Here is a 144,179-nt window from a genome sequence, read left to right on the forward strand (position 1 = left end):
GCCATTTCTAACCTCTTTCAATGGTATGGTCACTTGAAAGATCTTCCTGGTCCTTGTCTCACCGTTTTTTCATAAAGTTAAGTGTGTTAGTTTCTTGGGGCTCCCGTCAGTAGCTACCAGGGACTTGGCAAATCAATCAACAGAACTTAAATCTCACAGGGACAAGGGGTCTAAAGTAAAGGGTATGTGCTTTAGCTCCTTCTGAAGGCTGTGAGGGAGCCTCATAGATACAGCTGTGTTTGAGGTTTATTGGCTGATAGCTGACTTCATCGTCCCACAATGTAAAGAAAGGATAGAACAGGGAAAGTCCCTAGCCGATGGGGACTTTGGCATGTATGTGACTCACACTCTTCACCATGCAAAGACGGCCTCTGCATATATGACACATGTCCTCTGTGCTAATTTGAGGCATTAATGCAGGCACTTGCACTAGGCACTCAGAAAAGATACACGTGCTGGTTGTTTAGTCATCAACTTGACCCAAGCTAGCATTACCTGGGAAGAGGGAAACTCAACTGAAAACATTCCTAGGCTGTTGGTCCTGAGATGTCTAAGATAGCAGCCTTCCTCTATGGTCTGTGCTTCAGGTCCTTTGAGTATTTTCCCTCACTTTCCCCAATGGTGGGCTGTGATCCAGAGGAATGCTGTGAAGTAAACCCTTTCCTTCCCGTGTTGCTTTTGGGCATCATGGTTATCACAGCAGTAGCAAGCAAACAAATGTAATAGGGTTCTTTCTATGAACAAGACATCGAGGCAGAACTGCCAGGCATGGTCTTATCGGGGTAAGAGTGACTGGAAGTCTCACTTATCCACCCTGCTCTTAACTCCCCAGTCAATTTCTACCTGAAGTGTACTTTGTGTCCTTCCTAGAGGTTTCTGAACTCTCTCAGCATCCTACCCAAATGCCATTTATTTATTTATTTATTTATTTATTTATTTACAAAAATCATATAAGAAGAGTTTATGTCTAACAACTGAGGTCTTGCCTTTACTCAGAAGGTGAAATGGAGTGAAGAGAAAGACAGGTTGTCGGTGAGCTGCACCATCTGCAGACCTCTTCAGAGCTGCGGGTCACGCTGAGGCTCTGAGAAGGCCCCCTCCTCACTGTATCTCCTTAAAGCAGAAGGTACTGTCCGGAGAGCAGGTATTGCTACACAAGTTCCACAGGCCAGCTCCAATGAGTAAGACAGGCTTTGTTTATCATTCCCTCCCCACCCAAACCACATTCAAATAAGCAGCGAAAACCTCCAGACCTTAGTCATCAGGCGAGGTAAATTACAAACTTCTAAGAGTGTGGCTTCTCTGAGATACCACATTTTCCTCGGATAATGAGGCTGCAGTTTGTGGCAAAGAATGACTTAAGAACAAGTGAACTCACTGTCTAAAAGGAGAGTTTTTATCACTATCAATTGCTCTCTGACTGACAGGACTGTTATTTCTTTCAGTAGGAGAAAGGGCTAAAATACAGAGAGAAAACCTAGAAATAAACACAGCCTGCATAATGGCAAGGTTTTGTGTTGCCAACGTCAAAAGAGCAAGTCCCTGGGTAAGAGACTCCTTTACTCCTGTTACGGTGACTTGTAGCTTCTGAGACCCTTAAAGTAGCTGCCACAACCACTTTACTATCATCAGTTTGGGGCTGGGAGGCAGCGGTGGCTGAAGCCCCATCTTTGCAAACGAGGGGCTCAGAGTTGAACAGCGAGAGGCTGGTGAATGGAACAGGAGTTCGCTCAAAGTCTTCAGGTGGAAATGCTATGCCAGCATACAATGAAGGCTCTGGTGAACTCATCCTTTCAGGGAATGTCACTCAAGGTTTCCCAGAAATGACATTTGAGGTAGATATGGCCCAACGTGTAGGAATAACTGCACAGAGAGAAGGAAAGGTAATCTTAACAGCAGCAACAGTAAGTTAACTTTATTTGGCTGGAATGTAGGGTACAGCAGGGAGGCAAAAGTAAGGGTGAGACAGGCTCACATAGTGTGCTGATGCATGGTAGCAAGAGAGGAAATGCCTTGCAAGGTTGTTAGGTAGAGGCTGATGTAGCGAGATTGAGAATCTAGTTAGTCACAGAATGCCGAAGGCTCATGGTGCACGGAAGATGTCACGTCTTCCAGTAGCAGGTTATTTTAGGAGTCTAGGTAAAGTATCTTGCCATGACATTGAGACATGGTCTGAATTTGAGAAAGTTCAGAAACTTTCTTTTTACAGTGTTTGCCCAACTGTTAATTTTGTATTGTTACTCGAAAAATTCTTAGAGGCAGCAGCAGAAGGCACACTGCAGATGGCAGAAATATTTTTCACAGTTTTTACGGTGGATAACAATATACTTGACATTTTTCTCATTAAATGTGAGCTTTGCTGTACGATTAAACACGCTAGGCATCTGTGATCTAAAATTACAAATGTGGAAGTAATGTTTCAGTCAATAAATACACAGGAGACAGTCAACATGCAACAACTCTATCATATGTTCTCCTCGAGGAGCTGCTCAGATGACATTGGCAATGTTGTTGGCGATGGTCTCACCTTCACACCAACAAGAATAAGAAAACCAAAGTCCCAGACTGCTAACTACAGCCTTGGAGTCCAGGAATGAGTGGTTTCCATTAGGAAATCTCAAGGCTGACAGAGCTGGGAGAAAGAGAGGCTTTATTGAGGCAATTAGGGAATTACCAAGAGGGTCCCCAGGGGAATAGACTACACTGAGCAAGCCACCATAATGTAAAAGTGTGCAAGATTAGTGCACAAGTTCAGGAAGCAGCAGACTGTATACACATGGATTAGCTAGAGCACATCTCAGTGTGCATGCAGGCAGGAGTGTGTGTGTGTGTGTGTGTGTGTGTGTGTGTGTGTGTGTGTTTGCTAAACGAGAGGTGCTTCTTATATCCATGTTAGCTACCTAGTCAAGGTTCCCAGATCCTCTGTGATATCTGCCACGTGTAGAGAATCATAAGGACACTGTGGCTGCTATCATCACCAAGACACAGAAAGAAAACCTGCATATGCAAATCATAAGAAACCGAAGGTTATACGTGCAAGGGAGTGTCAGTTGAGTGGACGACCATATCCCAATTAATAAAAGGATTGAACAGGAAGGATGTGTCCCATTGGGCTCATTTACATATCCTGGAAACAAGGCATGGCATGTACAGTGTACAAGGAGTGGACCAGGAGTTCTACAGAGAGCCAGGAGGAAGAAGACAGAGAAATGAGAGAGGGGCAGCTAGAACAATGGAAACTATCAGCAAGAATGTGGCCACCAGAACATAACCAGATCAAAGAATTCACAGTTTATCCACAGAACAACCCACTCCTGAGTTATACTGATAGCAGAGCTTGTCTACTTGAGGCATTAGAAGTTCAGCCTCTCCGGTGCCATTGTTATGATACCATGGTGTTCAGGTTTCCATATCAAAGCATCCTGCCTGAGCAGCTAGCACATGGGCATCGATTTCCCCCATGGACCTAGAGGCTATACATACAAGATCTGGGGGAGTCGGGGTTGGGTTTTCCTAAAACCTCCACCTTGTGTCCTCACCTGTTCTTTACATTGTCTATGTTCTAATCAGTTCTTAAAGACGTCAGACAGATTAGAGGCACCACTGATGACCTCAGTTAAATTTATCAACCTCGTGAATGATTTTTTCCCCTCCACCCGCAGCGATACTCTAAGATACCAGTGGTTACATTTTTAACATATGAATTGATGGGGGCACAATTTAAGTCTTAATCAGTAATTTCAAAGCCCTTGTGTGCAGCTGAACACAATGGTACCTACCTGCAATCTCACCACTAAGGAGACTAAAGCAGAGACACAGATTTAAAGCCAGTCTGGAATACATACATACATACATACATACATACATACATACATACATGTAAGCATGCATGCATACACACACATATACACACACATAGAGAGAGACAGAGACAGAGAAAGAGAGTCATAGAGAGGGAAAAAGAGACACAGATAGACAGACAGACAGACAGGGGGGTTGAGGGGATATTGGAAGATTTTGATTGGAGTTATAGTTAGTGAGAGTGTTTGCTTACTCACACAAGGCCCTGGTTTGGATCCCAGTACCATACTGAAAAAATAGATAAATAAGACCCCAGTGACCCCAACTCCACCTTCGATGGGCTTATTTAAGATGGGCCAGCCATCATTTGTGAGGTTAATCTTTACTCTGGGAAGTCAGAATTTAAGAATAAGAGCTCTGAAAGTCTCTCCAATTCTTGAAGGGCTTATCAGGACTCAAGACTTTGGGAAATCAGCAAGTAGGGGAGAAATATCATCTAGACCTATAGTCAAGGCTATCAGGAGGAGAGAGAGAGTGGGTATGGTCCAAGTCCCTTTTCTTCTTCATATATATATATATATATATATATATATATATATAATGTTGAGGAGTGGATTGTTGTAGATACAGTGGGAGCTCAAAGTGCCAAAGATACAGTCTTTCCACCAGACCTCACCGATACTACCTACCTTCAACAATCCGTCAAGAGCAAAGTCTGGCTGCTCTTCCTACATTTTCTCATGCCTCCTAAGTGGTAAAAGAATAATGGTGAGTGAGACACGCACATGCTTTCAGGCATGTTTTCATTGGGTTAAAGTTTCTTAGGAGTGGCCCCACCTTTATCTTGTGGTTGGCTCACCGAGGTAGGGTTTAATTTAACTCGTGACCAAGTGAGTAATCGTGGGTTTCTTAGCTCCCGAAGGCTTCAGCTGCAGTCTCAGCAGAGAAGCACAGTTATGCCCTCTAGGCTGGCATTCAAGGGAGCCCAGTACTTCCCTAATGGAGGGACTACTTTGTTGCATGTTGCCTCAGCTCTGTGAGAACCCATGATGGGAAGAGGAGTAGATCACCATTTATCCCTGAATCGTCAGCCATTCTGCTGTGACATGTTATTACGACATGACAATTAAATCAGGTAATGTGCCAAATGCTCTGAACTTACCCATTAGCTAAAAGTAGATGCTTAAATGTTGCTTCTTTCCCCATTCATGGACGACTCACTTCAGTGGACCTTTCTCAGAGCTTTCCTTGGGAAGAAGGGACGTCCTGCACCAGCAAGTTCAAGCTCAAAGGAAGAAAAAGGACTTGGTCATGCTCCAGCCATCTGTGACAGAAGACCAGGTAAAGGACCCATGGAATAAGAGGTAGGCTGGTCTCTACAGTCTTATTCGTGTTTGTTCTACTCACATTCAAAGTGCGTTGTTGATGTATTAAGTTTAGCATGATTTTTATCCATTGAAACTCGATGGCCTCTGTTTAAATTGTATGGGTGCCAAAGCATCTTTGCAATGGCGCAGAAATGAGTCTCGTCCCTCTAACATGTCTCCTACTTCTGATTCTCCTTCCTACTTCTGTTCTTGTTGTCCTGAGTGTGCCAGGTAAACTCCTGCAGCTCACTCTCAACACTGGTCTTTCCTCAGTCACAGACATGATGCCTGCTAACTCCCTTATTACCTGTGGCCCCGCATGCAACTACCTCTGCTCAGGAGCCCTTCCCACCTTCCTTTCTTGTTTTACATACATATCATCAACTAATACATTCTGTATCTTTTCATACAATTTGCTTATTTCACTTTTCACTTTGTTATTTCTCTTCCTCTTTCCTCCCCTTTCATGCTATTTGTCTAGTTTAATAACGCATTTGCAAACATACATATCATACATATATATAAGTAAACATATATAATTTAATGTTTCATTTCTACATACAAAGAAGATTTATTTATCTTTTTGGGATCTGGCTAATTTCACTTCACAAAATGATTTCCAGTTCCATTCGTTTTTTTGCATGTTTCGGTAAGTTCTTATGGCTTGAAAATAAACACCACGATGGTAGGGATTTTTGACATTTTTGAATATGTTTTTGTACTCATTCCCTGGTATTTCTGTTATTTAAGTAGCAACCGCAGAGAGAGTGAGTTGAATATTTGAATGTTCTGAGATGGAAAAGACCATCAATCCCGATCTGCCTTTGCTTGTCTAACTGCAGTTACCGAATACCTTAAATCTAACCACAGCAAAATGAATCAAAGTTTAGTCCAAGACAATTATCTAACTCCCATACCTCTGCAAAATGGCCTCAGTTATAGCAAGTGTGGACCGTAGGCAAAAGTAAGAAGAGTTATTCCTGGGACACTGTGTGGAAATCAATGTATTATAAAGGTTTCAGGAGGTAACCATTTGATGTGTCTCATGGACACAGCTTGGGAACAAATGACAGGAACAATAAGTCCAGATGAAGATTCCTGGGTGAGTACTTAAGGCCAAGAAATCTTATAACATTGAAAGTGATAATATCATAGAAACAAGACTGTCTAAAACATACAGCTTGAGCTTTCTGGGACAAGAGAACTTGGGTGATCATCAAGAATAGAGAGAATGGAGCTCGTTGGTAGAGAACTGTCAGAATTACTATCTTGTCCCATGCTAGACCCTCAGAATGGCACGAGCCATGCAGGTGAATGTGCATAAGAGGGAAATTTGGCAATAGCTTAATCAGTGCATAGGAGAGATTAGGGCAATAACCAAATCCTCCTTTTGATAACTATAATCCCATTCCTGGATCAAAGCTTGGTATGTCATAGATATAGATGTCATGTCATAGATGCTTCTAGAATGAGTTTATGCTGAAAAATCAGACTTCAGTGCTACTGTTTCATTCATTTCTAAGCTTTTTCTCACAAGACTCCAATGTGCAGGCTCAAAGCTTGTTACCCGACATTAGTAACAGTCTATAAAACATGTGTGTGAACACAGGTATGAGTCTGCCATGGGTTGCAGTCCATTCCCAAATTATCTTTGTATCTCTCTAGTTTGCTTGGTGGCATTTTGCATGAACGAGGACTGCCTTTTGTCAGTGGGAGGAGAATGGCTCTCCTGTCTTTGGATATAAGCTGAATATGCTCAAATTTCAGCTTAGTCTCCCTTCCACGTGATCTCAGGGAAGTTCTACATTGCCTCAAGTCTTAATTTCCCCATCTGTAAAGGAGTAATATGTTTCTTCTATCATAGGATTGACTTTGGTATTAAGAGAGATAATCTAAGAAAAGACCTTCATGGTGTGTCGCATGTGGGAAGGGCTTAGCAAGTAGCTGCTTATTTCTGTGCCCTGTGATTAAGGTGAGCAAGATATAAAATGAACCCATCACCTCCTCCAGGCAGACGGGAAAGAGAGTAAAGAGAGACCAGGTCTTGTCTTGCTAGGTGGAAGCTGGAGTTGATCAGAATTTGTCTTATCTGGGATCAAAAGAGGTTATGAAATTATTCCCAATGGCTTTGAAGTGCTAAACGAGTGAGCTGAGACAGAATCCTCAAAGTTCCTGTTCCACATACGAAAGATGAGTATGTCGGAAAGGTCCAGGCACTTCTTACAGTAGTGATCCTCAACCTTTTTAATGCTTCGACCCTTTGATACAGTTCTGCGTGTTGTGGTGATCCCCAACCGTAAAATAATTTTGTTGCTACTTCATAACTGTAATTTTGCTGTTGTGTTATGGACTATAACATTAATATATGATATGAAGGGTAGCAAATGCAACAGAACTGTTGTTTTAAGAGCTAGGTGGTAGAGGTCAAAGTTCAGGAGAAAGTAAAGGTAGAGAAAAACCAGAGTAGGACCAAAAAGGTAATAGTAGGAAGGGCTGGTTCTGTGATACTGCCTAGAGTGTTGTCACCTACAGGCTCCTTGCTGGCTTGGCTTGAGTCAGAATTGCTTAAAAGGTCAGAGACAGGGCACACAATGAGAGAAAGCAGGCTGTCCCCAGGAAGTCTCTGGTGAGCTCAGATTTAAATGGCACATGAATAAAACATAGAAAAATGGCATGGCATAATATTCCATGGGGAATATGAGGGAAGTGTGAGTTTGAAACTTAGCTTTAGGAATACTAAAGACTAATATGCCCTGAGGACACAGATTTTCCTAAAAGCTACCAAAGGGGCTCAGACGAAGAGCAAGGGGTGATGGTGGTGTAGGCTGGACTCTGGCATGGTGATGCTGCTGGGAGAAAAGGCAGATGAAACCAAATAGCAGGAGAGAACAGCAATAACAAAAGAACTCTTTGGCCCCAAGTTGAGAGAGCCAGTACCAGCACTAACATGGGCAAAAACCAAAGCAACGTGGGAATGGGGGAAGGATCAGGATCAATCCATCTCATTGATGGATGAGACCTCGATTTTAATGTATAAACCCAGAATTTAGAAATCTACATACTTCTTTAAAAGAAAACCCCTATTTTCTTATAATACTACATGGTTTGGTATTGTTGGACGCTTCATACTGGATGATGAAATCTGAGGTGCTGCTGACTTTGGTTGGGAATCTCTAGTTCCCCAGAGTCTCCCTCCCTTCCCTGTCCACTACTTGGCTCCTATAGACATTTGAGTTTATGACCCCTTACGTAAGTGCTGTAAGTCCATCCAAATCCCTGGCTCAGCTCCCAGGGGCCTGTGAGACCTTGTAAACATTGAACCTCTGTGGGTGATCTTAAAGGAATCCTAGAAAACTGAATTGATGTTATGAAATGAAAATGGGTGGCATCGTTGCAATGTTCAAAAAGCAACGGAGAGTGAAAAAGGTCTCTGGGTAAACAGGGGAGACATACTGAGTAGAAATACAACTTTTATTTTCATAAGTACCAGAGAATAATCTAGAGCAGTGTCTCTAGAACATGCCAGAGACCCCATCTTAACACGTGTCCCATGATTTGGGTGAAAATAAGTGTGACATCTATGAAATCGTGCATCTGACACAAAGCTAGGAGAGACATTCAAGCCACTCAAAGTGAAATCACTTTACCACACTGTAGACCCAACCCCACCAACTTCTCAGACCAGCACTGCAACAGGAACGTAAGGTTGGGTTGTGAGTAGGTCAGTAGGACTTAAGTATTGGCTTCCAAGGATGCTAATCTGATCCCTGACTTCTAGACTAAAATTCAAATACCTAGAATCAGGAAACAAAGTCTGGCCCACTGCAGAGGTCTTCCAAATATGCCATAAGCGCCACTTTAGACATTTTTAAGAGCTAAGGATGTAGCTGGCTCCTAGAGTACTTGCCTAGTCTGTGCAAGGTCCTGGGTTCCATCCTCAGCACCCCAACTGTTAGATTAGGTTGATGGAGGTGATATGGAAATAAAAAACATGTAGCTAGGCATTTCCAGAAGAAGAATATAGTTTTTCTTGTAATCAGAACTGAAGGACCACAGTCTCTCTGCAGGAGTGGAGATCGGGATGTGAAGATTTCTATGTTTTATAGGATGGAAAAAGGGGGTTGTGGGACAGAATAGTTCATCTGCAGGTCTTCTCCCCTGCTGTCTGGAATTAGAAGATAACAGCAGGTTTGGTCTATGGACCTCCTTATCAGAAGTTCCACAAGTCTTATCCTTCAAGTCAATACCCAGAATGTCTGAGCCCACCTGAGGCTTTTAGGTCATTATCCCTTCACCAACAAAGAAACATTTCTCTCTTGTATAGTGCCCCAGTATTTTATTATGAAAAGTAAGTTTCAGCTTATACAGAAGCTGAAACAGTACTGTGAATACTTGCTTATTTACCATTTGCTAATTTTAACAAGTCTCAACATTGATTTATTCATTCATGTACGTGATTATATATATCCACATACATGTCTGTATCTAGCTCTCTGTATATATACACATGCATGTTTGGGTCTCCACATTTTCTGAGATATTTGAAGAAGTTACAGGCATCAACACACTCATCCCTGCATCTTCTAAGAATGAGGATGACCTCCAAATAAGCAGGTCTCCCAAAGCATGGGAGAAATGGACGATGAACCCTAAGCACAAATAACATCAGCCCTTATGTTATGAGTAGGTCAGAAAACACGATCAACACCAGGTAAGAAGGTATTCTACTTTCTTTTATTTTCTATTGCTTTTAGGGAAAAGGGCATTTTCTTTTCTTTTCTTTTTAATTGGATATTTATTATTTACATTTTGAATGTTATTCCCTTTCCTGGTTTCCCATACATAAACCCCCTATCCCATCCCCCCTTCTATGAGGGTGTTTTCCCACCCATCCACCCACTCCTTCCCACCTCCCCACCCTGACATTCTCTTACACTGGGGGATCGAGTCTTGGCAGGACCAAGAGCTTTTACCATTGGTGCCTAATAAGGCCAACCTCTGCTACATATGTAGCTAGAGCCATGGGTCTGTCCATGTGTACTCTTTGGATGGTGGTTTAGTCCCTGGGAGCTCTGATTGGTTGGTATTGTTGTTCTTATGCAAACCCCTTCAGCTCCTTCAATCCTTTCTCTACCTCCTCCATTGGGGACCCCATTTTCAGTTCAATGTTTAGCTGTGAGCACCCACCTCTGTATTTGCCAGGCTCTGGCAGAACCTCTCAGGAGACAGCTATATCAGGCCCTTGTCAACAAGCATGTCTTGGCATCCACAATAGTGTCTGGGTTTGGTGACTATATGTGTGTGGGCTGGATTCCCAGGTGGGGCAGTATCTAGATGACCTTTCCTTCAGTCTCTGCTCTAAACTTTTTCTCCTTATTTCCTCCTATTAATATTTTGTTCCCCCTTCTAAGAAGGACTGAATCATCTGAATTTTGGTTGTCCTTCTTCTTGAGCTTCATGTGGTCTGTGCACATTTTCTAACATTGATAATCTCTCCTCTTTCTGAAATCTCTCCTAAAAATAAGGTCAGTGAGAGTTTTAGTACAGTGATTCTTTGACCATATTTACTTTTTTGCCAAACTCCTCCCAAATCCTCCATATATCTCTGTGCACCAAAATTTGTAAGCTGGGACTTTCATCCTACAAGCTAGCTTTCATAGTGTTGGAAGGTGCTAGGCATGCTCCCAGAGGAGAAAAGGAGTCATCAGTCTTACCCAGCTGTGAATCCTTTGAGCTATAATAATGAGTGGCCTGGAAAAGACACCTCCACTGTTACAATAGTAGTTTGAACATCAGGTTTTGACCATGTTCTGATTGGATTTTAGTCCCAATCCATAAGATGAAGCCCATACCTGGTGACATTGTTGGGAAAAAAAACACCTCTGTATCTAGGCAGGTCATAGGTGCTAGGGTAGAACCTAGTATGTTTACTTTGCTGAATGGACATACCATTAAACCAACTTTGAATGAGTTATTGTTACACCCATAGCGTATCTCACAACTGTCATGAGAGAAGCTTCTATTTGTAGTAGATGATGATCAACATGGGGAGTTACAACTGGTCAGATGTAGAGAATTAGTAGACCATGGAGTGTTAAGCTTTAAATGGAGCATTTATACTTCACTCTTCCTTACAAAGGCACAGGGACCATTGTGGAAGAGCAGGTAGAAAGGGTTATAAGAACCAGAGATGGTGGGTGACTACCAGGGATGGTGGGTGTCTTCCAGACACAGCAGATCATATGAACTCACAGTTGTTGTGATATCATACAGAAGCCCTATGTACCTCAAGATAGATCAAATCCCAGCATGAACAAGTGAGGGAGAAATGAAGTTCTTCCTTTAGCTGAGGAGGTATAAGCAGTTGATACCTGCTGGGAGAGGGAGTTTTCTTTAAAAGTGTTACTATTGGTAGGTGCGTTATGCTCTGGTAGAAGGCTACACATTCATGGACATCTGGGGAGCACAAATCAGTCTTGACAGATGAAGAACAAAGACAGAAGTTTGAGGTCTTGTTTGAAAGGTTGACTCTTGTCTTGAAGTGTTGTGTTTATTTTCCCCCTGGTATTTTCATAGTTTAAGGGTTAAGATTTAAATCTTCGATGCATATTGAATTGACTCTTTCCATGCATGTGTATGTATAGTTCTCCATTTGCTGCCGAAGCTATCTTCTTCCCAGTGCAGGTTTTTGGCTCACTTGTGAAAGACCAATTTCTTCTTCCTGTGTGAATTTGTTTCTGAAGTGTCTTTGTGCTCAGTTTCTACGCCACGGTCATGCTGTTTTGGGAACTATAGCTTTGAAGTATGTTTCCAAGTAAGATATTGTTGACACTCCAGCTTTGTTGTTTTGCTTGGCATTTGCTTTAGCTGTTTTGTCTATTTCTGTGTTCTTGTGTTTTTCTGCGTATAGTCCTCATGAGTTTTAGGGTTGTCCTTTCTGCTTTTGTGAAGAAATCCATTGGTATTTTGATGGGAATTATATCAAATCATAACATTTTGACACTGGAAAAAAACATTTTAATGATATATGTATCTTTCTAATAAGTGATCCTGGGTTGTCTTTCCATTTTTTTAGTGTTCTCTTGTTTCTTTCATCAATGTTTCTTTTTTTTTTCTTGTGAAAATAACTGCCTTCCTTGATTAAACTTATTCCTAGATTTATATATGTGCATGCACTCGCATGCATATGTATGTGTATTTTGAATGGGAGTTTTAAATTTTTCTTTTGTAGTAGTTCTTTATTGGGATTTAAAAACAGTAGTTGTCATTTCATGTTGGTTGTACCCACTGCATCTGTTTATCAGTTCTGTCAGGTTTGTCTCTGTATCAAATTCTGCCATTGGTGAACATCATAATCTGTCTTTTTCCTCGTTTCTATGAGGAATAAAAGGAAGAAAGTAGATATCCTTGTCTTGATCCTAAGTTTTAAGAAAAATTTCAATGATTTCCAAGGATGTTGGCTGTGATTCTGTCACATAGCCTGTAGTGTGCTTTAATTCCATGTTAAATTTTATCCATTTTTTCCTATATTTGTCGATATGATCCCATGTCTTTTGTCCACCTATTGATCTCACATAGTTTGCTTCTATATGTATGTCGAGTCATTGTGCATGCCTAGGATTAACGCTACCTGGTCACAGGGTATCATTTCTTAATGGGCTCTTAGATTTGGTATTTTGTAGAGAATTTTTGCATCTGTGTTCATCAGGGATGCCGTGAGGTTATTTTTCCTTTTGTTGCCATTACCCTCTCTGATTTTGCAGTAGCAGTGGTACTGACCTAGAAGGAGTTTGAAGGCCCTTTCTCTTTTAAACTGAGAATAATTGTAATAGGCTTTCTTTCAAAATGTGGTCCAATTCAGCAGTTAGCCATCTTGTCCCTAAACTTTCTGTTGCTGGGAGATATGGGGTTATGCTTCTTGCTACTTAATGGCCAGTTCAGGTTTGCTATGTCCCCATAGTTAGTTTTCTGTTGATTTTCATCTATCTAGAAATTAGTACATTCATTTCATTTTCTAATTCCTTGGCATATATATTTATGTTAGCTCCTGACAATAATTTGTAGTTCAATGATACCAATCAAAATATCTTTCTCACTTGAAGTTTAATATATTTGAATCTTTTCCTTTTATTGTTAAGCTAGCAAGTGGAGTGTTCATTTTCTTTTTTAAGAAACCTTTGAACTAGATTGTTGGGGGGAGGGCAGCAATGGGGGGAGGAGGGGAGGGGGAGGGATTAGGGGGGTGTTTGCCCGGAAACCGGGAAAGGGAATAACACTCGAAATGTATATAAGAAATACTCAAGTTAATAAAAAAAAAAAGAAACCTTTGTTTCATTGTTATTTTGTACATTTTTAGTATCTTTTTTTCTTTTCTACTCTTTGTTATTTCTATCCTTCTACTAATTTTGAGTTTTGTTTGGTTTTGCTTTTTAAGTTCTTTTTTTTTTTTTTTTTTTGGTTCTTTTTTTCGGAGCTGGGGGCCGAACCCAGGGCCTTGCGCTTCCTAGGCAAGCGCTCTACCACTGAGCTAAATCCCCAACCCGCTTTTTAAGTTCTTTAAATTGTATCCTTAGTTGCTTATTTGGGCACCCTTTCTCCGATTGTTATTATTAACATTCCTCTCAGTTCTACTTTTAGTGTAATCCCATAGGTTTTGGCATATTATGATCCAGTTTTCGTTTGTTTCAAGACTTTTTACATTTATTTTTTGATGTTCTCATAGACCCATTGGTCATTCGAGACCATATTTAACTTCTGTGTATTTGTATTTTTAAAGTTTGTTGATTACAGTTTAATTTGATTATTGTAAAAGAGTTCCTGAATTCTGTTTTTTTTTATTTTTTTAAATCATTGACAAGCATTTTGTGCTCTAAAATGTTTATCTTTGAAAGTGTTGTCATCTGCTGCTAAAAAGAAACGAGGATTCTGCTGCAGCTGGATCAGGTGTTTTATAATTGCCTGGTTAATCTGTTTAATATACAACATTGTTTAACTCTGAATGTTTTTTCATCTGGATGATCTGTACATTGATGAAAGGGTGTGTTGAAGCCTCCTGAATCCATAGATTATTAATATTTATACCAACAAGTATAATGAGACATTGTGTAGTGATTGAGTATGAATAAAATGAATGAGATGAGGGTATAGTGTGATGTGGTACCCTGAGGATTTAATTTAAGGGACTCTTGATGGTGTGTGAATCTTGTCCCTCAGAAGTGCTTTTGTTTTGTTTTGCTTGAGAGAGAATCTCACTATGTTGCTCAAGTTGGCTTTAGACTCTTGGCTTTAAGTGATTATTCCTTTCTAGACTTCTCATGTAGCTTGGGAGTTTCTATGTCTGTGCCAGCTTCTCCAATAGTGTTTTGGTAAAAGCGTAGTTTGGTATATGTGCAAGGCAAGTGAACTTTTTATGTTTTCACTCAGCTGAAAAATAAAGCATGAGAGAAGAAGGAAGAGAAGAAGCCAGTGAAAGACCCAGCACTTAAAATTCTTCCTAATAATCACAGACTTTATTCCTTGGCCATTTGGCTCCGTAGTTGTCTTTGTGGTTAATAAATGTCTCTAAGGCCCAAAACACCACAGAACCAAAGAAAAATGTCTCATAAATCCTTTGTCCTTAAAAGTCATTTTAAAATTATTTTCTTTGTTATATTAAGCAAGTTAAGTCTAATTCTGTAAGAAAACAGGGTTCACTTCTGGGCATCCCATACCAGGCAGGGTTTTATTTTATCGTTTATTTATTTGTTTATTTTTTGTCTGTAATTCTGAAGAAGGAACAGGGAAGGGCAAAATTAGCAAAGCTGTATTTTCTCATACAGACCCAAGAGGAGATTAATTTCTGTGGCCTTCACGGCTTTGAGTGTGGACTTTTGTAAGGTTAATATAAAATCTAACTTATGCCATAGTTGCTAACATTCCCAAGGTTTTGTGTCAAGTGGAAGCTGTAAAAAGTTCCCTTTTCTGTTTTGTTTGACTTGGAAGTTACTCATAAAGCCTGTTTTTGCTCCTTGTGAACTCTCCCCTATGTTCTGGCCAACAAAGGGGACACTTTCCTTGAGAAACTAGGAAATTCCATGAGGTGTTTCCTGCCACCTCCTTCTCATCCCCCAGTGAGCAGGAGCTGTCTGGGAAGCAAACACAGACAGCCCTCATGGAAACCAGTCAGAGGTTTCCCTTTGCAGTGGAGGATGGGAACATTGCAGAAAGGAGATTTTAATCACGGGGTTGACTCTTTCTGGTCTGGGTATGTGGCTCGATCAGCAACCACCCAATCTTGACCCAGGGAGTAGTAGGTGGAGTGGAAAGTCTGATTACAGCCGCCAGACCCAGGTCATCGCTCCCACTGCCTCCTCCGGGGTGTCAGTTTCACCAGCTCCAATAAATTGAATGACATTAAAATTAAGCCCTTAAAAGGTATATAAAACCTCACCTGGAAATTATTCATTCATCTATATTTGTCATATAGCTTTCATCTCCATCACATGCATTGTATGTATAGAGATGAGTATGGTGGCTTCTTTCCAAGGCAAATGGAGGATAGGTGGAAGAGTTCCATATAGAAAGCATTAAGTCACTAGGGTGTAATAGAATGGTGATCTGTCTAAAGTGCATTAGTGAAATAAAAAAGACACATGGGTAGCTGTGGTCCAGGAGAGTATCAGAAAGGAGGTGTTATAGAAACTTGGATAGGGATTTCATAGGTAGCACGTGGGGAAAAATTAATGCAATTTCTGAACTCTGAGGGCAGCAGAACAAAATGAAACCAAAACCAAAATAAGACAAAAACAAAACCCAGGTATCCTAGCAGTGTTAGGATTGTGAACTACAGCATTTCATTCACGAATAAGGAGACAAAAACCTATACAGACATGTGTGTCTTGCACAGACATTTGTCAATGCATGTGCAACTGCATGCGTGCACGTGTGCATGTGTGCATGTGTGTTATGTGTGTGTTTGTGGTATGGTATGCTTAGCTTTCTACCTTAGCTCCAACTGTTGGTAATTCCCAAAAGGAATTTGATTGTCATCAGAGTGACCGACAAGGCTATATTTTTCAAATGCACTTTTGCTGATACTCGCACCTCTCTACACAACTATGTTGGATTGTTCCTTGTACATAGAGTTAAGCTGAGAATTTTCCAGAATCTCTTTCCTTGAGTAACTCTGGACTAGGTTTGGTCAAAAGTAAAAGTTGGAAGAGATCTGAAAGCAGGAGTGAGGTGGCACCATTGCACTTAGGCTGCCGTGCTTGGGTATGGGACAAAGCTGGTAGAGAAACCCTGTCAAACATTTATTCCCAGCTTGCATATTTGGTGAGTACTAAATCTAGTATCAACTATCACATTCCCATAATGCTTATGGCTGCTTCCTGACCCACCCCTTGGGATGGAATTGGAAGACTTACTTCTCTGGGTCAAAGAATCGGGCCTCCTTCCGTCTACTGGCTTTGGTTTTACAGCAATCTCTGGTCTAGATGTTCTAGCATAAGGTAAATCCTTCTAGGTTGGCAAAGCTGCCTTGTCCTCCTAGGTTTCCTTCCTGATGCAGCATGTTTCTGGGATAAGACTCTGAATTTTATAACCAGCTGTGATGGCTAATCTTGGCTGTCAGCTGGCTACATCTGAAATCAACTAGAACGCAAACTGCTGAGTATTCATGAGTGATTTTCTTAACCAGATATTTTTAATCATTAAAATGATTTGCCCTAAATGTGGGCAGTGCCTTCTAGTGTCAGTCCTGATAAAAAGGCAAAGAACAAGGAAACTTTGCTTCCCCTCACTTAGGCTGGAAATTCATCCATCCTTTTGCGGTGCCATTTCTTTACCGATATTAGAACCAACTTCTTTGGTCTTCTGATTATCTAAATCCTTCAGGACTTTTTAGCACCAGATTGGAACCACATGGACTGACTAACCACCAAGGTTGTCTACTTCTCTAAGGTCAAAATGTGCAGGCCATGTCATGTAAGCCAACCTAAAATATCTCAATCTCTCTTTCCCTCTCTTTTTCTTCCCTCTCCCCTATCTCCCTCCCACTTCTCCTCTCTCTCAGTTCTGTTCCTTTAGAGACCCCTAATACACAAGTCTCTTCTCACCACTGGTGATCTACCACAATGTACCCATATACTCTAGGCTTCTCTGAGACCTATACTTCATTTTCACCATGCAGGAAATGGTGCTATGCAACTTCCTCTTCTTCTTGTGTCTGTAGTAAGCTGTGTTTATCTCCTGTCAGTCTCTTGACATGATAAATTTATTTTATTAGCATCATCATTATTGTTTTTGTTTGGGTATTTTGAGTCATGTGCTTAATAAGTAGCTTTGCTGACCTGGAACTTTGTTCTGCTTCCCCTTGTCATTTGAATGGACATTTGACCTCCAACCTTCCAGCATTGTGGTTGACATATTCAGGCTGCTACATAATCCAGAAAAGAAAACACAAAATGCCAATGAAGAAGGAGTATAGAGCAGTTATAGGGCAGGTTCTGCCTAAGTGTGGCCCATGAGAAGGAGGAGGGAGGGAGAGAGCAGCAACCTCAGTGCTGGAATACTTACATGAGGTCATCATCAAATGTAGAAGGACTCACTTGCTTTCTCCATATGCAATCCAGAAAGTAGGACTTCATCTGTGTAGGGAGAAAGAGTTTTTGGCTGTTTCCGTCCCTTACCAATCCCAGGAGTGGAGCCCTCTAGGTATCCAGCTGGGACTGGTGTAGCTTACATTGGGGCAGCCTGCCCTAAGACAACCTTGTCTAGGAGCAAGCAGATGTAGGGGTCACCTTCTGTCATTCATCTTAGATAAGTAGTAAGGCTGATATTATTGTACTACCTATCTGACAAGGGTGTTGGGAGGGTTTGAAGGGGATGACAGAGCCCAAGTACAATGCCTGGCACATGTCAGGTTGTCAGAGGTGTCATATCTCGTCCAGATTTAACATATCTGTCTCTAGCCCCTCCAATTCTGGCCAAGAGCACCCCTTGAGTTGCCTGGCTGCAGTCATTTTAAGCCTATTTCAAGTACACCTTGGATGCTCAGCTAAGCTTGCTATTTCCTGCTCTGGGTATCTGGATGTTCTTCCTGTCTTTCATATGGATTAGCTTGGTAGATAGTGAACCATGTCTCAAAGAAATTTCCATGTAGGAAAAAAATCAGGGTGGGCAGTGTCCAAGGAATCTGCTTGGCTGTGTAAATTATTCAAACGGATCAGACCTCCCTGGAGCTGACTTAGAAAGGATTACTAGTATCTGAATGCAGGAATTCTTTGAAAGTTTTGGGGTTATTTAAAAAAAATATAGTGCTCAGTGATAAAGCATTTGCCTGGTTTGTACAAGGCCCCGAGTTTGATCCCAATCCTTCAAAACCAAAATAAAATCCAAATGATCTACATAAGTAGTCATTGCTGGACTTTCAGACTTGACAATTATGCCCTCTCAGTAGATGTTCCTCCTTGCCACCACTCTCCTGTCGATAGTGAAATAAGGTTGGCACATTCTTGAAGGACGCAGCAGCCCAGTCTACACATGTTTCTGAGTATTTATATATGGATATCTTAGGGAAAGAGGCACAATCACAAGAATCGGAAACCTCATTCAAGCTCCATAGGGCAGCAGACACCTGACAAAACCCAGGTGGCCTCTAGAAACAGACAGCTAGAGGCAACAGTGATGGCTACAGCCCATAGCTGTCAGGAGTTCTTTGTCTTTTCTTTCGTCTCCACTCTCAGCCCCTGAGATAGTTTCCAGCTCTCATCTGCAGAAGCATCCTCTCTCTGCATTAGAGCATCCAGCTCTGCACAACAATGAACTTGCTCCTGTAGGCTCTGGGGACCGACCCAAGCCTCCTCAGTGCTCAGCTCAATCTTTTCTCAGGAAAAGATTCTTATTTGCCTACTCACACCCCACCCTGCATCTCCAGCTGTTTCCTCCAGAGGCCAAGTTGGGTCATGAGAACCCATCAGGATAGCAACCACTGGAAGTGTCCATGCTATTATTGTGGTCTCTGGGGCTCCCGTGTTGAGGAAAGGTGCTGTCTAAGTGAGTTTCTGTACACATTTGCTCCTGGAGCGGGGGGCTAGGGTAGTGAGGCTTTGAAAATCTTGGGCTTCTGTTTATGCCCAAGCATAAAGCTCTGTGGACATGCCAAGTTGTATCGTGACATCATGTATTAACTATATAGCTATGAGAGTGCCTCGTATAGAAAGAACCCCAGCCTGACATGCACTGAGGTCCAAATTTATTCCACAGATGCAGCCATACCCACAGTCAAGTTTCTTGTGACTATGACTATATAAATAAACCTTTTTGATATTCAGCCTTGCACTGTTTTTGGATATGTTTGGATCGTTTACCTATATTTCCAAATGAATTTCTAGTTGTAGAAGTTGAGAAAGAGCCTACACTAAGCTTCAGAGAACTACAGATCTCAGATATGCCTGTGTGAATCAGGACCTAGCTTCCCTGTGTCTTCCTGGCTTCTTTTGCTCTCTCAGCAGATGCTGAATTAGCTTGCCAAACACTGATGGGCTTCTACAAACTCTTGAAGGCTTTAAGGATAGCAAACTTGGATCTTCCAAACAGCAATGGCTCCATGTGAGTGAGAGATAGGACTCTCCTCCTTCATTCCTCAATTTCCCAGAGGTCCTGTCCCCTCTGGAAATCACAGTAGTGATGTTACAAGCCATGACATATGTGCAACATGAGTTCCTAAATCAAGCACTTCATACTCCAAATTCATGTGGCACAAATGAATACCCAGAGATATAAGAAAAGCAAGACAAAACAAACAAACAAATAAAAAACAAGGAGGTCTTTTTAAAGCATTTAAGTTGTCATGAAGCACAGAAAGAGTCTCATTTCCATTCACTCTTGCATTTTAATGAACCAACAGAAACGTGGTGGCATAATATAATCACTTCATTATACTTATGAATTCATGGATTAGGAATTAGACAGGACCCAGGCAGACTCTTTGCTCTTTATGATGAGAAATATCTGCTAGAAAGACAGGGATGACACAACTGGAAAGTTTCTAGATGGCTTCCTCCTGAACTGTCTGCTAACTGGGCCAGGATGGCTGAAGTGAAACTCATCTGGGGCCAGAGCACTCATGTGGGGTTATGGTTTGAATCTGAGATGTCTCCCACAGGCTCGTGTTTTATCTGTTACTATTTTAGGGGACTACGGGGTCTTTAGGAGAGGCAGAATAGCTGGAAGAAATAGGTCACTAGGAACAGACTTCTGAAGGTTGAAAACCTGATTCCTGTTTCCTGGTCTGGCACAATGTGAACAGCCACCATTACCTGTTTTCACTGTTCTCTCTGCATTCCTGACAGTCACAGACTGAGACATCCTGAAACCACCAAAGAAGCCTTCATTTCCTTGTTTCTTTCAGGTATTTTGGTCACAACAGTGCAAAATCAACCCATACTTGTGGCTCCTACACGACTCTGAGTGAATGAGAATATCCAGAGAAGGGTATTCTAGTACAGACATTATAAGAAAGCTGCATTGACTTTTCTGACATAGCAAGAAGCATCTTTAGGGACAAAGGAAAGGGCACAGACCCAACTGAAATGCCCATGCCACCTACATATTAGGAAAGCATTGGTGTGAACAACATTGTTGTGTCATCTTTGGATATTATAACCACCAACTTCATATTCAGGAAGTAACGATTCTTTCTGATCTCTAGATGGTAGGGTTCAAGCCAACCTAAGAGGGTACAAGGAGTAACAGTTGTATGGCACATACATAAAGGGTGGCCTGCCCAGCTGCTTTCTTGTTTTGCATTCTGTGGTAGTTTTAATGAAGCATCGTCCATTAGTCTTGAGTAGTTGAAAATTGGTCTCCAGTTGGTGGCATTGTTTTGGTGTCTTTATAAGATGTGACTGTGCTAGAAGATGTATGTCACTAGGGAGTGGGCTTTGAAGTTTCAAAGCCTTGTACCGTTTGGAGTCCACTCTCTGCTTCGTGCTTTAGGATCACCATGTGAGTTCTCAGTTTGTATTCCTGCCACTATATCTTCAAGCTACCATCATGGACTCTAAACCTCTGGAACTGTAAGTCCCAATAAACTCTTTCTCCTATAAGTTCCTTTTGTCATGATGTTTTATCACAGCAATTAAAAAGTAACCAATACACACTCCGGTCCCTTCCACTAAAGTAAGGTTTATAAGCACACAATATTGCTTTCGTGTATACAGACTGGCAAGGGATAAGAATTTTAAAAACTAGTGTGATAGTTATCTAGAGTCACCTCTAAAAAAAATCTTTGTGTTTATCTAGATTAGATGTTAATATCTGGGCATGCTTTCTAATCAATGTTTAAGTTGATTATAAAAATTGGGGTGGAAAAACCCACCTGAAAAGTAGATGATTCCATTCCCCTTGGTTGGCTTATAGACTGCATAAAAAGAAGACAGCTGTCTGGATATCTAGAATCACAGTCTTCTACTTCCTAACTGGATAAAGCATGACTAGCTCTTGCCACCAAAAGTTCTGCACCATTAAAGACTGCCCTGTTGAACTCTGAGCAAAAAGAAACCCTTGTATTTGGGGGTTTGCTGAATGAGAGTCATTGAGAAATGGAGGCTCACTTAGCCTTTAGGTGATATTGCAGAACCCACAGCAGTCCCTGTCAGAACCAGGATGCAGAGTGGGTGTCTGGGGTGCATTCCAATTCCATCGAGAAGCTCTAGGGCATTATCATCACCAAAGAGATCCTGGAAGTCACTGGGTACTCTAGCTTCTGGAAAGAGGAAACAGGCATTGCACGGAGCCAAAGTCGATGTTTGTCTTTTAAAAAATGTCCTTCTCAAGGATGTGGCAAACATCTAATTCTCTAGGTCCACCCAATTACTCTCTATCCCTGTGTTGAGCTCCAAGAGGCTGAACAGTTGGAGTTACACTAGCAGACTGCCTGCCTTCGTCCTGGATCATGGTTTGCTGACTTCCACAGAGAGAAATCAGGTGTTTATGTCTTAGTAGCCCCCTGTAGTCCTCCTCATTCTCGTGTGCATACACATGTGTTCATTTTGTCATATACACATGTGGATGCCAACACCAAGTGTCTCCTGTTCTCTTCTCCTCTCCATAGTTTTTGAGACAGGGCCCCTCTCTGAACCTGGAGCTCACTATTTCGGTAAACTGTCTAGACAGGGAACTCTAAGCTGTCTCTGCCTGCTCCCCCAAACTGGGGGTGACAGATGTTCACTAATACTTCAAGATTTTATGGGGTAATAGATATCTAAAATGTCCTCATACTTATAGAATAGGCAATTTGCCTACTGAATCATCTACATGGGTCCTTCTTTCTAGGAAACTGGGCACTGTATCTAAGACACTAATACTGTCCACCAGGAAAGAAGAAAGAAATGAAAAACCAATCAGCTACCATTGCTCATTAATCAATGATTGTCTCATGTACTGAAAACTGATATGAAATCTGGGAGATTTGTAAAAAAAACAATGTATTTTTAAAAGTTATTTGAGAATTTCACGCAATGTATTTTTATATATTCACCCACACATACTCCTTCACCTAGCCAAATCTACATCATCTCCTTCCTCCCTGACAAATCCTTGTTCTCTACATCATCTCCTTCCTCCCTGACAAATCCTTGTTCTTGTTTGTTGAAATAGCTTACTGAGTTGACTTCATGCAGCTTGTAATACCCATGTCACTGTTGAGCTCATGGGTACCCTCCAGCCCCACTGCTCATTATTGAAGTTCATGGGGTTCACAGCAAGATGAGATGGTTGATGACCTTCTCTCCCCATAATTCTGCTGAGTACTTTCTGTACCATGGAAGCTAGCTAGCAGGGAGGAAGCTTCCTCATTAAGTACCAACTTGATTTGACCATATCCTGTAACCAGAGTGTGTGCTGTCCTCAGCTATGGGATATTATTACAAAGTTCTGGTGTTCATCTAAGAACAATGAAAACAACTGATATTCTTCTAAGGGGTCTTTAGGAGACCTCTGACCAACAAACTACAGGAGATGTGCCCCACATTGGGCATTGGACATTTTTTTTGAGGAGGAGCAAGTAGCCCCTCTTATTTTTTATTGGATATTTTTTTAAATTTACATTTCAAATGTTATTCCCTTTCCCAGTTTCCCCGAATAAGCCCCCTATCCCATACCCCTCCCCTTCTTCTATAAGGGTGTTCTACCCCCATTCCCCTACACTGGGGGTCTAGCCTTGACAGGACCAAGGGCTTCTGTTTACACTGGTGACCAACAAGCCCATTCTCTACTACATATGCAGCTAGAGCCATGGGTCAGTCCATGTATATATAGTCTTTAGGTAGTGGTTTAGTCCCTGAGAGCTCTGGTTGGTTGGCATTGTTGTTTTTATGGGGTTGCAAGCCCCTTCAGCTCCTTCAATCCTTTCTCTAATTCCTCCAACAGGGGTCCCGTTCTCAGTTCAGTGGTTTGCTGCCAGCATTGACCTCTGTATTTGACATGCTCTAGCTGTGTCTCTCAGGAGACATCTATATCCAGTTCCTGTCAGCATGCACTTCTTAGCTTCATCAAATTTTATCTAGTTTTGGGTATACATATGATATGGGTATACATATGGGCTGTATAACCATGTGGGGCAAGCTCTGAATGGCTGTTCCTTCAGTCTCTGCTCCGAACTTTGCCTCCATATGCCCTCCTATGAATATTTTTGTTCCCCCTTTAAGGAGTGAAGCATCCTCACTTTGGTCATCAATCTTCTTGAACTCATGTGGTCTATGGATTTTATCTGCGGTAATTCGAGCATTTGGGCTAATATCCACTTATCAATGAGTGCATACCATGTGTGTTTTTCTGTGATTGTGTTACCTCACTCAGGATGATATTTTCTAGTTCCATCCATTTGCCTATGAATTTCATAAAGTCGTTGTTTTTGATAGCTGAGTAATATTCCATTGTGTAGATGTACCACATTTTCTGTATGCATTCCTCTGCTGAAGGGCATCTGGGTTCTTTCCAGCTTCTGGCTATTATAAATAAGGCTGCGATGAACATAGTGGAGCGTGTGTATTTCTTATATGTTGGAGCATCTTTTGGGTATATGCCCAAGAGAGGTATAGCTGGGTCCTCAGGCAGTTCAATGTCCAGTTTTCTGAGGAACCTCCAGACTGATTTCCAGAATGGTTGTACCAGTCTGCAGTCCCACCATAAAGGAGTGTTCCTCTTTCTCCACATCCTCGCCAGCATTTGCTGTCACCTGAGTTTTTGATCTTAGCCATTCTCACTGGTGTGAGGTGAAATCTCAGGGTTGTTTTGCATTTCCCTTATGACTAAAGATGTTGAACATTTCTTTAGGTGGTTCTCATCCATTTGACATTCCTCAGCTGTGAATTGTTTGTTTAGCTCTGAACCCCATTTTTAATAGGGTTATTTGCCTTCCTGCAGTCTAACTTCATGAGTTCTTTGTATATTTTGAATATAAGCCTTCTATCAGTTGTAGGATTGGTAAAGATCTTTTCCCAATATGTTTGTTGCCGTTTTCTCCTAACAACAATGTCCTTTGCCTTACAGAAACTTTGTAGCTTTATGAGATCCAATTTGTTAATTCTTGATTTTAGAGCATAAGCCATTGGTGTTTTGTTCAGGAAATTTCTCCAGTGCCTGTGTGTTCGAGATGCTTCCCCACTTTTTTTTTTTTATTAACTTGAGTATTTCTTATATACATTTCGAGTGTTATTCCCTTTCCCGGTTTCCAGGCAAACATCCCCCTAATCCCTCCCCGTCCCCTTCTCTATGTGTGTTCCCCTCCCCATCCGCCCCCCATTGCCGCCCTCCACCCAACAATCACGTTCACTGGGGGTTCAGTCTTAGTAGGACCAAGGGCTTCCCCTTCCACTGGTGATCTTACTAGAATATTCATTGCTACCTATGAGGTCAGAGTCCAGGGTCAGTCCATGTATAGTCTTTAGGTAGTGGCTTAGTCCCTGGAAGCTCTGGTTGCTTGGCATTGTTGTTCATAAGGGGTCTTGAGCTCCTTCAAGCTCTTCCAGTTCTTTCTGATTCCTTCAACGGGGGTCCCGTTCTCAGTTCAGTGGTTTGCTGCTGGCATTCGCCTCTGTATTTGCTGTATTCTGGCTGTGTCTCTCAGGAACGATCTACATCCGGCTCCTGTCGGCCTGCACTTCTTTGCTTCATCCATCTTGTCTAATTGGATGGCTGTATATGTATGGGCCACATGTGGGGCAGGCTCTGAATGTGTGTTCCTTCTGTGTCTGTTTTAATCTTTGCCTCTCTATTCCCTGCCAAGAGTACTCTTGTTCCCCTTTTAAAGGAGTGAAGCATTCACATTTTGATCATCCGTCTTGAGTTTCATTTGTTCTATGCATCTAGGGTAATTCAAGCATTTGGGCTAATAGCCACTTATCAGTGAGTGCATACCATGTGTGTTTATCTGTGATTGGGTTACCTCACTCAGGATGATATTTTCCAGTTCCAACCATTAGCCTACGAATTTCATAAAGTCGTTGTTTTTGATAGCTGAGTAATATTCCATTGTGTAGATGTACCACATCTTCTGTCTCCATTCCTCTGTTGAAGGGCATCTGGGTTCTTTACAGCTTCTGGCTATTATAAATAAGGCTGCAATGAACATAGTGGAGCATGTGTCTTTTTTATATGTTGGGGCATCTTGTGGGTATATGCCCAAGAGAGGTATAGCTGGATCCTCAGGCAGTTCAATGTCCAATTTTCTGAGGAACCTCCAGACTGATTTCCAGAATGGTTTTACCAGTCTTCAATCCCACCAACAATGGAGGAGTGTTCCTCTTTCTCCACATCCTCGCCAGCATTTGCTGTCACCTGAGTTTTTGATCTTAGCCATTCTCACTGGTGTGAGGTGGAATCTCAGGGTTGTTTTGATTTGCATTTCCCTTATGACTAAAGATGTTGAACATTTCTTTAGGTGTTTCTCAGCCATTCAGCATTCCTCAGCTGTGAATTCTTTGTTTAGCTCTGAACCCCATTTTTTTTTAGAAGTGTGAGCGTGTGTATTATTTTTTTTTTATTAACTTGAGTATTTCTTATATACATTTCGAGTGTTATTCCCTTTCCCGGTTTCCGGGCAAACATCCCCCTCCCCCCTCCCCTTCCTTATGGGTGTTCCCCTCCCAACCCTCCCCCCATTGCCGCCCTCCCCCCATAGACTAGTTCACTGGGGGTTCAGTCTTAGCAGGACCCAGGGCTTCCCCTTCCACTGGTGCTCTTACTAGGATATTCATTGCTACCTATGGGGTCAGAGTCCAGGGTCAGTCCATGTATAGTCTTTAGGTAGTGGCTTAGTCCCTGGAAGCTCTGGTTGCTTGGCATTGTTGTACTTTTGGGGTCTCGAGCCCCTTCAAGCTCTTCCAGTTCTTTCTCTGATTCCTTCAATAGGGGACCTATTCTCAGTTCAGTGGTTTGCTGCTGGCATTCGCCTCTATATTTGCTGTATTCTGGCTGTGTCTCTCAGGAGCGATCTACATCCGGCTCCTGTCGGTCTGCACTTCTTTGCTTCATCCATCTTCTCTAATTGGGTGGCTGTATATGTATGGGCCACATGTGGGGCAGGCTCTGAATGGGTGTTCCTTCAGTCTCTGTTTTAATCTTTGCCTCTCCCTTCCCTGCCAAGGGTATTCTTTTTCCTCATTTAAAGAAGGAGTGAAGCATTCACATTTTGATCATCCGTCTTGAGTTTCGTTTGTTCTAGGGATCTAGGGTAATTCAAGCATTTGGGCTAATAGCCACTTATCAATGAGTGCATACCATGTATGTCTTTCTGTGATTGGGTTAGCTCACTCAGGATGATATTTTCCAGTTCCAACCATTTGCCTACGAATTTCATAAACTCGTTGTTTTTGATAGCTGAGTAATATTCCATTGTGTAGATGTACCACATTTTCTGTATCCATTCCTCTGTTGAAGGGCATCTGGGTTCTTTCCATTTTCTGGCTATTATAAATAAGGCTGCGATGAACATAGTGGAGCACGTGTCTCTTTTATATGTTGAGGCATCTTTTGGGTATATGCCCAAGAGAGGTATAGCTGGATCCTCAGGCAGTTCAATGTCCAATTTTCTGAGGAACCTCCAGACTGATTTCCAGAATGGTTTTACCAGTCTTCAATCCCACCAACAATGGAGGAGTGTTCCTCTTTCTCCACATCCTCGCCAGCATCTGCTGTCACCTGAGTTTTTGATCTTAGCCATTCTCACTGGTGTGAGGTGAAATCTCAGGGTTGTTTTGATTTGCATTTCCCTTATGACTAAAGATGTTGAACATTTCTTTAGGTGTTTCTCAGCCATTCAGCATTCCTCAGCTGTGAATTCTTTGTTTAGCTCTGAACCCCATTTTTTAATAGGGTTATTTGTCTCCCTGCGGTCTAACTTATTGAATTCTTTGTATATTTTGGATATAAGGCCTCTATCTGTTGTAGGATTGGTAAAGATCTTTTCCCAATCTGTTGGTTGCCGTTTTGTCCTAACCACAGTGTCCTTTGCCTTACAGAAGCTTTGCAGTTTTATGAGATCCCATTTGTCAATTCTTGATCTTAGAGCATAAGCCATTGGTGTTTTGTTCAGGAAATTTTTTCCAGTGCCCATGTGTTCCAGATGCTTCCCTAGTTTTTGTTCTATTAGTTTGAGTGTATCTGGTTTGATGTGGAGGTCCTTGATCCACTTGGACTTAAGCTTTGTACAGGGTGGTAAGCATGGATCAATCTGCATTCTTCTACATGTTGACCTCCAGTTGAACCAGCATCATTTGCTGAAAATGCTATCTTTTTTCCATTGGATGGTTTTGGCTCCTTTGTCAAAAATCAAGTGCCCATAGGTGTGTGGGTTCATTTCTGGGTCTTCAATTCTGTTCCATTGGCCTATCTGTCTGTCTCTGTACCAATACCATGCAGTTTTTATCACTATTGCTCTGTAATACTGCTTGAGTTCAGGGAGAGTGATTCCCCCTGAAGTCCTTTTATTGTTGAGGATAGTTTTAGCTATCCTGGGTTTTTTGTTATTCCAGATGAATTTGCAAATTGTTCTGTCTAACTCTTTGAAGAATTGGATTGGAATTTTGATGGGGATTGCATTGAATCTGTAGATTGCTTTTGGTAGAATGGCCATTTTTACTATATTAATCCTGCCAATCCATGAGCATGGGAGATCTTTCCGTCTTCTGAGGTCTTCTTCAATTTCTTTCTGCAGAGGCTTGAAGTTCTTATTTTACAGATTTTTACTTGCTTGGTTAAAGTCACACCGAGGTACTTTATATTATTTGGGTCTATTATGAACGGTGTCGTTTCCCTAATTTCTTTCTCGGCTTGTTTCTCTTTTGTGTAGAGGAAGGCTACTGATTTGTTTGAGTTAATTTTATACCCAGCCACTTTGCTGAAGTTGTTTATCAGCTTTAGTAGTTCTCTGGTGGAACTTTTGGGATCACTTAAATATACTATCATATCATCTGCAAATAGTGATATTTTGACTTCTTCTTTTCCGATCCTTATGTTGTCTGATTGCTCTGGCTAGAACTTCAAGAACTATATTGAATAAGTAGGGAGAGAGTGGGCAGCCTTGTCTAGTCCCTGATTTTAGTGGGATTGCTTCAAGTTTCTCTCCATTTAGTTTAATGTTAGCAACTGGTTTGCTGTATATGGCTTTTACTATGTTTAGGTATGGGCCTTGAATTCCTATTCTTTCCAGGACTTTTATCATGAAGGGGTGTTGAATTTTGTCAAATGCTTTCTCAGCATCTAATGAAATGATCATGTGGTTTTGTTCTCTCAGTTTGTTTATATAATGGATCACGTTGATGGTTTTCCGTATATTAAACCATCCCTGCATGCCTGGGATGAAGCCTACTTGATCATGGTGGATGATTGTTTTGATGTGCTCTTGGATTCGGTTTGCCAGAATTTTATTGAGTATTTTTGCGTCGATATTCATAAGGGAAATTGGTCTGAAGTTCTCTTTCTTTGTTGTGTCTTTGTGTGGTTTAGGTATAAGAGTAATTGTGGCTTCATAGAAGGAATTCGGTAGTGATCCATCTGTTTCAATTTTGTGGAATAGTTTGGATAATATTGGTACGAGGTCTTCTATGAAGGTCTGATAGAATTCTGCACTAAACCCGTCTGGACCTGGGCTCTTTTTGGTTGGGAGACCTTTAATGACTGCTTCTATTTCCTTAGGAGTTATGGGGTGGTTTAACTGGTTTATCTGTTCCTGATTTAACTTCGGTACCTGTTATCTGTCTAGGAAATTGTCCATTTCCTGAAGATTTTCAAGTTTTGTTGAATATAGGCTTTTATAGTAAGATATGAAGATTTTTTGAATTTTCTCTGAATCTGTAGTTATGTCTCCCTTTTTATTTCTGATTTTGTTAATTGGACACACTCTCTGTGTCCTCTCGTTAGTCTGGCTAAGGGTTTATCTATCTTGTTGATTTTCTCAAAGAACCAACTTTTGGTTCTGTTGATTCTTTCTATGGTCCTTTTTGTTTCTCCTTGGTTGATTTCAGCTCTGAGTTTGATTATTTCCTGCCTTCTACTCCTCCTGGGTGTATTTGCTTCTTTTTGTTCTAGAGCTTTTAGGTGTGCTGTCAAGCTGGTGACATATGCTCTTTCCTGTTTCTTTCTGCAGGCACTCAGCGCTATGAGTTCTCCTCTTAGCACAGCTTTCATTGTGTCCCATAAGGTTGGGTATGTTGTACCTTCATTTTCATTAAATTCTAAAAAGTCTTTATTTCTTCCTTGACCAGATTATCATTGAGTAGAGCATTGTTCAATTTCCACGTATATGTGGGCATTCTTCCCTTATTGTTATTGAAGACCAGTTTTAGGCCGTGGTGGTCCGATAGCACGCATGGGATTATTTCTATCTTTCTGTACCTGTTGAGGCCCGTTTTTTGACCAATTATATGGTCTATTTTGGAGAAAGTACCATGAGGTGCTGAGAAGAAGGTTTATCCTTTTGCTTTAGGATAGAATGTTCTATAAATATCTGTTAAGTCCATTTGGCTCATGACTTCTCTTAGTCTGTCTACGTCGCTGTTTAATTTCTGTTTCCATGATCTGTCCATTGATGAGAGTGGGGTGTTGAAATCTCCTACTATTATTGTGTGAGGTGCAATGTGTGTTTTGAGCTTTAGTAAGGTTTCTTTTACGTATGTGGGTGCCCTTTTATTTGGGGCATAGATATTTAGGATTGAGAGTTCATCTTGGTGGATTTTTCTTTTGATGAATATGAAGTGTCCTTCCTTATCTTTTTTGATGACTTTTAGTTGAAAATTGATTTTATTTGATATTAGAATGGCTACTCCAGCTTGCTTCTTCCGACCATTTGCTTGGAAAGTTGTTTTCCAGCCTTTCACTCTGAGGTAGTGTCTGTCTTTGTCTCTGAGGTGTGTTTCCTGTAGGCAGCAGAATGCAGGGTCCTCGTTGTGTATCCAGTTTGTTAATCTATGTCTTTTTATTGGGGAGTTGAGACCATTGATGTTGAGAGATATTAAGGAATACTGATTATTGCTTCCTGTTATATTCATATTTGCATGTGAGGTTATGTTTGTGTGCTTTTCTTCTCTTTGTTTTGTTGCCAAGACGATTAGTTTCTTGCTTCTTCTAGGGTATAGCTTGCCTCGTTATGTTGCGCTTTACCATTTATTATCCTTTGTAGTGCTGGATTTGTAGAAAGATATCGTGTAAATTTGTTTTTGTCATGGAATATCTTGGTTTCTCCATCTATGTTAATTGAGAGTTTTGCAGGATACAGTAACCTGGGCTGGCATTTGTGTTCTCTTAGGGTCTGTATGACATCTGTCCAGGATCTTCTCGCTTTCATAGTTTCTGGCGAAAAGTCTGGTGTGATTCTGATAGGTCTGCCTTTATATGTTACTTGACCTTTTTCCCTTACTGCTTTTAATATTCTTTCTTTATTTTGTGCATTTGGTGTTTTGACTATTTTGTGACGGGAGGAGTTTCTTTTCTGGTCCAATCTATTTGGAGTTCTGTAGGCTTCTTGTATGCTTATGGCTTCCCCACTTTTTCTTCTATTAGTTTGAGTGGATCTGGTTTGATGTGGAGGTCCTTGATCCACTTGGACTTAAGCTTTGTACAGGGTGATAAGCCTGGATCGATCTGCATTCTTCTACATGCTGACCTCCAGTTGAATCAGCACCATTTGCTGAAAATGCTATTTTTTTTCCGTTGGATGTTTTTGGCTCCTTTGTCAAAAATCAAGTGCCCATAGGTGTGTGGGTTCATTTCTGGGTCTTCAGTTCTATTCCACTGGTCTATCTGTCTGTCTCTGTAGCAATACCATGCAGTTTTTATCACTATTGCTCTGTAATACTGCTTGAGTTCTGGGATAGTTATTCCCCCTGGAAGTCCTTTCATTGTTGAGAATAGTTTTAGCTATCCTGGGTGTTTTGTTATTCCAGATGAATTTGCAAATTGTTCTGTCTAACTCTATGAAGAATTGGATTGGAATTTTGATGGGCATTGTATTGAATCTGTAGCTCACTTTTGGTAAAATGGTCCTTTTTACTACATTAATTCTGTGAATCCATGAACATGGGAGATCTTTCCATCTTCTGAGATCTTCTTCAATTTCTTTCTTCAGAGGCTTGAAGTTCTTATCATACAGATCTTTCACTTGCTTGGTTAAAGTCACACCGAGGTTTCTTATATTATTTGGGACTACTATGAAGGGTGTCGTTTCCCTAATTTCTTTCTCAGCTTGTTTCTCTTTTGTGTAGAGGAAGGCTACTGATTTATTTGAGTTAATTTTATACCCAGTCACTTTGCTGAAGGTGTTTATCAGGTTTAGTAGTTCTCTGGTGGAACTTTTGGGATCACTTAAATATACTGTCATATCATCTTTAAATAGTGATATTTTGACTTCTTCCTTTCCAATCTGTATCTCTTTGATCTGCTCTTGTTTTCTGATTGCTCTGTCTAGGACATTGAGAACTATATTGGATAAGCAGGGAGAGAGTGAGCAGCCTTGTCTAGTCCCTGATTTTAGTGGGATTGCTTCAAGTTTCTCTCCATTTTTTCAGCTCATAATGTAATTACATAATTCCCTCCTTTTCTTTCTTTCCTCCAATCCCTCTCATATACCCATCTTTGCTTACTTTTACATTTATAGCTCTCTTTCATATAATTACCTGTATCTATAAATATAACAACCTTAGTCTGAATAATTTTTTATTCCAGTATCTTCATTTTTCTTTGTTTTTTTCTTTTTAAAAATTTATTTACTTTAGATCCTGATCAATCCCCCTGTCCTGGTCACCTCCTCCCACAATCCCTTCCCCTATTCTTCCTCTCCTTCTCCTCTGAAAGACCGGAGCTCTTCCCCTGGGTGCATCCCCCATCCTGGCACATCAGGTCTCTGCATGGCTTTGTGCATCCTCTCCCACTGAGGCCAGACAAGGCATCCCAGGTAGAAGAATATATCCCATGGACTGGCCACAGCTTTTGGTGCAGCCCCTTCTCCAGTTATTTGGGACCCACATAAAAACCAAGCTGTACATCTTCTACATATGTGTGGAGAGGCCTAGGTCCAGCCCATGTATGCTCTTTGGTTAGTGGTTCAGTCTCTGAGAGCTCCAAAGTTCCAGGTTAGTTGGATTGATGATCTTCCTGTGGATTTTCTATCCCCTTCAGGGCCCTCAATCCTTCCCCAAGTCCTCCATAAGAGTCCCCACGTTCCACCCACTGTTTGGCTTTACGTCTTTACACCCCTCTGAGTCAGTTGCTGGGTACAGCCTCTCAGAGGACAGCTATGCTAGATTTCTGCCTTCAAACATAACAGAATATCATGAATAGTGTCAGGGATTGGTACTTGCCCATGGGATGGGTCTGTAGGTGGGCTAGTTATTGCTTGTTCATTCCCTCAGTCTGTGCTCCATCCCCTGTCTCTGTATTTCTTATAGACAGGATAAATTTTGGGTCAAATATTTTGTGTGTGGGTTTGTGTTCCTATTGTTCTACTGGGGTTCCTGCCTGGCTACAGGAGGTGGCCTCTTGAGGTTCTATGTCCCCAATGCTGTGAGTAACAGCTAAGGCTGCCCCCATGATTCTTAAGCACCTTTCCTATCCTGGGTCTCTGTCAGGTCCTCAAGATGTCTCTCACCTTCTCGTTTGCAGATTTCCATTCATTCTTTTGGCCATCTGGCCATTTCCTTTTTCTCTCCATATACCTGATCCTAAACACCTCCCATTCCTCTCCCTATACCCTCTCTCACCCAGTTCCCTCCCTCAGTCTGCCTCCTATGATTATTTTATTCTCCCTTCTAAGTGAGATTCAAGCATTCATGTTTGGGCCTTCCTTCTTGTTTAGCTTCTGTGGGTCTGTGAAGTGTACCAGGGGGACCTGTATTTTATGGCTAATATCCACTTCTGGGTGAGTGTATACCATGCATGTCCTTTTGGTTCTGGGTCGTCTCACTTAGGATGACATTCTCAAGTTCCATCCACTTGCCTGAAGACCCCATGCTATCTTTGTTTTTAATAGCTGAATAGTATTCCATTGTGGAGTCGTATCACATTTTCTTTATCCATTCTTCAGTAGAAGGAAATAAGTCGTTTCCAGTTCCTAGCTATTACAAATAAAGCTGCTATGAACATAGTTGAGCAAGTGTCTTTGTGGAATGGTGGAACATTTTTTGGGTATATGCTCAGGAGTGGTATAACTGGGTCTTAAGGTAGTTTCTGAAAAACTGCCAAATTGATTTCCAAAGTGGTTATATAAGTTTGCACTCTCACCAGCAATTGTTCTTCTCCCTTTAAGTCCTCACTAGAACGTGCTATCTCTTGAGTTTTTATTTTAGCCATTCTGATGGGTGTTTCGATTTGCATTTCTCTGATGACTTTGACCATTTAAGTGTTTTTTGGCCATTCGAGATTCCTTTGTTGAGAATTCTGTTTAGCTCTGTACACCATCTTTTTTTTAAAAATTGGATTCTTTTGGTTGTTGGTGTCTAAGTTCTTGAGTTCTTTATAAAATTTTTATATTAGCCCTCTGTTGGATGTTGGGTTGGTGAAGATCCTTTCCCAATGTGTAGGCTACTGTTTTGTCTAATTAACAATGTACTTTGCCTTGCAGAAGCTTTTCAGTCTCATGAGGTCCCATTTATACATTGTTGATCTTAGTGTTTGAGCCATTTGAGTTCTGTTCAAAAAGTTGCCCTCTGTACCAATGAGTGCAAGGCTATTCCCCACTTTCTATTCTAATAGATTTAGTATATCTGATTCTACATTGTGGTTTTTAGATTGATTTGGGCTTGAGTTTTGTCAAGGGATATATATATATATATATATATATATATATATATATATATATGCATTCTTTTACATGCAGGCATCCAGTTAGTTAGACCAGCACCATTTGTTGAAGATGCTATCTTTTTTCCATTGTACGGTTACGGTTTTGGCTTCTTTGTCAAAAATCAGTTCTCCATAGGTGTATGAGTTTATTTCAGGGTCTTTGATTTGATTTGATTCCATTGTTCAACTTGTCTGTTCCTACTAATTATATATATATATATATATATATATATATATATATATATATACACACACACACACACACACACACACACATACACACGTGTATGTGTGTATGTATTACATATGACATATTGTGGCTTTTGTGAAGGGTATTTCCCTAATTTCTTTCTCAGCCCATTTATCATTTGTATAAAGGAGGGCTACTGTTTTTTTTTTTTAGTTAATTTTATATCCAGCCTCTTTGCTGAAGGAGTTTATCAGCTGTATGTTTGATGTTGGCTATTGCTTTGCTGTATGTTGTTTTATTATGTTTATGTGCCTTGAATTCTTGACTCTCCAAGGTTTTTAACATAAAGGGGTTTTGGATTGTGTCAAAGGCTTTTTCAGCATCTAATGAGATGATTATGTGATTTTTTTTCTCTCAGTTTGTTTATATGGTAGATTATATTGACTGGTTTTTATATTTTGAACTCTCCCTGCATCTCTCAGATGAATCCTACTTGACCGTGGAGATGATCTTTTTGATTTGTTCCTGGATTCAGTTTGTGAGTATTTTATTAGGTATGTTTTTGATCTGAAAATTTCTTTCTTTGTTGAATCTTTGTGTGGTTTAGGTATCAGGGTGACTGTGGCATCATAGAATTAATCTTGCTGTGCTCCTTAAGTGCTATTTTGTAGAATAGTTTGAGGAAAATTTGTATTAGGTTTCTTTGGAAGTCTGGTAAAATCTTGCAGAAAGTCCATGTTATGGAGTTGTTTTCTTGGATGTAGTTGTCTTCTTTGGGTTGAAGTTTTCCTTCTAGTATTTTCTGTAGGGCTGGATTTGGGGATAGATAGTTCTAATTTGGATTTGTCTTGAAATATCTTGCTTTCTCCGTATATTTTGATTGACAGTTTTGTTGGGTATAGCAGTCGATTTTGGTATCTGTGCTTCTTCAGAGTTTGCAAGATATCTGTCCAGGCCCTTCTAGTTTTTGGAATCTCTGTTAAGAAGGTGGATATAATTCTGACATGTCTGCATTTGTATGCCACCTGGCCTTTTTTTCCCCTTGAGACTTTTAATATTTTTATTTTTTCTGTAGATTTTGTGTTTTCATTATTATGTCACAAAAGGATTTTCTTTCCTTGTCCATTGGTATAGACTGGTGTTCTATAAGCTTCTTGTATATTTATAGGCAGCTCTTTCTTTGGGATGGGAAACTTTTCTTCTATGATTTTGTTGAAAATACTTTCTGGGCCTTGGAGCTGGGACTCTTTACCATCTTCTATTCCTGTTGTTCTTAGGTTAGGTCTTTTCATGGTATCCCAGAATTCCTGGATGTTTTAAGTCAGGAATATTTTAGATTTAACATTTTCTTTGACTGATGTATCAATTTATTCTATTGTATTTTCTTTGCCTGAGACTTTCTTTTCCACCTCTTGTTTACATCTCTTATTTCTGTTCTCTTTCTTTAAGTTTCCTATCTGAAGGATTCCCTCAGTTTGTGTTTTATTTATTAGTTCCATTTTTCTTTTCAAGTCTTAACAATTTTATTTATTTTCTTAACCTGTTTAATTGTAGTTTCCTGTCATTCTTTAGGGATTTATTTGTTTCATTTTAAAAGACATACTTTTGTTTGATTGTATATCCTGTATTTCTTTAAGGGATTTATTCATTTCCACTTTAAATGCCTCTATCTTCTTTATAAGCTTGGATTTAAGGTCATTTCTTTGTGCTTAGGTTGTGTTAGCATATCTAGGGCTTACTGTAATAGAATAGGTGTGCTTTGAAGGTATCATATTGCCCTGGCTTTTGTTGATTATGTTCTTTATGGGTCTTTAGCCATTTGGATGACTTTGGTCTCTGAGTGTTCCTGTTGTAGTAGGTATTGGGAGGGGGCTTATCTTTAATAGTCCTGGTGTGGCAGACTTCTAATGTGTATCCTTCGGATGTATAGTTCTGGATCATCGGGACTGTATAGTTTGGGATCCATAGGTCTATTGAAGGTAGGTGGAGAAGCGGGGGTATAATGGAGGTCTGCTGGGGATAGTAGATAGCTTGGTGTGCCCTAGAAGACTCAGTATACAGAGCTTTGTCTGAATAATTTTAATTGTATGTATGTATGTCCAGGACTGACTGATAGTTTGCTATATTCTTTCCTGAGGAAGACCACTTCTGCCATTCTTAGAATTCCTTATTTGTCTGTGGCTCTTGTGTAGGGTGAGACTCCCTGAACTTTTATCTGCATTAATGTAACTGCTGCAGTCACCCGTGTTCAGCTCATTATGAGGTTTTTAACTTGAGATGTGTGAAAAAAATTTTGATGTAGATAATGCTATAAACTTTATTCTTAGAAAATTATCTTTATTTGCAGATGATTGATTCTATGCATAAAAGACCCCAAAGCTTCTATCAGCAAATTATTACAGGTGCTAGAACCATTCAGAAAAGTACCAAAAAATAATTAACTCATGAAATCTAGTAGCCTTCTTATATTTCAACAACAAGCATACCAAGAAAGAAAGCACAAAATTATCTCATTCATTATAATCTCAAAAGTGTCAGAATAATATAACCAAGAAAATAAACGATTTATATAATGAAAATTTTAAGACATTAAAGAAGGAAACTGAAGAAGATACCAGAAGATGTAAAGACCTAAACTCATTGTTTGGTAGGATTATGTTGTGAAGATGTCCACCATAGGCAACTCATTCTACTGATTCAATGCAATCCACATCAAAATTCTAACACTATTCTTTACTGAAGTTGAAAAAATATTTTCAAAATTCATATGAAACTACAAAAATACTTTCAGAATAACCAAAACAATTCAAAACTTGAAACTAAAACCTCAGGGAATTAAATAAAAGCTCATAAGAAAGCTTTACTAACAAATTGGATCAAGTGGAAGAGAGAATATTAGGTCTGAAAAGGAAGGTAGATAGCTTAGATTACATAGCCAAAGAAAGTAGTAAATGTTTAAAACAACAATAAGAAAACCCAAGAACAACAGAACTTTCAGGAACCTTGGAATACTATAAAAAGACAAAAATTCAAAAACATAATTATAGAAGAAAAATAAGACATTCAGGTCAAAGGCAGATAAAATATTTTTAATAAAAATCATAAAAGAAAAATTTCCAAAGCAAAGCATGAGATCCCTATTGACATACAAAAGGTTTACAGAACACCAAACTAGACAGAACCAGAAAAGAAACTACTTACATCACATAAAATAAAACCATATATGAACAAAACCTAGAAATAATATCAAAAACTCTAAGAGAGAAAGTCACTTATAAAGGGAAGCCTATAAGAATATCACCCAACTTTTCACAACAGACTTAGAAAGACAGAATGATCTGGACAGATGTTCTACAAGTTCTGACATACCACAGTTGATAACCCAGACTATTATACTGCACAAAAATATCATTCATAATCGAAGGAAAAAGAAAACATTCCATAATAAAAATAGGCTTTATAAAGATATTCATGACCGTTAAGACAGCTTCATGGGAGCTGTTAAAAGGAATACTTCAAGTTGAAAAGAAGATGAAACATACTGAAGTGGGCAAAGGTAATAAGTAATTCCAGAACAGTTGATCAATGTAGGTATAAAAACATTCCACCAGAACAACAAAATAATAGGATTTAATAAATATTGTTCAACAAAAACTCAATACCAACAAACATTCTTAACAAACTAATTGTATTAGAAAACAAAATTCATTATTGTATCTACAAAACACACTTCACCATTAGCAGTAAATACTATATTAGGGTAACATGATGCAAAAGCCAATGGGACCAAATAACAAGGAAGCATAAATATTTTGCCATCTGACAAAAATAGACTCAAAACTAGAACTACTCAGAACACAATAGAGAAGGATATTTCACAAAGGGAAAAAACACCAAGTAAGTATTATAATCTCAAACATTCAGACACCAAACATAGAGAGGTTCCCAGCTTAATAGAAGAAATACTGTTAAATCTAAAACCAGAGATTGACTCCAAAATGGTCATAGTGGGAAATTTTGACATCCCACTCTCACTAATAGACATATCATCCAGTCAAAAAGTAATAGAAAAACTCTGCAGTTAAATATCATAAATTCAATGAACTTAACAAATATCTATGGAGTATTCACCCATACACTTGTGAAAACATATTATTTTTATCAGCAAATGAAACATTTGTCCAAATTCACTACACATTAGGTCAAAAAGCCAGACTCTAGAAATTTAAGAAAATTGAGACAACATCCTACATTCTTTCTGATCATCAAATAGTAAAGACGGATATGAACAGCAATAGGAAAAATAGTGTATAAACTTGTATAAACAAACCAACATAATTGTCCTAGAAGGTTTTATTGTTATTGTGATAAAATCCTGACTAAAACCAACTAGGAGTTGAAAGGGTTTATTTGGATTACACATCCTGATTAAACAGTCTGTCATTGAGGGAAGTCAGGGCAAGAACCAAGAAGTAAATCTTCTTGCTGACTTGCTTTCTACAATTTTCTCAGCTTGCTTTTTATGCAAGCCAGAACCACTTGCCCAGGAGTACCATTATCACAGTAAGGTGGGTCCTCCCACACCAACCATTAATTAAGAAAATGCTCCACAGATATGCCAACATGTCCATCATATGGAAGCAATTTCTTTCTTTTTTTTCCATGATTATTTCTTTTTTTTTAATTTTTTTTAATTTATTTAATACGTAATAATAATTCTTTGGTTTCCCGGTAAATATCCCCCTCCCCCCTCCCCTTCCTTATGGGTGTTCCCCTCCCAACCATCCCCCCCATTGCCGCCCTCCCCCCAACAGTCTAGTTCACTGGGGGTTCAGTCTTAGCAGGACCCAGGGCTTCCCCTTCCACTGGTGCTCTTACTAGGATATTCATTGCTACCTATGAGGTCAGAGTCCAGGATCAGTCCATGCATAGTCTTTAGGTAGTGGCTTAGTCCCTGGAAGCTCTGGTTGCTTGGCATTGTTGTACATATGGGGTCTCGAGCCCCTTCAAGCTCTTCCAGTTCTTTCTCTGATTCCTTCAACGGGGGTCCTATTCTCAGTTTAGTGGTTTGCTGCTGGCATTCGCCTCTGTATTTGCTGTATTCTGGCTGTGTCTCTCAGGAGAGATCTACATCTGGCTCCTGTCGGTCTGCACTTCTTTGCTTCATCCATCTTGTCTAATTGGGTGGCTGTATATGTATGGGCCACATGTGGGGCAGGCTCTGAATGGGTGTTCCTTAAGTCTCTGATTTAATCTTTGCCTCTCCCTTCCCTGCCAAGAGTAATCTTTTTCCTCATTTAAAGAAGGAGTGAAGCATTCACATTTTGATCATCCATCTCGAGTTTCATTTGTTCTAGGCATCTAGGGTAATTCAAGCATTTGGGCTAATAGCCACTTATCAGTGAGTGCATACCATGTATGTCTTTCTGTGTTTGGGTTAGCTCACTCAGGATGATATTTTCCAGTTCCAACCATTTGCCTACGAATTTCATAAAGCCGTTGTTTTTGATAGCTGAGTAATATTCCATTGTGTAGATGTACCACATTTTCTGTATCCATTCCTCTGTTGAAGGGCATCTGGGTTCTTTCCATTTTCTGGCTATTATAAATAAGGCTGCGATGAACATAGTGGAGCACGTGCCTTTTGTATATGTTGGGGAATCTTTTGGGTATATGCCCAAGAGAGGTATAGCTGGATCCTCAGGCAGTTCAATGTCCAATTTTCTGAGGAACCTCCAGACTGATTTCCAGAATGGTTGTACCAGTCTGCAATCCCACCAACAATGGAGGAGTGTTCCTCTTTCTCCGCATCCTCGCCAGCATCTGCTGTCACCTGAGTTTTTGATCTTAGCCATTCTCACTGGTGTGAGGTGAAATCTCAGGGTTGTTTTGATTTGCATTTCCCTTATGACTAAAGATGTTGAACATTTCTTTAGGTGTTTCTCAGCCATTCGGCATTCCTCAGCTGTGAATTCTTTGTTTAGCTCTGAACCCCATTTTTTAATAGGGTTATTTGTCTCCCTGCGGTCTAACTTCTTGAGTTCTTTGTATATTTTGGATATAAGGCCTCTATCTGTTGTAGGATTGGTAAAGATCTTTTCCCAATCTGTTGGTTGCCGATTTGTCCTAACCACGGTGTCCTTTGCCTTACAGAAGCTTTGCAGTTTTATGAGATCCCATTTGTCGATTCTTGATCTTAGAGCATAAGCCATTGGTGTTTTGTTCAGGAAATTTTTTCCAGTGCCCATGTGTTCCAGATGCTTCCCTAGTTTTTCTTCTATAAGTTTGAGTGTATCAGGTTTGATGTGGAGGTCCTTGATCCACTTGGACTTAAGCTTTGTACAGGGTGATAAGCATGGATCGATCTGCATTCTTCTACATGTTGCCCTCCAGTTGAACCAGCACCATTTGCTGAAAATGCTATCTTTTTTCCATTGGATGGTTTTGGCTCCTTTGTCAAAAATCAAGTGACCATAGGTGTGTGGGTTCATTTCTGGGTCTTCAATTCTATTCCATTGGTCTATCTGTCTGTCTCTGTACCAATACCATGCAGTTTTTATCACTATGCTCTGTAATATTGCTTGAGTTCAGGGATAGTGATTCCCCCTGAAGTCCTTTTATTGTTGAGGATAGTTTTAGCTATCTTGGGTTTTTTGTTATTCCAGATGAATTTGCAAATTGTCCTGTCTAACTCTTTGAAGAATTGGATTGGTATTTTGATGGGGATTGCATTGAATCTGTAGATCGCTTTTGGTAAAATGGCCATTTTTACTATATTAATCCTGCCAATCCATGAGCATGGGAGATCTTTCCATCTTCTGAGGTCTTCTTCAATTTCTTTCTTCAGTGTCTTGAAGTTCTTATTGTACAGATCTTTTACTTGCTTGGTTAAAGTCACACCGAGGTACTTTATATTATTTGGGTCTATTATGAAGGGTGTCGTTTCCCTAATTTCCTTCTCGGCTTGTTTCTCTTTTGTGTAGAGGAAGGCTACTGATTTATTTGAGTTAATTTTATACCCAGCCACTTTGCTGAAGTTGTTTATCAGCTTTAGTAGTTCTCTGGTGGAACTTTTGGGATCGCTTAAATAAACTATCATATCATCTGCAAATAGTGATATTTTGACTTCTTCTTTTCCGATCTGTATCCCCTTGACCTCCTTTTGTTGTCTGATTGCTCTGGCTAGAACTTTAAGAACTATATTGAATAAGTAGGGAGAGAGTGGGCAGCCTTGTCTAGTCCCTGATTTTAGTGGGATTGCTTCAAGTTTCTCTCCATTTAGTTTAATGTTAGCAACTGGTTTGCTGTATATGGCTTTTACTATGTTTAGGTATGGGCCTTGAATTCTTATTCTTTCCAGGACTTTTATCATGAAGGGGTGTTGAATTTTGTCAAATGCTTTCTCAGCATCTAATGAAATGATCATGTGGTTCTGTTCTTTCAGTTTGTTTATATAATGGATCACGTTGATGGTTTTCCGTATATTAAACCATCCCTGCATGCCTGGGATGAAGCCTACTTGATCATGGTGGATGATTGTTTTGATGTGCTCTTGGATTCGGTTTGCCAGAATTTTATTGAGTATTTTTGCGTCGATATTCATAAGGGAAATTGGTCTGAAGTTCTCTTTCTTTGTTGTGTCTTTGTGTGGTTTAGGTATAAGAGTAATTGTGGCTTCATAGAAGGAATTCGGGAGTGATCCATCTGTTTCAATTTTGTGGAATAGTTTGGATAATATTGGTATGAGGTCTTCTATGAAGGTTTGATAGAATTCTGCACTAAACCCGTCTGGACCTGGGCTCTTTTTGGTTGGGAGACCTTTAATGACTGCTTCTATTTCCTTAGGAGTTATGGAGTTGTTTAACTGGTTTATCTCTTCCTGATTTAACTTCGGTACCTGATATTTGTCTAGGAAATTGTCCATTTCCTGTAGATTTTCAAGTTTTGTTGAATATAGGCTTTTATAGTAAGATCTGATGATTTTTTGAATTTCCTCTGAATCTGTAGTTATGTCTCCCTTTTCATTTCTGATTTTGTTAATTTGGACACACTCTCTGGGTCCTCTCGGTAGTCTGGCTAAGGGTTTATCTATCTTGTTGATTTTCTCAAAGAACCAACTTTTGGTTCTGTTGATTCTTTCTATGGTCCTTTTTGTTTCTCCTTGGTTGATTTCAGCTCTGAGTTTGATTATTTCCTGCCTTCTACTCCTCCTGGGTGTATTTGCTTCTTTTTGTTCTAGAGCTTTTAGGTGTGCTGTCAAGCTGGTGACATATGCTCTTTCCTGTTTCTTTCTGCAGGCACTCAGCGCTATGAGTTTTCCTCTTAGCACAGCTTTCATTGTGTCCCATAAGTTTGGGTATGTTGTACCTTCATTTTCATTAAATTCTAAAAAGTTTTTAATTTCTTTCTTTATTTCTTCCTTGACTAGGTTATCATTGAGTAGAGCATTGTTCAATTTCCACGTATATGTGGGCATTCTTCCCTTATTGTTATTGAAGACCAGTTTTAGGCCGTGGTGGTCTGATAGCACGCATGGGATTATTTCTATCTTTCTGTACCTGTTGAGGCCCGTTTTTTTGACCAACTTTATGGTCAATTTTGGAGAAAGTACCATGAGGAGCTGAGAAGAAGGTATATCCTTTTGCTTTAGGATAGAATGTTCTATAAATATCTGTTAAGTCCATTTGGCTCATGACTTCTCTTAGTCTGTCTACGTCTCTGTGTAATTTCTGTTTCCATGATCTGTCCATTGATGAGAGTGGGGTGTTGAAATCTCCTACTATTATTGTGTGAGGTGCAATGTGTGTTTTGAGCTTTAGTAAGGTTTCTTTTACGTATGTAGGTGCCCTTGTATTTGGGGCATAGATATTTAGTATTGAGAGTTCATCTTGGTTGATTTTTCCTTTGATGAATATGAAGTGTCCTTCCTTATCTTTTTTGATGACTTTTAGTTGGAAATTGATTTTATTTGATATTAGAATGGCTACTCCAGCTTGCTTCTTCTGACCATTTGCTTGGAAATTTGTTTTCCAGCCTTTCACCCTGAGGTAGTGTCTGTCTTTGTCTCTGAGGTGTGTTTCCTGTAGGCAGCAGAATGCAGGGTCCTTGTTGCGTATCCAGTTTGTTAATCTATGTCTTTTTATTGGGGAGTTGAGGCCATTGATGTTGAGAGATATTAAGGAATAGTGATTATTGCTTCCTGTTATATTCATATTTGGATGTGAGGTTATGTTTGTGTGCTTTTCTTCTCTTTGTTTTGTTGCCAAGATGATTAGTTTCTTGCTTTTTCTAGGGTATAGCTTGCCTCCTTATGTTGGGCTTTACCCTTTATTATCCTTTGTAGTGCTGGATTTGTAGAAAGATATTGTGTAAATTTGGTTTTGTTATGGAATATCTTGGTTTCTCCATCTATGTTAATTGAGAGTTTTGCAGGATACAGTAACCTGGGCTGGCACTTGTGTTCTCTTAGGGTCTGTATGACATCAGTCCAGGATCTTTTGGCCTTCATAGTTTCTGGTGAAAAGTCTGGTGTGATTCTGATAGGTCTGCCTTTATATGTTACTTGACCTTTTTCCCTTACTGCTTTTAATATTCTTTCTTTATTTTGTGCGTTTGGTGTTTTGACTATTATGTGACGGGAGGTCTTTCTTTTCTGGTCCAATCTATTTGGAGTTCTGTAGGCTTCTTGTATGTCTATGGGTATCTCTTTTTTTAGGTTAGGGAAGTTTTCTTCTATGATTTTGTTGAAGATATTTACTGGTCCTTTGAGCTGGGAGTCTTCACTCTCTTCTATACCAATTATCCTTAGGTTTGATCTTCTCATTGAGTCCTGGATTTCCTGTATGTTTTGGACCAGTAGCTTTTTCCGCTTTACATTATCTTTGACAGTTGAGTCAATGATTTCTAGGGAATCTTCTGCTCCCGAGATTCTCTCTTCCATCTCTTGTATTCTGTTGGTGAGGCTTCTATCTACAGCTCCTTGTCTCTTCTTTTGATTTTCTATATCCAGGGTTGTTTCTATGTGTTCTTTCTTGATTGCTTCTATTTCCATTTTTAATTCCTTCAACTGTTTGATTGTGTTTTCCTGGAATTCTTTCAGGCATTTTTGCGATTCTTCTCTGTAGGCTTCTACTTGTTCTCTAAGGGAGTTCTTCACGTCTTTCTTGAAGGCCTCTAGCATCATGATCAAATATGATTTTGAAACTAGATCTTGCTTTTCTGGTGTGTTTGGATATTCCATGTTTATTTTGGTGAGAGAATTGGGCTCCGATGATGCCATGTAGTCTTGGTTTCTGTTGCTTGGGTTCCTGCGCTTGCCTCCTGCCATCAGATTATCTCTAGTGTTACTTTGTTCTGCTATTTCTGACAGTAGCTAGACTGTCCTATAAGCCTGTGTGTCAGGAGTGCTGTAGACCTGTTTTCCTGTTTTCTTTCAGCCAGTTATGGGGACAGAGTGTTCTGCTTTTGGGCTTGTAGTTTTTCCTCTCTACAGGTCTTTAGCTGTTCCTGTGGGCCTGTGTCTTGAGTTCACCAGGCAGGTCACTTGCAGGGGAAAAGTTGGTCCTACCTGAGGTTCCGAGGCTCAAGTGTGCTCATGGGGTACTGCCTAAGTCCTCTCCGCGGCGGCAGCAACCGAGGAGATCTGCGCCGCTCTTTCCGGGAGCCTCCGTGCACCAGGGTTCCAGATGGCGTTTGGTGTTTTCCTCTGGCGTCTGGATGTGCGCAGAGTGCAGTCTCTTCTGGTTTCCCAGGCGTGTCTGCCTCTCTGTAGGTTTAGCTCTCCCTCCCACGGGATTTGGGTGCAGAGAGGAAGCAATTTCTTGATGTAGGTTTCTTCTTTCCCGGTGACTAAGTTTGTTTTAAACTAACAAAAGCAAGTCAACACAACACTACTGAATAAAAATTGTGTCAAATGTCAAATACAGAAGTAAATTAAAAAAATTCACAGAACTGAATAAAAACAAATCACAGCATACCAAAATCTATGGAATACAATGAACGTTTTAAGAAGAAAATTTATTTAAATTCAGCTTTTGTGAGAAATCCTTATATGCAACTGTGGTTGACTTAGAACTTACTATGTAGAGCAGGCTGGCCTCAAACTCACTGAATACCTGTTTCTGCTAGGTTTGTATGTGTGCTCCACCTCAACCAAATTTTCAGCAGAAAGTTTATAAGACTAAGTGCTTACATTAGAAAAAATGAGACACCCAATATTAATAACTTAGTAGCTCACTCAATGGCATTAGAAAAACAATAAGCATCAGCCCAAAAATGTAGAGATGAAGAGATAAATCACAGCTGAGATTAATGAGATAGACATAAAAATAATATAAAGAATCAATGAAATGAGTTGATTATTTGAAAAAGATTATGAATATGGACACATTTTATCAAAGTTAACCAAAAAAAGAGATGACACAGACCGATTAAATCAAGACAAAAATGGAAATATTATATCATATGCCGAAGAAATTCAGAGAATCAAAAGATTATTCTTTCAAAATCTACACTCCACTCACTATGTTATATAGATATAAGGAACAGCCTAGCAATACAGGAACAACCAAAATTAAATCAAGATGAAATAAATAACTTAAATAATGTCATAACATAATAAAAAATGAAATAAATAACATAAATATAAAGTCTTCAATGGAGTCATAACAACCATTGAGATCACACAATTTAAAAAAGTCTCAGGACCAGGTGAATTGAACACAGAATTCTACCAGACCTTCAAAGAAGAACTAATACCAATACTACTCAAATTATTCCATAAAAATCTAAAAGGAATAAACATTTTCAAATTTTTTATGCGACCACTTTTTACCCTAATAACAAATCCAGACAAAGTTACAACAACAAAAAGAAGACTTTCTGATAATCATAGACACAATACTTCTCAAATAAAATCAAGATTATATTAAAAAAGACCACCACCATGATGTCAGCTTTATCTCAGAGATGAGAGTATTGTTTAACTTGTGTAAGGCCAGTGAATAAGACAAGTAGGATACAAATAGAAGTCAAAATAGCTTTCTTTTCAGATGGCTATGTTCTACACATTAAAGACCCCCTCAAAAATATACTACAGCTGATAAACACATTCAAAAAAGCAGTACGGTACAAAATTAACACAGAAGCCCAGCATATAAAACTTCCTCCATTGGGAAACTTCCTACATATCTACAATAAACATACTAAGTAAGAAATTATAGAAATAATCCAATCCACAACAGTCTTAAAAAAACAGAAGTTACCTGCTCTTCACTTTCCAGCCTCACTTCATTTGGGTCTCCAAAGACTAAAGTCTGCCTTCGAAGGACTGCACCCTCTTCTTGGGCCAAAGCCCTCCTTCTGGGACTTGCCTGATCTCAGCCAGCTAACTAGAGACTGGACTCTAGCCAGAACTCATCGAAGAGAGACCCATATAGGCTACTTATATGCCTTTTCCTCAGCTCCTCCCAAGTTTCATTTTTTTTTCTTGCCAGACCAAATCCCTTTGGGATTTACATGGTCCCAACGCCAGGGGACTTGCTAGCCAGTAAAAGTGGCCCAGAGATCCAGATCCCTGCCAAGTGACTGGGACCCAAATCTGTTCTGTCTGTCCCTGAGACCCAGGAACATTCCACAACATCAGGGGAAACTTGTTCAAAGCTCCTTGAACAATGCTGAAGGGGTCACATGGTAGCAAAGAAATATAGGACAGCTTTCGATAGAAGTTGTAATCTCAAATACTAGGCAGAGGTAATTGAATCCTATTCCTGCTATGAATTAGTTCCCTCCAAAACGTTGTAAATAGCTCTCCCAGAAGTATAAAGGTGATTTGAATAAAAACAAACAACAAACAAAAACAGAAGAAAGAAAAACTCAACCAACAAACTCACTCCAGATGTACAAATCCCAATGCAGAAATAAAAATATGAATTTTAAGGAAAACCAAACAAAAATGATGCTGGAAATGAAAAACTCAATGGGCCAATTTAAAAACTCAGTGGCAAGTCTCACCAGTAGAATAGATCATATTGAAAACAGAGAATGATGGATGATAGGAAAAAGTAGAGGAGTTGGGTCACTCAGTAAAGGACAATGAGAAATTTAAAAATATATATGAATGGAACGTAAGAGAGTTTTGGGACACAATGGAAAGGACTAACCTCAAAGGCATAGAAGAAAACCACACCGAAGACATAGGGAATATCTTCAGTAAAGCAATTGAAGAAAAATTTTCAAGCATAGAGACAGAAATATCCTTCCAGATAAAAGAGGATGTTAGAGCACCAAATAAATGAGGCCAGTTAGAAATTCTCTATGACATAGTATAGAAAAATACAAATACACAGAATGAAGAAGGTATATTGAAAACTGCAAGGGAGAAAAGTCAAATCACCCATGAAGGCAGGACAGCTAAACTAACGTCTGATCATTTGACAGAAATATTTAAAGCCTGAAGAGCCTGGAAAGATCTGTTCCAAGTTTCAAAATCCAGAGCTATCAATCCAAAGTATCAGACCCAGCAAACCTTCCAAATTAAAACTAAGGAGAAGCAAGCACTTTCCATGATAAAACTTATGAAAACTTCTGTACACATTATACAAGAAGGAATACTTCAATCTGAAGAGAAGAATAAATACATTGAAGAGGTCACAGGAAACAACTAAGTAGTACCAGGACAGATTATCAAAAGGTAACTAGGGGACACTGGAAAATCAGCAAAACAACATGGATTTATATATGTCTTTCAATAATAATTTAGAATATTACTAGTCTCAATTGCCCAATAAAAGACACAGACTTATCAGATCGGATTAAATAATGGGATCTATCATTTGTTTTTGCCTCCAAGAAACATAACTCACTATCAATTGTAGAAAACAACTTAAGAAAAAAATGTTGAAAAGGGTATTAGTCAGTTGAAATGGAACTGAAAACCATCAGGCATAGATATTTTAGTATCTAAAAATAAAACAGTGAGGAAAATAAGAAGGACCAAAATTTCAATGCAAAGTAATACATTGCCCATAAATTCTTACTTTTATAACCCCGTGTAGTTTGAATATACTTGGCCCAGGGAGTGGTACTATTTGAGGTGTGGCCTTGTTGGAGGAAGTGTGTCACTGTGGGCATGGTCTTTAAGACCCCATCCTCCATGCCTGGAAGCCAGTCTTCTCCTAGCATCCTTCAGGCCAAAATGTAGACCTTTCAGCTCTTCCTGCACTGTGCATGCCTGGGTGCTGCTGTGCCCCTGCCTTGCTGATAATGGACTGAACTTCTGAACCTGTAAGCCAGCCCCAATTGAATGCTGTCCTTATAAGAGTCACCTTGATCATGGTGTCTGTTCACAGCAGCAAAATCCTAACCAAGACAGAGTGGGTTAGTATATTCCTAATCCCACATTATAGAAGCTTGTTTTCTTTTGTTTTTTTAAACAGTAGGTGATGACTAATACAGAAACTGACTACAGGTCAAACTCCAGAGAATAAGAGAGACTGTGAAGCTTAGCTCTAAATGGAACACCTGTATCATACCACTTCCTCCTATGGCGCAGGGATCATTGGGGAAGAAGAAGCAGAAAAATCATGTGGAACATTGTGGGTGGGTGCTGTGAAACATTTTCCAGACACAACAGCACTTACATGAACATGAACTCATAGTGGCATGCACAGGATCTGCAGAAGAACAAGCCACCCAAATGCCCAGCTTGGATTGGCAAGAGGCTGACAAAGGTCCATTGCATCTGAGTAGCTACCGGTATTTGATGGCTGCTGGGGGAGGGAGAATCAGGTTTCCTTATGGGTGGGAGCCCTGAAAAGCTGTGTGCTCTAGTAGAAGGTCCACAGAGAAAGCACTAAATTGACTAAGGTTAAAAAAGGAGCACACGAAGTTGAGAGAGAAAGTTGGGGGAGTGGTGGGGAGGAATTAGAGGAGAATAAAGTGGGATCTATTTTTATTAAAAATGTACTACATTCAAGTACTAAATCCTCAAACCAAAAAATAAGTTTGGAGAATAATTTCATAAGATATTCAGCAGCAAACTCTGGCCTCCATATGCACAAGGCCACACATAAGCCCACCACATTCCCCATTCATGCACAGACCCACTTGAATATGAGAGAGAGAGAGAGAGAGAGAGAGAGAGAGAGAGAGAGAGAGAGAGAGAATTGATTCTACTGCTCTGAAGTCATGCCAACTCCTAACTCTAATGGAAGGTGTCACCATGATTTTAGATAGGTATATCTATGTGTTTGGTGTTAGCAGAAATATATTTGATCTTTGTGTCAGTTTCTTGTCACATAACTCCTAAAAGACTGGGTCTTCCTAAATGATAGGAGTATCTTGTTTTTCCATAATGACCACCTTTGAGGTCTGTAAATTTGCTATTGATATGACTTTGGGAGACCCTTGGATAACTTTCAACTAGAATCAGTACCAGGAAGGCCACATGCTTAGACAAAGATTCTGGTTTTTAGTTCCAGTGTCTAAGAAAGAGGTAGGAGGGCTCTTTGAAATCATTTGTACAAAGAAGTCTAGTGTTCTTTCAGGTTGGTAAGCATATCAATGTATTAGAAGGATGGTGTGCCTCAAATCCATCGAAACAGAACTCCTTTGCTTAGGACTTTACTGAGCTGACTATGTGATTTTCTGCATTTGTCCATTCATCTGTGTCCTGTGTAGCATTTCTTTTTTTTCTTTTATTGGATATTTTTTATTTACATTTTAAATGTTATTCCCTTTCCTGGTTTCCTGGACATAACTCCCCTATCCCATCCCCCTCCCTTTCTTCTGTAAGGGTGTTACCCTCCCCATCCACACTCTTCCCAACCCCCAACATTCCCCTTCACTGGGGGGAGAGTCCAGCCTTAGCAGGACCAAGGGCTTTTCCTTTCATTGGTGCCCAACAAGGCCATCCTCTGCTACATATGCAGCTGGACCCACAGGTCAGTCCATGTATAGTCTTTGGGTAGTGGTTCAGTCCCTAGAAACTCTGGTTGGTTGGCATTGTTGTTCTTACAGGGTTGCAATCCCCTTCAACTCCTTCAATCCTTTCTCTAATTCCTTGAATGGGGATTCCATTCTCAGTTCAATGGTTTGCTGCTAGCATTCGCCTCTGTATTTGTCATGCTCTGGCTGTACCTCTCAGGAGACAGCTATATCTGGGTCCTGTCAACATGCCCTTCTTAGCTTCATCAATCTTATCTAGTTTTAGTGGCTGTATATATGTGGGCTATATAACCATGTGGAGCAGGCTCTGAATGGCCATTCCTTCAGTCTCTGTTCTAAACTTTGCTTTCATATCCCCTCCTATGGATATTTTTGTTCCCCCTCTTAAGAACCATGCATCTGCATTTTGGTCATCCTTCTTGTTGACCTTCCTGTGGTCTGTGGATTGTACCTTGGGTAATTTGAGCTTTTGGGCTAATATCTACTTATTAATGAGTGAATACCAAGTGTGTTTTTGTGTGATTGGGTTACCTCACTCAGGATGATATTTTCTAGTTCCATCCATTTGCCTATGAATTTCATGAAGTCATTGTTTTTGATAGCTGAGTAGTACTCCATTGTGTAGATGTACCACATTTTCTGTGTCCATTCCTCTGTTGAAGGGCATCTGGGTTCTTTCCAGCTTCTGGCTATTATAAATAAGGTTGCTATGAACATAGTGGAGCACGTGTCCTTGTATTTTGGAGCATCTTTTGGGTATATGACCAGGAAAGGTATTGCTAGGTCCTTAGGTAGTACAATGTCTGATTTTTCTGAGGAACTGCCAGACTGATTTCCAGAGTGGATGCTGTGTAGCACCTCTTATATCAAGCCATAGAATTGGTTCCCTGAGTTCTGTAAGATGTCTTGGAAAAGGCACCGAATGTGAGAAGGGCAGTCATAGAAAACTCAAGTGATGCTGGTTGGTTAGAAGTATAGGTTTCCATTTCAGAATGGCAACTGCCATCTTGAGTGGGCGTGACCTAATGGACTGACTCTTGAGTTTATGGAGTCTGATGCTGTCTCAGGGAGAAGGCGCCAGGACTGAATCAATTGCAGATTAGCCATTTTGAGGTCAGCTGGAGTATCGTTTAGTGCATATAGAACCCATATGTCCGCTAAAAAGTGTTCTGTGCTTTGAGAGTATAGGAGAAAACAATATGTCTTCCTTAGAGGCTGATATTGCAGACGCCAAGTAGCTTAGACGGCAAGGATTTTCTCATCAATCTTGATTCTCAGAAAGGTATGACTGAGGAGAGAAGATACCCCCAGAATGGGTGGCATACTTTTATTGATTAGCTTCCCGACTGAATAAAAAGGAGAAATCAGCCAAAGTCCCACCAGTCATACCTGCTTCCTGACCATGGTGGATACAGTGTGTGACAAGCAGCCTCACTCACTTCCTGTCATGCCTTCCCCACCATGACTGACAGACCTCCGAACTGTGAGCCTGAATAAATGCTCTCTTCCTTTAGTTGCTTCTGTTATATGTTCTGTTATAGCAGTGAGAAAAATAATTGATGCAAGCCTTTGTTTCCAAATGCAACAACAACTGAGGCCAGAGATGCCCTTATCAATGGGGGCACAACTCAGTCCACAGAAATGAGCTTCGACAATGTTCCAATCCCCAAATTGTAACATGGCCTGTGTGTGTGTGTGTGTGTGTGTGTGTGTGTGTGTGTGTGTGTTCATTTGTTAGGGATATCAAATTAGATAGTAGTTTTATATCTATGTTTGTAGATGACTTCAACCAGCATGGATTTTATTTTGCCCTTTCTAAGATGATTTCCCATTTAGCTGTATCCCATTTATTCTCTTGAATTAGGGCTCCTTCCTCTGACATTGTTCATAACTTTATTATGCCCAAAGAAGTGAGGATTGTAAATAAATATCATAACTCACATGTGTCAGGGTGGATAGAAGCCCGAGAATTGTTGATTTAGGGGACCATGAGTGCCGATCTGGGGTAGAAGCAGGTGGGAATCCCAGATAGCACTGAGGCTCATGGATAAGTGCCTGTTTTTGCCTAAGTTGAGTACGCCACTTGGAAACCGTTGGTTCTGAGCAGTGCATTTCTCACAGAATGCTAATTGCCATTATTATTTTTGTCAATGTTTTGTTGGTTAAGGAAATAACAAGGAAGCAAATGCTGAAATTGGACACAGGATTGGTAAACGCTCTGTGCGTATTGGCAGGTGCACTACTGAGACCTTCCAAGGGCTCTTTTCCACAGGCTCACTTGCCAATGAAACCTCTGCATAGGATGTATCCTGAGGGAATGTTTCCAGATCCACAGAGAGCAGTTCTGGTAGATCTATTGCATGAGAACCTGATCCCACCCTTTAAGACAGTTGTTTTGAATTAGACCTAAGCTAACACGCCAACAAGATACTAATAACCATGGTTTCTCTGTATTTCTGTTGCTATTTTATTTCCAGAAACCAAATCCAAATCTTTTTACTTGTTTAGTTTTCCACTGCAATTTACTGATCTTGTATGCTGGCCAAATTGCTTTTTGGTTAGGTTTTAGTGACTAACTTCCTAGCTCTCTGGAGCACAGCTTATTGCAAAAACCTATAGAATGAAGGCTTAGGTTCCTTTTGGGAAATATAAGGCAGGGACTTGACGTCTTCATGTGTGTCAGGCACTTTTGTGCTCACTTAGCTCATGTATGCGTTTATTAATTCAAGGAATATCCATTGCCTGGATTTAGAACCAACCCTCTGTCATCTCTTGCCTTTGACGCCACTCGTTTCTGTAAGGGGCATAAGCCACAGTGATTTTAAAATTCTTTATAGTGGAAGATCTGTTTTATTTTTAATTTTGACCCATTTCTGAATAATATTCTCATAAAGTACAATAGGAATGAATTGCCAAAGAAATGGAATAAGGCACACAAATGATATATCCCAACTTTTCATTATTAGATTCAACAGACATAAAATTACATTTGAATAAGTATAATACGAACAAATATAGCATGATTGCTCTGAAAGTTTCTGAATAGCCTTAGTATTCATCTCAATTGTAGCTTAGAAGCAGACGGTTCCTGAACCATGGTCTGCACAGCCCTGGGGCTGAGATCTTTCTATGGATTTCCCGTTGTAAGAAATGGTATCTATGGTCTGATCAAAATCCTTGCTGCTAGTTTTAGCAAATTTGCATCTTTTTTTCCTGCATGGTCTTTGATTGGAACAAGGGGAAAATTAGGGAGCTGTTTGGTTACTAATCAGGTCCTGGCTATTAGGGGCTGGTTGCTACACTGGCTATTCATGTCTTCCCTGACTGATTGCTAGCAAAAGGAGGTTGGCTTCCAGTGTTATTTGCTGCAAAGCATGCGTCAGAGTATTATGGTATAAATGCTCCATCATCTATGCATTTGATACCTTATGAGGGGTGAAAGTGGGGACCAAGAAAAGGAATAGGTGTGGGACCTCGAACCACCAAAAAGAAGAGTAAAATCTCATATTGAGGTAGAACAAGTGAACACATGACAGCAGGTGTAGAAACATGGATTCCAGGAGCAAGCAGCTTTACCAGTTGCTGTAACACCACTGGCAATATGGGGCTAGAGAGACCAGTGAGTCTGAGAAGCATCTGTTTCTAAAAATGCTATCTAGACTGAGACTCCTAATCTGTGAGCACCTGTAGATGTCAGTGGAGTAGGGCAGTGGTCATCAGGTCCTGGCCATTGTTATGTTTGGGAACCGAGGCAGAGGCTGCAGGTAAGGCAGCCAGGCTGAAGTGATGAGCCACATGGAAGCCTGTTCTTGCTTGGGTAAGAATTCTGTCTCTTTGACGATGCTACTCCTTCTATAAGATAAAGGCTATGATGATGTGGGTCTAAGTTCTGTCTTTCCCTATGAGGGAAAATCCTCATTGTCTATTGGGCTACATCTTTTGACACTAGTAACAAATGTGTTATAGGATCACCTTAGTTATTCTGTACTTTCCTTCAGCTCCAGGTAGACACAAAAATTTGGACAAAATCTTATGTATGTGCTATTGCCTGGAGACTTGACAAGATAACAGAAGTGAGATAGAATGAGATAGCTAGCCTGGACAGAAGTGTCAGCAAGGACTCAAGTTACGACTTCAGGGAGCTACAAATGTTCTATGTAATGGGAGATGGATATAGAAAGAGAAATGGAAATGTCAAAGTGGTGGTCAATAATGAGACTAGTACTGCATTTTAAAGGCAGAATATTGAAACTACAGATTGTTTCAGGATGGAACTATGACTTTATAAGACCCCACTGATTGTTCTGGGGGAATGGTGAAAACATTACCAGGTCCTTGCATGGGAGAGAAATATATCGGATCTGGTTTATAGTGGTCTTAGTCAAGGAGGACACAAAATGCCAAGGAGGGTGATGGAAAAGTACTACTTCCCTAAAGAAGTAGAAGAATGATGAAAGATTTCCCAGCACTTTAAATGAACTCTTTTCAGCAAAAAGAAAGGAGAGATGATTGATATACCTAAATGGCTAATGGAGACCTAGGACAGACTATAAAACCTGTTAAGGAACAAAACTCCTTGTAAATAGTACAAACACAATACAATTCTGACAATTTTGACCTCTCTAAAAAGGCTTTGAAAAAATAAAGTAACAATATAGAACAATAATGTTACACATAGAGAAATACAATTTTTATTTCCATAGTATGTTCTGTAATCAGCCATAGCTTTAACTTGATATTGCTTCATCAGAATCATCACTGAAGAATTGAGGATGTACTCTTTCATTTACCTACATGTCAAAGTAGCTAGCCTCGGGAAGCCTCCAGTGTCCCCTCTTGACGATGAGAACAGCAATAGGACTCAGTGCTTAGGGTTCTTGAGAGGACCACACGAGATAATGTGAATTATATACTTAACATGCTTTTATTAGTATTGATAATAAGCCAAAAAGCAGAGTTTATACCATGTAGGACATTTGATGACTTCTGAGGACCTAGTCTTGAAATCCTTGCTAATATCTCTTTGACTACTTCTAAAAGAGGTGTGTCTAAATTTCATATCATCATTATAAAAACATGGCTCACAACGGATCATGTGGGCGGTAGCCAGACACTACATCTTGGTTTGGTCATTTAGTGATGTAACTCTTGAAAAATCCTCTCTAAGATAATTCTATTGGGAGCTGTGTCCAAGTCATTAAAAGATTATTTTCTTGCAAGTTCCCCTTGCATGGGCAACAGGAGTGAAGACAAAATGCGATGTTGCTTTGACTCTGCCTAAAATTAATTGAAACCTCTCTAGTGTGTGAAATTGATAATAAATTTTCTGAAATCAGAGCTATGGTTGGATGATGTTAATGTCAAGGGTACAGGTAGAGGAATAGTTTATTAGCACACTCTTCATGGATTTAGAATTGCAAATAACTTCGACAGTGGTCTGGAAGAGATTACTGATTCAGTGTTGGAAGAGGAGTTTCCTAAGAAACTGATACCTATTGAGAGAAATATTCCAAAAGAATACATTTACCTCGGAACATGGAACATTTGTAGGATATCCATTTATGTGGATATAATTGCTAATTATTTACAAATAATCCTTATCTGTTTTGCAAAGCAAATTCTCTAGGGAGAAATCCTGAGTGGATTGTAAGAGGTATTCTATGCATAAGATAGAATTTTGCAGCCAAAGAATAAATTAATCCAATTTTCTGATTTTTCAGGCACTAGGAGTCAAGGAAATGGGGGCATTTCTCTGGTGCCAACAGACAGAAGCCTGCAGTAGGAAGAGAATAGAGGCTTTTTTTTTGACCCTGATAAATGGATTACAAGAGGTTTCATAAATGACTATGAGAAAATGATTACGGCATGATGCGGGAGCCTGAGGGTTCTGGTTCCTGCAGCACCAATTACCTCTAGCCCCATGTTAAATTTCTAGTTTTAAATTCTAGAAGATCATGCTAATGAGCTTTCTCTATCTGTATCCTACCATGAGAGGTCATTTGTGGACCACTGTCTAGATGATTGTGGTGATCAGTTTGTCTCACAGTTTACTTTGGTTCCTAGCTTCAAGGGATATAGTCATCACGGAGAAGCGCCTGTCAAAAAGTTCAGCTCCATATTTATTATATGATGTCTTTATTATCTGATGTGTTGCAGGTAAAAATTCACAGAGTATAATTTTATCTTCTTAGAGTTTCAGTTTTATTTGGCGGTAGGAAATTTATAAGATCTACTTTCTCTTAATATAAATGAAACCTTTGGTTTGATCACTAGCACTACAAAAACCGGACATGGTGACACATGCCTGTCATCTCGGTATGTAGGAGCTAGAGGTGAAAGGATCAGAAGATCAAGGCCATCCTCAGCTACTGGAGTAAGTTTGAGGTCTGTTTGGGATACAAACAGCTAAACACCAAGCCAGGAATATTCACAAAGATGCATGTACAGAATGTTTGTAAAATGATGTTACTAGTGTATAGAATGCCAGGTGGTGATGAATATTTATTATTCTGTGAATTATATTCTTTTGTGCACTGGCTGAAAAGTGTATCAGGAGGTCTGCAATGGCCCAGATATGAAGGCAGAAGAACAAGAAAGACAGTCGAGCACTATTTACTTAGAGTGCTCTTCTTCCTCCGGGGATTCGGGTGTATAAATTCAAGCCTTCAAAGGGAATAGTCTGTTGATCCCAACATTGAACATTGACACTACCAATAGCAGGGAAGGGTGGGAGAGAGGTTCAAGAAGTCTGGGTTTGTCCCCTGCTGATTGTAAAAGCCTTTGCATTAAAAGCAAGAATTTATCTAAATCAAGAATGCTTGTAGTATATGATATTAGTAGGGAAGAGACTGAAAGTCCTTGGAAACCTACCCGTCTAGATCTTGGAACCCTCAATGGGAAGGTTGTCAAGGGAAAGCTTGCTTAATTTTATTGAAAAGATAGCTTTTCCTAAATAGAAATGTGAATGGCCGTACCCAGCTCAGAGCTGCCTTGTTAGCGCCAATGATAGAACTGAGTGTAGCGGTTCATTAGTTACTTGTCTTATTGCTGCATCAAAAACTCCCTCCAGAAGATTCTTAAGAAAGAATGGCTGGTTTAGGCTCCCAGCTCCACAGTACAGCAGACAAATCTTGACAGCAGGAGTTGACCAGTCATATCCTATAATCAATTTAGAAGCAGAGAGAGGAGAATGATACTGTTCAGTTACCTTTTTCTTTTGTATGAAGCCCAGGAAACCAGCCCAGGGAATGTTGCTGCCCATATTTAGGGTGGGTCTGCCAATCTCCTTTAACCTAATCTTGATAATTTCTCATAGGCATTCTCAGAGGCTTGTCTCGTGGGTGGTGCCAGATCTTGTCTAACTGATAACCAATATTAAACGTTACATGGCTTTTTACAAAGAACACAGTACCAAAGGAGTTGGTGAAATTAGATTAAGGTTGAAAATTGTGTTCTTCCATCTTCTTGGGAGTGAGGGAGATCCTTAAACATTTAGTTCAGACAACTTATAGGTCTTTAAGAAATTGAATTTATTCCTTATATGGCTTCAATGGGAATCCACGTGGCATTAGTGATCTCAAAGGGAGTCTTGTTGCTTTAGTGTATCACGGGAAGACTGCGTTATCAGAATTTTTATGGTTTATTTGTTTGTTTATTTTTTAGTCAACTTGACAAGATCTAATATCACATTAGAGGCATTTTTTTAGATTGAGTTAATTATAATGGGAAATCTCATGCTAATTTCTGGGCTCAATAAAAATGAGAGGGCAGGCAGAGCATTCATTACTCTTTCTTCCTCACTATGTCCCTAAAGGCCCTACTGTTGTGACTTTTTCTAAAGGAGAGATTGCATCCTAGAACTATGGGCCAACATCAACCTTTCCTTCTTTACTTGCATTTTGTCACAGCCATTAGAGAAATCACAAATGGAGAGAATTGATTATTAGAAGTATGACCATTGCTGACTGTGGGGTGCCTAGCCTTCATAATTGTCTTGCAGAAAGACTCTGTGCTTGTGTCCAACACCATACTCCTGCTTGAACCCATAAGTTCTCTGATTGCAGTGGGACCCTTGAATTTTGACCTTTCCCCTAACACATCTCCATATTCCTGCTGAACTCACAAGGACTCTGATTTACCCTTTGGGAATCAGAGTTCAGTGATTTAGACCTCTATTCACTGCCAGTTCTTGGCTCATGCCAGAACCTACAGATACTCTAGATACATAGATAGTCTCATATGAGGGCAAAGACATACAACCTGAGACCTTGGCCCTGAGGTTTTCAGCTTATCAATACCATGATCCCTGTCTCTAAAAATCAGTAGCTTTGCAATTTGGTTTCAACACCCACATATCCTATGGACCTCTTTTGAGAGATCAGAAAAAATGGGGATAATCTCAGGTTCCTATCTATGAATAAGTATAGACTGTGTTCTAAGCATTATCCAGCCTTATCAAGACCAAGTAAACCAAGATTGACACACAAGGAGCCAAACAAATTAATATGCTAGAGAGGTTCACCTAATGAACTAACCCTAGATGAACAAGCCCCAGTACTAAAACACAACTAACAAAAGAATAAAGTCAATGTCTCATTCAAAAATCTATTGACCCCGTAGTGATGGTCCTTGAGGAAAGATACTTTGATGAAATTTTATAAGCAGAATTCAGAAAATTAATTATAAATATGTTCATGGGATTCAAAGAGGACATGAATAAATACCAAAAATGAATTTAAATAGGTCAAGAATATACCCATGAATAAATTCCAAGAGAATATAATCAAAGAACTAGGTGAAATAAGAAAATCAGTTCAGGACACAAAAATAGGATTTAATAAAAAAATAGAAATGCTAAAATAAACCAAATTAAAATGGATCTGTAAATGAAACATTTAATAATTCAGCTAAAATCCTTAGTATAAAGCTTATCAGCAGAAGAGATCATGTGGAGAATAGAGTACCAGGGCTTGAGGACAAAGTCAAGGAACTGGAGCATTCAGTTAGAAAAAAATAACACCTGTAGAACATATGAATGGAACCTACAAGAGCTTTGGGATACCATGAAAAGACTAATCCTATGAATTATGGACATTGAAGAAGGGCCAATAGAAGGACCAAGAGTTACAGACCAAAGGCACACACAAAATTTTCAATCAAATCATAGGAGTAAAATTTGCAAACTTAGAGAAAGAGATGATCATCCAAGTAGAAAATATATACAGAAAATCAAAATGATATATGCTGAAAATAAGTTCCCCGTATCAGATTATTGTCAAAGCACTGAATAAACAGAGCAAACAATGTATATTATAAGCTGCAAGGAACAAGGGCAGGACTATATACAAAAGTAGTCCCATGAGAATAACAACTGATTTTTCAATGAAAACTATAAAATCCAGACAGACTTCAACAGATTTATTTCAAGTTCTGAAAGATAACTGCCAACCCACACCCATATACCCAGAAAGACTAGCTATAAAGTCATCTATCAATCACAATTCAATGTAGTTTGTGAGTATAATACCTTACTCTCACTAATAGACACATAAGCCAAACAGAAATAATCAAAGTTACACTGGGATTAATGACCCATAGATCAAGTGGATCTAACATATTTTCAGAATATTTCATCCAAATAGTGCAGAATGTACATTCTTTTTAACAGTCCTTGAGAATTATTACAAAATAGATAAAATGTTAGAAAACAATATAAATCTCAAAATTAGGAGAAAATTGACACACTTTCTTGGATTCTATGCATCCATACACTCAGGAATTCCATAAAAACACTAAACTGAAAGCTATAATATACACACAGGGACCTGGTGCAACTGTGAATCTTTGAGTCTGTTCCCATACTCTGCAGGAGGGACCTTCTCTGATAGTAGCTGAATAGGGCACTGATTCTTGGTCACCTGAGTAGTGTCAGGTATGGGTTCCATCTCCTGGAGTGGACCTTAAGTCAAATCAGACATTAGTTGGTTACTCCCATAAGCTTTGCCACCATTTCTCCAGTATACTTTGCAAGTAGCATTGTAGATCAAAGGGTTTGTGGCTGGGTTGATGTTTACATTTCTCTTTTCGTAGCCTGCAAAGAATCGTACTGCACCAAAGACACTAGAGCGTAGAGGTGAAAGTTCTATCTAGGCACCAGCTCAACATCTTCAATGAGTTGTGTTGGGTTGTTTTCAGCCATGGGAACTTGATGTCCCTTTGTGTAGAGCAATTTATTGTCTCCACAACAGCCTCAGTTATTTAGGGACTTCCTTGGGTGAACAACTTAATTGGATACAATCTAGTCCTGGTACTGGAGACAAGAGATGTCCTGTAGGGACTGCATCAACCTCCTTATTCAGATAGTTCATTAGGGTCCCTTCATATATTTTTAGGAAGTCTCCACTGTGACCTCTTTGAGGTCAGCATTACGCTAGTACCAAAGCATCAAACTAGACAAGTCACTCACAGATAAAAATGCAAATATTCTCAATAAAATACTCAAAAACTGAATCCAGGAACACATAAAAAATCATCGGTCGTATTAAACTTGATTTCATTCCAGAGATGTGGGAATAGTTTAATGTATGTAAATCAGTAGGTGTATTTTTCATATAATTGGATCAAAGGTAGAAATCATATGACCACCTCAATAAATACAGAAAAGCAGTTGACAAAATCAAACATCTCTTCATGATTAAAAACTCTATAGTGATCAGGATGAGCTACATCTCAATATAATGAAGGGCTTTTTTGTTACCAACTCAGCATCTTGTTAAATAAGAAAAATGTCAAGAATTTCCTATAAAATCAGGAAAAAGAGAAGAGTGCCTGTTATCCACCAATGTCTAACATAGGAAGAAGGGCTTCAAAATGTTATTTTCTAATCATGACACTGCTATGACAATCATGAACTAATAGCAGTTGTGGTTCCTGGCAGTAGGCCTATACAGTTTGGGATCTTCCAAGTCAGCTATAGCTGGGAAGGGGATCACAGGATCCTGCCATTTATTGATGAACTACTGGCAATGGAGTTTTGAAGAGGGGGTATCAATTGTATCCATTTGTGTATCTACTAGTTAGCCCACCAGGCTCTAATGGATAGTTCCAAACCAATGGTCAATAAATTATGTTAATAATATGATCCTTTCCCCTTCCTTTCCACTTAAGCTTTTGTGGGCATTGCACACACACACACAAACACACACACACAGACACACACACACACAGACACACACACACACACACACACACACAGAGTTAGAGACAGAGACAGTGGGAGAACAGACAAACAGGGATAGTGAGAGAGATAGAGATGGGCTGTAGGAACAGTGCCAGTACGGAAGAAGGGAGCAATCCTCATTGGGAGGGGACAGGAGATGGCAATGCACGGTATATATGATTGTGATACATTCCACACAAGTATGGAATTGTCAAGTATGAACTAATTAAAACAGAGAATTAAGATACACGCCAGCAAGGGAATAGAGAGGCAAAGATTAAAACAGAGACTGAAGGAACACCCATTCAGAGCCTGCCCCACATGTGGCCCATACATATACAGCCACCGAATTAGAAAAGATGGATGAAGCAAAGAAGTGCAGACCGACAGGAGCCGGATGTAGATCGCTCCTGAGAGACACAGCCAGAATACAGCAAATACAGAGGTGAATGCCAGCAGCAAACCACTGAACTGAGAACGGGACCCCCGTTGAAGGAATCAGAGAAAGAACTGGAAGAGCTTGAAGGGGCTCGAGACCCCATATGTACAACAATGCCAAGCAACCAGAGCTTCCAGGGACTAAGCCACTACCCAAAGATTATACATGGACTGACCCTGGACTCTGACCTCATAGGTAGCAATGAATATCCTAGTAAGAGCACCAGTGGAAGGGGAAGCCCTGGGTCCTGCTAAGACTGAATCCCCAGTGAACTAGATTGTTGGGGGGAGGGCGGCAATGGGGGGAGGGTGGGGAGGGGAACACCCATAAGGAAGGGGAGGGGGGAGGGGGATGTTTGCCCGGAAACCGGGAAAGGGAATAACACTCGAAATGTATATAAGAAATACTCAAGTTAATAAAAAAAAAAAAGATACACGCCAGCAAAAGATAAGGTGTGACACCCTCAAGTTGAATCCTTGGCCAAGAGTGGATTTTGTTTTTATTATTGTGAGCATAATATTGATAACTGGTGAAATCTGAATATCTACAGACCACAGAATAATTTTTTTCTTATATTTGACATTTTAATAGTAGGCTTAAAAAGAAAGATAAGCAAATGAGCAAGAAATATTAAAATATCCTACAAAATGTTGCAAATTCACCCTTTTCAGGAAGGCACAATGTGGACCAGCATGGGATATCATCAAGGCCATAACATCCTCCTTCTCTCTTGCCTGCACGTCATATCCACTAACTCACGTTTTCCTCCTTTATTTCTTCCCCTTCCTCATCTGTATCTCCTTCCCCTCTTCCTCATCCGTCTCTCCTCCTCTCCTGTCCCTCCTCCTCCCTCTCCCATCCTGCTTCTCCTGTTCTCCCTTTTTCTTTCTCCCTTTCTCCCATCTCCTCCATTTTCAGTATCTTCTTCAGTAAAGTTTAATGGAGCTCCTAACATTATATGTTCAACTAAATTGTGAGAGTTTCAGTGTCTGCCACTCTAAGGGTAGCTATGATGTTCTCAGGAATTTCAGGATGGGAAAAATGTTATGGGAGACCTTTCTAGTCTCAGTATAAACTGTCCCATATTCCTTGTGATTTTGCATTTTCTTAATGGTTTTTAAGAGTGACATTTATTTTTCTTTTTTACAATCTACCTGTTACCTTGTACAGCCTATACTTTCTGGTCCATCAGAGGAAAAGGAATAAGAATAATATGATCCTCACATCATCCTGTATGTCTTTGTTAACACTTCATTTGTAAAATATTCAATGGGATCAAAGTGAAATTGTAAACTATGCACACGCTGGGCAACATCTGAGAAATGTAATGTCTTCCAGGTGCTTCAGACTAGGTTTATTCTATTCTGGGACCTTGTCACTGGGCAAACTTCAATTCTTAAAAACAACCAAAATATTTATAAATTCCCTTAGGGTCTTTTTTCATCTGGTTTCTCATCTTCAGTCTCGGTATTTATTCCTGCTCCCCCTGAGAATTTCCTTTTTCCCTTCTGTTTTTATTAGTTATTTAAGAATTTCATACAATTTGTTTTGATCATATTCATTCCCTTCCCCAAATCCCCCCAGATCCACGTCTCCTTCCAAACCTACTGAACTGTGCTCTCATTTAATTTTAAACCCATCAAATTCAATTTGTGCTGCCTATATACTCTTGGATGTGTGACCGTTGACTGTTACTGGAGCATGATCAACCCACCAGGGGCTACACCCTTAAAGAAAACAGAACATCCCACTGCCAAAAGCTATTAATTCTAATAGCTCCTTAGCTAGGGTGGACTTCTTTCCCACTTCTATTCTCCATGTTGGCATTTTGTCTGTGGGAAGTTGTGGAGGTCTTGCGTATGCCATCACAACCACTGTAAATTCATACATGCAAGTGACCTGTTATGTACAAAATACATTCCTTCCGTACAGTCATCTTCTGCGTGTGGGTCTTACAATCTTTCTGCTCCCTCTTCTGTGATGATCTTTGAGCCTTGGGAGGAGAGAGATAAAGTAGTGAGGTAGTTGTATTGTTTATGGGTGAGCATTCTGACATCTCTTACTCTATGCACCTTGACCAACTGCTAGTTTCTATGTTAATTGTCATGTACAACCAAAAGGAACCTCTCTGATAAGGGTTCAGAGATGTATTAATCTATGGGTATAATGACAAATCACGAGGACTCATCGTAATAATATATTTATTTAGCAGAGTAATAATAGGGTTCTCCTTTAGGGCCCATGATCCATCTTGATACAGGTTCTTGGACCTATAGCAGTGCTGAGTATAGGTGGCAACCCATGGAGTAGACCTTAAATCTAACCAGAAAGTGGTTGTTACTCTCATATAATTTATGCCATGATTTTACTGCAGGGCAAGTCTTACTAGACCAGCCATTGCTGTGGATCGTATAAATTATAGCTGAGTAAGATTGGTGATTCCTATTCTATGATAGCATGCACAGAACTTTTGTGAACTATGAAAACTAGAGAGTAGGAATAAAAGTTAGCCAGGAAGACCAACGTGATTTTGCCATATTATTTGACTCAAGTGTGTAGGCACAATTTTTCTCAACCTACTTTAATAAGGGTTCAACCTCCCCTCTAGCCCACCACTCACCAGAGGTGAGTAGAAAAGAAAGGTTATTAGGATACAGGGGAAGTAGTCCTATTTGGAAATAGTTCTTTGGGGCTGATTCCAATCTTTGTTGTTCTCAATCCAGCCCACCGGCAAACACGAATCAGCAACTGCAGTCCAGTCACTCAGCAGACACCACACATGAACCGGCCAGGGCAGTTCACTCCAGAAGAAACCACAAGGCTTTCCAACTTTGAATTGACAAGAAGCTGTAGGAACATCACAAGAAGTTCTTTGGTGAGTCTCTCTCTGATGTCACCACAAGCCAAGTTCAACAACTCAATGGAAGGCGAACAAGTACATCTGTGCTGGACCAATACATGCATGCTGTCAGCAAAGAATAGTTTGGTTGAGCAAAGCAAACCAATGCTTGAGTTCCCACTGTCTGTGGGGTTCATATGTATATTTTTTCCATACCCTCCATAGCCTCAGTAATAGTATCAGGCCTTGATGCCTCCCCTTGAGCCGGATCCCCCTTTGGGCCTGTCTCTGGACCTTCTTTTCTTCAGGGTCTTCTCCATCCCTGCAGATCTTTCAGATAGGAACAACTATGGGTCAGGGTTTTGACTGTAGGATAGCAACCCGATCCCTCACTTGATGTCCTGTCTTCCTGCTGGAGGTGAGCTCTACAAGTTCCCTTTCTCCACTGTAGAGCATTTCATCTAGGGTCCCTCTCTTAGAGTCCTGACAGTCTCTTACCTCCAGGTCTCTGGTATATTTTGGAGTATTCTCCCAACCACCTACCACCAATGGAGGTTGCCATTTTCCATTCTTTCTGTTGTCCCTCAGGGCTTCAATCCTTTTCCCCCACCCAATACCAGATCATGTTCTTCTCTCCCCACCCTATCCTTTCCCTCCTGGGTCCCTTCCCCTCCTCTCCCTGTGATTGCTTTCTTTTCTCTCCCAAGTGGGACTGAGATGTCCTCACTTGGGCCCTTCAGCTTGTTGAACTTTTTGAGTTCTGTGGGCTGTATCTTGGGTATTCTGTCCTTTTATCTATAATGTCCTTTTTTTTATAATGTACTTATTAGTAAATACATACTGTTCATGTCCCTTTGGGTCTGAGTTACCTCACTCAGGATGATATTGTCTAGTTTCATCCAATTGCCTGCAAAACTCAGGAAGTCCTCATTCTTAATAGCTGAGTAGTATTCCATTGTATAAATGTACCACATTTTCTGTATCCATTCTTTTGTTGTGGGAAATCTGGGTTGTTTCCAGCTTCTGGCTATCACAAATAAGGCTGCTATGAACATAGTGGAGTGCTACCTGTGGCATGGTAGGGCATCTTTTGGGTATATGTCCAAGAGTAGTATTTCTGGGTCTTCAGGTAGATCTATTTCCAATTTTCTGAGGAACTTCCAAATTGATTTCCAGAGTGGTTGTACCAGTTGGTACCAGCTGGTCCACCAGCAATGGAGGAGTGTTCCTCTTTCTCCACATCCTTGCCAACATGTGTTGTTACCTGACGTTTTGATCTCAGCCATTCTGATTGGTGTAAGGTGGAATCTCAGGGTCATTTTGATTTGCATTTCTCTAATCACTAAAGACTTTGAACATTTCTTTAGGTGCTTCTTAGCCATTCCTCTGTTGTGAATTCTCAGTTTACTTCTATACCCCATTTTTTGATTGTGTGGCTTTGGTGGTTTGCTTCTTGATTTCTTTATATATTTTGTATATTAGCTCTCTATCAGATGTGGGGTTAGTGGAGTTTTTTCCTAGTCTGTAGGTTGCCAATTTCTCATATTGACTATGTCCTTTGCCTTACAGAAACTTTTCAGTTTCATGAGGCCCCATTTATCAATTCTTGATCTTAGAACATGAACCATTGGAGTTCTGTTTAGAAAATTTCCTCCTGTGCCAATAAGTTCAAGACTGTTTCTCATGTTCTCTTCTATTAGATTTAGTGTATCTTGTTTTATGTGGAGGTCCTTGATACACTTGATTTGAGCTTGGTGCAAGGTGACAAATATGGGTCCATTTTCATTTTTCTACATACAGACATCCAGTTAGACCAGCACGATTTATTAAAGATGCTTTCTTTTTTCCATTGTATATTTTTAGTTTCTTTGTCAAAGATCAAGTGTGTGTAAGTGCATGATTTTATTTTTGGATCTTCAATTCTATTCCATTGATCAACCTGTCTGTCTCTGTACCAATACCATGCAGTTTTTTTTAATCACTATTACTCTGTAGTAGAGCTTGAGGTCAGGGATGGTGATTCCCAAGCCATTCTTTTATTGTTAAGAATCGTTTTCACTATTCTGGGTTTTGCCTTTTCAGATGAATTTGAGAATTGCTTTTTCCATGTCTTTGAAGAATTGTGTTGGGATTTTGATGGGGATGGCATTGAATCCATATATTGCCTTTGGTAGGATGGCCATTAATTCTGCCAACTCATGAGCATGGGAGACCTCTCCATTTTCTGAGATCTTCAATTTTTTTTTCTTGAGAAACTTGAAATTATTGTCATAGAGATCTTTTAATTTTTTGGTTAGAGTTACACCAAGGTATTTTATATGATTTGGGGCTATTGTTAAGGGAGTTGTTTCCCTAATTTCCTTCATACCCTGTTTATCATTTCTATAAAGGAAGGATACTGATTTATTTGAGTTAATTTTATATCCAGCCACATTGCTGAAGTTGTTTATCAGCTGAAGAAGTTGTCTGGTAGAATTGTTGGGGTCACTTATATAAACCATCATACCATCTGCAAATAGTGATACTTTTATTTCTTCTTTGCCAACATGTATCACCTGTATCTCTTTTTGTTGTCTTATTGTTCTAGCTAGCATCTTGAGTACTATATTGAATAGATATGGGGAGAGTGGGCATCCTTGTCTTGTTCCTGATTTTAGTAAGATTGTTTCAAGTATCTCTCCATTTAATTTGATATTGGCTGTTGGTTTGCAGTAAATTGCTTTTATGTTTAGGTATGGGCCTTGAATTCCTGATCTTCTCAAGACTTTTAATATGAAGGGGTGTTGATTTTTCTCAAATGCTTTCTTAGCATCTAATGAGATGATCATGTGGTTTTTTTCTTTGAGTTTATTTATATACTAGATTATATTAATGGATTTTCATATATTGAACCAATCTGGAATCCCTGGGATGAAGCCTACTTGGTCATGGCGAATGATGGTTTTGATGTGTTCTTGAATTTTGTTTGTAAGAATTTTATTGAGTGTTTTTGCATTGATATTCATAAGTGAGGTTGGTCTGATGTTCCCATTTTTTGTTAGTTCTTTCTGTGCTTTTAGGTATCAGAGTAATTGTGGCTTCATAGAATGAATTAGGTAGTGTTTTTTATGTTTTTTTTTCTTATGGGGTAGTTTGAGGAATATTGATATCAGGTCTCCTTTGTGGGTTGGTAAAATTCTGCACTAAATCCATCTGGCCCTGAGCTTTTTTTGGTTGGGAGGTTCTAATGATTTTTATTTCCTTATGGGACATGATCCTGTCCCGTTTACCTGCTCTAGATTTAACTTTGGTATGTGGTACCTGTCTTAGAAAACCAACCATTTTATCTAGGTTCTCTAGTTTTGTTGAGTATAGGCTTTTGTACTAGGATCTGATGATATTTTGAATATCCTCATTTCTGGTGTTTTTTCCTCCCTTGTCATTTCTGATTTTGTTAATTTGCATACTGGTTCTGGGCCCTTAAGTTAGTTTGGCTAGGGGTTTATCTTTGTTGATTCTCTCAAAGAATCAGGTTTTGGTTTTGTTGATTCTTTGTATTTTTCTCTGTGTTTCTATTTGGTTGATTTCAGTCCTGAGTTTGTCTTTTTCCTGCCTTATACTCCTCTTGGGTGAGTTTGATTCTTTTTGTTCTAGAGCTCTCAGGTATGCTAGTTAAGTTGCTAGTCTAAGTTCTCTACACTTTTTTTTTTTTTTTTACTGATGCACTTAGTTCTATGATTTTTCCTTTAAGCACTGTTTTCATTGTGTCCCATAAGTTTTGGAATGATGTGTCAAAGTTTTCATCAAATTCCAGGAAGTCTTTTATTTCTTTCTTTATTTTATCCCTGACAAAGTTACCATTGAGTAGATACTTGTTCAGTTTTCAACTACATGTAAGTTTTCTGTTGTTTTTGCTGTTATTGAAGACCAGCCTTAGGCCATGGTAGTCTGAAAGGATGCATGGGATTATTTTAATCTTCTTCTATCAGTTGAGACCTGTTTTGTGTCCAATTATGTGGTCAATTTTGGAAAAGCTACCATGAGGTGCTGAGAAGAAGGTATTTTCTTTTGTTTTAGGATGAAATGTTCCATACATATTTGTTAAATCCATTTGGTTCATAACTTTGTTAGTTTGTATATGTCTCTATTTAGTTTCTGTTTCCATGATCCATCCATTGATGAGAGTGGGGTGTTGAAATTTCCCACTATTATTGTGTGAGGTGCAATGTATCTTTTGAGCTTTAGTAATGTTTCTTTTATGAATAAAGGTGCTATTGCATTTGCAGCATAGATATTCAAAATTGAGAATTCATCTTGGTAGATTTTTCCTTTGATAAATATGAAGTGCCCATCCTTATTTTTTTGAGAACTTTTGGTTGAAAGTTGATTTTATTTGATACTATAATGGCTACTCCAGCTTGTTTCTTGGGACCATTTGCTTGGAATACTGTTTTTCCAAACTTTTACTCTGAGGTAGTGTCTGTCTTTGTTACTTAGGTGTGTTTCCTGTATGCCGCAAAATGCTGGGTCCTCTTTATGTATCCAGTCTGTTAGTCTCTGTCTTTTTATTGAGGAATTGAGTCCATTGATGTTAAGAGATATTAAGGAATAGTGATTGTTGTTTCCTGTTATTTTTGTTATTAGAGGTGGAATTATGTTTGTGTTTCTCTTCTTTTGGTTTTGTTGCAAGGAGATTATTTTCTTGTTTTTTTCTAGGGTGTAGTTTCCCTCCTTGTTTGGAGTTCTCCATCTATTATCATTTTAAAGACTGAATTTGTGGAAAGATATTGTATAAATTTGGTTTTGTTATAGAATATCTTGGTTTCTCCATCTATGTTAATTGAGAGTTTTGCTGGATATAGTAGCCTGGGCTGGCAGTTGTGTTCTCTTAGGGTCTGTATGACATCTGCCCAGGATCTTCTAGCTTTCATAGTCTCTGGTGAGAAGTCTGGTGTAATTCTGATAGGTCTGCCTTTATATGTCATTTGACCTTTCCCCGTTACTACTTTTAATATTCTTTCTTTGTTTTGTGTATTTGTTTTTTGACTATTATAGGATGGAAGGAATTTCTTTTCTGGTCCAACCTATTTGGAGTTCTGTAGGCTTCTTGTATGTTTATGGGCATCTCTTTTTTTTAGGTTAGGGAAGTTTTCTTCTGTAATTTTGTTGAAGATATTAACTGGCCTTTAATTTGGGAGTCTTTGCTCTCTTCTATACTTACTATCCTTAGGATTGATCTTCTCATTGTGTCCTGGATATCCTGGATGTTTCAGGTTAGGAGCTTTTTGCAATTTGCATTTACTTTGATGATTGTGTCAATGTTTTCTATGGTGTCTTCAGTCCCTGAGATTCTCTTTTCTATCTCTTATATTCTGTTGATGATGTTTGCATCTATGACTCCTGATCTCTTTCCTAGGTTTTCTATCCCCAGTGTGGTCACCCTTTTGATTCTTTATTCTATTTCGTTTTTATATCCTGGATGGTTTTGTTCAATTCCTTCACCTGTTTGGTTATGTTTTCCTGTAACTCCTTAAGGGATTTTTGTGTTTCCTCTTTAAAGGCTTCTACTTGTTTACCTGTGTTGTCCTGTATTTCTTTCTTTTTTTTTCTGCTTCCTATTTCTTTTCTTTTCTTTTTTATTAACTTGAGTATTTCTTATATACATTGCAAGTGTTATTCCCTTTCCCGGTTTCCGGGCAAACATCCCCCTCCCCCCTCCCCTTCCTTATGGGTGTCCCCCTCCCAACCCTCCCCCCATTGCCGCCCTCCCCCCATAGTCTAGTTCACTGGGGGTTCAGTCTTAGCAGGACCCAGGGCTTCCCCTTCCACTGGTGCTCTTACTAGGATATTCATTGCTACCTATGGGGTCAGAGTCCAGGGTCAGTCCATGTATAGTATTTAGGTAGTGGCTTAGTCCCTGGAAGCTCTGGTTGCTTGGCATTGTTGTACTTTTGGGGTCTCGAGCCCCTTCAAGCTCTTCCAGTTCTTTCTCTGATTCCTTCAACGGGGGACCTATTCTCAGTTCAGTGGTTTGCTGCTGGCATTCGCCTCTGTATTTGCAGTATTCTGGCAGTGTCTCTCAGGAGCGATCTACATCCGGCTCCTGTCGGTCTGCACTTCTTTGCTTCATCCATCTTGTCCAATTGGGTGGCTGTATATGTATGGGCCATCTGTGGGGCAGGCTCTGAATGGGTGTTCCTTCAGTCTCTGTTTTAATCTTTGCCTCTCCCTTCCCTGCCAAGGGTATTCTTTTTCCTCATTTAAAGAAGGAGTGAAGCATTCACATTTTGATCATCCGTCTTGAGTTTCGTTTGTTCTAGGGATCTAGGGTAATTCAAGCATTTGGGCTAATAGCCACTTATCAATGAGTGCATACCATGTATGTCTTTCTGTGATTGGGTTAGCTCACTCAGGATGATATTTTCCAGTTCCAACCATTTGCCTACGAATTTCATAAAGTCGTTGTTTTTGATAGCTGAGTAATATTCCATTGTGTAGATGTACCACATTTTCTGTATCCATTCCTCTGTTGAAGGGCATCTGGGTTCTTTCCATTTTCTGGCTATTATAAATAAGGCTGCGATGAACATAGTGGAGCACGTGTCTCTTTTATATGTTGAGGCATCTTTTGGGTATATGCCCAAGAGAGGTATAGCTGGATCCTCAGGCAGTTCAATGTCCAATTTTCTGAGGAACCTCTAGACTGATTTCCAGAATGGTTTTACCAGTCTGCAATCCCACCAACAATGGAGGAGTGTTCCTCTCTCTCCACATCCTCGCCAGCATCTGCTGTCACCTGAGTTTTTGATCTTAGCCATTCTCACTGGTGTGAGGTGAAATCTCAGGGTTGTTTTGATTTGCATTTCCCTTATGACTAAAGATGTTGAACATTTCTTTAGGTGTTTCTCAGCCATTCGGCATTCCTCAGCTGTGAATTCTTTGTTTAGCTCTGAACCCCATTTTTTAATAGGGTTATTTGTTTCCCTGCGGTCTAACTTCTTGAGTTCTTTGTATATTTTGGATATAAGGCCTCTATCTGTTGTAGGATTGGTAAAGATCTTTTCCCAATCTGTTGGTTGCCGTTTTGTCCTAACCACAGTGTCCTTTGCCTTACAGAAGCTTTGCAGTTTTATGAGATCCCATTTGTCGATTCTTGATCTTAGAGCACAAGCCATTGGTGTTTTCTTCAGGAATTTTTTTCCAGTGCCCATGTGTTCCAGATGCTTCCCTAGTTTTTCTTCTATTAGTTTGAGTGTGTCTGGTTTGATGTGGAGGTCCTTGATCCACTTGGACTTAAGCTTTGTACAGGGTGATAAGCATGGATCGATCTGCATTCTTCTATATGTTGCCGTCCAGTTGAACCAGCACCATTTGTTGAAAATGCTATCTTTTTTCCATTGGATGGTTTTGGCTCCTTTGTCAAAAATCAAGTGACCATAGGTGTGTGGGTTCATTTCTGGGTCTTCAATTCTATTCCATTGGTCTATCTGTCTGTCTCTGTACCAATACCATTCAGTTTTTATCACTATTGCTCTGTAATACTGCTTGAGTTCAGGGATAGTGATTCCCCCTGAAGTCCTTTTATTGTTGAGGATAGCTTTAGCTATCCTGGGTTTTTTGTTATTCCAGATGAATTTGCAAATTGTTCTGTCTAACTCTTTGAAGAATTGGATTGGTATTTTGATGGGGATTGCATTGAATCTGTAGATTGCTTTTGGTAAAATGGCCATTTTTACTATATTAATCCTGCCAATCCATGAGCATGGGAGATCTTTCCATCTTCTGAGGTCTTCTTCAATTTCTTTCCTCAGTGTCTTGAAGTTCTTATTGTACAGATCTTTTACTTGCTTGGTTAAAGTCACACCGAGGTACTTTATATTATTTGGGTCTATTATGAAGGGTGTCGTTTCCCTAATTTCTTTCTCGGCTTGTTTCTCTTTTGTATAGAGGAAGGCAACTGATTTATTTGAGTTAATTTTATACCCAGCCACTTTGCTGAAGTTGTTTATCAGCTTTAGTAGTTCTCTGGTGGAACTTTTGGGATCACTTAAATATACTATCATGTCATCTGCAAATAGTGATATGTTGACCTCTTCTTTTCCGATCTGTATCCCCTTGATCTTCTTTTGTTGTCTGATTGCTCTGGCTAGAACTTCAAGAACTATATTGAATAAGTAGGGAGAGAGTGGGCAGCCTTGTCTTGTCCCTGATTTTAGTGGGATTGCTTCAAGTTTCTCTCCATTTAGTTTAATGTTAGCAACTGGTTTGCTGTATATGGCTTTTACTATGTTTAGGCATGGGCCTTGAATTCCTATTCTTTCCAGGACTTTTATCATGAAGGGGTGTTGAATTTTGTCAAATGCTTTCTCAGCATCTAATGAAATGATCATGTGGTTCTGTTCTTTCAGTTTGTTTATATAATGGATCACGTTGATGGTTTTCCGTATATTAAACCATACCTGCATGCCTGGGATGAAGCCTACTTGATCATGGTGGATGATTGTTTTGATGTGCTCTTGGATTCGGTTTGCCAGAATTTTATTGAGTATTTTTGCATCGATATTCATAAGGGAAATTGGTCTAAAGTTCTCTTTCTTTGTTGTGTCTTTGTGTGGTTTAGGTATAAGAGTAATTGTGGCTTCGTAGAAGGAATTCGGTAGGGCTCCATCTGTTTCAATTTTGTGGAATAGTTTGGATAATATTGGTATGAGGTCTTCTATGAAGGTTTGATAGAATTCTGCACTAAACCCGTCTGGACCTGGGCTCTTTTTGGTTGGGAGACCTTTAATGACCGCTTCTATTTCCTTAGGAGTCATGGGGTTGTTTAACTGGTTTATCTGTTCCTGATTTAACCTCGATACCTGGTATCTTTCTAGGAAATTGTCCATTTCCTGAAGATTTTCAAGTTTTGTTGAATATAGGTTTTTATAGTAAGATCTGATGATTTTTTGAATTTCCTCTGAATCTGTAGTTATGTCTCCCTTTTCATTTCTGATTTTGTTAATTTGGACGCACTCTCTGTGTCCTCTCGTTAGTCTGGCTAAGGGTTTATCTATCTTGTTGATTTTCTCAAAGAACCAACTTTTGGTTCTGTTGATTCTTTCTATGGTCCTTTTTGTTTCTACTTGGTTGATTTCAGCTCTGAGTTTGATTATTTCCTGCCTCTACTCCTCCTGGGTGTATTTGCTTCTTTTTGTTCTAGAGCTTTTAGGTGTGCTGTCAAGCTGCTGACATATGCTCTTTCCTGTTTCTTTCTGCAGGCACTCAGCGCTATGAGGTTTCCTCTTAGCAGAGCTTTCATTGTGTCCCATAAGTTTGGGTATGTTGTATCTTTATTTTCATTAAATTCTAAAAAGTTTTTAATTTCTTTCTTTATTTCTTCCTTGACCAGGTTATCATTGAGTAGAGCATTGTTCAATTTCCACGTATATGTGGGCATTCTTCCCTTATTGTTATTGAAGACCAGTTTTAGGCTGTGGTGGTCCGATAGCACGCATGGGATTATTTCTATCTTTCTGTACCTGTTGAGGCCCGTTTTTTGACCAATTATATGGTCAATTTTGGAGAAAGTACCATGAGGAGCTGAGAAGAAGGTATATCCTTTTGCTTTAGGATAGAATGTTCTATAAATATCCGTTAAGTCCATTTGGCTCATGACTTCTCTTAGTCTGTCGACATCACTGTTTAATTTCTGTTTCCATGATCTGTCCATTGATGAGAGTGGTGTGTTGAAATCTCCCACTATTATTGTGTGAGGTGCAATGTGTGTTTTGAGCTTTAGTAAGGTTTCTTTTACGTATGTAGGTGCCCTTGTATTTGGGGCATAGATATTTAGGATTGAGAGTTCATCTTGGTGGATTTTTCCTTTGATGAATATGAAGTGTCCTTCCTTATCTTTTTTGATGACTTTTAGTTGGAAATTGATTTTATTTGATATTAGAATGGCTACTCCAGCTTGCTTCTTCTGACCATTTGCTTGGAAAGTTGTTTTCCAGCCTTTCACTCTGAGGTAGTGTCTGTCTTTGTCTCTGAGGTGTGTTTCCTGTAGGCAGCAGAATGCAGGGTCCTCGTTGCCTATCCAGTTTGTTAATCTATGTCTTTTTATTGGGGAATTGAGGCCATTGATATTGAGAGATATTAAGGAATAGTGATTATTGCTTCCCGTTATATTCATATTTGGATGTGAGGTTATGTTTGTGTGCTTTCATTCTCTTTGTTTTGTTGCCAAGACGATTAGTTTCTTGCTTCTTCTAGGGTATAGCTTGCCTCCTTATGTTGGGCTTTACCATTTATTATCCTTTGTAGTGCTGGATTTGTGGAAAGATATTGTGTAAATTTGGTTTTGTCATGGAATATCTTGGTTTCTCCATCAATGTTAATTGAGAGTTTTGCTGGATACAGTAACCTGGGCTGGCATTTGTGTTCTCTTAGGGTCTGTATAACATCAGTTCAGGATCTTCTGGCCTTCATAGTTTCTGGCGAGAAGTCTGGTGTGATTCTGATAGGTCTCCCTTTATATGTTACTTGACCTTTTTCCCTTACTGCTTTTAATATTCTTTCTTTATTTTGTGCGTTTGGTGTTTTGACAATTATGTGACGGGAGGTGTTTCTTTTCTGGTCCAATCTATTTGGAGTTCTGTAGGCTTCTTGTATGTCTATGGGTATCTCTTTTTTTAGGTTAGGGAAGTTTTCTTCTATGATTTTGTTGAAGATATTTACTGGTCCTTTGAGCTGGGAGTCTTCACTCTCTTCTATACCAATTATCCTTAGGTTTGATCTTCTCATTGAGTCCTGGATTTCCTGTATGTTTTGGACCAGTAGCTTTTTCCGCTTTACATTATCTTTGACAGTTGAGTCAATGATTTCTATGGAATCTTCTGCTCCTGAGATTCTCTCTTCCATTTCTTGTATTCTGTTGGTGAAGCTTGTATCTACAGCTCCTTGTCTCTTCTTTTGGTTTTCTATATCCAGGGTTGTTTCCATGTGTTCTTTCTTGATTGCTTCTATTTCCATTTTTAATTCCTTCAACTGTTTGATTGTGTTTTCCTGGAATTCTTTCAGGGATTTTTGTGTCTCCTCTCTATGGGCTTCTACTTGTTTATTTATGTTTTCCTGGAATTCTTTCAGGGATTTTTGTGATACTTTCAGGCATTTTTGCGATTCCTCTCTGTAGGCTTCTACTTGTTCTCTAAGGGAGTTCTTCATGTCTTTCTTGAAGTCCTCCAGCATCGTGATCAAATATGATTTTGAAACTAGATCTTGCTTTTCTGGTGTGTTTGGATATTCCGTGTTTGCTTTGGTGGGAGAATTGGGCTCCGATGATGCCATGTAGTCTTGGTTTCTGTTGCTTGTGTTCCTGCGCTTTCCTCTCGCCATCAGATTATCTCTAGTGTTACTTTGTTCTGCTATTTCTGACAGTGGCTAGACTGTCCTATAAGCCTGTGTGTCAGGAGTGCTGTAGACCTGTTTTCCTCACTTTCAGTCAGTTATGGGGACAGAGTGTTCTGCTTTCTGGCGTGTAGTTTTTCCTCTCTACAGGTCTTCAGCTGTTCCTGTGGGCCTGTGTCTTGAGTTCACCAGGCAGCTTTCTTGGAGCAGAAAATTTGGTCTTACCTGTGGTCCTGAGGCTCAGGTTCGCTTGTGGGGTGCTGCCTAGGGGCTCTCTGCAGCGGCAGCAACCAGGAAGACCTGTGCCGCCGTTTCCGGGAGGTTCAGTGCACCAGGGTTCCAGATGGTCTTTGGCTTTTTCCTCTGGCGTCCAAGATGTGTGTGCAGAGAGCAGTCTCTTCTGATTTCCCAGGCTTGTCTGCCTCTCTGAAGGTTCAGCTCTCCCTCCCACGGGATTTGGGTGCAGAGAACTGTTTATCCAGTCTGTTTCCTTCTGGTTCTGGTGGTGTCTCAGGCACAGGGGTCCTGCCGCTCCTGGGCCCTCCCCCACGGGAGCCCAGAGGCCTTATACAGTTTCCTCTTGGGCCAGGGATGTGGGCAGGGGTGAGCAGTGTTGGTGGTCTCTTCTGCTCTGCAGCCTCAGGAGTGCCCACCTGACCAGGCGGTTGGGTCTCTCTCTCACAGGGTCTGGGGGCAGAGAGCTCTGTCCTGTATTTCTTTTTTTTTTTTTTTTTTTGAATTTTTTTTTTATTAACTTGAGTATTTCTTATATACATTTCGAGTGTTATTCCCTTTCCCGGTTTCCGGGCAAACATCCCCCTCCCCCCTCCCCTTCCTTATGGGTGTTCCCCTCCCAACCCTCCCCCCATTGCCGCCCTCCCCCCATAGACTAGTTCACTGGGGGTTCAGTCTTAGCAGGACCCAGGGCTTCCCCTTCCACTGGTGCTCTTACTAGGATATTCATTGCTACCTATGGGGTCAGAGTCCAGGGTCAGTCCATGTATAGTCTTTAGGTAGTGGCTTAGTCCCTGGAAGCTCTGGTTGCTTGGCATTGTTGTACTTTTGGGGTCTCGAGCCCCTTCAAGCTCTTCCAGTTCTTTCTCTGATTCCTTCAATAGGGCACCTATTCTCAGTTCAGTGGATTGCTGCTGGCATTCACCTCTGTATTTGCTGTATTCTGGCTGTGTCTCTCAGGAGAGATCTACATCCGGCTCCTGTCGGTCTGCACTTCTTTGCTTCATCCATCTTCTCTAATTGGGTGGCTGTATATGTATGGGCCACATGTGGGGCAGGCTCTAAATGGGTGTTCCTTAAGTCTCTGTTTTAATCTTTGCCTCTCCCTTCCCTGCCAAGGGTATTCTTTTTCCTCATTTAAAGAAGGAGTGAAGCATTCACATTTTGATCATCAGTCTTGAGTTTCGTTTGTTCTAGGGATCTAGGGTAATTCAAGCATTTGGGCTAATAGCCACTTATCAATGAGTGCATACCATGTATGTCTTTCTGTGATTGGGTTAGCTCACTCAGGATGATATTTTCCAGTTCCAACCATTTGCCTATGAATTTCATAAAGTCGTTGTTTTTGATAGCTGAGTAATATTCCATTGTGTAGATGTACCACATTTTCTGTATCCATTCCTCTGTTGAAGGGCATCTGGGTTCTTTCCATTTTCTGGCTATTATAAATAAGGCTGCGATGAACATAGTGGAGCACGTGTCTCTTTTATATGTTGAGGCATCTTTTGGGTATATGCCCAAGAGAGGTATAGCTGGATCCTCAGGCAGTTCAATGTCCAATTTTCTGAGGAACCTCCAGACTGATTTCCAGAATGGTTTTACCAGTCTGCAATCCCACCAACAATGGAGGAGTGTTCCTCTCTCTCCACATCCTCGCCAGCATCTGCTGTCACCTGAGTTTTTGATCTTAGCCAATCGCACTGGTGTGAGGTGAAATCTCAGGGTTGTTTTGATTTGCATTTCCCTTATGACTAAAGATGTTGAACATTTCTTTAGGTGTTTCTCAGCCATTCGGCATTCCTCAGCTGTGAATTCTTTGTTTAGCTCTGAACCCCATTTTTTAATAGGGTTATTTGTTTCCCTGCGGTCTAACTTCTTGAGTTCTTTGTATATTTTGGATATAAGACCTCTATCTGTTGTAGGATTGGTAAAGATCTTTTCCCAATCTGTTGGTTGCCGTTTTGTCCTAACCACAGTGTCCTTTGCCTTACAGAAGCTTTGCAGTTTTATGAGATCCCATTTGTCGATTCTTGATCTTAGAGCACAAGCCATTGGTGTTTTCTTCAGGAATTTTTTTCCAGTGCCCATGTGTTCCAGATGCTTCCCTAGTTTTTCTTCTATTAGTTTGAGTGTGTCTGGTTTGATGTGGAGGTCCTTGATCCACTTGGACTTAAGCTTTGTACAGGGTGATAAGCATGGATCGATCTGCATTCTTCTACATGTTGCCCTCCAGTTGAACCAGCACCATTTGCTGAAAATGCTATCTTTTTTCCATTGGATGGTTTTGGCTCCTTTGTCAAAAATCAAGTGACCATAGGTGTGTGGGTTCATTTCTGGGTCTTCAATTCTATTCCATTGGTCTATCTGTCTGTCTCTGTACCAATACCATGCAGTTTTTATCACTATTGCTCTGTAATACTGCTTGAGTTCAGGGATAGTGATTCCCCCTGAAGTCCTTTTATTGTTGAGGATAGCTTTAGCTATCCTGGGTTTTTTGTTATTCCAGATGAATTTGCAAATTGTTCTGTCTAACTCTTTGAAGAATTGGATTGGTATTTTGATGGGGATTGCATTGAATCTGTAGATTGCTTTTGGTAAAATGGCCATTTTTACTATATTAATCCTGCCAATCCATGAGCATGGGAGATCTTTCCATCTTCTGAGGTCTTCTTCAATTTCTTTCCTCAGTGTCTTGAAGTTCTTATTGTACAGATCTTTTACTTGCTTGGTTAAAGTCACACCGAGGTACTTTATATTATTTGGGTCTATTATGAAGGGTGTCGTTTCCCTAATTTCTTTCTCGGCTTGTTTCTCTTTTGTATAGAGGAAGGCAACTGATTTATTTGAGTTAATTTTATACCCAGCCACTTTGCTGAAGTTGTTTATCAGCTTTAGTAGTTCTCTGGTGGAACTTTTGGGATCACTTAAATATACTATCATGTCATCTGCAAATAGTGATATGTTGACCTCTTCTTTTCCGATCTGTATCCCTTTGATCTCCTTTTGTTGTCTGATTGCTCTGGCTAGAACTTCAAGAACTATATTGAATCAGTAGGGAGAGAGTGGGCAGCCTTGTCTAGTCCCTGATTTTAGTGGGATTGCTTCAAGTTTCTTTCCATTTAGTTTAATGTTAGCAACTGGTTTGCTGTATATGGCTTTTACTATGTTTAGGTATGGGCCTTGAATTCCTATTCTTTCCAGGACTTTTATCATGAAGGGGTGTTGAATTTTGTCAAATGCTTTCTCAGCATCTAATGAAATGATCATGTGGTTCTGTTCTTTCAGTTTGTTTATATAATGGATCACGTTGATGGTTTTCTGTATATTAAACCATCCCCGCATGCCTGGGATGAAGCCTACTTGATCATGGTGGATGATTGTTTTGATGTGCTCTTGAATTCGGTTTGCCAGAATTTTATTGAGTATTTTTGCGTCGATATTCATAAGGGAAATTGGTCTGAAGTTCTCTTTCTTTGTTGTGTCTTTGTGTGGTTTAGGTATAAGAGTAATTGTGGCTTCGTAGAAGGAATTCGGTAGGGCTCCATCTGTTTCAATTTTGTGGAATAGTTTGGATAATATTGGTATGAGGTCTTCTATGAAGGTTTGATAGAATTCTGCACTAAACCCGTCTGGACCTGGGCTCTTTTTGGTTGGGAGACCTTTAATGACCGCTTCTATTTCCTTAGGAGTTATGGGGTTGTTTAACTGGTTTATCTGTTCCTGATTTAACTTCGATACCTGGTATCTGTCTAGGAAATTGTCCATTTCCTGAAGATTTTCAAATTTTGTTGAATATAGGTTTTTATAGTAAGATCTGATGATTTTTTGAATTTCCTCCGAATCTGTAGTTATGTCTCCCTTTTCATTTCTGATTTTGTTAATTTGGACGCACTCTCTGTGTCCTCTCGTTAGTCTGGCTAAGGGTTTATCTATCTTGTTGATTTTCTCAAAGAACCAACTTTTGGTTCTGTTGATTCTTTCTATGGTCCTTTTTGTTTCTACTTGGTTGATTTCAGCTCTGAGTTTGATTATTTCCTGCCTTCTACTCCTCCTGGGTGTATTTGCTTCTTTTTGTTCTAGAGCTTTTAGGTGTGCTGTCAAGCTGCTGACATATGCTCTTTCCTGTTTCTTTCTGCAGGCACTCAGCGCTATGAGGTTTCCTCTTAGCACAGCTTTCATTGTCCCATAAGTTTGGGTATGTTGTATCTTCATTTTCATTAAATTCTAAAAAGTTTTTAATTTCTTTCTTTATTTCTTCCTTGACCAGGTTATCATTGAGTAGAGCATTGTTCAATTTCCACGTATATGTGGGCATTCTTCCCTTATTGTTATTGAAGACCAGTTTTAGGCCGTGGTGGTCCGATAGCATGCATGGGATTATTTCTATCTTTCTGTACCTGTTGAGGCCCGTTTTTTGACCAATTATATGGTCAATTTTGGAGAAAGTACCATGAGGAGCTGAGAAGAAGGTATATCCTTTTGCTTTAGGATAGAATGTTCTATAAATATCCGTTAAGTCCATTTGGCTCATGACTTCTCTTAGTCTGTCGACATCACTGTTTAATTTCTGTTTCCATGATCTGTCCATTGATGAGAGTGGGGTGTTGAAATCTCCCACTATTATTGTGTGAGGTGCAATGTGTGTTTTGAGCTTTAGTAAGGTTTCTTTTACGTATGTAGGTGCCCTTGTATTTGGGGCATAGATATTTAGGATTGAGAGTTCATCTTGGTGGATTTTTCCTTTGATGCATATGAAGTATCCTTCCTTATCTTTTTTGATGACTTTTAGTTGGAAATTGATTTTATTTGATATTAGAATGGCTACTCCAGCTTGCTTCTTCTGACCATTTGCTTGGAAAGTTGTTTTCCAGCCTTTCACTCTGAGGTAGTGTCTGTCTTTGTCTCTGAGGTGTGTTTCCTGTAGGCAGCAGAATGCAGGGTCCTCGTTGCCTATCCAGTTTGTTAATCTATGTCTTTTTATTGGAGAGTTGAGGCCATTGATATTGAGAGATATTAAGGAATAGTGATTATTGTTTCCCTTTATATTCATATTTGGATGTGAGGTTATGTTTGTGTGCTTTCATTCTCTTTGTTTTGTTGCCAAGACGATTAGTTTCTTGCTTCTTCTAGGGTATAGCTTGCCTCCTTATGTTGGGCTTTACCATTTATTATCCTTTGTAGTGCTGGATTTGTAGAAAGATATTGTGTAAATTTGGTTTTGTCATGGAATATCTTGGTTTCTCCATCAATGTTAATTGAGAGTTTTGCTGGATACAGTAACCTGGGCTGGCATTTGTGTTCTCTTAGGGTCTGTATAACATCAGTCCAGGATCTTCTGGCCTTCATAGTTTCTGGCGAGAAGTCTGGTGTGATTCTGATAGGTCTCCCTTTATATGTTACTTGACCTTTTTCCCTTACTGCTTTTAATATTCTTTCTTTATTTTGTGCGTTTGGTGTTTTGACAATTATGTGACGGGAGGTGTTTCTTTTCTGGTCCAATCTATTTGGAGTTCTGTAGGCTTCTTGTATGTCTATGGGTATCTCTTTTTTTAGGTTAGGGAAGTTTTCTTCTATGATTTTGTTGAAGATATTTACTGGTCCTTTGAGCTGGGAGTCTTCACTCTCTTCTATACCAATTATCCTTAGGTTTGATCTTCTCATTGAGTCCTGGATTTCCTGTATGTTTTGGACCAGTAGCTTTTTCCGCTTTACATTATCTTTGACAGTTGAGTCAATGATTTCTATGGAATCTTCTGCTCCTGAGATTCTCTCTTCCATTTCTTGTATTCTGTTGGTGAAGCTTGTATCTACAGCTCCTTGTCTCTTCTTTTGGTTTTCTATATCCAGGGTTGTTTCCATGTGTTCTTTCTTGATTGCTTCTATTTCCATTTTTAATTCCTTCAACTGTTTGATTGTGTTTTCCTGGAATTCTTTCAGGGATTTTTGCGATTCCTCTCTGTAGGCTTCTACTTGTTTATTAATGTTTTCCTGTGTTTCCCTAAGTGTGTTCATGTCTTTCTTGAAGTCCTCCAGCATCATGATCAAATATGATCTTGAAACTAGATCTTGCTTTTCTGGTGTGGTTGAATATTCCATGTTTGTTTTGGTGGGAGAATTGGGCTCCGATGATGGCATGTAGTCTTGATTTCTGTTGCTTGGGTTCCTGCGCTTGCCTCTCGCCATCAGATTATCTCTAGTGTTACTTTGTTCTGCTATTTCTGACAGTGGCTAGACTGTCCTATAAGCCTGTGTGTCAGGAGTGCTGTAGACCTGTTTTCCTCTCTTTCAGTCAGTTATGGGGACAGAGTGTTCTGTTTTCGGGCGTGTAGTTTTTCCTCTCTATAGGTCTTCAGCTGTTCCTGTGGGCCTGTGTCTTGAGTTCACCAGGCAGCTTTCTTGCAGCAGAAAATTTGGTCTTACCTGTGGTCCCGAGGCTCAGGTTCGCTCGTGGGGTGCTGCCCAGGGGCTCTCTGCAGCGGCAGCAACCAGGAAGACCTGTGCCGCCCCTTCCGGGAGGTTCAGTGCACCAGGGTTCCAGATGGTCTTTGGCTTTTTCCTCTGGCGTCCGAGATGTGTGTGCAGGGAGCAGTCTCTTCTGGTTTCCCAGGCTTGTCTGCCTCTCTGAAGGTTTAGCTCTCCCTCCCACGGGATTTGGGTGCAGAGAACTGTTTATCCGGTCTGTTTCTTTCCGGTTCCGGTGGTGTCTCAGGCAGGTGTCCTGCTGCTCCTGGGCCCTCCCCCACGGGAGCCCAGAGGCCTTATACAGTTTCCTCTTGGGCCAGGGATGTGGGCAGGGGTGAGCAGTGTTGTTGGTCTCTTCCGCTCTGCAGCCTCAGGAGTGCCCACCTGACCAGGCGGTTGGGTCTCTCTCTCACAGGGTCTGGGAGCAGAGAGCTGCTGCGGGCCGGGATCCGCGGGTGTGGGACTTCCGGTAAACACAGAACGTGCCCAGTCCTAGAGAAATTCTGCTTCCGTGTGTCCCAAGCTCACCAGGCAGCTTTCTTGCAGCAGAAAATTTGGTCTTACCTGTGGTCCCGAGGCTCAGGTTCGCTCGTGGGGTGCTGCCCAGTGGCTCTCTGCAGCAGCAGCAACCAGGAAGACCTGTGCCGCCCCTTCCGGGAGCTTCAGTGCACCAGGGTTCCAGATGGTCTTTGGCTTTTTACTCTGGCGTCCGAGATGTGTGTGCAGGGAGCAGTCTCTTCTGGTTTCCCAGGCTTGTCTGCCTCTCTGAAGGTTTAGCTCTCCCCCCCCCCCCCACGGGATTTGGGTGCAGAGAACTGTTTATCCGGTCTGTTTCTTTCTTGTCCTGTATTTCTTTAAGGGAGTTATTTATGTCCTTCTTAAAGTCCGTTATCATCATCATGATTTTAAATCCAAATCTTGCTTTTCTGGTGTGTTTGGATATCTAGTATTTGCCTTGGTGGGAGAACTGGTCTCTGATGATGCCAAATAGTCTTGGTTTCTGTTGCTTAGGTTCCTGTGCTTGATTCTTGTCATCTGGTTGTCTCTGGTGTTTGCTTATCTTGCTGTTTCTGACAGCGGCTTGGTCCTCCTGTAAGCGTGTGTTTCAGAACTCCTTGTTTTCTTTCAGCCAGATTTGGGTACCAAAAGCTGTGGGACCAGGTCAGCTCCTGGCACAGGCATACACCTGAAAGGCCCTCCTCTCTCAGACTGCTCCTGGGTATGTGTCCTGAAGTCTCCAGGCAGGTCTCTTAGAGCAGAAGATTTGGTCTTACCTCTGCTCACAGATGTGTCAACACTCCTGGTGCCTGGTTTTCAGCTTCAGGTGCAGGCAGAAACTGGAAGTGTCCTGCTCCTAAAGTTTCTCTTATGAATGTGGGTGCCCTTGCATTTGAGGCATAGTTGTTCAGAATTGAGACTTTCTCTTGGTGGATTTTCCCTTGAATATGAAGTGTCCTTCCTCAGCATGCTTGATAACTTTTGGTTGAAAGTCTGTTTTATTTAATATTAGGATGGCAACTCCACTCGTTTCTTGGGACCATTTGCTTGTAAGACCTTTTTCCATCCTTTTACTCTGAGATAGTGTATGTCTTTGTTATTGAGATGTGTTTCTTGAACTCAGCAAATGCTGGATCTTGTTTGTGTATCCAGTCTGTTAGCTTATGTCTTTTATAGTTTAATTGAATCCATTAATATTGAGAGATATTAAGGACAGATGACTGTTAGTTCCTGTTATATTTGTTTCTGTAGGTGGGTTTATGTCCTCGTGGTTCTCCCCTTTTTGCTTTGTTGTGAGATGTTTAATATCTTGTCTTTTTGGTGTAAGTACCTCTCTTATGTTGGAGTTTTCCTACTAGGACCCTCTGTACAGCTGGATTGGTTGATAAATACTGTTTGAATTTGGTTTTGTTGTGGAATATTTTGGTTTCTCCATCTATGTTGATTGAGAGATTTACTGGGTATAGTAGACTGGGCTGGCATTTTTGTTCTCTTAGTGTCTGCATAACCTCTGACCAGGCTCTTCTTGTTTTCATAGTCTCTGTTGAGAAGTCTGGTGTATTCTGATAGGTCTACCTTTGTATGTTACTTAATTCTTTTCCCTTGCAGCTTTTAATACTCATTCTATGTTTGTGCATTTTGTGTTTTGATTATTATATGATGAGAGGATTTTCTTTTATGGTTTCATTTGTATGGTATTATATAGACTTCTTATACCTTAATGACCATTTCTTTTTTATGTTGGGGAAGTTTTCTTCTGTGATTTTGTTGAGATGTTTTCAGGTCCTTTGAGCTGGGAATCATTGTTTTCTTTTATTCCAATTATTCTTAGATTTGGTCTTTTCGTTGTGTCCTGAATTTCCTGGATGTTTTGGGTTAGGAGTTTTTTATGTTTTGAATTTTCTTTGACAGTTGTGTCAATGTCTTCTACAGTATCTTCTACACCTGAGATTCTCTCTCCTAACCCTTGTATTCTTTTTTTTTAATTTTCTTTTCTTTTTTTTAATCTTTATTAACTTGAGTATTTCTTATTCACATTTTGATTGTTATTCTCCTTCCCGGTTTCTGGGCCAACATCCCCCTAATCCCTCCCCCTCCCCTTCAATATGTGCTTCCCCTCCCCATCCTCCCCCCATTACCACTCTCCCCCCAAAAATCATGTTCACTGGGTGTTCAGTCTTGGCAGGACCAAGGGCTTCCCCTTCCACTGGTGCTCTTACTAGGCTATTCATTGCTATGAAGGTTGGAGCCCAGGGTCAGTCCATGTATGGTCTTTGTAACCCTTGTATTCTTTTGTGTCTGTAATTCCTGACCTTTTTCCTAGGTTTTCCATTTCTAGTTTTGTCTTGCTTTCTGTTTTCTTAATTGTTTCTACTTCTACTTTCAGATCTTGGGCCACTTCATGCAATTCTTTCACTTGTTTGATTGTGTTTGTCTATATTTCTTAAGGATTTATTTGTTTCCTCTTTGAGGTCTTCTACCTGTTTACTTGTGCTTTCCTGTATTTTTTCAGTGAGTTATTTATATCCTCCTTAAAGGACTCTATTATCTTCATGAGATAGGATTTTGGGTCATCTTCCTGCTTTTCAGGTATGTTCATGTATTCAGGGTTTGCTGTGTTGGGAGAACTGGGTTTTGATGATGCCCACATATATCAGTCTTCTGTTGCTTATGGTCTTGCACTTGCCTTTTGCCATCTGGTTATTTCTGATTTGGTGGTCTGAGTGACTCTGTGTGGAATCTGCTTCTTTTATCCCTGGATTGCTTCATGTTTCCTGGTAGGCCTATAGCCCTGGCTGTAGCAGACCTCCTGTGGGGCCTTCCAACTGAGCCTCTTCTGTTGCCCTGGTTGCAGTAGATCTCTTGTGTGGGGGAGAGGGGTCAGACCATTCGGTCTTCAGAGGAGCAGTCAAGCTGTTGTCCTGTGTGAAGCTGTTTTCCAGTTCTATGGACTGTGGTTTCTGTTTTCCTGTGTGTAGTAGAACTCCAGGGAGGCATTCAGTCTTTTGAGTCAGTTGCCCTGCATGCCACAGAGTCCTCTGGAGGTTTTTAGACTAGTGTCAGTTGCCCAGTTGCCCTGTGTATAGATGCCTTCAAGCTGTGGTGTTCTGAGTGCAGTAGATCTCCATGGATGTCTCTGGCTGTGGTGTCAGATTTCCTAAATGCATCAGAGCTCCTGGGATGCCTCAGGGTGTGGTATCAAAGCTCTGAGTACAGCAGATCTTCTGGTATGCTTCAGGATATGGGGTCTTCGAGTGAGCAGACTACCTAGCATTCTGTCCCAGCAGAAAGGACCAGGAGGAAGGGGTAAACAAATTCTTAAGTGAAGAATCTCCAGTGGCCGAGAAGCAACTTGAGAAATGTTCAACATCCTTAGTCATCAGGGAAATACAAATCAAAACGACCCTGAGATTCCACCTCACACCACTCAGAATGGCTAAGATAAACAAAACAAAACAAAACAAAACAAAAACAAAACCAACCAAACAAACAAACCAAAGAAACGCAGGCAACAGCTGATGCTGACAAGGATGTGAAGAAAGAGGAGCACTGTTCTATTGTTGGTAGGACTGCAAATTGGTAAAACCACTATGGAAATCAACCTGGTAGTCCCTGAGAAAATTGGAAATAGTTCTACTTGAAGGAACAGATATACCACTAGTAGGCATATACCCAAAAAATGCTCAACGATATTACAAGGACACATGCTACACTATGTTCATTGCAGCCTTATATATAATAACCAGAAACTGGAAACAACCCAAATGTTTCTCAACAAATGAATAGATACTAAAAATGTGGTAAATTTACATAATGGAATACTACTCAGCTATTAAAAATGAGAACATCACCTATTTTGAAGGTATATGGATGGAACTAGAAAATACCATACTGAGTGAGGTAACCCAGATGATGCAGGACATACATAGTATGTACTCATTGATAAGTGAATAGTAGCCCCAAAGTTCATAAGACCCATGATATAACTCACAGACAATATGAAGCTTAAGAAGAAGGAAAGTCTAAGTGAGGATGCTTCAATTCCAGTTAGAAGAGGGGACAAAATAGTGACAGGAGGCAGAGGGATGGAAGGTTCTGGTTTGGAGAGGAGAAAGGGAGGGGAGAAGGAGGGTAGGATAAGGTGTGGGGGACAGACAGGACAGAAGCCCAAAGGGCCAGGAACATGAATAGAAATATGTAGCAGTGTGGGGTGGGAGACAAGGGGAAAAACTAGAAAGTCCCAGACACTGAGGATGTGAAAAACTCCCAGGACCTACTGGGGATGACAATAGCCTAAATGCCCAATAATTGGAAAATGGAACCTGAAGAAACCACCTCCAGTAGATAGACATGGCTCCAAGATGAGGGAGAGGGCCACCTACCCACCTCAAAAATTTTGACCCAGAATTGTTCCTGTCTAATGTAGGGAGCAGAGACTGAAGGAAAGGCAATCCAGAGACCCCAACTTGGGATCCATCCCATGCACAGACATGAAACCCTGACACTATTGCTGATGCCAAGATGTGCTTGCAGATGACAGTAGCCTGGCATGGCTGTCCTCTGAGAAGTTCTGAGTGGCTGACTGAGACAGATGCAGATACTTATAGCCAACCATTGTGCTGGGTGCAGTGACCCCATGGAAGAGTTAGGGGAAGGACTGAAGGAACTGAAGGGAGTTGTAACCCCATAGGAAGAACAACAGTAACAACTAACTGAACCCCTCAGAGCTTCCTGGGACTAAGCCATCACCAAAGAACACGTATGGACTGGTCCACGGCCCCTGCTATGTGTCACTGAAGACTGCCTTGTCTGGCTTCAGTGGGAGGGAATGAGTGTGGTCTTGTGATACCCAAGAGAAGGGCGATGCTAGAGGGGTGATGTTGGTGTGGGTGGGTGTGAGAGAACCCTCTTAGAGGCAAAGGGAAGGGGAAATGGGTTGGAAGGGATGTGGAAGGGGGACTGGGGGAAGGGACAACGTTTGAAGTGTAAATAAATATAATAATTAATATTTTTAAAAAGGAAAAATAATGATGTCTGTTGGGCATATGCAGTTGAGTTCCACATTGTGTATTGCACAGACTCGATTTGGTAATATCCTTCAGTACAAATTTTTCAGCAGAATTTGTTATTGATTCATTGCTTAGGTTTTGCCTCCCCTAAAAGGGAAGATATTTCCAATCTCATTTGTCATAACAACTTTCTTTTTAATATTTTAGACCACAGAGTAGTCATTTTTCACAGCCAGTGGTGAATTAAATGTAATGATCTATCTCTGTGCTCATCAGTGCCTTCAGATCTCATTTTCTCCATTCTGGATTTTCATTTTCTCCTAAAAGAGAAGAGTTTTCTAATTTGCTCTTTTAACAAACTGTAAGTGGTAAATTCTTAGTCTTTGAATTTCAAGAATGGCTTGTCATTCACATTTGAAAAATGATTGTGTCCAAATTTCAAGATTGGCAATCATTTGACACTTTGGAGATGATTGTTAACACTGATTGGATAATCAGCGCACTGTACTGTTCTTTTCTGGTCATCTATATTCTTAATGTGTTCCCTGAACACACATTCTTTATGTACTGATATTTCATAAACATGTGTATGGTTGGTTTTGTTTTCATTAGTCATATTAAAACTCAAGAGTCAATTTTTTTTTGTGGTAGCTTATTTCTCCAACTTCTCAGCCATTATTTCATGAAATAGTTATTTCCTGTTACTCATTTAACTATTTTAATGCTATTCCTAAATATATGACATCATTTAAACCTATCCTTTATGGCTCTTTTTAAAAATGTTTTTATTTATTGATTATGTGATGTGTATATGCATGCATGCGTGGCATGAGTTTATGTATACCAAGAGATGCGAGTGCCCACAAAGGTCAGAAATCATTGAAGCCTCTGGATTTGGACTGATCGATGCTTGTGAGCCACCTGATATGGGTGCTGGAAGCCAGAGTCCTCTGCAAGAGCAGCAAATGTTCTTAACCACTGTGTTATCTCTCAGGCCCTGGTTTCTTCCTTGTCCCACTCAAAAAATTCCTCTCCCTTTAGTCTGAGTCTTGCATAAATCATTTTGCCCCAGCTTCCCCGCTCTCTAGTCTTTTTTGGCAGATGGTTTAGAACTTATTCAACTTCTTAGTTCTTTGAATTTTAAGTATATATAATTTTTACTTCTAAGAGTTTTTTTTCCTTTTTTTTATGTGTACCATTAGTGTTTTTTTCAGTTTTTCTTCAGTTTACTGAAGTATAGTTTATATAAGTCATTTAAGTTTATGGTTTGATTCTTTTGCTTTTGGCAATTGGGAAGCTTTCTGACCACCACCACAACCAAAATACCCCTTTGCAGTGATTCTGTTTCCCAGACCCAGCCTGCGAAATAACAGCTGTAATTTCCATGACTGAAGTTTTTCCCATTTAAGGACTGGAGACAGAAGGAACCATACACTATAGATCATCTTCTGCTTTCAATTTCTTTCCCCTTGACGAACACTTGCATCATTTATTGTTGTTTTTGCACACGTCAACATTTTCTGTAACTTAAATGTTTCTGAAATTCTCATACACAATTACTGTATTTACACTTCTCTTTCTCAACGTCCAACTCCTCCATGCTCTCCCCCACTCCCTCTAAAATTCATGTTCTTAATTATCAATGTTACAGATATACATATATTTACATGTATATGTGTACAACTTACTGAGTCTGTTTAATGAATGTATAAAGGCACACCTACACGCATCTATACATGCATACATATATATGCATCTATTTTATTACATTACATGTATTCGTTGTTCATAAACTACCAAGTCCATTTTGTGTTGTTACACTTACATGTGTTACAGTTGTCTACTTGGAACTGGACAGTCTTTCAGGCAGTTCGTCTCTGGAGAAGACTGATCTTCCTTCAGAAGTCACTGATTGCATGTAGCTATTCATCTAATGGTGGCACTTCATGAAGTTTCCCCCATCCATGTTCGCATGCCAACTGCTGATGCCAATATTCAGGCCTGTTTTAGGCAACCAACTTGTTCAGATTTCATGAGTGCAATTTGCCTGCCATGTCTAGAAACTATGATTGTATCTTTATCAGGGATATTGACCTGTTGCTTTCTTTCTGTTTTTTTGTTTTTGTTTTTGTTTTTTCTTTTTCTGTTATTCATGTGTCTTTAAATGGTTTTGGTTTAAAGTGATACTGGCTTTGGAGAAGGAGTGTGGGAGTGCCCCTCCTGTTTCCTTTTCTTTGAGTAATTTAAGAAATACTAGTTGTAGATACTCTTTGAAAGCTTGGTAGAATTCTGCTGTGAATCACATGGGCCTGGGTTTTGCTTTTTTTTTGTTTTGTTTTGTTTTTATTTTTTTGTTTTGTTTTGTTTTGTTTTTTAATTTTTTTATTAACTTGAGTATTTCTTATATACATTTCGAGTGTTATTCCCTTTCCCGGTTTCCGGGCAAACATCCCCCTCCCCCCCTCCCCTTCCTTATGGGTGTTCCCCTCCCAACCCTCCCCCCATTGCCGCCCTCCCCCCAACAATCTAGTTCACTGGGGGTTCAGTCTTAGCAGGACCTAGGGCTTCCCCTTCCACTGGTGCTCTTACTAGGATATTTATTGCTACCTATGAGGTCAGAGTCCAGGGTCAGTCCATGTATAGTCTTTAGGTAGTGGCTTAGTCCCTGGAAGCTCTGGTTGCTTGGCATTGTTGTACATATGGGGTCTCGAGCCCTTCAAGCTCTTCCAGTTCTTTCTCTGATCCCTTCAATGGGGGTCCTATTCTCAGTTCAGTGGTTTGCTGCTGGCATTCGCCTCTGTGTTTGCTGTATTCTGGCTGTGTCTCTCGGGAGAGATCTACATCCGGCTCCTATCAGCCTGCACTTCTTTGCTTCATCCATCTTGTCTAATTGGGTGGCTGTATATGTACGGGCCACATGTGGGGCAGGCTCTGAATGGGTGTTCCTTCAGTCTCTGTTTTAATCTTTGCCTCTCTATTCCCTGCCAAGGGTATTCTTGTTCCCCTTTTAAAGAAGGAATGAAGCATTCACATTTTAGTCATCAGTCTTGAGTTTCATTTGTTCTAGGCATCTAGGGTAATTCAAGCATTTGGGCTAATAGCCACTTATCAATGAGTGCATACCATGTATGTCTTTCTGTGATTGGGTTAGCTCACTCAGGATATTTTCCAGTTCCAACCATTTGCCCACGAATTTCATAAAGTCATTGTTTTTGATAGTTGAGTAATATTCCATTGTGTAGATATACCACATTTTCTGTATCCATTCCTCTGTTGAAGGGCATCTGGGTTCTTTCCAGCTTCTGGCTATTATAAATAAGGCTGCTATGAACATAGTGGAACACGTGTCTTTTTTATATGTTGGGGCATCTTTTGGGTATATGCCCAAGAGAGGTATAGCTGGATCCTCAGGCAGTTCAATGTCCTTGTTTTGTTTTTTTACTTGGAAGGCTTTGCATTTCTGTTTAGGTTTTGTTCGTGACGTGACGAGTCTGTTTAAATTTGTTTAAAGTGTTGTTCTTTTCTTGGTTTAACGTTGGTGGTTTGGCTCGCGTCCATTTCTTTTAAATTCCCTAATTTAATGGAGCATAGGCCTTTAAATTAGTCAATTACAATGTTCTGAGTTGTTTCTTGTATTCATTGTACTGTTTCCCTTTCATTTTTTGGTTCTGTTAATCTGGCTCATTCTTTTGGTTAATTGGGCCAATGCTCTGTTTTAATTTTTTTCCTCCATTTTTTGAGATAGTAATATAATTACATCATTCCCCCTGCCCCTTTCTCCCTCCAAGTCCTCTCATAGTCTCCTCCTTGCTCTTTTTCAAATTCATATCTTCCTTTTAAAAATAAGCAGCTCTTTGATTCATTGATCTTTTGTATTATTTCCTTTGTTTCTGTTTCATTAATTTCTGCTTGATTTTTATTATTTCATACTGTCTCCTAAATTTGGACTTTGTTTGATCATGTTTTAAGTTCTTGAGCATTATGATTAAGTCTTTTATTTGTCCTCTTTCTAATTTTTTAATGTAGGTGCTTAGAGCTATATATTTTTCTCTTCGGGTGGCTTTTAGCGTGTCCTGGGGGTTTTGTTGTACAGTGTTTTCATTTCCATTTAGTAGGGGGAATTTTAATTTTTTTATTTCCTTTCTAGCTTCTTCATCATTTACTATTGTGATGTATAATCACCATAACTTTGGTAATGGTTAGAGATTTGTTTGTTGTTGACTTAAAGCTTTGTTGTATGGTGGTCAGATAGGACACACAGATTAACTTCATTTTTCCAGACTTGGTTTCCAGATTTGTTTGTGTCCCAGGATGTGGTCTGTTTTAGGGAAGCTCTGGCGGGCGGCTGAGTAGAATGTATGTTCTTTGTTGCTCTTGTAGCATACTCAATCAATCTGTTAGCTTCTCTTGATGAATAGCATCATTTAATTCCAACATTTCTTTGTTTAGTCTTTGTCCAGATGGCTTGCTTGTCTGTTGGAGAGAATGGGAGACTGAAATCACCTATTATTGCTGAGTTGGAGTTTATTTGTGCTGTTAAGACCCATAGTATGCTTTTGTATGGAATTGTATGTGCCAGAATCTGGTGGTTATATGGTTAGGGTTAAATGTCTTCCTTGTCACTTGTTTCCTTGATTGGATGAAATATCCACATCGCTTCTGATTTGTTCTAATTTGACGTCTACTTTGTAAAATAATAGAAGAGTGACATGGCTTATTTCCAGGTCCTAGGCACTTGGAATATCTTTTTTTCTTTTCATCTGTCAACTTTCCTTTAGGGTAGCTTTGAAAGTATGATGAGCTTTTCCCCTCCTGTTAAACAACAGAAAGATGAATTTTGAGTTTAATCTATTCAGACAACTATGATTACTAAAAGCACATAGAGAAGAATTTCGAAGGGAGGGAAGATAGGGACAGGAAGGCTTAAATTGGGTTGGGGTAGGGAAAACAGTAAATAGGGGAAACATAGAGGGATATGAAAGGATGCACCTAACTCTCTAGAAACTGGAGGCCTCAGGAAGTTTAGAGTGTACACATGGAATGAAGTGATACAACATGAAGCTACATGAAGACCTAAGATTTCTCATGCCATGGAGAGAGGAGAAACCAAGCAGCACAAAAATCTGCCCTCAAAGGCTGTTCAACACACAGGAGGAACCAGAACTAAGAAAACAAATATGGATAGAACTAGAACATATTACCCTGAGTGAAGAAACCCGGACCTAAATGGATATGCATGGAATGTATTCACTTATAAGTGGGAATTAGCTGCAAAGTACAGCATAACCATGCTACAATCCACAGACCCAGAGAAGCAAAGTAACAAGGAGGGTACAGGGGAAGATGTTTGAATCCTTCTCAGGAGAGGAGATAAAATAATCAAAGATGGATGGAGGGAGAGGACTAGATGGGAGAGGGGAGGGAAGGGAGGCAGGGGACGGGTGTCAAGGGTGGTCAAATATAGGGAGCACAGGGGAGGAAACAAAACAGAAATCATCTCTGGAAAGTAGACTTTTCAAAAAGTTCATGTGAAAACCTATTATTGTAGAAGCTTCCTAGAACACATTTATTCACATCTGAATAAAAGAATTGGAGAGGAATTATCCTTTAACAGGGAAGCATTGTCCCTAATAAACACCAGTAGGTATTAAATAGAAAATCCAGGGCCAGGAATGGAGTTTTAGCCAGGGGTAAACAGGTGGTGTGGTCTTGCAGGAGAAAAATGTCACTGTGGGGTGTCCTCTTAGATTATATAGCCTCACCCTACTTCCTGTTCAGTCTTTCTGCTTAGTGCTCCTGGTTAAAGATATGTTGCTTTAGCTTCCACTGGCTATCACACCTCCCCACAACGAAAGACTCTTATCGTTCTGGAACTATGCACCTCTTCCTTCTCAAGTCTCCTCTGCCATGGTATTTTATCATATAGCAACAGAAAAATAATGGATACAGCCAGGAAACATTTGTAAAAGCATCCAGCATCAGTAGCCATCAGGGAAAGGCAAATTAAAACTACTTTGTGATTCTGTCCTGCCCTCGTCAGAATGGTCATCGTCAGTAAATGGCTTCTGGAGGAAGGGAATGGTTAGTTTTCTGCTAACATTTGTACAGCATACCCATACCCAAGTGGTGAGTCTGATACTCAAACACAGGCAACACTTCTCTGTTCAACTTCTCAAATGTTCAACATTTCACAGGCAAAAGAAAAGGAAAACAAACGCAAAAATTTCTAGAAAGGATATAAGGGAAAAGGAACAAATGCTTATCCACTATCAGGGATTTTTAAATTGGTGCGCCCATTTTTAAATTAAGCTATACCATTCCTGAGCAATTCCCAAAGGACTTCACACCCTCCTGAAGAGATACTTGTTCCTCTATGCTCATTGCTACTTTAGTCACAGGAGCCAGGAAATGGAATCAGCCTGGGAGACCACCAGTAGGTGAATGGATAAGGATAATGTGGTATATACACAGAGAACAGAGTTTTAGTTATCTATAAAGAAGTGAGATTTGCGGGAAAACAGATAAAATGGGGAGATATGATACAACGTGAGGTATAAAATTTGCATGTTTTATGTCATATATGTCCAAGCTGTTAGTTTCGATTTGTGTGTTTAATCTGGACTATCGGAATATGTCAGGAAGCTAGGGAAAGGAGAGGAAGAGGTCTTAGGGATGTGAGGATAGAAAGAACATGACGTGGGAGTAGATGGTGCAATACTGAGGGCTAAAGGTTTAAGCATGGATAGGGCAGGGGAGGGGGAAAGGAGGCAGTAGTGGGTTAGTCAACCAAAACTAATGATGTATGTTATTCTCTTGTGGAAACCCACTACTTTCTAAGCTAGTTAAAATATAATTATAAAGAGGAGGAATTCAAACACAAGTACACTACATGTAGACAACAGTTCTCCCCAAAAGCATGAGGTGCTGGTTAAGGAGGTACCAGTGGACCCCAAAACAACATACGCTCTCCCCATCCATTGTTCTTGGTTGTTCAACAGAGGGGCACAGTAAAATCTTGAAGAAACTCTATGCTCTGAGTAGAGGACACAGAGCTATCCGCCTCAAATCAACTGGGAAAGCTTCCTCCCTGATGGCTAGCTTTCATGGTTGCATACATAAACTCACAGTGGCTGTGATTGCATGCACAGGACCTGAGTAAGATTAAGCCAGCAAAAATCTCAGTATGGAAAGTGATAGACCCTAATAAAGTTCTCCTTCCATTGGAGGATCTGTGGGCGGTTGATAGCTGCTGAGAGAGAGAGAGAGAGAGAGAGAGAGAGAGAGAGAGAGAGAGAGAGAGAGAGAGAGAGAGAGAGAGAGAGTTTCCTTAGTCATGTTTCAGTAATTGGGAAGAAGAAGGAGAAAGGGTAGGCTTGATCAAGATGTATTATATATGCATGCATTTTTCTCAGAAAGCCAGATAGGAAATAAAAACAGAAGGCATGGGAGTAGGAGGAGTTTAGTTAGGAAGAGGAAAGGGATTATCTGGCATGGATTCACAGGAGAGGTTAATGGGGGTTGAATATGATAGAAATACTTTACGTACATGTTGCAGTGAAACCTGTCATTATGTATAGTTGATGCTAATAAAACTTTAAAAACAAGAAAAAGAATCTTTTAACCCAGCACTGAAAATAATAGATGTTTAATGTTTCTTAGAAGACAGGGACGTATTCTTATTTGACTGTTCAAATATGTCCAAACCTCAGTATGTCTCCCTCATCACCACCACACCTTATAGCTGGCCTGTACTCCATGCACTGCCAGGAACCGAGATGTAGAAAGTCCTGAGCCTTTCTCTCTACTCTTCTATCAGTTAGTTTTCATAATAAAAGCTAATATAATTCATTGCATTTAATAATAAATATTATTTAAAACTGTCAACAAGGCTTCTACAGTACCACAAAAGAATCCCTTTCTAACACATGGAAAATTACTAGTGAGGGAAGATTGTTCACCGAAAAGTGGATGGATTGCTGATTCTATTTGCAGTTGAACTGTTTAATTATAGAAAATTTGTGCAATATTTTCAAAAACTGTCATTTGAAAAACCACTATATTCAAAAGCATGCTTCATATTTTTGTACATATTAAGGATTTTTTTAAATGTAAAAGCTCAAGTAGATTATATTTTAAAAGTCTGTTATATGACAGCATATATAACAATCAGAAAACTCAAAATCATTTAGTGATGGTCAATTTATTGAGCAGTATATGGAGAATATGGTAGATATAATATGCCCTGGGGGAGAGTGGGATAGTTCATTTTGTTTTGAGACAGGATTTTACCATGCATCGCAGGCTGGCCTTAAATTCCTGATTTTTCTGCACCATTTTCCCAAGTGTTGGGATTGAAGGTGTGTGCTACCTTGCCTGACTTGATAAGAGCTAGCTGTAGAGTAGTTTGGGGTTCACTGCAAAAGCGCACGTATAACATACAGGACTCCTGTGTACTCCCTGCCTTCCACATGCGTAGCTTCCTCTACTCTCAGCATACTTCATCAGGGTGGTTCACTTACAATGAAAGATAAGCTGCCTTGGTACTTCATGGTCAACTAAGAGTCCACATACAACCCTTGGTATTATGTATTTGCTTAGATCAGATACTTTTTTTTTTTTAAACGGGAAGCACACATCATGATGGTATAAACTAGTTAACACCTCTGAAAGACATTGCATTCTGCTAACTCTTTTTGACTGGCTCCATGACTTTACCAGAATGACATCTGGCTGGAGTCATTCACATAGCATGTTGTCTTTTTAGACTGGTTTCTTTCATTCACTAATAAACATGTCATGTCCCTCTTCTTACCATGGATGGGCAGCTCAGTTCTTTTTAGTGGTGAGTGACGTTCCATTTTCCAACTTTGCTATTTTGTTTATCTATTATTTAAAGGGATCTTTGTGGCTTTTAAGTTTTGACAGTTACAAATAAAGCTGCTCTAATGATGCCTGTTCAAGTTGTGGGTGGACATAAAATTTCATTACCTCTGGTTAATTACCAAAGAGCACATATGTTCAGTCAAGTGGTCAGGGGGTGAGCTCTTCTATGAGAAATGAACAGACTATCTTCCAAAGAGGACATGCTTGCCTCCCCATGCCCAAGCAAGTGACTTGCTGTTACTTTCCCTCATCAGTATTCTATGTTAGTCTCAGCTTGTGAAATTCTGGCAGAGGTATAATAGTGTGGACTTCTGTTTAATTGCCACCCCCTAGTAATAGCCAGCATCTCCTCATGTGCTGCTAGTTTTTAAAATGTGAGAGACTTGCTTTCCCTAGTTGCTAGTATACAAACACACCCGTATATGTCTATGTGCAGGTGCACCTACACATCTTTACACATGTGTGTGGAGGCAAAAGGTCAAACTAGAGTGTGAACTATCAGGCCCCATCCACTTAAATCTTTCTTTGTCTAGACTCTAGGTGTTATTCCAATCATCTACAATTTTGTTTTTATACAACTATCACATTATCTTTTAAAACATACCTTTTATTCATTCTTTGATAATTATACACATGTGAACAATACATCTTGATTATATCTATCTCCAGTTCCTTTGTTCCACTCCCCTAATGAAACCCCCAAACGCACCTTTCCTGCATTCATGTACTTTTCTTTTATTCTATAACCTTTTGAGTACAATTAGTAATTCCTCTTGGAACATTTACTGATCTGATTGCTTGGTCGTATGAAGGTTCTATGCAGATAACCATAGCTACCGTGAATATATGGGTTTCTTGGACAGTGCTATGTCCAGAAGGCAGCATTTCATTACACTCTCCCTCAAACTGTCTTATTAAACTCTTTTTGCCCCTGTTTCACTATGTTCCTTGAGTCTCGGGGAGGAGGAGTGTTGATGTAGATGTCCCATTGAGGGCCAAGCATTTAGTAGACAATTCTCAGAATTTGGATGAGCTCTGAGTCTCTGTATCAACTGCTGACCATGTCAGAGAGGAGCTTTTCTGGTCAAGGTTGAAGATATTATAAGATTGGTGTACAGCATGTCTATTTAGCAAGATAACAGTAGGCTCTGCATTAGGGATATGGCCTCCTGAACCAAGTGAGTTGATCAAATTTATGTTACCAGGGTTAAATTTCCTCTTTTGGAGCAAGCCTCAAATTCAACCCAAAGTGAGTGGTTGGTTACCTACATAACCTTTATGACAATTTGGCAACAGCAGGTGCATTTTCTTTGCCAGGTCAGTCTTGTAGCACGCACTGCTCACTGTTTGGCCATGCCTGTGATGTCTTCCCACACCTAGAAGTCCGAGCAGCAACTCCAGCACCATAGAGTTAGCCCATAAGGAGGAAGGAAATGTCCCAGTTGGTTTGAGATTGATTTCTTTATGTCTTACAACAAAAAAGGTGCCGTTTTCCAGCAGTATGTATTACTGTGTTACTATACTGTGCATGCAAGAGTAATGGCAGTAGCAACTTTGATATCAGTTGTCAGCATACTCAAACTCATAGCATCAACCCATCTGCCATTTTCACTTTCTTTATTTCATTTTACGTTTGATGGTTTTCTTATTCATCCATTCATTTATTTAATGTGTGAAAGTGTATGTATGTAGGGACACATGACATGAAATATCTGTGAAGCTCAGAGGATGACCTGCAGGAATTGGTGACCTCTTTTTATCATGTGGGTTCAAGGGATTAATCTCAGGTCATCAGGCTTAGCAGCAAATGCCTTTACCTGCTGAGCTACCCCATGAGCCCCAGTGCCTTACTTTAAGAACAACTAATTCCCCATATTAACTATTCTAAATATATTTTGACAATCAGTTTTGGCTCTGGTGGTTTCGATATATTTTTCTCATGTCTTTTTCCTTTAGAAGGGAAAGAAAGCACACTGGTATGGCAATGTGGGTTCCATTCCTGATTTTATTTTTACTTCTTATTTTGCGGGTGAATTTGTAAAGGTATTCAGTTTTTTGAAACCCCAGTTTCCTTTTCTTCAATGGAGGTATCGCAATAATAGTTGACTGCCTGCTGATGGTAGGTCAAGGGTCAAAGCTAGGGATCCCAAGTGTTTCATAACCTTTGAAAATGGCGAACTTCTAGAAAAATGTCACATTTTAACATAGCAAAATACTGTTGTTTAAGTTTTACTATATAGAAATTGATATTCCCAGAGGCCTATCACATAGGAGGCAAGTCAAGTCTGGACCCAATTAGAAGACAATGTTCTGCTCCTTCACTTCTCTCTCCTTGTGATCAGAAAGGCAGGTTCTCCCTGGGCATTCTTGGCTCAGGAGCTCTGTCGCTGCCGCACGTCACTTGGTGTAATCTCAAAGACACGGGATCACATGAACTTAGCTGAACCACTGGAAAATGGGGTGATAGAAAAATAGGCAATTTTCCTATCCCATTTTCCAGTTTCATTTGCCCCACTTTTGCCCCTTAGATTGAGTCAGAAATTAGTAAACGTGAAGTTCACTTTTGGACCATGTGATTTTATTTTAAAATAGCATTGTCTCAAATACCAGCCCAGGTCTCTTATGCATAACATTTAAAAGCATTACCTTTATTCTCTTCTGAGGCGAAGGCCAAGGAAAGTGTTGCAGCATCTGTTGGTGTGACATTTCCAGACAAGAGCCAGCCATATCTCCAAGCTTCTCTACAATGAAACTGAAAAGCAACAAAGTTACTCTTGATCTTAGCCAGAAAGGTGGAGAAGCGATAGCAACAAAGTTAACGTTTCTATTATGTTTTTCTTTTCCTCTCCGCACATTCATTTCAAGCTGTTTAAGACAGTGTCTTCAGCTTGTTGCACTTTATTTCTCGGGTGACAGGCACTCTTAGCAAAACACATGGCCCAGCTCATCTTTGGGTTTAATCTATGCAGTAATTCTTACCAGTGCCTTTCCACCCTGACATTTCTGGAGACATGGCCTCTGTTTATCATATTTTCCATATATATATATGTATGTATATATATATGTATATATATGTATATATATATATACATATATATATGAATGATACTCCATCTCTAAAGCAAGAGCGAGCGGAAACCCAATGAGGAAAGAATTTGCAACGAACTGTACCGAAACCTCAGAGAAAATAGTGGGAGAATGCTCATAAATATTCATTATGCTCACTGAGAAGGCAGAATGCTGAATACGATGACAAATGAGTCTTCCCATCTTAAATGGATAATAAGCAGTTCTACAAAATGACTTTCAACCATTCCTTACTTGGAAGAAATGCTGAACACTGTCCCAGGAATTTTAATGAGATGTGCGTCCATATTTGTGCCTCTAACACAGGTGATTCACTGCATTAAGAGACATTCTTACCTACGGGTTTGGTTTCCATCAAAACGTTCAGAGCTTTTCAGATGCTAAGAATCAGAATTTTTGATTCTTGTTGTTTGGGTTTTAGCTGGGACTTGGACATTAAGTATTTTTCTATTGCCTTCAACAGTGGTAATTGTGTCAGCCAATTTTCTGTGGCTAGCACAACAAAGAGGAAGAGGTGTTCATGTTGATCCATGACTCTGGAGATCTAAAGTCTTGGGTCTCCTTTAGCAATGGTGTTCTTTCTGGTGAAGTCCTAAGGATGAGAGAGAAGGAGCATAACGTATGTAGGTTATGTTCCTTTCTTATACTGCAGAGAAGGTTCAGCCACAGAGACTGTAGCCTACTAAATTTTTCTACTTCTGATTGCTTTCTAAAAGTCCAACTCTAAACATAACCAGATCAAGTTTACACCCTCTCAATGCCTCAATGAGGATCAAGCATCAGCGTGAGTTTTCAGAGGGGATACACCATAATCACCCATCATGCTCACCAAGCAGTGGGTCTCTGCTCGCAGATCCCACCTATTGCAGGGGACAGCATACTGTTCAGGTGCAGCCCGTCTGGGTTCTACTGCTGTCGGCTCCTGGGTATCTGTATTCGAGCCACAGACTTCCTGGGAACGATCTGTATCCATTCTTGTTCTTGTTACTAAGGACTGCATGAGATGCTGACTGTGAGGTGCTCCCTCGGCCCAGCACAGAGATGGAGTCGTCCTTCCCTGTTATTCTCAGGGGCCAGCATCAAGTCTCAGTCCTGTTCATAGTTTCTTGACAAGAGCGTATTCTTTGAGTAGTTTGTGCTACCCTCTCAGTTTTACAACATATGAGAGCTGAGTCCTTGCCCCTGTTTTCACGTATCTTTCCCATCCTCGTTTCTAAAGCTTCTTGCACCACTGTCAGCTTCTAGCCCATTTCCCTTTCTGTTGCCCAGAGTGAATACTCTCATGCTTGGGAAGAGTTACATAGACACATGACCCCATATGCTGGCACTTCTTAGACAGAACATTGCTCGTATTTATTCTTGACCTTTCCCAAATTAGGTAGATCTTTCTGACATTTCTGAGACAGAATCTCTCACTGAACCTGGATTCCCTTATTCAGTAAGGCTGGCCAGTCAGTGACATAAGAGATCTGTCTGCTTCTGCCTCTTCAGCACTGGATTAGAGACAGGCACGTTGCTACACTTGGGTTTTCTCATGGGCAACAAGGACCCACATTGAAGCCATCAAGCCTGTAAGACAAGCATTCTCCCAACCAAGGCGCCTCCCCTGGCCCTGCAAGAACTTCCCATGGAGAACATTTTAGATGGAAGGCATGGTCTTCTGGAGAAGTTAAAAATGAATCAATTGGAATGAACCAGAAACAGTTGCATGAGGGACTCTCCTTGTTACTCTTGATTTAGTTTGGTAATCTTCCTTACCTGAAGTTTCATTTTCTATGATTTCAACTACCCACAGTCAACCATAGCATGAAAATACTAAGAGGGAATATTGAAAACTGAAACAAATCCTCCGTTTTAATTTTCACACATTTCTAAGTCACGTGATGGAATCTCACCCAGTTGCTGCTTCTTTGGGATATGATTATCATTTGCCCAGCCTATCCACACGGCATTTTCTACCAGTTCATGTATGACTTGGTAGCTCACATGACTGTATAACATACTGATGTGAGATCACAGTGCTTTGTTCAAACAACCCTTATTTTACCTAATAATGGCCCCCAAATTTAAGAATGAAAACTTCTTGTGGTTTAGATATGCCCAGGAGAAACCACTAACGTGCTTCCTTTGAGTAAAAAGATGAAAGGGGAAAAAAGACAGCATATATAGGCTTGGATACTAGAGAAAGTTTTATACAAGTATGAGGTATAAGAATGTCTTTTCCATATCTAGGGGATTTATGCTATTGTTTAAGAGAAGCTGTTAGGGTATAATAGGGGATCAGGGTGCCTGGGGGTGTTGTGTGGTGTTTCGATCTATTCACCTAGGAGCTTATGACACCATAAACAACCAGAACTGTAGAACCACTAGTCACCAGAGGAAGTCTTTCTACTGGCTGCACTCCTAAATGTGATCCATATGCTACAATGTATCGATCCTCTCCAGAATGTGCAAGTAACACTACATTTACAAGGGCGGCATTATCCTAGCCTGTGCTCTACCTTACTGTGTCCCAGGGTCTCTTTCTAAATCTCCCAAACTCCATGAGTCAGAGGCGACTCAACTATAGCTCCAGGTACTCAATCCAGCGCACCTGCCTTTGCCTGATGTGGCCTTTGGGTATTTTACACAATCGTGCTTTTACTTCTGCAGCCATATAGAGTAATGCTGCCTCTGCCTTGTGATTGAGAAAACTGAGGCTGCAGGCGGTCAGTAGATGACTTCAGGCACCGCGGTGGTCAGTAACTCTCAGCTCTGCTTTAGCAGCTTTTGATCTCCTGTACCTTGCCTGGGGAGCAGTTTACAGAGCTCTACCTTGATACCTGCGGTCTCCATTCCAGCGTGTGTAGGTGAGGCAGAGATGTGCAACTGATATTTGATCTGGACTGACAGGTGCTGGCTCGCCACACCCTCCCTGCTCACTGTGATTACCCTTGGCACTGTTGCATATTGCTTGTCTTCTCAGCCCTAACTGCATCCAACACTGAGCCCCAGGAGAGGGTCAGCCCCCCCTCCCCCTGCTGTATTTCATCAGAGCTGGTCTTAGCTCAGCCAAGGAAAGGCAGGTAGCATGAACTGAGGTACCTGCTGGAAAGAAAGCCATTCCACGTGTCCAAGACACCTTTATGCCAGCTGCAAGTGCTTTGATGTTTCCTTCAGATTTTTCTTCCTTTCAGTATTTTACAAGAGAATTGACCTTTCTCTAACCCATCCGTGGTTTGCTCTTCATTATATATTCAAGCTTTATCTTTTTAGAAGTTAGCTTACTATTTCATGAAATAACACAAGCCTCGTTTTCATTAAATATTAATATCAGTGTAATAAAACTGAGCCATCAGAGTTCTTAATCATCCCACTTTCGATCATTAAATCTCATTTGAGTTATTGATGATATCAATACAGTGACATATAAAACGTACATTGTCAGAGTTTAAGCAGCAAAAAAAAATTACATTGTGCTGTGATTACATCTTGTGAGTTCTTTGTGTCTACTTGTGACATAGAAAAATAGATCAGAATATAGATTTTTATGCAAAATGCTATCATGACAATGTGCATAAATCTATTATGTGTGGACCATTGCCAGTTCTAAGGCATTACCAGTTCTGTATGTGTCTAGTGGAAATGGGTGCTGACATATTTCTCTGCATTCAGGGTAACAATGCTAGTTTTCCATTCTATAACAACATAACATAAATAAACATACTGTAAGGAAGGAAGCTGTGTTTGGGCTTGTGGTCTCAGAGGTTTGAGTCACTTTGATCTGTCACATTGTTTTCTGGATTTGTTTTGTTTTGATGAGGTACAACATGAAAGGTAGAACAAAACTGTTCACCTCGTGATGGCTGGAGAGTGAAAGAGAAGAAGGACCTTTCATCCCAGAATCTACTCCAAAATGCCCCCATCTAGCCATACATTCCAAAGGTCCTGGCACCTCCTTGATTCCATTGACTAGAAACAAGCCTTTGATAACTGGGATAAGTCCAAGACAGATGAGTAGCCATAATTTCCCGTTATGACTAGTACCTGCATTGGGAAATCCCACGTCCTTCATGCTAGAAAGCACACAAGAAAGAATCAAAGGAAAGAAGCGAGGAAAGAAAGTCAAAACACAGACCACACAGCTCACGTTGGGGAAGCTTGCCGACGTCTCAATGGCAGTTTTGCTCTCAGCTTATTCTTAATTGTTGTGCTCCCCCGTCATAGATTGAGCTTGATTCATGCTGTACAAAGACCTGTGTGTTTCTAGGGTTCAAACCAAAATGGTTGGAGTTTTATAGAAGGTCCAGACAGTAAATCACAGCCCAGAGATCTGACCAACCACTGGTATTAAAATTCTAGCTGCCATATGGGCAACACTAATCATATACAGTGGGCATCTTTCTTTCTTTCTTCCTTTCTTTCTTCCTTCCTTCCTTTCTTTCTTTCTTTCTTTCTCTCTTAAAGAAGAAAAAAAGAAAAGAGAAAGGAGAGGAGGACAACTCAGAACCAGGTGAGGGCCATTTTGGGGGGATCCTCGAGAGAGTTGGAGGGAGAAAATGGGGAATGAATATAATCATAGCACATTGTGCGCACGTACGAAGTTCTCAAAGAATAAATAAAAAGTATTTTTTTAAGATCACAAAAAGCCCCAAACAAACGCACACCTCCAGCTGCCTGGCCACCCAGCTGCCTGACCACCCAGCTTCCTGGCGTGAGGTGAGATGGAGAGCTACAGTTTATACACTGCAGACTGCGAGGATTTGAAGGGATAAAAATGTTTAAATACCTTAACTGACGGGATGCAAATACCAGGTGCCCTGGCTGTTTGCAGATATTTTCTATGGATAATTCAAGGCTTCAAATGCCTTCAAAGCCAAAGTGTTTCTCTGGGGATTAAAAAAAAAAAAGAGTGAAGTAAAGCCAGAATGGCAATCCTATGATAAATTGATGCCAGCATTTAAGCTTGATAAAGATCCACCTGCCAAGGGATAAGAAAAATGAATTGGTTATTTACTCTGTAAATAAATGTTAATTTTAAACTTTCTCCCAGCTGGAAATGTTCATCGAGTGCCAACCATATTCCAGGCACTAAGTAACAGCAAAAGTTAAAATATTGAGTTAGATGAAGATGGTGTCTGCCTCTTGTCACTCATACTGGACAGGTAGCCATAGGTCGAAACTAAGAATTTGGGGCACCTAAGTTCTAGTTTTGATAATTGTTTGGCTCTAACTTAGTTCCTTGACCACGATGAGCTAAAACTAAAGGTCCCTGGTCTCTCATAAAGGGTTATTGTTTGGTCAAATGCAAAGAAAATGATTGACAGCATAAGCTAGCATAGTTGTTTGCTGGTGGAACAGGACTGACCAGGATTTTCTCCCCTCCTGTGGGCTAAGCACCATGGTTTGTGGAGGTACAGAAGGGGATGTCAGAAAGCTGATGATCACAGAGGCCAGTTCAGCATACAATTCAAGGACAGAGGTTCTGCAGTGACACGCTTTCACACAGGAACCCGAATGCTCAGTACATGTATTACAGGGATCTCTGTGTCTGGCTGAAATTTTTAGAAGTTATAAGCGGCCATGTCTGCCTCATGGGAGACTGCCTCATTAGACTTTTGGCTAATCTCCTCTGGGGCAAAACTTTTAATTACAAACATAAAAGAGTTCATCCATTCTTGAGAGAGAACCAACCAGAATCAAGTCGCATGAACAGCGGCCTCATGATGGCCACCTGTGAGATTTGAAAAGAAATCATGGGTATTTAAAGAGTTTCTAGTAATTACTATTTTAATTGTACACATTCATGGGGTTTGTGGTGATAATACTAAGTGCCTGTAGTTTGCAGTGATCTATTAGAGCAGCCAATGTTGCCAGCTCATTAGACACTTAAAGAAGCCTTTGATTACCATCTACTAGAACATTTATGAAGCCAAGTGTGGTATTTTAATAAACACACTGTTAGGTGCTGATCTAAAGCACGGGAGTCAGCATTTCCATATTCTTACCATTCCCTTAGTGCTCTTCTTCTCTCATTATTCATAAAAATATAATAGAATATTATGAATTATAGCTACCCCCATTGTGTAGAATACTAGAACTTGGTAATTCAATCTATACTTCTTTTTAGTTTTGTGGCCTTTTAGATTATTCCATTGGGGTTATTTATACTAAAATACTGCTTTGCAAAGTGAAATGCTGGTTTCACTGAGCCTACAGCAAGTAAAGAAGGGAAAGGTTGCTGCCTCTTAACGGCTACAGTCAGCCCTTTCACGTCTGGGATATGGGATTCTTGAGTCTAACAAACCACAGATTTAAAGTCTATGGGAAATCATGTCTGTATCTGACACACACAGTTCCTTTTCCTTGTCTCTATTATCTGACAAGACAATTCCCATAGAACATATGTTCTACTAAATAAATGACCAAGACATTGTTTACTGCTTAAACCATATGAGAGATTGTGTGTGTACTTTGGTATGCACACGTATTAGGTCACTTTACCTATGAGGTTTGTGTAGCCACAGATTTTAGTATCCAAAGATCCTGCTTCCTGGGTCTTATAGAGACTGAGAGATGACAGAGCAGTAGGAACAGAACACATTGTCCATCAAGTCCAAGAATGCACTGACATGACCAAGGAGGAGCGAGCTGGGCGGGAAGTGGGTACCTTGAGAATGGACAGCTTGAGTGTGGAAAGTTCGTCCTCCTTAATCCAGGTGCTGGAAGCTTAGTCTTCAGCACTCCCATGAAGAGGAGGTGAGAAGTTAGTGTGTGTATTGGGGGCAAACTGGTGGAAGGATATCAGGTCACTAGAAGTATGTCTTTAAAGGGAATGTTGGAGCTACGACTCAACAGTTGTAAAATGCCATGCGCCACGGCCATGGTGAATCGTGCTGCCACAGCCTCCTGTAGAACAGGGCCACATCACAATGCACCACAGAACCCTCTGTGACCGTGAGCACAAATGTGTCTTCTCTTAAAGTTGCTCTTTCCCCAGTGTTTTGTCAGAGCCAGGGGAAGTTGACACACACAGATAGTTCAGGACGCACAGTGTGGTAGTTCATGGGCACAATACTTTGCTTCTTGACTCCTACAAGCTACCTCATACTGGCTTGTTTCATACATTGATTGATTGATTGATTGATTGATTGATTGGATCATGAAAGTGACATGCCAACATAAACTCGTCTAGAGGCATTTGGTTGATTGGGATATAGATCTGTCTTGTTCTTCAGTCGCTCTTGTGCCATCTCTCAGCAGCTGGGACTAAGTTGGGGCTCAGGGCTTTCAAGGCTTAATGCTTCCTCAGTCTCAATCAGAGCAAGGGTGAGGGGTGTGTGTGTGTGGTTCGTGTGTGTGTGTGTGTGTGTGTGTGTGTGTGTGTGTGTGCGTGTGTGTATGCATGCGCCTGCACGTAAGCGTGCACACATACACACAAAACACTCATTTTCCCTCGAGTTCTCTTGCAATTGGATCCTTAGGACACAGTTGGAGTTTATTTAGAGTGGTGGTGACAAGCCTGGCTCCTCTATTCCACTGTCCGCTTATTCTTGCATCCTAGAACACACAGAAGTAATTCAGAACCTGCTCACCCACATTACACTTCAGACCTGGAGTTCAACACTCATTTACACTCCTGCCTTGAGCATGAGGTTATATGGTTACAAGGGCTTGGTCTCAGGACGCCCTTCCCCACGCTACCCATATCTGCAGAAGCTCAGGGCACTTTTGTGAATGGCGTGGTATTTGCGTGTCACCTGTGCATAAGTGTGTATCTTGTATATTCCTCGGGTCACCCCTGAGGAAATGCCTTTTAAATTCTTTACTCGTTCTTTTCCTAGTGGACCCACATTTCTACATAATAGTCATGTGTTTTGAGTTTGGGATATTGTGTAATAATATTCTGCTACATGAGATGCTGCACCCCTAAGCCACCGCCGTGAATGTCACACAAGCAGTTGTTCTGCATTGTTCAGGGAATATGACAAAAAGTGTTTGTGCGTGTGTGCAATCTAGACATTTGTTTAAAGTACAAATAATTTGAAAGTAAAATATGAATAATTCCACTGGTTCCCCTTTCCCTCCCCCACCATTCTCATTCACACTCCCTCGCCCTCTCTTAAATTCATGACCTCTGCTATAATTTATGATGTGTGTCTGGGGAGATGTGTTTATATAAATATTTATATATAAATACATAAATGTATTTCCAAAATATGTAAATATAACCTTCCAAGTCTGTATAATGTTACTTGTGTGTGTATTTTATATATATATACAAATATATACAATATATACAAAATATATATAAATATATTATATATATTATATATATTACATATATATTTATATACATATAAAATTTTAGGGAAGACCATGTTCCTCCTCTCTCATCTCAGCATTCCTTAGTTTCCTATAATCCTTCTATTTAGGGATGAGACTCCACGAGCTTGCCCCCTTCTATCCAGCATGTCTATTGGTCTCATCATTGTTCAGGTCTTCTTTAGGTAGCCATTTGATGGGGCTGGAAGGGATATAAGAGGAAAGGGGAACCCTCATTCTAATGGTAGGGTTGCAAACTGAAGCCACTATGGAAATCAGTGTGGAGAATTCTCTGAAAGCTAAAAATATATCAACCATATGACCCAGCTATATGACTCCTTGGCATATGCCCAATGGACTTGGCATCCTCCTCCACGGATACTCCCTCAGCCATGTTCACTGCTGCTCTATTTTCTAATAGCTAGAGAATGGAAACAGCCTGCTGTCCTACAGCTGACAAATGGATAATGAAAAATATGCCACATACACACTGTTTAGCTATAAGGGAAAATGAAATCATGAACCTTGCAGGTAATTAGAATTAGAATAGATCATCTTGAGTAGGGTAACTCAGACTCAGAAATACAGATATTACATGGTCTCTTATCAGAAGCCCCCAGCTCTAAATCTTCAGATGTGAGTACAAGGCCTGGAATACAGAAACCAGGAAAGGAAAATGTGCTCATTGATGGGGTCTTATGGGTGTCAGGAAATAGTAAAAAGGAGAATAGCTGTGTACAAACAATCTGACCAGGAAAATGGAAAATGGGATTATTTAGGAAAGAGTGATATAAATATAGAAGAAGCAGGGAAGAGGCAAAATAACGATATTAATATCTTAAAAACTCATCAGCAATCACATTATTACCTATTTATTTTGTAAACAAAATTATGTAATTCTACATATAAATATATATAGTTTCAATGAACTTTTTTTCATCTAGGCTGATAATACTCCCCCCAAGAGACAAAGAGATAGTTTTTGGCCTTCTTTTTAAAAACTCTGTTTAGTTCCCAGGCCACTTTTTGAAATGGGTCAAAAGATTTACTTTTACTTATGTGTTATTTGTGTATATTGTGTATGGTGTGTGTCTCCTATGTGGGTGTCCAGAGTCCAGAAATGGGCATTAGGGCAACTGGAGCTGAAGTTACAAGTGATTGTGAGCTACCTGATGTAGGTGCTAGGAACTAAATGCAACCCTTCTAGAAGAACAGTGAGCTGTCTGAACTGCTGAGCTCTCTCTACCTCTCCAAGACTTGTCTTTTAATTGGGGGAATTGAAATTATTAGTATTCAATATGAGTGAAAAAATAGTAATTTTTATTCTTTGATGATTACATAGTGTTTGGTGTTTTTGTATTTCTTGTTTACTTGTCTAATGGCCTAGCATGGTTTGTTCTTCTGTAGCCCTGTGGATACATTTTTTTCCAGGGTTAAGAATTTAAATATCTATATGTATACATACTCATATGTAACAATAATTAAAGAAATAGAAGCTATGAATTTCAGAGAGAGTGAGAAGAAGAAACTACAAGGGACATGGTAAAAAGACAAAGGTATTTTTCCCAATCTGAAGGTGCCATTTTGTCCTATCGACAGTGTCCTTTCCCTTGCAGAAACTTTTTGGTTTCATGAGGTCCCATTTACCAATTGTTTATCTTAGAGTCTGAGCCATTGGTGTTCTGGTCAGGAAATTTCCTCCTATGTCAAAGTGTTGAGGCTATTTCCCATTTTCTCTTTTATTAGATTCAGTGTATCTGGTTTTATGTCGAGGTTCTTGATCCACTTGGACTTGAGCTTTGTGCAGGGTGACAAATATGGATCAATTTGCATTCTTCTACATGCACACCAGCACCTTTTGTTGACCATGCTTTCTTTTTCCACTGTATGGTTTTGGCTTCTTTGTCAAAGATCAAGTAAGTGTTCATAGGTGTATGGATTTATTGCTGGGTCTTCAATTCCATTCTGTTGATTGACCTATCTATCTCTGTACCAATACCATGTGGTTTTTATCACTATAGGTCTTTAGTATACAGATTGCAGGGGTAGGTGGACCTCTAGAAAGTCCCAGAGACCTGGGATGGGGAGGCTCTCAGGACTCAATGTGGATGACCTTAACCAAAATACTCAATAGTGGGGATATGGAACCTGAAGAGACCACCTCCAGTAGTTAGATGTGACCCCCAGTGGAGGGATGTGGGCGTCAACCTACCTTCAAATTTTTCCACCCAAAATTGTTCTTGTCTAAACAAAATTCAGGGACAAAAATGGAGCAGAGACTGAACGATTGGCCAACCAGTGATCTATCCCAAGAGCAAGCACCAAATCCTGACACTATTACTGATGCCAGGTTGTCCTTGCAGGCAGGAGCCTAGCATGGCTGTATTCTGAGAGGCTCTACCAATGGCTGACTGAGACAGAAGCAGATACAGCCAAGCATTGGGCTGAGGTCAGGGATCCCAATGGAAGAGTTAGGGGAAGAAGTTAAGGAACTGAGTAGGATGGCAACCCCATAGAAAGACCAACAGTATCAACTAACCCAGATCCCTGGGAGCTCCACCAACCAAAGAGCATGAACAGGCCCCTGGCACATATGTAGCATAGGACTGCCTTGTCTGACCTCAGTGGGAGAGGATGCACTTAATCTTGTAGAGACTTGATGGCACAGGGAGGGGGGATGCCTCAGGGGCACCCTTTCAGAGGCAAAGGCAAAGGGGATAGGGATGGGGGAAGAATTCTCAAGGGCGGAGTGAGAAGGGTGCAACATTTGGAAATTTAAATAAAGAAAAATTAATATTAAAAGGGAAGAGAAGACATCCTTCCTACCAAACTTAGTCAGACTCTGGAAAGTAGGTTGAATACCAACTATTCCTTAATGTGGACATAATAATCTCACTGTGTATTTAATAAAACATCAGTCTTCATTCACTAATCCCACAGTCTATGTTATGCTGTATTATCACAAGTTAATGAGCACTGGTGCATGTTAAATTATAGACCAGTGTCCAATTCGTTTGTAGCAGTGCAAGGCTCCCTTTATGATGTACTTTAAAAAAAATCAAATTAGTATTAAAATTAAAAAACGAAAGAGGAAGAGAGGAGGTAGACATAATAATTCTTATGTTCTTAAAATTTAAAAACTTTATTATGGAGAATTTGCAGTAAAAGTCATCGCACAGCAAATAATATTTCTATGGCGCTGGATTATCGGTCGTGCATTAATTTAGACTGTGTTTACCACGAGACGCTTTTCCTTATGCATTAATCATCACGAATGAGTTTGCAGGACATCGTAATCTGGGTTAGCAGTTGATGTCTTTCAGATTTGGAGTAGAGAATTCTGTGCTCCTCAGAGCTTTAGGTTTTCTGTTGAAAAAGCCAATACAACTCAAATGGATTTGTCTTCACACGTAACCTAGTGCTTCCTTGTTGAAGCTTGGTTTTGGTTTTCGTGTTCTCTGTGCTTCTTCCTATGTTGACTGTAATGTGGTGTTTGGAAGTTCTGCTTTTATTTTTTTTGTCTGATGTTCTAAATACTTCTGGAAGCTGAACGGCCATCTTTTTTCTTAGATCTGGGAGATGCTTTTACACCTTTAGCTTCCGGTTGTTCTTCTGTTGCCCTGATTTACAAGTTTGGCCTTTTAATATTGTCTCATAGTTCTTGAAGGTTACAGACTCAGCTTCTTGATTCTTTTATTTATGTAGATGGCTGAATCTTCTGAACGTTCTAATTCACCTGTCTCCAATCTCTTTCCGATGCTTTTTTTGACTGTGTGCTTTACTTGGATGGATGAAATTTTTCCTTCCAAAATTTCAATTTTATATTTTTCAGTATTTTTAACCTTCTTGAATTTCACTTTCATATCCTGTGCTGATCCCCTTACTACACTTAGCTTTTTATGTGTACTTTCTTTGAATTTATTTGAAAGTTTATTTATATCCTCCTTGATTTAATTGAACGATTTTATAATTACTGTTTTGAACTCTTTGGAATTTCATCTAATTCATTCACATTGGAGTCTATTCCTGTGGAGTTAATTTTTTGAGGGGTCACAAGTAATCGGGTTTTTTTCCTTGTTTGTTATATATCTGCATTGCTTCTTGAGCACTGGCACTCGTCTAAGTTACAGTTGCATTACACTTGTCATATCCGAGTGGGACTGGGACATTGTAGTAGGATCAAAACCACAGTCTGGTAGCTGAGTTCATGCTCCACGTGGTTGGAGTTCAGCGCCTGACCCCATATACAACTTTAAGAAAATAATATTAGTTATGGAAGCAATGACAGCAACTGGGTAGGCCCAGTATGCAATGTGATAGCTGGTTAAAAGCAATCACCTCTTTAACCTTATAACTATTGAGATAAAGGGGAAAGGATAATATATATGCTTTGGACTTGGATATTGCTTATTAAAGTCAGGAAAGGAAAGGAAGTAGGGTGAGTGAAGTCTGGGGTATTAAATCAACTGAGAAAAATATTGAGGAAGAAAAAGTAGACGAAAACAGCAAGTTGGGATTCTGTTTGGACACACATATTTCAAATATAATTGAAGCCCTGGAAGGTTATATTCAGGAAATAAAAACAGGAGGGGCAAATGAGATAGGAATGAAGGGAAAAGATGTAAGTTGTATGTACAAAAAATAGTAGAGTGTAAACAATAGAGTAGGTACAGAAATATGAACAGTATCAGTGAACAATATAAAAGGTAGAACTAGATCCTTCATTAGAAGCCTTTTAGGAAAGAGGAAGTAAAGTAAAAAAAAAGTAATGGAAAATATGAAATGAAAAAGAGCAATGTATAAAATGAGATGCCCCTGCTCTGATTCCCTTGATTTGTATATAAGAGTTATTTTATGTCTGGGCATAGAGGGCTAATATCTAATATATACAAAGAACTCAAGGAGTTAGACTTCAGAGAACCAAATAACCCTATTAAAAATGGGATAAAGAGCTAAACAAAGAATTCTCAACTGAGGAATATCAAATGTCTCAGAAGCACCTAAAGAAATGTTCAACATCCTTAGTTATCAGGGAAATTCAATTTAAAGCAACCCTGAGATTCCACCTCACACCAATCAAAATGGCTAAGATCAAAAACTCAAGTGACAGCAGATTCTGGTGAGGATGTGGAGAAAAAGGACCACTCCTCTATTGTTGGTGGGATTGCAGACTGGTATAACCACTCTGGAAATCAGTCCGGAGGTTCCTCAGAAAATTGGATGTGAGGACTCAGCATACATCGAAAAGATCCTCCAACATAACAAGGACACATACTCCACTATGTTCATAGCAGCCTTATTTATAAAAGCCAGAAGCTGGAAAGAATCCAGATGTCCCTAAACAGAGGAATGGATACAGAAAATGTGTTACATCTACACAATGGAGTACTACTCAACTATTAAAAACAATGGCTTTATGAAATTCATAGGCAAATGGATGGAACTGGAAAATATCATTCTGAATGAGGTAACCCAATCCCTTAAAAACACACATGGTATGAACTAACTAATAAGTGGATATTAGCCCAAAAGCTCAGAATACCCAGGATTCACCGACTACATGAAACTCAAAAAGTAGGATGACCAAAGTGCAGATGCTTCAGTCCCTCTTAGAAGGGGAACAAAAAACTCACAGGAGGAAATACAGGGACAAAGAGTGGAGCTGGGACTGAAGGAAAGGTCATCTAGAGACTGCCCATCCCATATCGAGGCACCAAACCTAATCATTATTGCTGATGCCAAAAAGTGTTTGCTGACAGGAGACTGATATGGATGTCTCCTGTGAGTCTTTGCCAGAGTCTTACCAATAATGATGAGGATGCTTGCAGCTAACCATTGGACTGAGCATGGGGAGCCCAATGGATGAGTTAGAGAAAGGACTGAAGGAGCTGAAGTCCTTTGCAACCACATAGGAAGAACAACAATATCAACCAACCAGACCCCTCCCCCGAGCTCCCTGGGACAAAACCACCAACCAAAGAGTATGCCTGGAAGGACCCAGGGCTCCAACTGCATATGTAGCAGAGGATGGCATTGTCTGGCATCAATAGGAGGAGAAGCACTTGTCCTGTGAATGCTTGTTTCCCCAGTGTACGGGAAGGCCAGGGTGTTGAGATGAGAGTGGGTGTGTGAGAGTGGGAGCATCTTCATAGAAGCAGGGGAAGGGGGAGGGAGGATAGGAGAGGGGGGAAAAGGGATAACATTTGAAATGTAAATACATAAAATATCCAAAAACCCTAATAATTAAAAACAAAGAGAGAATTCTTATCAATGCTAAGAACTTTTGGCTGGGTTATTTATGGTCTTCCAGTTCTAAATCATGTCTTTTACAAATAGAGAAATCTTATGAATTCATTTGTTTATTTTTATAAAAGAACTTATTTTCTATTTTATTTTCTGTGCCCCTTGCCCAAGAGCATGTTTGTGTACTATATGCATGTAGGCCTGTAGAAAACAAAATCATTGTTAGATCCCTGGAACTAGAGTTACTAGAAGTTGAAACCCTTTTGAAATGGGTTCTGGATCCAATTTGGGTCATCTACAAGAGCAGCACTTAACCATTTAACCCTCTCAGTAGCTCTGACTTCTTTCTGTCTTATTTGTAACCCTCCATTTCTTTTTCTTGCTTTATTGCTTTATCCAAGACTATGTTGAATAGGACTGGAGATTGTAGACACTCTGGTGTTGTTTGTGATTGTAGAGGCAGCATGGTCAGTTTTCATTTTCTTCGTTTACTATGGTTTTCTACAGATTTTCTTATGTTGAGGTATGATCTCTCTTTTCATAATTTCTTCAAGGCTTTGATCACTACGGGATATTGTTGAAGGTCATTTCTGTGTTTATTGAGTTGAACACATTATTTCTGACCTTACGTCTGTTATTTGACTGCAGTGCATTTGTTGATTCAGATACCATGAACTATCCTTTCATTTTTGGAATAAAGTCACCTTCAAATGGTTTAAGGCACAGTCTTTATTTCCATACACCATTGAAATATTTATTAATGTTCTTCGCTCTCATTTTTAATTTATCAATAATGCCATATGATTATCAGTACCTAAGAGTTTTCTTCGTGCTTTACTTTCCCAGTACCCTCGTGTAGCCCTGTTGGACTCTTGAACTTTCCTGGAATTCACTTTGCCCCTTAACTTGTGGAAGACGTTAGACCAGTGGTTTTGACGTGGCTTCTTGGCTTCTTTTTCTTTTCTTTGTGTCCTGGGACTACCACTACACCTTTAAAAAACATGTGTGGTACAGCGTAGGGAAAATACAAGTGAGTCCTGTAGAGTTCCCTCACTTCACCTGTCCTCAGTTAGCGTCCAAACGTGTTGCCTGGTAGAGATCCCCAGACTCTATCCCCAGGCAGGTACATTTGAGACTGTGGTCTCTTGTGTCCTCTAATAACTAGTGAATAGAATTTCCTTTACGAAACTTATTGTTTCTGTGGTCGGTATACTACTTGGTGAGAAAAAGTAACTGACTTAATAACAGGGATATTCTGTATGTTGTAAAACACCACTCTAAACTTTTCCTGATTTTTCTCGTTTACTTCTTTTTAAACAGGGAAATAGAGAGGGTACTGCTAAACCACAGGGTGTTTGGAGATTTTTTCCAGTTATTGTTCTATTTTCAAATTTTTCCATCCTATTTCTGACATGGTCAAAGAAATCGTTTCAGAGCCATCTTAGACCTTCTAGTTGTACCATTACTCTGTCATTATTGCTTTACGTACTTTGGGTGCTATTAGATTATATTTTCGTAAGTGTTTTTTTATTCTTTGTTAAGATTTGTTTTTATTTTTAATTATGCATATGTATGTGTCTCCGTGGCTGTGTTCCTGCAAGTGCTGTTGCCTGAGGAGACCTCAGATCTCCCAGAGGTGGAGTTAGAGACTACTGTGAGTCACTTGAGGTGAGTGGTAGGAGTTGAACCCCCATCCTCTGTAAGAGCACTGTACTAACCACTGAACCATCTCTTCAGAGCCTTCTCTTTGATGGCTGAGCAAAGATGGATATAGCACCTCCAGCGTGTAGCACTTAGGTAGTCACACTTCTTTCTTTGCCTTCTGTTTACTCAAGGTGCCCTCATCATCTTATTCTGAACTTTTGTTATCTTCACAACAGAAATGTCTTCTAATACCGTAGGTGTTCAACAGTCAATTTGATAACTTATTATTAAACTGACAACACTCGTTATGCTTGTATTTGCTATAGTTAATAACACATTATGATGAGCTGCTAGTAATTATCTGCAGCTTAGTACTGGATACCTAGGCCTCCAAACGTAAGTAGCATCTGTACATCTGTTCAGCTTGGTCTTTACATGGGACCCCCAACAATTGGGTTGCCTGCCTTTGGATCTCTTTTTCCCTGGTCCTGTCTTACTCCTACATCCACATTCATTCTCTTCTGTCTTTGGAGTAGTCATATCATTGCTTCTCTCTTGGTGATTTTGAATGTCTCAGTGAATTCTGTGACTCTTCTTAGGTACTTTTCCTGGCTCTAAAGTGCAGGTACCTTTTGTTTTGGTTTCTTTATTTGTTTGTGTTCATGCTTTTTAACATCAAAATGTATATGTCAGATTTTATTTTAAGAACTCATCTCTTACTCAGATACAAACATCTCAACCAGATGTAGTGATGCACACTTGTGGTCTCAGCACTTGGGAAGTGGTGGTGGAGAGTCGAGTCTAGAGCTAAACACACAATGACTATGAAACCACCCGAGGACATAGGAGACACCGTGTAAAAGCAAGCCAAAGCAAAATAAGAAAGTATGGCAAACTGACTTAGGCCTACCCATTCATTTCCCTACATCTTATTAATGGTATCTCAGTGATAAATGTTCCGTGTATTACTGAATAAGTCTATATTCATTTCTATGTGTTAGGCTGTTACCCACTCACACAGTGTTTTCTTCCTGTATCTCCGTGCTGCCATGGAAATCAATTTCTGCCTGTGCTTCTGTGTTTCCTGGAGGGCACATTGTTTCACGTTGGATCATTGGTAGGAAGTTTTTTTCCAGTGTTTTTTTTAAACCTTCCTTATCTCTTGTTTTCCATAGTTTTACTAAAAATTCATCTCTCAGACCCTTAGCTGCTTCCTAAAGGCAGTGTGTTTATTTCCTCTGGATGGTGGGATGGTTTGTTCTGATGCCTTAGCAATGGTTTCTGTCTTTGCAAGATTTTCTCTTTGACTATGAGGCATGAGTTTCTGTGTGCGTGTGACTTTCTGTGTTTATGGTGTTTAGAATTTCGCGTGTTTCTTTTTTCATTAATTAATTATTTATCCGTTTTACATACTGTTCGGTCTCCCTGCCTCCTCTCCTCCCAGTCCCACCATCACACCCCTCTTCCCATCCCTCCCTCCCCTTCTCCTCAGAAAAGTGGAGGTCCAACGTGGGTACCAGGACCCTTACTCCCAAACAAGTGGCACCAGGACTAAGGTAGCCCAGCTCGGGATCCAAAGGCAGGCAACCCAATTGTTGGGGGTCCCATGTAAAGACCAAGCTGTACATCTTCTACTTATCTTTGGAGGCCTAGGTCCACCCCATCCATGCTCGTTGGTTGGTGGTTCGATCTCTGGGAGCCTCCATGGGTCCAGGTTAATTTACTATGTAGACCTTCATGTGGTGTCCTTGACCCCTCTGGCTTCCTCAGTCTTTACCTTTCCACAAGGCTGCTGAAGCTTTGCTTGATTTTATCTGTCAGTTTCAGAAAATTATTGCTGGTAGCTCTTTTAGTCTTCTGACCGAGTAGTTCTTTTGTTTCTCTCCAGATTTTCAGGAATACATAGACCAAAATCTATTCTTATGTGCCTCATGTCTTGCAAGTATTCTCTTTTTTAGTTAATTAATTTACATACCATATGCTGCCCTTGCCTTCCCGGTCCTCCTTCACTGACTTCCTCCTCCTAACCCTCCTCCCCTTCACCTTTGAGAGGGTAACCCCCTGGGTATCTGTCCACATTGGCACATCAAGTCTCTGCAGGATTAGAGTCATCCTCTCCCACTGAGGCCTTATCAGGCAGCCCTCTGATAAATATGTGCCAGGTACCTCAGACCAGCCCATGTATATTCTTTGGTTGGTGGCTCAATCCCTGGGAGCTCCCAGGGGTCTAGGCTAGTAGACATTGTTGGTCTTCCAATGGGTTTGCCAATTGCAAGACCCTCCAGGGCCTTCAATTTTTTCCCCTAACTCTTCTATAGGGGTCCCCGACTTCCATCCAATGTTTGGCTTTGAGTATCTTTATCTGTCTCCGTTAGCTACCGGGCAGAGCCTCACAGAGGACAGCTATGCTAGTTCCTGTCTACAAGCAGAACATAGCATCACTAATAGTATCAGCGATTAGAGCCTGCCCACAGATGGATGGGTCTCACAGAATCAAAGACCCAGAAATAAACCCTCATACCTATGGACACTTGATTTTGGACAAACCATACAGTGGAAAAAAGAAAGCATCTTCAACAAATGGTTCTGTTCTAACTGGCAGTCGGCATGTAGAAGAACACAAATTGATCCATATTTATTGCCCTGCACAAGGCTCAGGTCCAGGTTGGATCAAGGACCTCAACATAAAACCAGATACTTTGAATCTAATAGAAGAAAAAGTTGGAGAGTACCTAAAAAACATTGGCACAGGAGAAAATTTCCTGAAGAGATCGCCAGTGTCGCAGGCTCTAAGATCAACAGTTGACAAATGGGACCTCATGAAACTGAAAAGCTGTAAGGCAAAGGTCACTGTCAGTAGGACAAAACCACAGCATGGAGATTGGGAAAAGATCTTCATCTGACAGAAGGCTAATATCCAAAATATATAAAGAACTCAAGAAGTCACACACCAACAAACCAAATAACCAAATTAAAAAATGAGGTACAGATCTTCATTAACCTTACATCTGATAACGGGTTAATATCCAAAATATACAAAGAACTCTTGCAAGTATTTTCAACTCATTGCATTTTTCCCCTTGTTTATCCTGAAGCCATCTCTTGGTCTGCCTTGAGTTTCAAGTGTTTCCGTCTTGTATGAATGTGACATTTAACTCTACTAAAATGTAAAGAATTTCTATTTTACTGATCTTCATCATTGTCCTATTAAGAACGTTTTGTCTGTACTTTTAATTACAGTCCTTATTTTTAATTCCATGCGCTCAGCTCTTTAGTGTTGCTCACGGTTTTGATCAAATATTAGACTCCATTTACGGAAGGTTGTCGAGCAGGCAGATGTGGTGGTGCACACCTGAAACTCCCAGATTTGAGAGGCTGAGGAAGGAGGATTGTATATGCAATCTAGTCTGGGCTACAGAATGAGACCCTATCTAATAATAACCATTCAAATAGGAACAACAGTAATAAAGACAGTTTCTGAGGCTCTGAAAGCAGTCACCCTCAGTAAGGGAACGTATACTGCTTTCTAGTTCATAGATAATATGAGAGATCACTTTGAAATTGCCTTTTTCTATATTGACCCAACCCTAGTAACTCTCCCTGAGTTTTGTGGAAATCCTAGAAATAAAAGAGCAGTCCTCTTTCTTCTTGGCCAGGAATATCTGATAACCCCCCACCCCCGGCACCACAGGACCTTGCACAGCATTAGAAGCTATTGTTTGGTATTATCTCCCTTTCAAAATGCATAGCTTAGATGCTGGTGAAAATTACAGTTAGAATGTCAGGATCATTTTTAAAAAACAAAAGAACATAGCAACAAAATGACTCCTGGCGACTGTCTGCTACACTCATGGATCAGTGCCTTGCTCCTCTATCATCAAGAGAAGTTTCTTCCTGCAGTAGATAGCAGCAAATAGACAACCCACAACTAGACTGAGGGCAGAGAGTGAGAGATCTTGGAATACTCAGTCCTAAATGGAATGTCTCCATGATTTTCTCACCTTCGGACTCGGGAACCTCTACAGAAGAGGAGGCAAAATGAGTGGAAGATACAGACAGAATGGAGCCTATCAAGGAAACGAGGCCCTTTAGACAGCAGGACTGATGCACATATGAACCTAGAAAGACTGTGGCAGCATTCCCAGATCCTGCATAGCTCTAGGACCCCCCCCACCCATATACATATAATGTCAAATGTATGATATATGATATGATATGCCTGTTTGTTTTCTGATTAGAGAAAGAAAGGGTATGGATTTGAGTAAAGGAGGGCTGAGGAGGAATCTGGGAGAGGAGAAACCCTAATCAATATATATTGTATAATTTAAAAAAAATCCCTAATCTAGCAACTTGCTCCCTAAAGTCAAATGGGCATGGAGCAACCTCTAGGACACACTTGTTTGCTTGTTGCTTTTGTTTGCTTGAGATTCACCGTCCTCTTTCCCCAGTTTCCTGGGTGAGTGCTAGGCTGTCAGAGGTATACCATCTTGGTTGTTTTAGAATGCCATTGTTTTTGATAATTTTTGAAAATTAATTTACCCATTTCACACAAACCATACATACATGCAACACATTCTCCTTACCCTCCCCCTCTACCTACATTTATCCCCTTCCCATTCTCACCAAATCTCCATTCCAATCTCATGCTTTTTGTTTTTACTTTGTGACCCATGGGGTTTAAACAGGGCCACCCCATAGGCAGGAGTCAAAGCTATCCACTGGAGCATGAGAAACATGCCAGTGGCCACATCTCTGGAGGATAATGACTTCCTGTCCACCAGCGGCCCTCCACTGCCATTAGCTCCTCAGGGCAAGAAGGGACACCATGAATCCATGCCCAGCTAGGCAGGTAGCCTGACTGTTGTGAATTCGTTAGTGCCATAACCACGAAGAATTCTGGTTTTTGTTAAGACTTTACCCTGAACTGAGAGGGAGCTGCTGTGTCAAAGGATGCTCACACCAATATTTTTTTTTCTTGTTACAAAGATACGGATCCTTCAAATCTCTTTTGTTTTTCTCCAGAACTATGGCTGTTCTCTAACAGTGCTGTACATGGTGGGTAGTAGGCTTTAATCCAGATAGACAAAGAGAGGTGTGCTTCAAATGAATTTTGCATAGCAAGTCTCTGGTGTTACTGTTGGAAGTCAGTGTCATTTTTAATTATTTTTTAATGAACACATTTTAACTGAGTGTTTCTAATATTTTCATATAATATAATATAATATAATATATAGTTCTAACAACTTTTGGGAGGAAAATGACCAAGTCTCTAACTATGTGATATGTCTGTTTGTTCCCTTCAGTGGCATCAAGAATTAAAATGCATAATATATATATATATATATATATATACATAGATATACATACATATATGGAGGGGCAAGATGAAAGGGGCTCAATTCAATTCAAAGAAATAGACATCATATGTATGTATGTATGTATATGTATACACATACATATATACACACATACATATACATACACACATACATATGATGTCTATTCCTTTGAATTGAGCCCTTTCGTTCCTGCTCCTCCTTGTCTCCTTCTAGTACCTTGTTTTAAATCCACAGTACAGACATAGTCACTGCTTGGTTTCCATGACTAAGACCTGTGTGGCATAGATTCCCATCTTTTTTACTTTTAATATACCTGGATCTCCATCCTCAGGATATGTCTTATATAGTTAATATTTATCTACAGCTTTTCTCCCTGGGTTGATAGATGTGTAATTGATAAAACCGTCATGTGAGGGTTTGATATGTGAGTGCCTAGTAAGGTGATAAGGTGAAGTGATAGTGTTATCGGAACTTTAAGCTTGTGGACAACTTCTGACTGTGAAAACTAATTTTTGGGTCATCACCTGGACGTGTTGAACTGGAATATTATAGTGATTCTAGTTAATGCAACAGTTTAAAAACAGTGTTGAGAAAGTCGACAACAGATTTGAGGAGGTCAACAATAGATGTGCTTAGGACATCGCAATCTCCTTTTAAGCATGTAACGTCATTTGTGATATGAGATGTTCAGTACTGGAATTTGTTGTTTTTCTCCTGCTCTCTATGCTCCTGATTTTACTTCCAGATGTTATAAAGCCTGGAAGATATTGCTGTGCTTTGCTTGAAATGGTTTATTAACTATTAAATTGTGTGTGGGGGGGGGAGGGGGGAGGGGGAGATGGTAATGAAATCTAGAAATTTACACACAGCTGTACATTTTATTGTTCAATACTAAATGTGGACGGCAGGCAGTGAAAGGTACCCTGATTTCTGGTTGAGACAGGTCGAATCCCCGGGAGACCCTAAAAGGGATGGCAGGTGCATTCTCAGCCTCCCAGATCAGAGCCTCATGTAGCTGTGCCCCCTCTCCCCCACAAACCCCTGTAGAGAGGTTTGAGACAAACCAGTCATGTAGAGTAATGCCCCAAGGCTGTCCTCCACAGGTGAGGATGTGACCACAGGTTACATAAGCCCAACACAGATCAGTCACAGAGGACAACGCCCCAAACTCCTCTTCCACGGGTGACCTGTGGTCACGTAGGCTCAAGACAGATCCGTCATAGAAACAGGACCACACCCTCGAATATATAGACGAGGTCTCCCCAAGCTCTCAGGCCAAACCAATAGGAAGTACCTGCTGTCAGACACTGACCCATCCAAAAAGCTGTCTATAAGTGCCGTGTTCAGAGTTAAAGGTGTGGAGGAATTATTTTATCATCTGAGAGCTTGTGTCATAAGAGCTGTAACACTGCTGCTTGTGGAAGGAATCTGCTCTCCCGAAATAATCGCTTCCAGTACGATCCTCCCCTGCACCTCTCACTGGCTAGTCAGTCTCCTGCTGGCTCAGCCCAGCCCGAGCAACCCAAGCAGCAGTCGCACAAAGGAGAAGCCACAACTGGGGGCAGCAAAGCTGTTCCCCTTCCCTGCCCGAGTTCTCTTCCCCCTCACCTGAACCCATGCACCTAGCCAGGCCAGAGATCGAGGTGGAAAGAGCCCCAGGACATCAGAGCCCTACTACTAAAGACTTTTATTTTGTTTGTTTTGTTTTGTTTGTATGTTTTCAGAAAAGGTCTAGCCAGTAGCCCAGCCCTGGCTTCATACCCACAATGCTCTTGGCTCAGGCCCTTAAGTGCTAGGATTCAAAAGAAAAAAAAATCGGTATAATGAAACTGTAAAGTGTCCAGAATCAATATTTAAGATGATCAGACTTTCCACCTCCTACATTTTCATTGTGTCTGAAGATTTTTCCCTTCAGCACAATGTGAAGCTCCAAGGGAGAAGATCCGGTTTTGTTTACCACCTTTATTTTCCCTTCAAGCCTTAAACACATTTTCATTAAATTGTGTCTTCTAGGCTGATAGCTTTCTTTCTCTTTAAATATTTAAAGATGATAATAATTCATCTTCTGACCTACTTAGCTACCGTCTTACCTGTTGCTGTGGTAAAATACTATAACAAATGCAGCTGTAAGAGAGAAATGGTTTATTGGGGCCATGGTTTTAGGGTGTAGCCCATCCCTGTGGGATTCAAGGAAGGAACCAGAAGTAGCTTGTCACCTTGGCCATCAAGAGCAGAGAGAGACTGAAGGTTCACTTACTGCTCAGCTCAACTAGTATAGTCAAGGGCCCAACCTGTGGAATACCACGGCCACTGGGTCACCCCAGATCACTTAGGGTCATCCAGACAGTCCCTACACACATGCCTACTGGATGACATTATCTAGACAGCCTCACTGAGAGGCTTCCTATGTCATTCTACATTGTGCTAAGTTAACAATTTAAGCCATCACAACTGACAAGAAATCTGTACTAATTATGTACTATTTGTCACTGTCTATACGCTTCTATTTTCTGGTTAGTTATAAGGGTTGTTTCTGTTGTTGTTTTTGTTTGCTGGGTTAATTTACTGTCACGAAAAGCTGTCCATGATGTGTAGGGCTTGAGGCCCCCAAAGCTGGAGCTCTCAGACAATAGGTGATCTTGTTCTCAGGGAGCTTCTTCTCTAGGGAGACTCTGTTGTGCTCTGAGGGCCTCTGGTAGACTCAGACCCACTCAGCCCACCCAAGGTAGTTTCTTTACTAAGCATTATCAGAAGTCCTGAGGTTTTTATATTAATGGTTTCAAGAGGTATGTGTGTTCATCTGGGTTTTAGTATCATTTACTTGGACCCATGGCATCTACTATTAAACCGAGAGAATTTGGACAATACTTTCTTCAAGGTTCTTTTTGTATTCCTTTTTATTTTTCATCTTTCTTAAAATTCTAAAGATACATCCACGAATAGATCATTTGATACTCTTTCACTGGTCCCTGAAGCCCTTTTTCTCCTCTTTGCTTTCTCAGATTTTTTAAGAAACTCTTTGCTTTCACTCAGGTCATTTTCGTTATTATGCCTTAAGGTTCACACATCTTTATTTTTTTAAGTGTTTGACCTTAAACTCATTTAGTGATTTTCTACTATATGTTTTACACTTTTCTCTAAATGTTAAATTTTCTTCTTTATCTCATATATATTAGTATTATATTCATGTATTTTAATCCTTTGAGTATATTTATTAAAATTTATGATAGCTGTTTAAGGATTTATATTTGCTAACTCCTGTGTGTGTACTTAAGGATATATATATGTATATATATATGCATGTTTGCATGTAAGTGAATTTTTATTTGTGTGTATGTATGTTATGTACGATGTGTGTTGTATATGTATGTAGGTAAGTATATGGGTATATGTGCGTGCTGTATGTGTATGGATGTGTATATGTTTTTGTGTTTATATGAATATATATGTGTGTGTATGTATGTGTATATGCATGTATTCATGTGTGTATGTGTGCATGTGTGTGTAAAAGTGTGCAGGTGTGTATTTTTGTGTGTATATGTAAGCATATATGTGTATATATGTGTGAATTTGTGTAAAAGTATGCATATTTATATATGTATGTGTGTATGTGCATACATGTATACATGTGTGAATATGTGTATGTGTGCATATATGTTGGCATATGTATATGAGTGCATTTGTGGGTATGCATGCTTATATATGTGTATGTGTGTGCTCGTGTGCATATTGTACATGTGTACATGTGTGTTTATATGTGTAGGTATACCTGTGTGCATAAATATACATGCCATCAGTGTATGTTTGTGTACATGAGTGCGTATGAACATGTGTAAGTATATGTGTACATGTATGCATGTGTGTGTGGTTTCTAGTCTACTGAGTAGGTGTTAATACATTTTTTCTTTACTGTCTCTTCTGTCTAGTAATTTCATTTTTGTTTTAGATAAAGGAATTTCAGCATGACATTGACATATGAACCTTTAATAGCCATTTTTTAAAGCCTGTAATTACAGACAGGCCATCCTTCTTCTGATGGCAGAACTGGAGTGATGTGTGGGTTGTGAGAACTGTTTGAATGGCTGCATCCCAGTCCTTCCCATGGCTATTCTGTGCTTGCCTCCTGGTGTTTCACTTTGGTGTATCTGAATGTTACCTGAATAGGGGTGCACACACACGTAGGTCTGTGCTGCTTCTCTGCCTAGCTTCCCTCTTTCTCACACTCTGCCCTGCAAATTCTAGCAGAGTTGACTGAACTTAGTACTTTCTTCTGCCCAGAAAGACATCTGGGTGCTTTTAATAATAGTATTGTAGTCCAAAAATTCCCTTCACATAGGAAAGCAGGATTCTCATAAATTTACCTTCTTTCTGCACCTTCTTCCAGGTATTATAGTTCTACACTGCCTAAGTATGATTCCCTCAAAAGATGTTTCATATGATTTTCATTTGTGTATGCAGAGTGGGAGGGAATCGGACACTCCTACTTGTGATGACATGGAAACCATACTATCCTTTTCTTGACACTAATAGGCCAAGTTGTGTTAGAGTCTGTTTTTAAAAAAAAAAAGTCTACCATTGCTGTATTTTCAGGCGATTTATGAGAGAGATCTGAACCAGGTTTGTATGCATCTAGATTTACATTACCTCCTTTGCCCCAATCTTCCCAGAGTGTCACTCTGATTGTGGGCTCAAGGTACACCTTTCTATGTTTTATTAATATTAGCTACTGTCACATCATTGTTGCCAAAAGACCTGACAGAAAAAAAAACTTATGAGACAAGAGATTTCCTTTGGATCCATTTTAGAGAGTCTCAGTCCACTGTGTCTGCTTAGGACAGTGGGATCACATGGCAGACGCTGTCCATGTGGTAGTTGGGCAAGAAGCAGAGAAAGTGCTGGAATTGGAGTCAGATCATAACCTTCGAAGGTAGGTACCTAGTGACCTGCTTCTACCAGCCAGTCCCCACTTCTTAAAGGTTCCCGCTTCCTCAAACAGGTCAACTGGCTAGGGATCAAGTGTTCAAAGCATGAGCTCATATGGGACACTTCTAATTTGGTCTATAACACTCCTGAAGCAGCTCATGTCCACGGGATTGCCTTGCTCTGATAGTCTCATGGCTGACCAAGCTTCTCTCCCCACATCCATTTTAGAGGGTATGGAGTGAGAGCAGAGTAAGAGAGGAACTCAAGAGAAAAACAAACGTAATGTTGTTTGGAGAGGAATACAGACGGGGAGCAAAACCACAGGGATCCCTTGCCTGTGGTAGGGTGAACCCAGACAGCACAGGCTTCCTCATTTGCAAAATATTTTGAACAATATGATGCTTTCTGGCCTCCCTGTCTCTTCAGTTTCCATGCTTGAAGTCTTTCTTAGACCTTTCTTGTGGCTATCCCTGTGTTCTTTAGATTAAGACATGATCCATACAATCTTTTATGTGCTTTATAAAAAATTATCCTCATCATCCTGGCTCTTTTTTCCCCTTGTGTCCCTAGCACTGTTCTTAAAGTCCTATTGGCTGGGGGAGTTCAGAGGTTCCCATGTAGAACCTCGCATGTACTTCTCTATCTCAACCACTTCTTCATTTCTATCTGCCCAGCAGATAGATGTCTGACTAAATGTCATCCTCTTAGGAAGGTTGCTTGACAGCCCAGATGTGAATGAGACATACTCCCCTGAGGAATTTTAAAGCTCCACGAGGAACAGAATTCTTCATTCACACAATCACAAATGTAACTGAGACCTGCCAGTGTCCATTCTGCATACAACCTGGCTGCTTGGAGAATAGCTAACCTCTGAACTGATTGCTAAACCAGACAAATTCCAGTACAGTTCAAGAGCTAAGGACACAGGTTGCCAGCTCAGTCAGCTTAGCTATTTCAAGGTTGAACTATGCAAGCCTTTGTGCCTCAGTTTCTCCTTTGAAAAGGAGCAGGAAAAGAACACCTATCTATAGAGGTGTTGCTATGCGTGTCACGAAACACTGAGGGGCTGAATATAGCTCCTGGTTCTCATGCCCGGTGGTCTGCTGGGTTTGGCCGTCATGGTTAGCTGTACACCTTGGACAGTGGAAGCCGGAAGGAGCCTGTAGCCTCTCGTGTCACATGTACTGCCTCTCTCATATTTCATGAACACGCTGTGCTTTGGTGAAGACACATGACAGACACGGCCCTAACAGTGGGTTGGTCTTATATGTCAGGCAATCAAAAGGCTGCTATTTATTCTACCTCCTGCTTACTTCCATGCTTCATGCATGTGTGACTCTGTGCTTTAACAACAGATGTGGGCATGTCCTTTTCTTCAGGTTCAGTCAGCAGAATGGAAAGGACCTCGAATCCACTTCTCCAGGTTGGGAGAATGAGTGTCTTCAGGGCTCCTGAGCCCATAGCAGTTATGGAAAACAAGACCTCACTGTTATTTTTCAAATATTAAAATTACTAGAAGTCAGAGCCATTTTTCACAATTATGTGTGTCAAGAGTATAATTAGATATTATTCACCTGTGTGTACTTTTAACTTTCTGATAGTTGAGCCTCTTATCAATCCTTCCCTCCCCTTCCCTTCTCTCTCTCTCTCTCTCTCTCTCTCTCTCTCTCTCTCTCTCTCTCTCTCTCTGTCTCTCCCCTCCGTTCTCTCTCCAATGTTTATCTGAAAAACTCTACTTTTCTCATCTCCTTTTCCTAACCTTTAGAGAACAATCTCATCATTGGATAAGAATATCCGACCTCAGATGTGTGCCTTGTTTTGAAACTAGAAACTTCTAAAAGCTCCCAATTGTGATTTGATTGTGTCCTTTAAGGGCAGTTTTGATAACTGTCATCTTGCATTGGCTGCCAGATTTATAGCGTAGCTTGACCCCCGTGGTTTGGGAGAGATGGTTAGTAGACAATCACTTTGTAGATGCATGAGTGTCTAAATTAGACTGCTAGGGTGCAATCTGATTTTCAGCACATTCTTATACTAGTATAAATAATGAAGGATGCTAAGATGCTCCCATGTATTTGGTTGGATATAATTAAAATCCCAAAGGTTGTGGTTTTTAAAAGCTGCACTTGCCAGCTGTCTGCTAGGAGTTAGAGGTCCTGTAAAGTGAGCGTCTTAGTCTTTGCTCTGCCTTCTCTGTTTCTCCTTTGTTGTTCTCGCCTTCCAGCCCTCCAATTAAAGGCATAATCCATAAAGTTGAGTGCCAAGAAGGCTGATGAGGATGACTCCTGTGCCTACGGAGCTGTGTTAGGATGCAGACAGATGAGAGATCTGACTGAATAACATGGGGGAAGTGACAGAAATGAAGAAGACTGGACACCACAGCATCCTACACTGCCTTCAGGGTAGGAGTTAGAGACGCATCCTGGCCGAGGACTCAGCTCAGCTCGGGGGGGTCAAGTCAGCCCTTTGGGAATTTTCTTCAAAGATATTCTCCTCTTCTTCTCTTCTCTTCTCTTCTCTTCTCTTCTCCCTTCCCTTCCCCTACTCTCCCTTCCCCTCCCCTCTTCCCTCCTCTCCTCTCTCCCCTCTCCCTCCTCCTCTCTCTCCTCCCTCTTCCCTCCAATGCTTATCGTGCAAATCCAACAATGTCACTCACTGTTCCTTTTCCTCCTAAATTTCACTTTGTTTCTGTCTTTCTTTAATCACAAATATCCATTTACTCTTCCTCTAGAACTGTAGTCAACAACTGGGAATCAGAAACAGCTCATGGTCACATGTAAATGTCTGTTAAGACTTGATTATTCTTTGGTATATTTTTATAGGAGAGTAGGATCCTTAAGCCATACAAAAATATCTTTTATTACGTGAAGGCTGTATCAAAAGCTAGGAAATATCCCTGTAGAAGAAGAGGAAGGGATACCTGGAGAGGGGTGCCAACCATCATCACAAACTGAACTTAGGTTCCTCAATTACAATTCAAAGTTGAGGCCTCTTTGAATCATGCATAGCGTCAACTATGAAAAGGGCTGATTTTATTAGAACTGCCTAATGTTGGTCATATCTGAGAGATGCATCAATTATAATATATGAAGTTTTAGACCTCATTTACTCCCAATATTCTTTACCTTAGCTTACATCTTTTTACTTGTTTCTAGCAAGCTAATGCAAGTACATATCTGACTCAAGCAAGCATTAATAACCCAACTAGCATTTTGGCTGTTGTTTTTTCATCTGTTGGGCAAATAATATGATTTGTAAACAAAACCCAATAACAACAATCACCTAGGAATGAGGACTCAGAAGCTAAATTTCATTCTAAATGTTGGGGATTCATTGTTTTTCTCCTTACAGTTCTTTCTCTGATCTTGAGGAATTTTTTTCTTCTCATTTTAAAAGAAATGGTCACATAACCCATTTCTGAAGGTAAGCCAACAGTCCTTTGTTTCATAAACCTTGGCAAGTCTGAGTATGGAAGGAAATAGAGCCATCATCTTATTGATACCTCTGAGCATCAGGAAAGATGGAGTTTCCTACAGGAACACTGTGTGAAGCATGCAGTAAAACAGCATTGTTGCTTTGTATGATAACCTCTAAATTAAAGAACAGTTGTGAAGAGAAAAATTCCTCACTTCTCCCTTCCCATGGGGACAGACCCAATCAGAGAAACTTGCTACTCAGTGTCAGCTCATAGCTATCATACCAACGATGTTCTTGCCTGTGTCAAGCACAGTCCTCAGAGTGAGGAGGCTGAATCTCTTCCCTTGGAATGCTCTTGTTCCTGCTATAAAAATTAGGTGTTTTATGGCACCAGTATTTATGTGCAAATGAAAATAACCTCCCCAGCTGCTAGTATGCTATGTCCTACAGACCAGCTGTTTTCCCCACCACAGAACCGAAATATGATACTGAGTGGAGACATATCATCTGGCTGCGAGCAATTTGACTCTGTTTTTTCAAGATATGGATTCTCTGTGTAGCCCCAACTGCCCTGGAATTTGTTCTGTAGACTAGGCTAGCTTCAAACTCAGAGATCTGCCTAGCTTTTGCCTCCTGAGTGATGGAATTAAAGACATTTCACCATTCCTGGCTCGTGTCTTGATTCTTGGTGTGGTCAAGGCCAAGGGCAGGCCTTGCGTAGAAGCCTGGAAGGAAGATGACTGGCCTAGGAACATGCATTGGAAAGTCTGCTGTCGATCTATGATGGAGATCCTAGGTGAACAGAGAGAGTGGAGACACACAGAACACAAAAAGATTTCATCTGTCACAATGAAATCAAAGTAGTTAGCATTTCCACCACTTTACATTTCATTGTTTCTACATCTTGGGAACCTTCAGACTTCTCTGGTTATGTGCAATAGCCATAGACTACCATAGACTGTAGTCACCTATGCTGCAGAACTTTAGACCCCAGTCCTCTTGCCTGTGTGCAGTGTGGTCTGAATTTGCCTGTTGTTGACTTAGATTTGTTTTTATGATGGTGCCCAGGAAACTGATGCAATATGAACCTAGTGGAAGTTGAGGTTCCAGGCTCTCCTGCCCTCCCGGTGTGTGTTATATCTATTTCCACATGCTCTATTTGCCAAGACAGCAATGACTTTTATAGGCGCTGACCCTTCTCCCACTGCTATCCCACAGTTTGCTCATGATTGGGGTGCACAAAGGAGACATGCAAGCACAGGGATGGTGAAGAGTATCAGTAAGTTTGCTCCCCTGTGGCTAGCCATTGTGAAGTATTAGAAGACACATCCAAGTCCACTGGCTTCAGCTGGGTTCTCTGCAGAGGAATCCAGGAGTGCTGCCCACTTTCTTCGAAAATTCTTTGGCTTCTTTTCTGTTGTTTTAGGGACAGCATGTCTCTAGACTAGTGACAATTTCAGGGAGTCCAGCTCCCTCTCCTGACAAGGAGAAGCCTTCTAGGCAGTAGCACACTACAATGAAGCAAGGGAGGAAACAGAAAGCCTCCCAGTTTTTATTTTATCTTTGTCTGTAGGTCTGTGACCACATGTTCAATAGCTATGGACATGCAAGATGAGACAAGAGCTTTACATTATCAAAATTTCATTTTTCTGTCTTTAAGTAAGAGGTGTTGGTAAGGCAGTTAAACAACAGGGCCTTTTGTCTTCCTTTGGGCAACAGAAGGCTCTGAAAAACTACCCAAGCTCTTTGCTCCAGATATGGCCAATCACTTCTGTATCCCTGTTTCTGGATTTACAGGCTATTTCTGGCCATAAAAGATGAGCTGAGTATGAATCCTGCAACACTCACTCATGGTTCTTTCCCTCTCTATGTACAGATATGACAGGGGATTCCCAGCCTTGTTACTGTTGTATTCATGGAAGAAGACAGCCAGATGGTTAAGTTTTCTGTACACCGTGAGAAGCACACTGCTGTGAAGAGGTGTTTGAGCCATGGGGATCATGGGAGCAGCCTGAGTCTGCTCTACCTCCTGTTGGTGGCTCATTCTGCTGCCATGGTAGATAGCACATGTGTGCAGACACTTAACTTGGCCTTGTCAACTGGCAGGTGAAAGTGCCAATTGCTATTGGCTCATATCCATTTATGTACTCACCAGATGTTACTAACTGCTTATTCTGGGTCAGGTACCAGGAATATAGCAATAGGCAAGACCGTCTTTTTGCTCTATAGGAGAAAATGGAACCTGAACAGACCAGAGAAATATTTTACATAGTGAGAGCTATAATAACCATAGCATAAGATATGGATGCCAATCTTGGGAGAAAGAACCATAGGAGATTTCAGAGGTGTCATGGGAAGGGACCTTTAAGAAGAAGTTCCCTTTGGTTCACAGGGGGAGGATTGATGAATTTATAGACAGTTCTCCTGACCAAGTAGACAGGGGCCACAAAGCCCCAGCAACTCTGAGCTCCTGTTGACATCAATACCCTCCATTCCTTCCAGAATCAATGGTTCTTCGCTACTTTTCCCCTCTGTCCACCTTATGCTTAGCCCTCAATTGTTACAGTGCATGTCAGTTCACTATGGGGATTCTATAGTGAGCTAAGATTTAATTAACCAATCATGGTGAAATAAGAGAATTTCAAACACTTGCCTCTTCTGACTCTGTAGGAGACTAGAGTGGGGAGGGAAGATATTACAGCCCAGACTGGCTTTGAATTTGCAATCTTCTTGCTTTGGCTTCCTAAGTGCTGTTATTACAGATGTGTGCCACAAGGCCTGACCTGTGAGGGAAAACTTTGAGTCTATAATGCAGGAAAAACTTGTTAAAATTTACGGTGTCATCCAGAGTGTGACTATGTGGCCAGGGACCAGACATTGGTTTCTATTAATGAGAAGTTGAATGTTAAAAACGAGATGCAAACATCAAGGACCAAATAGAAAATTATGTTGGAAGTAATAAGCATGTTGACTTATGTCCTTAAGGCTTCCCAAATATAATTTCACTGAATTCATAGCTTTGGCCCAAGATAGCCAGACTGGGAGCTTGCTACCCCACCTTTCTTTCTTTCCTTCATTTTTCCTCATGATTGGTATTGATATATAAAGAGTTATTAAGAAATTATTCTTGGGAAGGAAAAGTCATAGCATAAAACAATATGGTTCCTAAAACCTCAGGTAATTTGATGACATTGGGGCTAATCCAGTAGGGAGGAGGAGAAACAAGATTCTGAAATAGTCATCTTCGATTATTTATCAGTGTTGAACAAAAAAAGGTCTTGGGATTGTTAAAAACATGACAAGTAAGCCTAGACCAACAGTCAAGATTCTTAGATTTAGTTGGAAATGATCTAATGGCATCTTCTATAAAACAAATACCCAAATTAAATAACACAGCTAAAAATGGAAATGGACAAAGATTTTTAAATCAAATTTATCTATATGGCTAGAATATCCTGACCAAAAATATCACAGGGATGTTCAGAGGGCTCAGGGTTACGAGCCTGGTTGCTTTCTCAGAAGACTTGGGTTAGTTTCCAACACCCACAACTGCAGGTAACTCTAGTGCCAGGGGATCCAATACCCTCTCCTGACCTCTCTGGGCCCTGCATGAACATGGTACATGGATACCTGCAGGTAAAGCACTCATAGACAAACAATAAAAACAAAGGTTAAAGAAATAAAAAGGAGCATTGCGTTGATCAAAGTATCTCCTATTGATGAAAAATGACACTGCCAAATACACAGCAATTCAACCACAGAACAGTAGCATTGACATCTACATTACTCAAAGCAGACAAGACATAATTTTTTAAAAATATGACATACTATGCTTACACCATCTATATTTGTATAACAATATAAAATAAAAAGAATATACCTACAGAGTATTTATCAAGATACAGAATACCATAGAATTAAAAAAAACTCAATATAATCCCCAAGTGGCAAAATTCATGAGTCACATTCTCTGACCACAAGGCAGTGAAAGTAGAAACCAAGAAACAGCATGAATAGAGAAAAATCTATCCACGCGGGATATTCCAGAGCAGTGTTCTCAGAATTCTTAGGGTAAAAAAGGCATTAAAGGCCATTCAGTAGCAGACGGCAGCGAGGCACAGATGTGTGACAATCTGAAAGGCCAAGGACAGAGAGGGAAATGTACAGCAGTATGTGTGCAAAAGTCTTAATGAATGGAAATAATGTGACAAATTTCTAAATAATTCGAAGCAACGAAGCAAAGTCACAAGTATGTGCTATACTAGTCAGATTCATGTTCCTCTAAGAAAAATACCTTAGGGTAATTAACTCCTAAAGGAAACAGCATGGCTATTCTTAAAAAAGCTTCCAGAGGTTCCAGCCCAAGGTCTCATGGCCTCCTGTGAGGGCAGCATCTCATGGCAAGGACACATGATAAGACAAATCACTTACCTAATGACCTGAAAGAGATCATAGTACTACAGCCCTCTTCAAAGCCATCCTTCCCTTGACTTAAGAATCCCTCACCCCATCTTTTAAAGGCTCTGCACTTTGGTACTATGTGACCTGGGGCAGGGGGGTCTTTGGGAACACTTACTATCCAAACTATACCAAATATATGATGACAGAACAGAAATACAACACCGCTGACAAGAAAAGCCCTCTGCAGGGCTGCACCAAAAACCTGCATGAAGAAAAAAAAAAACTGAAAGAGGGAGAGAAGAGGAGAAAGAAAGAAAACCAAAACCAAATGACTATGAGGTGTAGGAAAGGAATTTTAGGTCAGAAGGCTGCAAACTTGTTCTGAAAAGAACCAGACAGTAAGCAAGTCATGCTCTGTGAGCCACAGACAGTCTCTGTGACAAGCATTCATCATTCACCATGGCTCCGAAGTTGCCAGAGGCAAGAGTAAATGAATACATATGCCATAGTCATCGAGAGATTTATTTACTGAGAACAAGGTCTGCTCATTTCAGTGTGGACCATGTTTATTGATTATTTAGGGGGTAGTGGGTACATACTTTTGACAGGAAGCATCCTGGCCCAAATGTATAGTAGTGGCAGGCAGGATGCAAAGAGCAGAAAACTAAGTCGCTTGAATTTAAACGAAGAAGCAGATTTTTATGAACTATATAAATGAAGCAACAACAAAATCGCTAGACAGACACTCGAAGCAGTGTATGGTGACTGGAGCTGAAAGGGGGTGGAGTTGCCATCTGCATTACAGAGCAATTGCACATAGCTAGGCTGGAGGTCTCAGGTAAGTAGTCTCCGTGTTATAGGATCATGGGATCACCACTCCATGGTGGACCGTCACTTTCTTAGAGAGCTTCGTGCCTCCTGGTTGGTCTTTTTTGGGAAATTGAGTCTGCGTACGGTTGCCATTTTGACTGAGGAGCCTCATGGTTTTTACATGGTTTTCCCAATAGCTGCCGACTGGCATAGGTCAGAACTGCATAATGCAAAAGTGAAGTGTTTTGGGCAGACCATGATCACTATTCCTGTAAATTAATGTACTTTAGGATATCATTATATGTAAAAAGGTTTTACAGAATCAGATATAAAAATTTCCATCAATGTCTGAGAAAATTGTTCTGAAAAGGGACATTTGTAAGGAAAAATAGTATGCATTGGTTTTTTAAAGGATCTCTTATAGCATCAATGCTGTTTCCTCTTAGGCTGTATGGGGTAGGAGTCCAGGCTGGCTTGTCTTGGTCTCCATGAACACCTTGCTGGGCATCAATCGGTTTGTGTTGCATCCCGCTCCGAAGCCTGTGATCCTCGTCTCAGCTCATGGAAGTGTAGGTGAAACCTGCATCCAGCTTTCTGCACCTGCGTGACCTAATCCCCACCTTCCTGCTGGCTCTATGCCGGGAGCTGCTCACAGCCCTCAGAGGCTACGTATGTGTCCAGGCCTGTTTGCAGTGTGGCTGCTTGCTTCTTCAAGCCATGAATCAAAATTTAGACACGATTCCACTCTCTAATTTCCTTTCGAATGAGGAGGAGCGCGCTCTCTAGGAGTCCACATGCCCTCCCTTTGTTCCTGTGCCAGGATGTTTTACTGCTGAGGATGTGGTCTGTAACATCATTCCTCTAAGGCTGACTCACGTGTGAGAGCACCATGAGTCCTCTCCTTTGCACTTTCCCCACCTCCAAGGTGCCAAGATGTGGTCTCCCTACTCCAAAGGTTCACTGTATCTCTTTGCCATTCCACACAACTGTAGGCTTTCTGCTGGTATCCAGCCAATCATTATTCTGTGTTCATTATAATCCCTCTCTCTCCACCTCCTTTATTGCTTATGCACACACGGTGTATAATTTCTCTGGTTCTCCAACAGTTTGATTTTTCCCATTCTCTTGCTTCTTTTCTTCAGGACTCCGATGGCATGTATGTCCTAATATTGAGATTATTCCAAAAACCATTGAGGTTGTAGTAAGTTTGCCGGTCATGTTTAAAGTGCTCTATAAAAAATTAACATATGAATCCTTTCGCTATAATCATCATCGGGCTGTAAATTTTATCCCATGATGTGTTTATTTCTAATGTTATATTTTTAATTATAAAAGTACCGTATTAACAAATTATCTTTGTGTCTCTGCTGTGGTCTACTTGTTCATAAATTAGAACCGTATTTTCATTAAGCTACTGACAACAGATGTGATATTTACTTTGATAGCCTCACCCATTTAATCAACTTGTGGATCATCATGAGCTGAACTCTGTCGGTTGTACTTTATAATTCTTTGTGTATTGAATCATTTTATGCTGTAGCCAGATATTGTGAATTTTATAATATAAAGACCTTGGATTTTATTATATACCTTTAAAGACTGTTAATTTTATTTAGAATGCAAATGACTTGTCTAGACCCACATTGCTAACTATCTTTTGAAAGGGAACTTAAATCTCGGGTCCATTTTCAGGCTTCCTGGGGCTCAGGACATAGGCAGACCTGATGTACAGGATTTGCTCTCTTTTGTCTGGCTCTATCCTTCTTGGAAAATCCTTTCACCTGGCAGAGACTGAGATAATCCTCAGTTTTATACTTTAACTCACCTGAAAGCTGTCGTGCCATTTTCCTGTTTGAGTTTCAGCCATCCTGTACCATGGAGGCAGGTGCCACCTATGTGACAGATTCCTGTAGTTAAGAAATACACCCAGGGAAGACCCATTATCTTAGCTGTCAAATCCCTCCCAAAATTCAGCTTCTTATGTTTATTCTCTAGAATTTCAAATAGCTGCTTAGTTTGTTTAGCCAGACAAAAAAGTATTATTATCCGTAGGACGGTCCGTCTGACAGCTACCTAAAGAGATTCTTTTTTTACTTTAAGCAAATTGAAACATTTAAACATTTGGTGTTAGTAGGCAAAAATACATACGTACTTCTTTACATACTAAAATTGTTTATTTTATTATAAATTCATTGTATTGGCTTGTTGAATGTAATTTGTATTGTTAATAAAATGTGGTTGAAACTATATATTTATTGTAAGGTTGATTTTATTTCTTCACATTATAGCTATCTCATCATACATCTTTAAAGAGCTTTCATTAGTAGATTGCATTGTTAGAAATCATATTTTACACAGTGGAAATAGTAGGGTGGATATCTGAGATGCTTCTTTTAATATTTGTGTGTGTGTGTGTGTGTGTGTGTGTGTGTGTGAGAGAGAGAGAGAGAGAGAGAGAGAGAGAGAGAGAGAGAGAGAGAGAGAGAGAGAGAGTGCATATTTGGCAGGTCAAACTCTTGTCATAGGTCCTGGCAGCAAGTGCCTTTACCCACTGAGTCATCTCATCAGCCAGCCACTAAAATATTTACTTTAGAGAATTGATGTGGGTGGATGTGGTAGAGTTGAGCAGCTCACCTGTGAGACTATGCTAATGGTGAAGGACACAGAACAAATACCCGAGAGACTATGACCTGACTTCTGGACACATATCGAGCCATTGGCAATGTTGTGATGGCTGAATAACCAGCTAAGAGCAGTAACAGGCAAGAAGAGCTTTAGACAGGAAGATGCTAAAAGAGACTGAAAGAGAGGAAAGATAGAGTGAGAAAAAGGGAAATCTCTCCAATTCAGAATGTGTATAGAAGTTCAACCCAGGAGTATCTGAAGAACTCTGATGGCAGAAAAATATGTTAACCAAATTAGCATGGCCAAATTAGACTAGATGGCATGAAAAATAACACAACAGCATAATAGTTTGATGAAGACACTCCTGTGAGGTTTGAGAATTGTTTGGAGTTATGGTTATAGTCTATAACTATTAATAAGGCCAACTAGAAATGATTAAAATAATAGCTTGTGCCGAAAGCATCAGTCAGATACCTTGTAAGCGAACAATGTGGTCACTGGAATCTTTGTGTTGACAAGAGATACGCGAATCCAAACATTTGCTTAACTCTTTCCACAGCACCTCTCCCTTTGACCAAGGTCGTCTGACAGACGGGCAGAAAGAACAAGAAAGAGCATTCTCTTCAAAGACTCTTCTGATTAATTTTTTCTAGAGTAATCTCCAGATAAAACAAGATCTATGAAACCTTAACTATCACGAATTCCTTGATGTGAGTAGCTAGGCCATGTACCCCAGCAAACAATCGACCCAGTTGAGGGATTTGTTCTAATGGCCAACGATCCTCTTCTGGGACTCTTATGCAGGCCTGTGATCTCGATGGAGTGTGTTTCATGTGGGAAACCTGCTTTCAGTTTGGCTCCTGTGGGCCTTGCTCCCAACCTTCCTGCAATGCACCTCATACACTAAGTGTTTTGTCTCCTGGATGGGGGCAAACCACCGGCGTTTGTCTTGCAGAAATGTTGAGTATGGACACAGCAGTGTGGAAAGCCTTCATTTGCCAAGTTTCCTTCAGTCCAGGCAGCCCCCCTCACTGTGGCATTGAGCTGGGATGCCTTGGACATCACCACCTGCTTATGCTTTCTTTCTTTTTTCTTTTTTCTTTTTTCAAATAGAAGAACTGTCGAAGCCAGAGTTGTTCATTTTGCTTTTGCTTGGCTGCTTAATCCATTCTTGCCAAGGACTCCCCAAGGTAGGCAGAGCCAATGAGCCTGAGAAAATGCCAGCTGGAAAAAGCCATCCCTCCTCCCCACCCCCAACCCACAGTTTGCTATTATTTGTGTTTTGATAATTCCGCATGGTTGTTATAGGCTTCCACTCCGTTGCAAGTGTTCTATTAAGCACAAGCTGTCACGTGCAATTGGATGGCTGATTTTTGAAAGCTAGAGTTGCTGTCGACCCTGGCAAGGTTGACCCAGGCACGAGTACCTGCTCAGTGGCAGCCAAAACGGAGTTGGCACCTGCTCCTGATTGTGAAACCATGCAGCTCTGTAGGAAACATTTGAGGCGCTCTTGCGATAGGGGCCGCCACATTTTAATTACCAGTAAGCCGCCTCAGCAACACATCCTTTCTTGGCAGCCTGTGGGAAAAAAAAATACTTTTACAAACTGGAATGCAGACTGCTGGTTTAATATGTCTTTGAAAAGAAACTCTATGGTGCCCAGAGGGAAACACACTTTAAGCTTCCTACAATCTTCCACATTGCATAGACAGGCGTTTCTTTATGCTGCTCAGTGGTTCAAAGATACTGAGAAGTTCAAAGCACGGGGTGAAAAGACTGGAATTTCTTCAAGAAAAATGTAAACTTTGCAAGAAGAAATTGAGCAAAAAGGAAAACTCCAAGAATACATTGGACTCCCCCTTTGCAGCTCCTATGCTGGGAATACAGGCAGGGTTTCCTCCCTCTCTCCCGCCTTTCTTTGCCAAGGACTTTGTTGGCAGGATTGTCCCTCCGCTACACCTGGGGCTGTCAGGACGCCCAGAGTTTGTGAGAGCTTTGACACTTGTCTTGCACAGACAACACAAATAAACCTTGTTTCAAAGCAGACAGACACGCGGGTGATTCTTTAAGTACATTTTGTCCGTAGTGTTCCAGTAATTTGTTACATTCCTGGGAGGAGTGATCCAGGCAATAGTTGAAGATTCATGCGTGTCCAGGAGTGACTGTAGGCACTCATAAGGGGCATTACAGTGATGCCCAATGGAGGTCCGCTAGGCATCAGCCCAGGGAGGTTCCACTGTGGGTGAGGAAAATGTTCTGCTGTATTGGTTGCCATGCTCTATGCTCTATAGCAGCGTGACTAGAGACAGGACAGAATCTGCTAGAGTTGATATGATATCTGGGATAGTTTGGAGGCCAATACATAAACAAGGTGGGCCCCCAACCTTCTGCAAGGATTAGATTACATATGTATACAGGAATGTATGAATGCATATGACCGTACATGTGTATACACATATGCTCTCCTGTGCATGTGCAAGTAGAACTGGGATATTGACTGCTAGTGTTTCCATTGCAATCATCTTTTTTTTTTTTTTTTGGTTCTTTTTTTCGGAGCTGGGGACCGAACCCAGGGCCTTGCGCTTCCTAGGCAAGCGCTCTACCACTGAGCTAAATCCCCAACCCCTGCAATCATCTTTATTATTTAGATAAGCTTTCTCACTGAACCATTGCTTCAGCCAGGCTGGGTGGCCTACTAAGAAGTTTGATGAAAATGACACCCTAAAAAAGAGTGGGGTATCTAGGGGTGAGGGATAGGGACAATCTCTATTTCATCTTTTAATGGGTGACCCAGCCACTCAAACCAAAGTAGGTATAGCTCACTGGAGCGTCCCTCTCCTCCAGGGCTGGCTCTTGTTATGAAAGTAACACCAGCCTCTCTCTATCTCTCCTTTGCCTTCTCCTGTTCCTTCAGTGGAGATGGCACATCCTGGATGATTAAGTAAGTTCCTCCCCTGGATACTTTTCAATAAGTTGTATGTTGGAGTTGAAGGAAGATATTTGTTGTTCTCTTTGAGAAATACCTTCATGATTTTGTTCTCACATCAGATAGCGAACGGTGATCACTTGCTTTCCTTGACAGAAAGAACCAAATAAGGAAAGAACATTTCAATCTCAAAACCTTTGCAAGTAATGAAGGTCTGTTGTGGTATCCTCTAGGGATAAGCAGGCACCTTAATGAGGAGCCCTGGTGGTGGAGGAAGCACATGGGCCTGGTCATAAGATGCTCCCAGTTCCTCGCTCACTGGCTGACTGATGCCCTCAGTCTCCCTTCCCTCATTTATAAACCATGAGTTGCAACACTAGTACCATTTTCAAGTCATTAGTGGAAGAACTGACAGTGGTAGAGCTTGCTGCAGTTCTTGGGCCTTATTGATGTAGCTGTTAACAGCACTGGCAACAACATAAGCGTTAACATTCTCGTGGCCAGAGATACTCAGTCACAGCAAATTCCTGAATCTGAGAGTTTCAGACGCAAATTCTGAGAATCAGAATGGCCAGGAGCCCTCTTTAAGAGGCCTGCCAATGAGAGCAGGAGGCTGAAGGTCTGGCCTAGGCAAGACAGGGAAGCAACTAGGGAAAACCAGATACTTCAACTGTGATCCACACCCAGCCACAAGGAAGCCGACGCCAACCAAAACTCCAGAAGTTCTATCCCTGTCATAAGTGTCTGCGCCCCTGTGGGAAGGTTAGTCAGAAGGAACAGAAGGTTTTGGGCTCTTTCAGGCTAACCCAATGACTAGACATCTACATGGAGTCTAGAAGGAGAAATTCCAAAGTATTCAAGTCCTGGGACATCAGAGCCAACACTAGCAAAGAGGAGGGTGGAGCTGCTCATAGGAAAGGGAGTGTATGGAAAGAGCTAACTGATGGCATACATAAATGACATTAACTAATCTCGTTTAAGCTCCCCCGTGGGACAAAGAAAGAGTGTGTGATGTGTGACTTTTAAAGGCTACGAGAAATAGTGAGCATAACCTCCACGTAACAGGCAAATTCAACGAACTCACGAGATATTGGCAGAAGGCGCACGGCTCCTCGTTGTGTGAGGAAGCAAATGAAAGTTGGGAGGGGTTCAACTCGTTGTTGAGCCAAGTAAGTAATTCTTTCCGCAAAGAGTACGCTTGAAATACACACAGCTTTTTAGAAATCCATCTTTTCAGAACCCCAGTGCACCATGATGAATGTTCTTAATTCCCAAGGAAGACATACAGAAACTCTAACTCAAAAACAGTCAAGTTCTCACGATAACTCCTTAGAGGAGTTAGGAGAATTTTGTACTAAATAAACAACGATGGTAGTGTTGGGTGTTTGAGAGAGGATGTGCACTTTGTGTGTGTGTGTGTGTGTGTGTGTGTGTGTGTACAAATGTGTGTGTACATTTGTATAGATATAGATTCATGTGTGGGCAGATGAACAGGGGTCAGAGGACAACCTCTGGTGACAATTCCCAGCACCTTCCATTATCGCTTTGAGACTGGGCCCCTCATGACCCTGGAATGTTGTAAAGTCAGTTAAACCAGCCAGCCACTGAGCTTCCACGGAGTCTGCCACCTGTCCTCCTGTCTCATTTCCTCATCACGCGATAGTCTACCACATCTGGCTTTTATTGTGGACCTTGAGATATTAACTCAGGTCCCCATGCTTTCAAGGCAAGTGCTTTACTGATCACGCTGTCTCAGCAGTTCACGATGTTCATTTCATAGCTCCAGCGTGGATATGGATTCACATGGGTGTTGAGGCTGATTTTTCCGTTCAGTTCTCTCAGTATTTATGCAACAAGTTTCTACCATAGTAGAAGGCTGGCTGAGGGGGTTCGCTCCCAAGTGTTCATAGTGCTGTGGCCGCCTGTCCCATGCATGGTGCCTTGCTGGGCACTAGATAAGACTTTGCATACGTACGTCACGTTGATGAAGATTCTTGGCTGTAAGCTAAAATGACATCTCAAGGCAGTATAGGGCTGGGTATGGAGCTTGAGTAGAAGGATCAGACTGAGCAAGTGGGCAGGCGCGGATGCTGCCGTGATCCCTTGCAGCAGGAACAGTCAATGGGAGTGGGTGGGAACGTGAACAGCCATTGCTGGTGAATCCAGACGTGTGGGAGGATACTATGGCAGAAGCAATGGCAAGGAGGTTTTTCTGCACAAGGCACCCTCTCTGAGTAAGGTGGGCCTGGGAGTATGTCTATCTGGGTCCTGTGTCTGTGTCCTGGTTCCAGAAGTGGAGACGGGCCACCTCTGTCTTGGATCTCATAGTACAGGGGCTCAGTGTGTTCAGTACCAGAGAAACTGGGGAACTTCCACAACAAGGACCATCAGAGTCTCAGAGCACAGAGTAGTCAGCCAACAGTCTCTGTACATGGAGTCTAGAACACAGGGAAGCATCTATTCCACAGTTGACACCATGTTCCACGTGCACGTGCCCAAGTCCATCCTCTAAAGCTCAACGGGCACTAAGGTTTAACCTGTGATCTCTTCTGCAAGCCAACTGTGGTTTGCATCTGGGGTGTTCCGGTGTCTCTAGCTTGGCACTATTAGGATGCAGTAAAACATCCATAAAGCATGGGGCCCACAGGGAGGTTTCAGGTGGACAGGTAATGCATTGCTGAAGGGAACAGTGGGACACGTGTTCTTCTGAATCCTTTTTGTTTCCCACTGCCAGGGCTTGAGCAGCGCATTCTCTCTCATCCTCTCCATCCCGATGTGTGTTTGCTTCCTCACAGACCCCAAGGCAACAGGACCGATCAGTCATGGGTTGAAACCAGCAGCCCACATAAGCTTTCCTCCCTTCTGAATTATCTCAGGGGTTTCGTCTGTGAC

General features: G+C 40.5%; 2 long non-coding RNA genes across 2 annotated transcripts; one reads left to right on the plus strand and one right to left on the minus strand.

Annotated features, from left to right (window-relative positions):
* Window positions 1–4,466: 4,466 nt before the first annotated feature.
* LOC134481784 (uncharacterized) lies at window positions 4,467–65,131 on the plus strand. The gene is made up of 3 exons (XR_010057589.1): window positions 4,467–4,936; window positions 5,028–5,165; window positions 65,000–65,131. It is a non-coding gene; the product is annotated as an uncharacterized LOC134481784 (long non-coding RNA).
* Window positions 65,132–93,194: 28,063 nt separating this feature from the next.
* Window positions 93,195–107,580, minus strand: LOC134481783 (uncharacterized). Its single transcript, XR_010057588.1, has 3 exons — window positions 107,305–107,580; window positions 100,215–100,320; window positions 93,195–93,497 (listed from the first exon to the last, which is right to left on the minus strand). It is a non-coding gene; the product is annotated as an uncharacterized LOC134481783 (long non-coding RNA).
* Window positions 107,581–144,179: the final 36,599 nt, after the last annotated feature.

Source organism: Rattus norvegicus, chromosome 14 (assembly GCF_036323735.1).
Source record: "Rattus norvegicus strain BN/NHsdMcwi chromosome 14, GRCr8, whole genome shotgun sequence".
In the NCBI taxonomy this organism is placed as follows: domain Eukaryota; kingdom Metazoa; phylum Chordata; class Mammalia; order Rodentia; family Muridae; genus Rattus; species Rattus norvegicus.